The sequence below is a fragment of the Nyctereutes procyonoides genome, unplaced genomic scaffold, assembly GCF_905146905.1.
Source record: "Nyctereutes procyonoides isolate TBG_1078 unplaced genomic scaffold, NYPRO_anot_genome, whole genome shotgun sequence".
NCBI lineage: Eukaryota > Metazoa > Chordata > Mammalia > Carnivora > Canidae > Nyctereutes > Nyctereutes procyonoides.
The window spans coordinates 19,898,142-20,042,320 of record NW_026575126.1 but is presented as its reverse complement, the minus strand read 5'-3'; the positions used below and the strand labels follow the sequence as shown (position 1 = coordinate 20,042,320).

General features: G+C 35.8%; 1 protein-coding gene and 1 pseudogene across 5 annotated transcripts; one reads left to right on the top strand and one right to left on the bottom strand.

Moving 5' to 3' along the window:
• Positions 1-29,017: 29,017 nt before the first annotated feature.
• Positions 29,018-135,592, top strand: ZNF644 (zinc finger protein 644). Of its 5 annotated transcripts, none has more exons than XM_055340299.1 (7): positions 29,018-29,292; positions 30,087-30,726; positions 63,027-63,087; positions 114,508-117,545; positions 117,724-118,329; positions 132,834-132,936; positions 133,748-135,592. In XM_055340299.1, exons 3-7 carry the CDS (start codon positions 63,044-63,046, stop codon positions 133,938-133,940), a joined length of 3,984 nt encoding a protein of 1,327 aa, XP_055196274.1. In that variant the 5' UTR covers positions 29,018-29,292; positions 30,087-30,726; positions 63,027-63,043; the 3' UTR covers positions 133,941-135,592. The 5 variants fall into 5 exon arrangements, with proteins under 5 accessions (XP_055196274.1, XP_055196275.1, XP_055196276.1 ...); XM_055340301.1 differs by lacking the exon at positions 29,018-29,292 and adding an exon at positions 29,302-29,593; XM_055340300.1 differs by lacking the exon at positions 30,087-30,726.
• LOC129519263 (60S ribosomal protein L37a-like) lies at positions 73,359-73,669 on the bottom strand (annotated as a pseudogene).
• Positions 135,593-144,179: the final 8,587 nt, after the last annotated feature.

The following is a 144,179-nucleotide window of genomic DNA, read 5'->3' as shown; positions in this document are numbered from 1 at the left end:
TCCTTCAACAAGAAAAGAAGGCTTTAATTTTGTTTTTTATTTCCTTTTATTTTTTTCCACTGGTTTAAGAATTATGAATATTATATGAAAAGGATGAATTGCTCCCTGAAAAAAATCTAAACAATAGAAAGTACAAAGTGAAAGCACCTCTCTCATCTGCCCCATTCCTCCTTCTAGGGGTAACTGCTGATAATAGTTGGTGTGTATCCTTCTAGACCTTTTCCTATGCACATACATATATGTGCATGTGCAAACATATATATGTATACGCTGTGTCATAGAAATGTGATCATACTAAACAGATGATTATGCAAGTTGATTTTTAACCCACTAATAAATCATAAATACAATTCCAGGTTACTACACACAGATCCATTTTCATTGACTACTACTGTATGAATGTGGCATAATTCATTCAATCACCCACACCATTGATGGAGATTTAAATAATTTCCAATATTTTGTTAGAACATCGAATGTTGCAATGAACATTGACATACATGACTCTATTCTTTCCGTAGCATGGATTCCAAGAGATGGACTTAACCAAGTTAATAGTCTATATATTTAAATCTCTCAAAGGTGCTGCCAAGTTGCTCTCCAAAAAGGACATTATACCAATTTTCACTGATTCCAACACTGTATGCGACCTCTTTTCCTCTGCTCTTGTTTTTAGTAGAAATTATGAGTCTTTAACATTTTTATTAATTTCATAGGTATAACCAGATATCTCTTTGTAATTTTTCTGTATTGCTTTCCTAATCACTAGGGAAATTAGCATTTTTAAAGTTTATCATTTGTATTCTTTCCTTTATAAATTGCCTGTTCGTGTTCTATATGAGTCATCATTGCTGTATCACAAATTAGCACAAATGTAATGGCTTAAAACCCACACATTTATCATCTCCCAGTTTCTGTGAATCTGACCATGGCTTAACTGAATCCTTTACCTCAGTGTTTCTTACAAGGCTATGATTTCATTTGAAGGTTTATCTGAGGAAGGATCCACTTTCTAAGCTCATGTGGTTATTGGTGGAATTCAATTTCTTGGAGGTGGCTGAACTGAGAGCCTAGTTCCTGTTGGCTATTGGCTAGAAGCCATTCTCAACTCCTTGTCATGTGGGTCTCTCCAACATGGCAGCTTGACTCATCAAAAGGTGCAACATAAAACAAAACAAAACAAAAAAAAACAAAAAAACAAAAAAAAACAAAAAACAAAAAGTGCAACATAAGAGGCAATAGAGGGAGTCAGCTAGCAAGATGAAAGTCAGTCTTATGTAACCTAATCACAGAAGTGACATCTCATCACCATTGCTATATTTTACTGGTTAAGAGCAAGTCATAAATCTGCCTACACTGAAGTTCACGCAAGGGGTATAAACATCAGAACATTACTGGGGGCCATTTTAGAGTCTTCCTGCCACATGCCACATGTTTGTCTTTTGTCTTTTATTTATTGATTTTCCAGAGCTCTTTACTATACTATAGACATAATTGTGTGTTGGTAATGTATGTGTCTGTGCATGAGTGTGTGGAGATGATAGATAGATGAGAGAAAGAGAGAGAGAGAATATCTTCTCCAAATGTTTAGGTATTTAATTTGTATGTACCAATAAATCTTGTAAATCTTTTCTGTTATAGCATCTTTTATTTCTTTTTTAAGGTCATATTGTCTCTAATAGCTTTTAAAATTTTCTTTTCTACTTTTTTTTCTATTATTAAGTAATCTCTACACCCAGTGTGGGGCTCAAACTCAAAACCCTGAGATCAAGAATTGCATGCTCTACCAATTGAGCCACTCAGGTGCCTTCATATCTTTTCTACTTTTTACTTTTCAAAAGATATATTTAGATCTTTAAGTCAAATAGAATTGATTCTTTTCATGCTATGCAAAGCAAACATTTGCTTGTGCCAAAAGAATGATCAATTTACCTAGCACCATTTACCAAATAGTCCATTATTGATTTTTTAAGAATTAACCACTTTTTAAAGGCTTGTGTATATATGCCTAATTTGTGTATTTATAGGAAGATATACTAATATTTTCTGAATTAAAACTTGTGTTTTGCTGAGATATTCTTTAAGGTTAGTACTAAGTGCTTTTAACCAATTGACTAGAGATTTTTTTTTTTTTTGAAAGATAATAGGTCTGGGTTATCCTGTCTGATATTTACAACTGTGAACTTGGGATGAGTTACTTCTCGTTTTTTGCCTGTGTTTAGCACTGTGCTTGATCCACTTATTGCTCAATAAACAGCAAACCTGCTTAGTAGTGCTACCTGTTCCACTGCTTCTACTTGATTTCTCCCTTTCCTGCTCTTATGGACTTGAGGAATATCATACATATTTTACAGCAGTTGCCTATTTTTTTACATGATGACAAAATGCCAAGTTTAAATATAAAACTTCAACCAAGCCAAGAAGTTAGAATAAGGTAAATAACAAGAATCTTGACCCTAAATGAAGTTCTTTTGCATGATTACCCAAACCCAAATCTCTGTAGGGATAGTTAATTTAATTACTAGATGAGAGGGTCTACCACTTTGCACAATTTGGAGAAACATACCACATACATTCTCTTCTCTGCAGAGAGGTATATTTGGAGTTGTACATCACAGCAGCCCTTGGAGTATAGGTGTGAGATAGAGTTCCATTTGTGAGAATTGTAAAACTGCAATAATGTGTTTTCATAATTTTTTTCTAACAGATTACATTGTGCTTTGAACATTATTGAACAAAGCCACATTCCTGGAGCAGCAATTATACCTGGCTGGTTAGTAATAGGGGCCCTGGGAGTGAGCGTGCTAAGTTTGGAACCCTCCTCTATCACGTATTATCTATGCAATCTTGGGCAAGTTACTTGCCTTCCTATACCCCAGTATACTTTTCTGTAAAATCAAGAAAATCTATTTATCTATCATCTATTTATCTGTCAATTTAAGAAGCTATCATATAACAAAGGAGAATACAGACACAGCACAATTCCTTGCCTTAAATGCCTACAATCCTTTGAGAAAATGCTCATGCAAAGATAATTATAAGACGGTATGATAATTGTTGAAAGAGAGGTTTCTACAAAGTTCAGTTAAAGCATAGAAAAGAGTGCCTAAGTCTAAATACCATCCACATGCCAATAACTTCAAGTTTCACATTTCTAACCTGGACCTCTCTCTTGCTCCAGGCATATATAAAAAAACTACTTGATATCTCCTTTCTGATTTCTCACAGGCATAAATCTAACACAGTAAACAGAACTATTGATTTTTTACTCCCAACCTGTTCCTTCCCCTGACTTCCTTGTCTTAGTAAATGGCACCACATACATCCAAGCCAAAAACTTGGAGCAAGCTCTGAGATAGGAGTCAAGGAATCAAGAAATCAAGAAGGGCTGGATCTAAGAAATATTTAATAGATTTTCATCTCCAGGTTAATCAGTCAACAAATATTCTTGATCTCACTTTTAGGATATCTTCCATCTGTCTTCTCTGCTCCTTCTCCATGGCTACCACTCTCAGCCAAGCCTCCTCCTTCTCCCACAGAACTGCTGGCACGGCTCTTCTTGCTCCTGTGCTTATGCTTCTACGGTCTACTCTCCACACAGGAGCCTCAGCTTGGTCCACAATTGCCCTCAGCTCTGCCATCCCACTACTTTGGCATCTTTTTATTTCCTGGAATGGGCCAAGTCCCAGAATCTTTTCTCCTGAGGTTCCTCTAACTGGACTGCTCTTCCATAGCTCATCCATATGACCGGCTCATTCTCATCCTACAGATCTGCCTTTGAAGCTTTTTCAGGCCACCCTACCTAAAGTTGCTGTTTCTGCATCAAAACACTGTATATCATGTCAACCTATTCATTTCCTTCAGAGAATTTATCACAATGTGAACTTGGTTATATGTTTGCTTGCTTATTCATGTTCTTCCCCCTTTCCTCTCAATTAGAAGAAAACACCATGAAAACTTGGGCTTTTTTTTTTTTAGGTTTTATTATTTTTTAAAGGTTTTGCTCTTTAAAAGTAATTTCTACACCCAATGTGGGGCTTGAACTCACAAATCTGAGATCAAGAGTTACATGCTCCACAGACTGACCCAGCCAGGCACCCCTGCATTTTTAATGTCTTGTTCACACCACCTAGAATAGTGCCTAACACATAGTAGGTGTTTTTTTAAATGTATTTATTTATTTATGATAGTCACACACAGAGAGAGAGAGAGGCAGAGACACAGGCAGAGGGAGAAGCAGGCTCCATGCAGGGAGCCTGATGTGGGACTTGATCCCGGGACTCCAGGATCACGCCCTGGGCCTAAGGCGGCGTTAAACTGCTGAGCCACCAGGGCTGCCCCATAGTAGGTGTTAAATAAATATTTATTGAGTGAATAAAAGAGAAACTGCCCAGGAGTGTCATTGAGGTCTTCACAGAGAAGGTAGCTTCTGGTCAGGACATGAAGGTCAGGGCATGCTAGATGGCTAGGTTGGGAACAGAGAATGCTGTTGAATGAACTCTTGGGTATTAATTCTCTACTGATACCACAACAAATTACTGCAATTTAAAATGACACCTCAAAGTTAGAAGTCCAACCTAGGTCTCATCGGGCTAAAATAAAGGTTGTATTTCTTCTTGGAGGTTCCAGGGAAGAATCTGTTCTTAAGATCACTCATGTTATTGGCTGGAAATAGCCCTTTATGGTTATGAGACGAAATCTCCATTTCCTTGCTGCTGTTATCTGAGGGACACCCTTAGCTCCCTGAGGCTTGGATGCCTAAACTCAGAGCCAGTAACAGCATGTAAAAAACTTCTCTTACTTGGTATTTCTCTGATTTCCCCTTTGGCCATATCTCTCTTCTTTCTCCTTCAATCTATATCTCTCTGACTGTACCTGGAGATTATAAGATTGGACCCACATGGACACTCCAGGACAAAGTCCCTATCATGAGGTTTATAGCCTTAATTGCTCTCCCATGTAGTGTGACACTCAGAGGTTCCACTTTCCAGAATTGGCAGGGGGAGCACTCTACCTCCATATTTTGTGATCAATTTTTTTAAAAGATTTTATTTATTTATTCATGAGAGACACAGGGAGAGAGAGAGAGAGAGAGAGAGAGAGAGAGAGAGAGAGAGAGGCAGAGACACAGGCAGAGGGAGAAGCAGGCTCCATGCAGGGAGCCCGACGTGGGACTCGATCCTGGATCTCCAGGATCATACCCTGGGCTGAAGGCAGCGCTAAACCGCTGAGCCACCCGGGCTGCCCTGTGATCAGATTTTTTTGCTAGCTTACTCAGCAGGCTGTGTGAGATAATCTTACTAGAACAGAATGGGGTAAGACTAGTAATCAAGTGGCTATTCCAGCTCAATGATGATGAAGAACTAAAAAAAAAAAAAATAAGAACTGAACCTAAGGAATATTTAATAGATTTTTATCTCTGGGCTTTGGTAACTGATTAGAGGCAGGGATTGTGGCCTCACAACCCTTTTGAGAAGGACTCAAAACTGGCTCTCCAGTTGTGCCATTTTTCCGGCTGGGTTAGAAGAGCAGGCTTAAGGGGACAATAATAGATTTCCTGAGGCATTGAAGATACTCCTGCATTTTTCTGATGAGTCATTTAGGTTAGCAAATTACTCAAATGACTATATTGATAATTTTCGACACAGTATAATTTATTGAGATTCTTGACATATTAAGAAGAAATTATTTTATTTTAAAATTTTATTTATTTATTCATGAGAGACCCAGAGAGAGAGAGGCAGAGACATAGGCAGAGGAAGAAGGAGACTCCCTACTGGAAGCCCGATGTGGGACTTGAACCCAGGACCCTGGGATCACGCCCTGGGCTGAAGGCAGATGCTCAACTGCTGAACCACCCAGGTGCCCCAAGAAGAAATTATTTTAAAACACAATTAACAGTATTTACTCACTCCTTTCCAAACTTAAACATTTCATGCGCTAACAGCCTCAAGTTTTTTTCTTTGCAAAGTCTGCAAAACAATTTTTTTTCTAGATATCTGTAAATGGTGTTGTAGAATTCTTTATTTCTGTCCTCTGTTTAAGAGGACAAATGATTGCAATAGCATAGAAATAACTGAAGGGCACCATAGGTGATACCAGGGGAAAAGGCACAGTACTTCCTAGGCTTCATCTTTGTCCTTGTCTTTGAGGGTCATGACAGATTTGCATTACACAATAGCTGATTTATCAGAACATACTTAAAGCTGGTCACTGTATTTCAAGGAAAAGCAAGACAAATCTAGAAAAGGATTGGAAGTTAGATATGGAAGTGACACTTACCCAGAAAGTTAGGATGTAGATTCTAACACAGGTTTATGTGTTTGTTTTTAAGAATAGCTACATTTTACTGAATATTTACTCTTAACAAACATCTCCCTTAATCTTTATAATAAACCAGAGAAGTAGGGACTTTATTAATCCTATGTTCCAGAAGAGGAAATAAATCTAAGGTAAGTTATATAAGTTGTTCTAAATCCCATAGCTAATAAGTAGTGGAGAGACTTCAAAGCCTGGACTGCCTGATGTTAAACTTCATGCTTTTTACATGGAGCCCCAAAGCCTCAGTCTGAAACTCATGGAAAAAAGACACCTTCCAAACTAGTATTTCAATTGACCTCCCCTTGGGAACTCTTCCTTGATCTACCTGATGACACATTTTTCTTCTACTTCTGCATAGCTCCACATATATATCTTTGGGGGGGGGGCACTTATCTGCAGCTGTAATTTATTTGTGTCACTAATGTGTCTCCCACTGGACAATAAGTTCCATAGATTAGGTACCTCATGGGTTCTGGTTTACCCTTGAATGCCTAGTTCTTAGCTTAGGGCTTAATACATAGTAGGTGCTTAACAATCATTTGTTCAGTAAATGTATGCATGCTGAATGATGAGTGCAAGTCATTTAACTTTTTTTGAACCATCAGTCTGTCATCTGCAAAATGAAGAAATCAGGGCAGATTAATTCTTTCATCCATTCAGAAACATTATTAAGGGCCTACAAAATGACCTGTAGTTCCCTTCAGAAAGGCAAAATACAGCAAAAAAAAATGTATCTAGTAGAAGTGTTAGATCTATATCATCTATCTCCTTTCTACCTATAACATTTCTTTTTGACCTGTAATTGTTAGTTACTACTGGGTCATTAACGAAGCCCTTTAATGTTGAATAAGTTATTAAATATTCAGGAATATTTGAATCCTAATATATTCTCCTCTAAATAGCATTATCATAGTTGATTATTTAGAAATGGGTCTTTTTTAAAAAGATTTTATTTATTTATTTATTTATTTATTTATTTATTTATTTATTTATTTAAGAGAAAGAGAAAAAGCAAGCAGGGGGAGGGGTAGAGAGAGAATCTCAAGCAGACTCCTCCTGGTCAGTATGGAGACCCACATGGAGCTCGATCCTACAACCCCAGTGACCCCTATTAGACCGGAAACCAAGAGTCAGACACTCAAATGGCTAAGTCACTAGGAATCCTCAAATGTACATTTTTATATTTGAGGAAATTTTATAGATTTAAGAATGCAGTTGGGTTGGCTTTATATCTTTTTTTTTATCACAGAGTCTTTTTATGTTTTCTTTGTAATTGAGGCTGATAACATGAAGTGTTGAGTATAAGAGATACAGTGTTTATATTTGTTGCATCTCATTTATTTCTTTCTTATTCTACAGTTCTGTAATTGGAGCTACCAAGCATTGTTACATTTTATTTTCTACAGGCTACTGCTTGCTTTTTTTTTTTTTAGCTTATTCTATCTTAGTGCAAATGTGTTTTGCTTCCTCAGCTAGAAAAATTGTAAAGAAAAGATTTTTTTCTTGCTCTATATAAAGGAAGTTTTGCTGTTGTTGCCTTTTCATTTATTAAGGGTACTTTATACATCTAATATTTTAACATATTAACATATATAATATATCATTATAATTATATAATTATAATATAATATAAATATATATAATATATTAACAGATAATAGTATTTCAAAAAAATCTTCCAGTGTGTTTACTATATTTACAATTTACTTATATTAGGATTGATATTTGAGTGATATTCTATAATGTAGATAAATTGTCTGGATATATCTTATCCAAGATAAAAATATGCATTTCAAGGTAATTTACTTTTTCAATAAAATTCAAGAAGAAAAGTCTTTTAAGACTTTAAATGATCTCTAAAAAACAGCAATGTTTTCACCTGTTATTCTTCATGTATTGAAAATGCTATCATGAAAAATTCTTCCAGAATTTTTAAATGATTATTCAGTAACTAAAAACTATTAAGTACTTGAGTACTTATTTTCTATAAGATTACATGCTTAGTATTGATGAAGATGGACAAATTAGGTGACCTTTTCTTATAAGTATTTTAAGATAAATTATAAAGTCTTACAAGTATTTTAAACAAGTGGAAAAGAAGCAGAGCAGAACATGATTTTGACAGATTGACCTCTGCAGCCCACTCACCATACTTTCATAGCATCTCTTTCTTTTATTATAAATGACTACTGTCAGTGATGTTCTGAATAGCTTAGAGTACATCCCTGAGAGCAGCACCCTCTCCCACCTGTCTGTGATACTAACCTTTACCTGTAACTAGTTACTATAGAGGAAATCCATTCTCTACCATTTGCTAGTACCATTTAAGAATATATAAAACTAGCAAAAAAAAAAAAAAAGAAGTCATTTGAGGAAAGGGTGAGAAGTGTTGTTGATTTTTTTTCTGATAATAAAAATAATGCACGTAAATACCCAAATAGATGGAGATCTATACTGTGCTCAAGAATTAGGGCAGCCTGGGTGGGCAGGATCCTGGAGACCTGGGATCGAGTTCCACTTCAGGCTCCCTGCATGGGGCCTGCTTCTCCCTCTGTCTGTATCTCTGCCTCTCTCTCTCTCTCTCTCTCTCTCTCCCTCATGAATAAATAAATAAAACCTTAAAAAAAGGAATTAGAACACTAAATATTGTTAAGATGGCAATTCTTCCTACACTGATCTGATAGATTCAATGCAATTTTTAACAAAAACTGAGCAGGTGTTTGCTTGTTTTTGTTTTGTTTTGTTTTGTGTGTGAGTTTTTGTAGAAATTGAAACTGATTCTAAAACTTATGTTGAAAATGCAAAGAACTTAGAAGACCAACAAAATTTTGAAGAAAGAAGAAACATGTTGGAGGACTTTTGCACCTTATTTCAGAACATGCCTTAAAGCTATAGTAACTAAAACAATATGGTCTGGGCATAAGAAGAGACATGGAAGATCAAGGAAATAAGTAGAAAACCCAGACATAGATATAAGGGTCATTTCTTTTCTTTCTTTTTTTTTTTTTTGACAGGGTGCCAAGATAAATCAGTGGGAAAGGAATTTGTTTTGTTTTGTTTTGTTTTCAAATACAGGTGCTAGTGTAATTGGACATCTTTAAACTCTTTTTTTTTAAGATTTTATTTGTTTATTCATGAGAGAGAGAGAGACAGAGAGAGGCAGAGACACAGGCAGAGGGAGAAGCAGGCTCCATGCAGGGAGCCCGGAGTGGGACTCGATCCCGGGTCTCCAGGATCACGCCCTGGGCTGAAGGCGGCGGTAAACTGCTGAGACACCCAGGTTGCCCTAATTGGACATCTTTATACAAACAAAACAAAACCTTTGCTCTTGCTTCACATATACACAAAACTTAATTCAAAATAGAATTATTTGTAATATATAATATACCTAAGTGTAAGAGCCAAGACTTTGGAACTTTTAGAAAACATGAGAAAAATCTTTATGATCTTGGGTAAGCCAAGGTTTCTTAGATATGACACAAAAAGTACAAATAATAATAATATTTAATTGATAAATTTAACTTTATCAAAATTAAATATGCTTGTTCTTCTAACAACTCCATTTAAAAATTGAAAAATAAGCCTTAGACTGAAAGAAAATGTTTGCAAGACATGTATTTCATAAAGGAGTTGTATGGGATCCCTGGGTGGCGCAGCGGTTTGGCGCCTGCCTTTGGCCCAGGGCGCGATCCAGGACACCCAGGATCGAATCCCATGTCGGGCTCCCTGCATGGAGCCTGCTTCTCCCTCCTCTGCCTGTGTCTCTGCCTCTCTGTGTGTGTGTGTGCGACTATCATGAATAAATAAATAAAATCTTTAAAAAAAATAAAAATAAAGGAGTTGTATCCAAAAAAATTTTAAAAAGTCTTACAACTCAACAATAAAGAAAAGCAACCCAATAAAAGACATGGGTAGGTTTGTTTAGTCACTTCATTCAAAAAGATATACAGATGACAATAAGCACATGAAAAGATGCCCCACATCACTAGTCATTAGGTAAGTGTAAATGAAAATCACAATGAGATTTCATTACACACTCAGTAGAGTGGCTAAAATCTCAGATCGATAATGCTAAGTGATGGCAAGGATTTGAAGAAACTGAAACCCTCACACATTATTAGAGCCACTTAGGAGCAATTTAGCAGTTTCTTTCAGAGTTACCACATAGGGGAGCCTGGGTGGCTCAGTCACTTGTCCAACTCTTGATTTCAGCTCAGGTTGTGATCTCGGGGTGGTGAGATTGAGCCCTAGTCCAGCTCCATGTTAACCACGGAGTCTGCCTGGGATTATCTTCCCTCTGCCTCTTCTGCTTGGGTGTTCTCTCTCTCTCCTTTTCTCTCTCTATCTACCTATTTTCTCAAATAAATAAATAAATAAATAAATAAATAAATAAATAAATAAATATTTAAAAAAGAAAAAGTTATCATATAAACCAGAAAGTCCACTTCTCTGTAACTACCCCAAAGAAATTAAAACATATGTCCTGACCAAGCTCTTTTCATTATTCATAAAAGCTGCAAACTGAGGATAACCCAAATGTCCATCAATCTGTAAATGCATAAACAAACGATGGTATATCCACACGATGAATAAATTTAAAACTCAGCAATAAAAAGGAATCAACTAATTATACGTCTAATAACAGAGGTGAATCTCACAAATACCATGCTAAATGAAAGAAGTCATACACTTTTAAAAGACTACATATTGTATGATACTATTTTTATGAAAATTTGGAGAGGGAAAAGCTTCAAAATGTAGATCAGTGGTTTCCTGGGGCTGAGAGTGAGAGAAGTTGAGTAAATGGACACAGTGTAACTTTCCAGAGTAAGAAAATTGTTACAAAACTTGAATGAAATAATGTTTGCAAAATTGTATACATTTATTAAAACCCATTCAATTATATACTTAACACAGGTAAATTTTATGGCATGTAAATTATACCTCCATAAAGCTGTTAAAATCTAAAGGACAAACACAGTTAAAGCAGTAACTGTGAGAAAACATTTATAACATATAATCGACAAAGGATTAATGACCACAAAATATTAGAACTCCTTCAAAACAATAACAAATAGAATAACGAGGATGTTTAGAACTCAGATCTACAGGGGAAAAATCACTCTCATGCTACTGTGCACATGTTACTGCATCGCCTTCCAGGCTTGTTTTAGTGCATATTTTGACATAGCTGAAATTGTGATTTTGTGATTCAGATCTATTTGGGGAAGACTGAAGATTTTTTTCAAATTATTTGATGAGGGGTTCCATGCAATCAAATAATTATAACACCAAAGGAGAATAGTTCTGGCTAATAATAATGGTTAAGAGTGTACATTTAGTCAGTATGAAATGCAGTGAGCAACAAACATGTATTTCTTCTCACCAGCCCCTCTCTCTTTGTGCCTATAATTCTTACCCTAAGAAGTGCTATTAGGCTTCTATTTTTCAGGTCTTTTCATCAATAAATACAGGGGTAGGAAGTCAAAAGATATTGAGTCTCTACTTTGTTCTAGGAATTATCCTGTTGGCTATGGCTGTGGGTTCAGCAGTGACCAAGAAATGAGAGCTTTTCAAAGTCTTTATCTGGAGGGGAAGCCAGGCATTATACAAATCATGATAAGTAATTAAATTATTACAAACTCTGAGACTAAATCTGAGCCCTGTGTTCAATGCCCAAAGTACAAGCCTATCTTTGGTCTTCTACCTCTGTGTATTATCATCTTTATAAGGCTCTGTGTTTCCTTGTTCTTTGTTCACCCCTCCCCCATTGCCCCTCTCTGGCCTCTGGAGCAGCTCTAATATCAACAAACTGGCCAACATTCCCAGACTCATACCTCAAGCTGGATATTTACTGTTGTAGTTCATTGAAGTACTTTCTTTCTTCCCTTTTCTATAGTCTCTCTCCAGGTGAGCTCATCCATGCCCATGATCATGGTCTGGGTGCTGACAGCTCTCAGATTGCAATCTTCAGCCCAGCCTGTGTCCTTAAGCTCCAGACCTGTATCTGTAATTGCAGACTTGACATTCCCACATCATGTTTTTTTAAATTTATTTTTAAAAATATTTTATTTATTTATTCACGAAAGACACACAGAGAGGGGAGAGGGAGAGGGAGAAGCAGGCTCCATGCAGGGAGCCCGATGTGGGACTCCATCCCGGGACTCCAGGATCAGGCCCTGGGCCAAAGGCAGACATTCAACCACTAAGCCAACCAGGCATCCCTCCCACATCACATTTTAAAGGTATTTCAAATTCAACATGTCCCAAAATTTGAATTTGTGAATTCTGACTGTCCCATCTGAAAAAATAAAAGTAAAGGAGAAGGGAGGGAGGGAAGGAAAAAAGGAAGGAAGGAAGGAAGGAAGGAAGGAAGGAAGGAAGGAAGGAAGGAAAGAAAGAAAGAAAGAAAGAAAGAAAGAAAGAAAGAAAAAAGAAAGAAAGAAAGAAAAGAAGAAAGAAAGAAAGAAAGAAAGAAAGAAAGAAAGAAAGAAAGAAAGAAAAAGAGTGGCACCATAAATTATGCAGCTATGTAAGCTAGAAATTGAAGTCATTAATGTTCATTGTCTTCTCCCTCCCCCTAACCCTGTCTGAGATCTGAATAAATTAAAGAGTAGGTTAAGAGTCATGAAGATATTGATCAGTTTTACTACTGATGAAGTCCAGGTTGAAGAAAGTTACTTAGGTACATGGCAAAAATGAGTTTCCTAACTCTGAATCCCAGCATTAGGAAGATTTACCTACCCTGTCCCAGGTGGTACCAGACCACTGCATCCCTCTCCTCAGAAGGACAATCTCTTTATCAAAAAACTTGACCCTATGCAAACCAGGAACACATGCTCCCTGCAGACAAGCCAGTCCTAAAGAAGGGCTGAACCTTGCAAACACACCCTCCCAAACTCAACAGTCATGTGGTAGGAGTATGAGTTGAGGCAAGAAGCCAGGAAATTTTAAGGAAAATTCCTCTTCATGAAAACCAGAAGAGTATGGAAGCATTCCCTTCCTAATACAATGCAATACCAAAGCTTATTGGTTTCATGTCCAAAATATCTGACACTCCTTTCTCTCCATTTCTATTACCAGCTCTCTGCCCCAAGCTAACATTATCTCTTACCTAGACCTCTGCAATAGTCTTCTCACCGTTTTAAGTATTGATTGGAAACATCCATTCTCACCTATTTTCTATCTGTTCTCCACACATTATTCATGCTGATATTTTCACAATGCAAATTGGATCATAATTTTTCTTCCCATTTCTCCTACTTTCCCCCTTACCCTTAGCTCTGAGCACTAAAAACCCAAATCCTTTGGGATTTTTTGTGCACAGCCCTGAGCACCTTGCAAAGTCTGGCCCCATCTTCTGTTTCAGGTCATTTTTATAGCTGTCCATTGCTTTTTGCTCTCCAGTTGTGCTGGACTTCTTTCTGTTTTTAAATGCATCTAAATCCCTCCAGCCTGAGGGCCTATGGTATGCCGTCCTCCAAAAGACAACTCACTTTCTTCTTCTAGCTCACCGTTAACTCCTCCTCAACCATCACATCTGGATCAATCATCACTTCCTTGGGTTTGCTTTCCTGTCCCGTCAAGTCCTTTCAAAGCATCATGTACTTCTATCTCATAGCCCTTTTCATAGTTCCAGTTTTATATTTACATGTATGATTATTTGGTAATTTCTGTCTCTCTCATAAGGCTCTAAGCTCTGAGGAAGGTACTATGTCTTTTTTGTCATTAATGTATATCCTGGGTTCCAGACCTAGTGTCTGGTCCATCGTATGTTCTTGCTGAGTGTCTGTAATATTGAAACACCAGAGTCAGAGGGGAGTTAGACTTATAATGAGGGGTTGTGAGGTTTCAGGGAGGAGGTGACCTTCAGATGAGACATGGAGGATGATTAAAAGCAGTTGGGTGAAGAGAAGGACAGCAAAGCATTCCAGGCAGAGGGAAAAAGTGGGAAAGAAAACCTATGAGGAAAGCAATAGCTTGGATAGTATGTCCTGAGAAATGGAAACTGTAGAATGACAGGGGCTTGGTAAAGAGTTTGGAATTAATCCTCAGGTTAATGAGAAGAATTTGAAGTATTTAAGCAAGGTAATGACAGATATATTTGCATTTTCTGGCTGCTGTGTAGAGACTGGATTGGGTAGGGATGAAGGAGGCTAAATGTGAGGAGATAATCTGAAGGTCTAGGTAGACTATGGTGGTTGTAATGAACATAATAAAATAGACTTGAGGGGATCCTTGGGTGGCTCAGCGGTTTAACACCTGCCTTTGGCCCGGGGCGTGATCCTGGAGTCCCGGGATCGAGTCCCACCTCGGGCTCCCTGCATGGAACCTGCTTCTCCTTCTGCCTGTGTCTCTGCATCTCTCTCTTACTGTATCTCTCATGAATAAATAAATAAAATCTTTAAAAAAATAGACTTGAGACACCCACATTGAGGATGGTAGAAGGAATAGACCTGATTACTAATTAAATGTGATGACTGAAGGAGAGGATAGAATCAGGTTTTTAACTTTGACAGTACTTGAGTAGATAGTGGTGTACTTACAGAGATAGGGAATGCTGGAAGGGACTTTGGAAAAGACATAAGTTAGTTCTGAGCATTTTATTTTGAGGTGTTCTTAAGACAACCAAGTGAAGATATTCACTAAATAACTGGAAATATGAGTCAGTTAAAAATAGGAGGAGTTTGTAAGTGAGATTTGACATGGATATAAAATTTGGGAGTTATCATTTGGATGGTAATTGAAATCCCTAGGGTATTATTGGTAATGGATGAGATGCCTAAGGGGAGTATACAGAGTGAGAAAAGCATCTCAATCTTAAGGAATTCCAAAATGTAATGATAAGGAGAAAGATGCCACAAAAGAGACTGAGACCCACCAGAGAGATTGCGGAAAAACCAGGAGAATGAGGTGCTGCAGAAGACAAGGAAACACATGGTTTTTAGGAGTATCCTCTTATATTGATGGTCCAATTTCTGCCATCTACATATGTTTCTATGAAGAGATGATCTAAAACATTGTTTATTTATTGAGGCTTTTATATTCCATCTCCCTGAAATGTCCTCCCTCCCCTCACTGCTTTGGAAAGATAAAAAAAAGTTTCAATGTATTACTGTTTCTTTTCTTTTTCTTTTTTTTTTTTGTATTACTGTTTCTTAGGACACTTTTCACATTTTACTATAGTCTGTTGCTTCCATGACTATCTTTCCAATTGATCACGACCAGCACAATATCTGCTACATAGTGGGAGTTTGACAAGTGTTGAATGAATGAGTGAATTAATTGATATAAATAATAAGAAGAATATCTATCATTTATTCAATATTTCCTGTTCCTGGGCATCTATGCTAGTGCTTGATTTATAATTACTCTTTTAAGTCTTATAAAAATTCTATGATGGGGCATGATTATTCCCATCTTATAGATGAAGAAACTGAGGCTGAGAGAGAAAAGTAAGTTCTCCAGAGTTATATAGTAAGTTGCACAGCTGCAATTCACAAATAAATCTGATTCCAAAGTCCATGCTTTTAACCACCACCTCTCCCAAGAGAAGTAAACATTCAAATTTTCCAGACATCTGTGGAAGAGACATTTTTGAACTGGCAGCTTTCCCAATTCATCTCAAATCATTGCATATAAGAAACAGCCTGCTCTCACTTTAAGAATGCTTTATTCTGGGTCTGAATGAGCCTCCACTGAGTTGCCCACCATACCTGCCAAACAATAGGTTCTTCCTTCATTCTCTTCCCTGAGCCTGCCTGCCTGAACAAATCTTGGCTTCCCAGGCTGGGAGGTCTGTCTTGGGATCAATACCCTAATTTCATTTTTTCCCCCTTTCCTAGCAGTTCTTAACCTGCTTTATTCATAGGATTACCTATGAATTCTTTGCTTGAAATGCCCAGAGTGATATCTTACAGATCAATTCCTAGTGTTGAGCTATAGTTAACACACTAGAATGAAAGCCTCATGAGGGCAGGGACCTTGCTGATCTTGTTTATAGAATTATGCCCAGAATCAGGAACAGGGTGATTCCCAACATCCAGTAGCACCTGATGGGTAATAGTTGACTGAATCAGTCTGATAGTGATGCAGTCTGATGGCTATCACAGCAACATAGACATACTGTGCTCTGGCACATCACAGAGAACAAAATAATAAATACATGGGTGCCAAGAAGCTATCACATGAGTAAAACCATTTTCATGAAGGTTGCCTAAAAGCTCTGTATGCCAATCCTTCTAGACACAGATCAATAAATAAGTGAGGACAGACAGAGCAAGTTGTCTTTGGGAAAAGAGGAAATTCTTCACAAGTCACCGTAAATACTTCACAAAGTAATCTGTCTTAAGAATGATTTAGAGTTGTTTATGTAAGTATTCTCTAATTATTTATCTAAATAAAAATACTGAGAACATACTTATAACAATAAACTTCTAAGAATTCCCTATCTCAATAGTTAAGTTTCTAAAAAGCTGAAGGAAATTATGAATCCAGCACCAGTCTTGTCTTCTTCGTTTGGTGTGGCGATGTGTGTGGAGGGATGATCAAATTACAGTAAACTCATCTCCTATTTTCTGTTACCATTCCAGTAATTTCTTCTGCCAAGTATATTTGCAGGCAAAATATCAATAATTTACAAGATGTGACTTTTACACTTAATTATGAACAGTGATCATCCTGGAATCTACTCAACATTCCTTATCATGGATGGTTACACGGAGAAATCTGTGGGTTGACCTGATTTAGAGAAATAAATATCTGGCACATGATGACTTTTCCTATAAAAAAGTTCATTGATACCCATTGGGATAGAGAGATTAACTTGATCTCTTTAGGGATATTGTAGGCAAAGTCCTCTTTTTCCATTTTGCTCCTTTGGAAAATTTCATTGTCACAAGAAATCTTCCCTGAGGGGTAATTACAAGACCATTTTGTTTTCCTGTACAATTTTTTTAAATGTTGCTTTTTGGTCTTAGTGCTTCTTTGCAACATTTTTTTCTTATTAGTCAGGTTGGCCACCACTGTTCTTTTCCAAAGCCTACTGCCAAATTCATCAATTTCTATTCCCAATCCTTAGGGATTCATTTTTCCCCTTTTCACTAAAAGAAGCATCCCTTATGCATCTGTGCATATTTTTAATTTTAAGCTTTTTTTATCACAGCAGAAGAGGAAGTAACATGCATATATCTTTTTATACCTTTTTTTCTTTTATTACTGTTTAGCTTTCTCTTCTTGATGCCTCCCAAACAAAGCACTGACAGCCAGCTAGGTGGCCACTGTACACTGGATTCTGTCCCTGAATCATAATCTCATATAAGATTTCTTGCTTTACTCAAAACAGATTTATAAACACAGAAAGAAACGTTTACTTTCCTATTTCCCCTCAAAACAATGTAAAAGGATTCCTAACTCAATGTTCAATATGTATAAATACACATTGAATAAAAACACACTTGCATGTATTTGACTACTATGCATCTAATGTTTCTTTTTTAAGAAGATAAAGAACTAATTTAATGTGTCGCTTTCCTGTTAGGCAGTAGAGCCACATTATATTATATGTAAAGATTTCATAATAACTTGTTATCCATAGTGAATGAAATCTTGGGTTAGCATTCATCTTTTTTTTTAAGATTTTATTTATTCATGACAGACACAGAGAGAAAGAAGCAGAGACATAGGCAGAGGGGGAAGCAGGCTCCCTGTGGGGAGCCTGGTATGGGACTCGATCCCAGGACCCCAGGATCATGCCCTGAGCTGAAGGCAGATGCTCAACCACTGAGCCACCCAGGCATCCCTAGCATTCATCTTTAATGGAAGGTCATTGTGAAGGTTTATTGCATTTCAAGTGAAGAAAATACCTAAAGCCTTCACTAGATAGCTGTGTACATTTCCTTCAACCCTTAGATCTCTAGTTTTAGATCCTAGGAATTCAATATTGGCCACATACTTCTCCCAGCTCACAATACTCACCCTAGAAAGAAGGAACATGATTGGGTCCAGTTTGAACATGGGGACATGCAATGGAGCCACTCTGATTATAGATGGTCAAATGATCTGTAGCTGGTATGAGTCCCATGGTGACCTACACTTGGGTAGTGTCTGGTCCCCTGCAGTCTACAAGGGACTGGAGTAGAGACTGGGGAGCAACTTGCTCATTTAGGCATGGAAGCCTGAATGCAGGGACCATATGTATTTAACTATGGTATCTTTAGTGCTATTAGACACCTCATACCTGAGTCAAAAGGCTCAGTATATGTTTACTGCATGAGTTAATTAATTAATAAAAGAATGCATGAATGAAAAATGTCTTGATATCCCTGGCAAAATGGTGGATCAGCTGCCATAGAAATCTGAGTGCTCAAAAGATCAAAGAAGTTTTTAAAAGACGCGCTCAGAGAAGTGAGAGAACTGTTCCTTCACTTGTACTGCTGACTTGTGCTAGAGAAAATTACATAATGATACAGAAGTGGTGTCACTACAGATTCTTGTTCTCTAATATCAATGGAAAACTCAGGGCTGTCCAAATGGTAAGGTCTGGGCTCGCCCGCTCTCCACAGCAGCTGTTTCAGCCTTGCTCCACTATCCTTAAGCTTTCTGCCTCCCTTCATCAGGTCACTTAGTACAGAAAGACCTGCTGCCAATTTTACAGAGAAATTGGACAACATCTAGCAAAAGAAATAATCTCATCTGCCTGACACTTCATGTAGAAATGTGTCAAATGGGAGTGTTATCTCTCCCTGTCCAAGTCTAATCTTAATACCCTTCTATTCCATTCCTTCAAGGAACTCACTCCTTCCATTATCCCTGTCTTAGAAAATTTTTAGAGTTTTATTGGAGCTCTTTTATTGAAGCAATAAACTGTACATATTTAAAATGTATGATTTGGTAAACCTTGACATAGAGCTACACCCCTGAAGCCATGGTTACAATCAATATAATGAACATATCCATCACCTCCAAATATATCCTTGTGTCCCTCTATAATCCCTTATTCCCATTCTTGTCTCTTTTTCCTCTGCTGTGACAGGCAACCACAGATCTACTTTCTGTCATCACTGTAGATTAGTTCACATTTTCTAGAGTTTTATAAAAAGGATCATACATTAAGTATTCTTTTTGGGGACTGGCTTTATGCATTACATACTGATGGATATTTGGGTTGTTTCTGGTTTTGAGCTATTACAAATAAAGCTAATATGAACATTCTTGTACAAGTCTTTGTGTGGATGTATATTCCTTCTATCTTGGGTAAATACCTATAGTCAAAAGGATGAATCATATTCACTAGATGGTATGTATGTTTCATTTCCTTTTTCTTTTTAAATATTTATTTATTTGTTTGAGAGAAAGAGAGAGAGCACAAGTAGGGGGAGGGAGAGAAAGGGAGAGAATCCTCAAGCTGACTCCCCACTCAACGCGGAGCCCTACGATGCAGGGCTCTATCTCATGATGCATGAGATCATGACCTGAGTTGAAACCAAGAGTCAGATGCTTAACTGACTGAGCCACCTAGACACCCCATATGTTTCATTTCTTAAAGAAACCACCAAGTTTTTTCCAAGGTTGCTGTACTATTTTACATTTCCACAAGCAGTACAGTGGAATTCTAGTTGCTACACATTCTGAACAACCCTTGACATGGTCAGTGTTACTAATTTTAGCCATCTCATAGGAGTATAGTGATATCTCATTTTTGGTTTTAATTTGCATTTCCTTAATGATTAATGAACATTTTTCCTTTGCTGCTTTGGCATCAGTATATCTTTTTTGGTGAAGTAATTGTTAACTCTTTTGTCATTTTTTTTTAAAATATTTTTATTTATTTATGATAGTCACAGAGAGAGAGAGAGAGGCAGAGACACAGGCAGAGGGAGAAGCAGGCTCCATGCACCGGGAGCCCGACGTGGGACTCGATCCCGGGTCTCCAGGATCGCGCCCCGGGCCAAAGGCAGGCACCAAACCGCTGCGCCACCCAGGGATCCCTCTCTTTTGTCATTTTTTATCAGGTTATTTACTTACTGAGTTTTGAGAATTCTTTATATATTATGAATATAAGTCCCTTATCAATTATGCAATTTATAAAAAAATTTCTCCCCGTTGGTGGGCTGTTTCTTCATTTTCTTAAGAGTCTTGTAAAGAGCAAAAATTCTTAATTTTTGATGAAGTTCATTTTATCATTTTTTCTCTTATGAATAGTGCTTTTGGTGTCATATATCAAAAATCTTTGCCTAATTAGAGCTCAGAAATAATTTTTCCTAGAAGTTTTTTGGTTTAGGTTTTATATGAGGTCTATGATTTGTTTTGAGTTAATTTTTATGTATGGATCAAATTTCAATTTTTTGCATATGGATATTTATGTTTTCCAGTATCATTTATTGAAAAGATTATCCTTTCTCCACTGAATTGACTTTTCTCCTTTGCTGAAAATTAATTGACCATGTATTTGCAAATCCATATTGGACCTTCTATTCTCTTCCATTGATCTGTCTATCATAATGCCACACTATCTTGATTACTATTTTTCATGCCAGTTATGTCATAGACCACTTGCCAGCCTATGACTTGGTTTTCTTTGGGTTCGCTTCCCATCCATGGTCCAGTCACTGCAGCCAAGTGTCAGAGGCTTACAAAGTATAAAGGCAAATTACTGAGGACTATCCACGTGGGTTGAGGGCAGGGCAGTTTTCTTTCACACGTGCTAAGGTAATATGTAGGCACCCAGTTCTATCCTGAAAATATCCCACTCTTTCCCTATTTCAAGTTTTATGCTCTCTTCAATAATTTTTTTACATTGTGGACATTTCTAAAATGCAAATATGATCATATAATTTCCTTTCAAACCTTCATCAGTGGTTTTCTAATTGCCTTTAGGGTAAAGTCCAAGTTTCTTGACCATTCAGACCCAGCTTCTGCTTTCCCTTCCACTTTCCATTCTCCACTTATGTGGCTATATTCTAGCCATGTGAATTACTTGCCATTGCCCAACATACCACACTCTTGCTCTTCTTAGGCTTTTTTCATGTGTTTCTTCTGCATAGAATCTTTTGCCTCTAACCCTTTTCCCCAAGCTAGCTTTTACAAGTCTTATAGGTCTCAGATTAGATATAACATCAGTTCAGTTCAGCAAATATTTTTTAAGAAACTACTGTGAGTTAAAAATATGTTCCCTGAGAATGAAAAACCAAGTATAACACATCTGGCCATTAATCCTGTTCTCTGCCCAGTTCCCATTTGCAAATGAGATGGGCTAATGTTCTTAAATTAAGATGGAGAGAGGTAAGGTGAAATGGAGGAAATGGGATTCTGTATTCCCAATAGTCTCTCAACCTGACCTTCCTGGATTAGGCAAATGAAATGGGTAACTGAGAAGTTCATGGAATCAGCATTGTGATTCTGGAATTCCCAGCTAGTCATAGGATCTAGAATCATTTCTAGTATATTTAAGTTGGAGAAGTCAAGTACCAGCAGATCCCTCCAAACTCTAGCTGAGACTAGGATGGATTTCAATCACACAGCCAGGCCTCTGGAACTCTAGCCAGCAAACTCTGTAGGCTCACTCCAGTAATTTCACTGATCTCAAAATAATATGACCTTGTAATTAATGAAATTGAATTTGGGGGCCCTATTCAGTCATGGTGGAGTTTACTGTATGTGGAAGACAAATGTAACAAAGGGCAGACAAAGAGTGGTATGTGGGTGCAAGGAAAGGCAATGGAGCAAAGCCTCTCTGGGACAGGAATATTCAATTAAAACCTGAAGGATGAGTGGGAGTTAGAGCAGGTAAGGGAGTGGAAAGATGGGTCTGGGCATCAGAGCCCTCTCTGATACCTCAGATCAGCATAGGTCCTCCTCCTGTTTCAAGCCCCTGCTGGGGTCTTACTTCTATCTGACATTTATTGCACATACCACAACAGTCTTTTTCTTATTTATCTCCCTCCTTAGACTGGAAGCTCCTTGAGGACTGAGACTAAATATTTAGGACTGAATAGCCTATTGATTCCCTTTGTGTGAAGTAGGAACGAGGACTCTCTGGGCACAGGAATGAAAAAGGTGATGGAATGTGATTTACAATTAAGAATAAGTAATGCAGGCCCATAGGTGCAAGGCACTTTTATGGGAAGAAAAATGGCATCCTTTCCTGAAGAAAGATTCAGCCCTGCACTGGGGACATGATTTGGTGAGTGGAGAATGGGCTGGATTTTAGCTTCCATTCACTGCTTGTCTGAGTTCTCTGTGCAGCACACCAACTCCACAGCTATCCATAGTGGGCCTGTGGATTTTTCACTACAGTCCCTGCAGTGGCTAGTAAAGGGCCGAACACATAATAAGTAAATATTTAAAAAACAGTCCATAGAAGTGAAATTTACATTAAGGGTAACAGCGTTGCCTGAGTACCATGTATATTCCGGATTGTCAGCTATGACCATGGAGGTGCCTGGTGAAAAGTGGTGGTGCCATATGGGAGGCAGTCATTTCCAGCAGAAGGCTCACTGTAGCCCCTGGAGATACCTTGTCATATCAGGGGAGTAAGGGGTAGTGGTGGGACCTGTTCTTGACTACACATGAGAATGCTATAAGGAAGTTTGCAGTGGTTTTAAGGTCTTACAGTAGAAAGTAGAAACAAAACCCTTGAAGGTTATTTCTGGTTTGCCTTAGCAGCAAAGAAAGCACTTGTATATGAACTAGCCTCCAATATTCTAAATCTCTTGGGAGCAGAGCTCATTTATAACTGCCTGATCAAATTTGAATTGAGAAGACGAAAGCATGACATAGTTTTTGAACTTAGGCAATAAGTAATGACATATTAGGGTAATTAAGTTTATGAAAGTCAACTTACTAAAACAAAATTGGAAGTTTCCAAAAATGTCAGTTATTCTAAGGCATCATTGATTGAAAGATTATGCCATTATTTTATGAATCTCCAAGGAAGAAAAGAAATGGCAATTACAAACTAGGATTTGTAAAACACACTTTGATTTCAAAGATCTTACAATGTTTAAAAGAAAGCCTTACAGAACTGATGAAATTTGGGTTACAGAATACCTCATCTTTTTCTTTTTTGAAGATTTTACTTTTAAGTAATCTCTACACCCAGCATGGGACTTGACCTTACAACCCCGAGATCAAGAGTTGCATGTTCCACTGACTGAGCCAGCAAGGCACTCCTCCATCTTTCTGTTTAGTTTAGTTTTAATATATTGCTATATATCTTTAAGGAAAATAAGACTTATTTTCCTGGTGAGAACAGACTAACAGTTTAAGTTCCCTTGACAGGTACATCTTCATGGCAGAGTGCGGTTTGCTATCAAAGTTTCATGACACCATCTGTTAAGATCATTTTCATATCATTCCATGCTCATTGAGCAAGTAATTTGGTTTTCCTGGCATCCTTCTCTACAGGGGAGGGAATGTGTTGATCAATCTGTCTGAGTATTCTATTATGGTTGGCAGTCAGAACTTTTCCTGTAAATTAATATATTAACATGTGATTTATACACTTGTCTCTTATACATTTCATGCTTCTGAGCTTGATCAATTCTGGTCTAATTGATTCTCAACCTGCAAAGCTAAGAGCCAAACCCTAGAGGAAAATGACTCCTTGGCATTATCTTTCCCACATGAGGCACTAGTTGAACAGAAAGCGGACCTCTTTCTTTGTCAACTTTAAAATGCAAACAGCGCTTTGAGCATGTGGCTTTTGATCTATTTGACCATAAGACATTTGAGGGTTGAGAGTGTTCTCTTTACCTTCACATTTTCCAAGGGGCCCAGTACAATGCCTGGAACATTTTAGGCACCACATGAATATTAAAGAAGAGAGTGGCTCTATATTTTCAGTGCACCATTCAGGTCCAGGTAGAAAAGGATTAAATTCATCAGCTATGTGGAAGCCAAAACCATTCTATGTTGAGGGTGAAGTATGGCAATCAGGAATGAATCTGACAGAGTTTGTAAAAAAAAAAAAAAAAAAAAAAAAAATTAATGTTCTGGAACAAGAAGAGAAATGGCTAAGAAAAATAAAGATGATATTATTGTGTCATATATTTAGAACTGTATTTTTATTTCAGACTAAATGTTTCCTAAATCTATTTTTTAAAAGTTTTAACTACTCTTCCTTTCCTTCTTCAACATCTTTAGAAAATTTAAGTAATCTATGATAGAGATTTTCAGTTTCATTTATTTTTTATTTATTTATTTATTTATTTATTTATTTATTTATTTATTTTTTAAAGATTTTATTTATGAGACAGAGAGAGGGGCAGAGACACAGGCAGAGGGAGAAGCAGGCTCCATGCAGGGAGCCCGACGTGGGACTCGATCCCAGGACTCCAGGATCAGGCCCTGGGCTGAACACGGCGCTAAACCACTGAGCCACCTGGGCTGCCCGATTTTCAGTTTCATTTAGAAGATATTTAATGTCATTTACAATTAAACTAGAGATATCAAAATATAATTTCTAATTATTAGACTATAGTCAAAGGAACACATTTGTACAGTAATAGCTCCTAATTATTGATTACAAAGGAAATCAATACATTTAATGTAACCTATTGGCTTATTTTATGTTTATTTTGTATAGTAAAGCACATGGCTGGCTGAAATTGCAGATGCCCTTTTTCCTTGGATGGATCTCAACCAAATATCCCAGAACATCTGGAATCTTTCACTGCGGAAAAAATAAACAATAAAGGCATTTCTCAAATTTAATGTGTGTGGAAATTTGATGAAGGCCTAGTGAGGGCTTTCTTCTAACCAAGAGAAGGCTGGCTGGTTAGTTGCCAAGAATCCTTGAGTAGTGGCATTTACCTAGAGCCTGAGATTAGTCTCTCAGCCTTGTGAGTAGAGTGGCTCAGTTGCTATTTCCCCTTCTTCCCTTTTCATTTACTCCTGAACCCAGTACCGTGGGTTGAGTCACTCCACTGACCTTGCTCTTACCAAGGTCACCAATGATCTTGTATACCCAGTGGACATGACTTATCTTTCATAACCTCTTTGCTACATTTACTCAGGATGTGCAGAGCCCCTGCTTTGTGTTCACCAGTCCCATTTCCTTTTCCTCCAGGGCACACTGCCTAACTACATTTCCTAGGCTCCGCCTGCAGTTAAGTGGGACCATGTGACTAAATTGCTGACTAGCGGAAAGTGAGAAGTGATTTGTGCCACTTCTGGGCTTGGCCACTTCAATTTACAGCATCCATTTCTCCATGTGTACTCTGTCTCTTTGCAGGATCCAGTAGAAGACTCTAAGACCTTCAGGGATGGTAAAGTCAAATAAATGGTGGAAGGACCTTTTGTACTTTAGGGTCTCCCTCTCCTTCCCATTGACTACAGTGGAGTGTGACCTGAATAAGAATGAAACTTTACTGTGTGAAGCCATTGAGATTATTTGTTATGGTAGTCAGCTGTTACCAATACTTCTTTGGTTTCTGTGGTGTTACTCTCATGCCTGAATCTCTTTTTTCTCTCTGTCCCTCCATTTCTTGTTTTCTTGGACTTCTCTACTTATTTCACAAATATTTTTTATTTAAGTTTCCATGGCCCACTATTTTATTTTTCTACATGTGTTCTGTGAACAAACATATATTTTCATGGTCTACTTCTGATAGGCTGGTAAGTTAGAGTAGTGAATATGTTCCTAAATATTAGATATAATTCTTCCTAAATATTAAAAAATATATCTTTACTAAACCTATTTTTCTACCATGTTTTACAAGGTTTTGTATTAAAAAGCTTAATTTTTTTTTTTTTTTTTTAAAGTAGGCTCCATACTCAGCATGGAGCTCAAAGCAGAGGGCTTGAGCTCAGGACACTTGAGATCAAAAGCCAGACACTTAACTGATTGAGCCACCCTCACCCCTTATGAAGTTTTAACTATAATTTTGAAATCTTTATTATCTATTTCCTCATCTTCCCCATTCCCTGGTAAATTGAGGGTTGATTATATTTTTTGTCTAGTTCTTTTATTGGGCTGTAAAAGCTCCTCGTGCATTCAACTGGTATTTATTAAATACATCCAACAAACTTATTCTTCTTTCTGTCGTGGTGCCTAGTACAGGACTTCGTATAGAGTGAGCAATCGGTGAACATTGGTTGAATTGAACAAAATTGTTTATTGGACACCTGCTATGTATAGGTCTCTGTGTTTGAGTTAATATGAGACAAGAATAAATATAAGATGGGATTTCTGTTTACTTTATCTTTATGTATGCTGAATATCCTCCTACCCCCACTACAAATGACAAATATTACAATAGTTGCAGTTCCACAAATGAGCCTGCCTCGCAGTCTTGGTACTCAGAGGTGAGTCTAGAACTAGGGAGGCCCTAAGATAAATCCAAAACTTGTCTTTATTAGTAGAATAGTAGATTAATCAAGTTTCATTTTTTTCTTTTTGCTTGGATTTCAGAAGTATTAGAATGTGCAGAATTACCTGCTTTTATCCAACATCAAACTGCTTTTTCTTTTTGATTGGGTCATTTGAGACCACAGCTTACTTTGTATCTTTTATTGGGTAATTCTATTCACTAGAATAACTTTTCTTCCCTCTCTCTCTTTCTTTTAAAAGATTCTTAATCAGGGATTCCTGGGTGGTTCATTGGTTTAGCGCCTGCCTTCGGCCCAGGGCGTGATCCTGGAGTCCTGGGATCAAGTCCCCCATCAGGCTCCCTGCATGGAGCCTGCTTCTCCCTCTGCCTGTGTCTCTGCCTCTCTCTCTCTCTCTCTCTCTCTCTCTCTCTCTCTCTGTGTGTGTGTGTGTTTCTCATGAAAAAATAAATAAAATCTTTTTTTAAAAAAGATTCTTAATCAGATGCATTTATCAGAGCATTATTTTATTACGGTAAGGAGATGTGCTTTGTGAATTTTCTCCCAGAGTCAAACTGTTTTCCACATCTTGATGTTTATTTTCAACTACAATTTCCTTTTAATGTCTTTAAATACTTTTGCACTGTGCCACATAACTGGTCCTTGGATTTTTCCACTTACCTACATTTTTTTTTCTTTTTGCATTACTTTATTCAAGCTTTCTACTCTTATCAGTTTTTTTGACACCTATTTTGTTTGTAGTTTCATCAACTACTACTGCTTTTACTAATCACAACTATTGCTCATACTACTGTATCTATAGTATTATATCTTAGTTGCTGGATTCTAGTATAAACAAACAGCTTCATTAGTGAGACAAGTTCTGGATCATAGGTGAGTTCTAAGTGGTTCTATTTGCTTGTGGTAGGATACGTCTGTACATTAGTCAGTCAGTAATATAGATTCACAACAGAGGTTGGGTGATTTTTGTTTATTTTTTTATTTTTTATTTTTGGTAACCTCTTTTTGTAGTGATAAAATATCTGGAGAATTTTCATGGTACAAAGTATTTTTATTAATTGTAAATCCAGTAGTAAATGGAGAACGTCCGATTTTAATGATTCTGCAGATGAAATGACCCAAAGGGATCCCCCGTCAATTGGCTGAAAAAATATACACATTTACATTTTATTATTTACTCTTTTGTGTAAATAAGGAAGGAAAAGTCACATTTTAAGGAGTTTAAGAGCTGTGTGACTTTGAGAAAATCTCCTAACTCCCCGTTGCCGCATTAGGTTGTAATGAAATTCGAGTTAGGACAATATTTGGTACTTTGTAAGCACTCAGAAGTGTTAGTTGTGTGGTGTTTTTTTTTTTTAAGTGCTAGCTGTTATATTAATACAGCAAGTGTAAATATCTGTTGTTGGAGATCTATGTTTGCTGATGTTGAGAGTCACTATAGCACAGGAAAGAGAATGTTCCTCATTTTCGTCCAATAAGCACAATTACAGTGTATTTCTCTGCATATCAACAACATCTTGAGGGCTTGGAGGATCACAGTTTATGATAGTTGCTAAACTAATGAAACTCTTTTTCCCCTTTAAACTGAAAACAGAGATTCAGAAGAGCTGAAGAATTTAAGACAGGACTTGTAGGTAGATCCCTTGGGAACTTTTGGTTCATGTCAAACATATTAGCAACCTCTTGTTTGCTCAGTTCCAAGGCAAAACAGAATACCCCAAAGTCAGTGTATCTCAAAGGATATATAGTATGTGAAACTCTGACCTCAGACTCTTGGGGGGGGGGGGTGGACGCTTGTTAAAAAGGGAGCTCTCCAGAACTCTGTTGGGACCTACTGATTCATCGAAGGGTTAACCGGTATCTCAAGTGCTTCTTACATCACCTTAATTTGGAGACTCCTGGCATATTGAGTGATGCAGGGAGCGAGCATCCTCCGTGCCCTTGAAATCTGCAAGACTCAAATGGGGCCAAACCCTGGGCACCTCTTAGGGTAGGCTGCTGTGCTAATGGAGTTGCCACATTTGATGCTCTGCCTGGCCATGGAGCATCTCCCAACAACTGGCTCCCGTAAGATCCAAACCTTCCCCCGCCGTTAAGGTTGCGCGCCTGGCAATCTTGAGTCCCTTAGCTGTTTTCATCAACAGTAGGAAAAGAAAAGGGGATTTTGGCACGCTAGTGGTTCTGGAATTCAAATATGGGCCTGTTCCACCTTAAAGGGCCTAGGCTCGCCGAAGTGCTCGGGTCTTTGAGAGTTTGGGCACCACCATATTTGGAGCGTGCCTACTTTGGGGCGGGAACCTCCTTGAGAGTGATTAGGTCAGCGCTGGGGGAGGTGACCTTGTTTGGTTTCTGGCACCCGGGAACAGTGCTGCACTGTTCCGGCGGCCCCCGCCGGCCTAATTGGCCCCCGCGCTCCCTCCGGGCCGAGCCGCCGCGCCGCTCCTCGCCGGCCGCCCCCGCGGCCCGCAGCGCGGCAGAGGCGGGAAAGCAGCGCGCCTGCGCCGTGGGAACCGGGGCCGGAGGCGAAAAGCGGGGAGCGGAGGGGGCCGTTGGAGCCGAGTAGCGTACAGAGCGGCGTGTGACGCGGGGACGCCGCGCGCTCCCAACGTCGCCCCGGTTTGACGCACACGGCACCAAACTGTGAGTTTCAGGGGTTATTTGGTCGGAATCTCCGGGGCTCGAGTGGGTTTCGGGCCTCTGGGCTGTGGCGGCGGCGGGGTTGAGGGTGGCGGCCGAACCCGGGGGACGCGACCTCCGGCGCTCGGGCCCGGGGAGCTACGCCCTAGGCTGGGTCCCAACCATCCAAAAGGACGCGTTTTGCCGCACAGGCTAAGATGGCGGCGGCGGCCGAGGAGGCGGAGTTGGTGCTACACAAGGAGCCCGGGCCCCGGGTTCGGGGAGGCGGCGGCCGCGGCGGCCGCGGGGGGCGGCGGAGCCTGAGGTGAGCGGCGGCCGCCGCCGCGGGGCGGGACTCGGCGGAGAGTGGGGGGCGGGGGGGGGCGCTTTCCTCGGCGGCGTCGGAGGATCCGGGAGCGGACACAAAGGGGCTGAGCCGGGCACTAGACTTGGGGGTTTTGTTTAGTCACATGAAGCCGAGCAGCCAGTGAGCAGCAGGGGGAAGGGGCCGAGATGAGGCGGCTTGGGGAGCCCGGCGGTCGCCATTGCAACGCTCCGAGTAACGGGGCGGTCCGAGAGCGGCCCCCAAGCCCTCCTCGGGGCTGCTCGGCTGTGGCCAGAAGCTCCAGCTCTGGCGTGAGGGGTACACACCCCTCCCCTAACTGGGCCCGGGGCCGCATAGCCCTCCCCTCCCCCCTTTTCCGCCAGATCCTATGCCGCTAGGTGCCTGGGAAGTAACAGCCAGAGGTAAATCGCCCCGAGTGTTTGGGTTGCCCGGGGCTTGGTGGGTGTCCAGCTAAAGCTTTTTGCTTCTCCAGGTCTGTCTGATTCCCTGGCCTTTGTGTCCCCGGGAGCTTTATCTCTGCCAGAGGAAAAGCAGGTGTGCTCCACTTCTCCCGGGAACCTGAAGATGAGTTGTCCCAGACCCTTCTCAGTGATTGGAGACTTAGGTGGTGGAGCTAAAGGTTTCTCGTTACGAGACTTCCACAGACGACTTTCGTGTTGGGATCCATCCATGGTTTAGCGACATTAGTGGAAAACTTTCCTTGAACTGCCTGAGTAATTGATACTGACGTAAACTTAGTCGTCATAAAACTTTTATGTTTAGACTTTCAGATGTTTTTGTTTTTTGTTTTTTGTTGTCGGGTCATTGAGAAGTATTCCACAAGGGGGTAAACGCAATGGGGGCCTAAATGATGGTCCTGTTTTGTATACAAGTCAATAATTACAACAGAAAAATACCAAAACACCATCATCATCTCTTCTGGCCGGTTCTGACTAATGCCAGGCTTGTTGCATCTGGATGATAGATTAGATTTGCCTTAATAGTATATTGCTTCCCTGCAGTAGTTTAGTCACATTTCTTTGGTCCAAGAAGAAGGAAAGCGTTTTCAAAAAAGTAAGACAACTCCAGTTACTCAAAGCAAGGAAACCTGCTGTTTGTCTTCAGTGTCATGTGTAAGTATCCAGGAAATGTGATGGCAGTAGTCACGCCTTGGTAGCTTTGGTGAGGGAAAAAATTAGTTTTTATGAGGTAGTTATAATTTACTTTAGACACCATAATAGACGAAACATGAAGGCTCGATCACTGATGTTGGTGCAGCGGTAGGCATATTCCTGTTAAAATCAAGGCAGCGGAAACTTTAGAATTCTAACATGACTTGAAGGGACCCTGCACTTAGGGCTGCACCATACTTTGTATATGGTATGAACTAATATTTGAAGTACAGCAATTGGAAACAACTACTGTTTTGACCAGGTCACGTTAACAGAGTAAATACTGTGATTGAAGGGATAAACACATTTAGATCGTTGACTTTAGATGTCTGTCCAAATTAAAATTTGGGTTTTTTAATATGACTTAAAGCTTTCATTTTCCTCGCTTCTTTCAGACGTATGTTTTCCCCTGCTTAGCTTTCCTTCTTCTAATAGAAGAATAGAACAATCTTAACTGTATTAAAAGAATAGGAGATGCATTGACATGGGCAAAATGTATTACTGAGTCATGCAGTTTTAGAGTGGAAGGAATCTCAGGGAGCAGCTAGTTATATCCACTGTTTAAGATCTATTTAGGGCCAGATATGATTGGGTTCATGGATAATGGAAAATTGTCTTTTCAATTTCTACCCCCTTGCTCTTTTCATTGGTCACATTGCTGGGATGAGAAGATGACTCTCTGTAACTAATAATGGTAAAAAAATAAAATGTGAGAGTGTTTGAAAGTATCTGTAAGAAACTATTAATGAGAAATTCTGTGACAATAAGCTAAGAACTTTCATTTAACATAATATGGTAATACAGTTTTTAAAATGACTTCCAGTGGAATAATTCCAGATCCAAAATACAGCCATTTCAGGAGCAATGTTGCTTTTGAATTTTGAGGTTTTCAAAAAGCATTCTTGACCCAGAAATTATAAAAAACAGGTTTGAAATAACTGTCATTACTACCAGTTATTACAAAAGAAACAAGATGCTGAAAACGATGATGGTAGTTTCGGCTTCAGTTTGTAACAACTTTTTGTTGGATAGATGGACCTGTCACTTAGATTGACCCTTGTTAAAAACAACTTGTTAATATTACTACTACCACAGTTCTTTAACTTCTTTGGATATCAAATACAGTAAAAAACTGTTAAATTGTATCGAGGTCTTAAAGCTTTTATGGGTCGCTTAAAGTGTGATTAAATTACTGATTTTTTAAGAAAGTTGATAAGCTATTTCTTAATTTTCAACACCGTGTGAGTGGATTTAATAATTACATTTTAGTCTTGTGATAATTAGGATTACTCTCAGGTTATTTGTAATTACAAAGTGAGTCTGTTATCTGCAAACCTTAAACATTTTGCAGTTCTAATTTGTTATTCAAGTTACAAGAGAGAGTTTTGGTGTGGTTGAATTGAGACGGTATTGGGTAGCATGAGGAGAAAAGAGACTTAAGGACCGGCATTAGAAGTGGCGGGGATACTTGCAATTTAGAGAAATTGGTTGTCAGAGGAGATCAGGTTTGTCCTAGATAACACTGTTAGTGTTAGGGTTACTTATTTAGACTCTTCTCAGGGTGTGATTCCAAAGGAAAAGAGTAGATCTTATTCTTGTAGGCATACTTTTCTCATGATTGCTTTTTAGGCAATCTTAGGGCAGCAGTTTGCCCTGAATTCAGAAATAGGTGTGTTGAATTACCCAGTCCTAATTTTTAAAACACTAATTTTAGCAGTCCTTTTAAAAAAGTGTTTTTAATTTTTCAATCAATAATCCTGTACAATAAAACATGAGAATAAAGGATGACTACCATGATATTTTGGATAGGTATTCAAATGAGCTCTAGTTTTTTACATTTATCATCATTAATCCTTATAGAGACTATTTCGTAGATAGAATCTGTAAATATTTACAGTTATGAGATGTAGCAATGACTAAAGGAGATCTAGAAGTATTGTCTTTTAATTCAGGTTTATTAGTAGGAAATTTTGCTTTTAATATTACAAACCATTTACATCTTTGAATTTTCAGAAAGTTGACAATAATCAATCTGATTCTAGCACTAGCTCACCCTGCTGGTTGGCTGAAGTATTTCTGTTCTTCTCTTAAAAACAAATACAAAGATCACCGGAGATCTAGAAGGTAGAACAACAAATTTGATTCATAGTCTTTCTTCGGGAAGGTGGAGGTCTCCATGAAAAAGGTATTTTCTCATCTCAGGGTCTTCGTTGCTCTACTGTTAAGTTTTTTCTAAAAATTTTTGACTTTGCTAGGAACTCTTATGTTAATTATGAGGAGTTACAATATTAAGTTCAAGGTAGGACATTCCTTAACAGTTTAGAGATGTTAGCAAGGAAAACAAAAAAGTTCTGTGAGATAACTTTCCAGGAGGAGAAAAGCAGAGGATTTTTGGGGGAAGAAAAGATGCCAGTACAGAAGCAACAGTGCACACTTCTCCTGGATGGAGGAAACTGAAGCTGGATTAAGATTGGTGTTTCTAAGATATTTCCTTTATATATACTCTCCCTCTACTAATCTTTGCTTTACCTCTTCTGTTTGCAAGCTGTAGCCTTCCCATTTCATTTGGGATTCTTGGAACTGTGATCTTGTAAGTAACTTTGTGAAAAGTATAGATGAGTAATTTGTTCCTTGCAATTCTATTAGTCTAGACTGGTATAGTTCAAGTTGGTTAGAGTGATAAATATGATTTTTAGGTATTAAGCCTTTTAGTATGTATATCATTCATTGAAGTCAAATATATAGATTTTAAAAGCTTTTAAAAGAGTTTTTGTACAAAGTTCAGAAATTCGAGTATGTTAGGAGCCAAATGGATAATTTCAAATAAACTCCTAATAGAGTTAGGATTAAAGTATTTTACAGTTTACAAAGCATACATATCTGTATTATATCAGTTATTTATCTAACTTTTATAAAAGATTAACATTTTTAACCTTTCTTCCATGTCATTTATCCTTTTTACTTGAAAGCTTATGCATATCTTTTTTCATCAGTTTCTTGAGGAAGATTGTAAATATAACTATTATTTTCAGAACACCATTTATTGGGGAGGGAGTGATTGCCAATTGTTGAATGGCTTGGGAAGGTGGATAAAACCTTGCCAAAGTGGGAATTAATTGCCTGTTGCTTACTATTGATTTATTGACTATTCCACACACACACGCACACGCACACACACACAGGAAATCATAGTTACATTTGTAATTATATATGAATAAAGAGGCAGGATGAGATATGATTTAAGAATGTAAGCCTTGAAGTAAAACTGATGGGGTTAAAATCTAGCTCTGTGGGGCTGCCAGGCTGGCTCATCTGTGGAACATGTGACTCTTGATCTCAGAGGTGTGAGTTGAGACCCCACTCTTTGTTGGGCATAGAGAATACTTAAAACTAGCTGTGTGAGCACTAAGCAAGACGATTTAACAATAATACCATCTTCATAGAGGCTTAAGGTTTACATTGCATAATTCACATCCTTAGCATTCTGGTACACAATGGGTATGCAAACGTTACCTTTTATAGTAATACTATTACCATTTGATTTTTTTTTTTTTTAATATATAGTAACTTGAAATTTTCACCTGCAAGTGATTTGGAATTGTATACTTTTGCTCATGTTCCTTTGTTAGACCCATGTCTACAAAGGCAAGGTTGTTACAAAGGAAGTCAGAGGCAGGCATCAAAGTGTGCCTTCTCCAGTTCTATCAGCAAAAGCTATTAACTAGGTTCAGTATTTAGTAACACATTCTCTCTTACTGCTGTCAGCTGATGAATAAACACACTTGGGAATGAGTATGTTTTAATGAAGTTATTTCCCAACCGATGTGTTGGTTTATCTTTGTTATAACATCCTGAGTTTCTTCACTATTCTCTAAATTTTTGACCGTGAGGATGGTGGTGATCATTAGTAGAGAGAAGAATGTGAGTGGCTGTGTGTATTTGTATATAATATACGTATAAACCTCAGGAGAGAAGATTAGTTTCAACAGCAGCTAGATTGAGAAGAGGCACATTATCTTTTCATTGCTTACTTAGTCTAAGGGGAATTTCCTCAAACAGCATTTCCTTTGCTGTTTTCCTCTTCATACTTTGTTTTGTATTTGTCTGTGCTGATACAGTCTTAAACTTGTTTATTTTTTCTTCTACCACCTACTTCTCCCACCACCAACACAAATCTTTAGGCTTTAAAAAAAAATTGTAAAAGAAAGCTAGTAAAGGTAATTTTAAGTTCACATGCAAAGGGGTGTATGAAAAATTAGAAGTTTCATATACCCTTAAAAATGTTTTCAGTGATTTAGAAAATGAAAGGAGAAAAAGTCACCCATAATCTTGTCACCATTGTGCAGTCATTAGTATTAAAGGAAACGGAGATGAGACTGACATTAATTAAGCATCTCCTATGTATTTCTTATAATAATGCTTGATATATATATTCCCATTTTATATTCACGGAAACAAACTCAGACTCGGGTTACATAGATAGTAAATAGTACAGCAGCCAAGTTTGAATATAGGCATGTCTTGATTCTACAGATGAGTTCTTTATTTTCTGCCTTCCTCTCCTTTCTATCTGTCTCTACTTTAACCTAATTATACAATTTGTAAGTTTTATTTCCTACTTATAAAACAACATTGTAAAAGCATTTTTCTGGCTACCCAGAAAAGCAATGTTCAAGCAATGTCTTATTGCCCACATTGTTTATTCATACCACCATATAAAAGCTCTTTGTCTTGGCTGCTGGATGTTGGTACAATGATATTGGTCAAAGTGGAAGCTGCCTTTTTCCTTACGGAGTGACCAAGAAGAAAAATAACGTAGGTTAATCAGAACTAATACTCTCTGGTATTAGAAAAGCTACAGGTTTAATAATACTATTTGATGAGATACTTAACTCAAAATTGGATATATGTAAAATGTGGTTGAAATTTTCAATAGCCATCAGAAAACAACTTTTCTTATATTTTTATGCTTTGAAATGCTATAAGCTTCCTTGTTAGAAGTATTTTAAAAGGGATATTAAAATTAAATGGGCATTTAATTCTGTTTAGTTACTCTCTGTAATTCCTAATGTAATAATCTTTATTAAAGGGAAAATATACCAAATTCCTATAGTCTCATTGGGTGGATGACCTGTAGTAAAAGATAATTTATGGGGCTTTCATAAATAGGTTATACAGAGCAGCACTTGCGCAATAGAAATTTGTTGAGCCATAAATGTGATCTAAAATTTTCTATAGCCATGTTACAAAATAAAAAGGTAATAATGATTTTATTAATGTTTATTTAACTCAGTATATTGAAAACATTCTTTCAATATGTAAATACAATTGAGATACTTTACATTCTTTTTTTTAATGCCAAGTCTTCAAAATCAAAAGTGTGTGTTCCACACTTAAAGCACATCTCAATTCAGGTTAGCCGTATTTTAAGTGCTTATAGCGCCATAGCTTTCATATTGGACAGTGCAGTTATAGATAGTAAGACCTCTACAAGTATGTGGAAAGTTTAGATAGTAAGTTCTGTACAAGTATGAATAAAGGATAAAGTAGAAATCGAATTGAGCCTTAAAGAAAAGCTAAGAAAATAGTATGCTAGAGAAAAAAATCTGTAAAGTGATGGGAATTAAAATAGGAGATAGAACTTGAAATCAGATAATAGCGTGACTTGAATCTAGGGAATTTGTTTTGCATGGGGGATGTGTATGTGTGAAATATGTTGGAGGGTGCCTGAGCCACCCACGTATTGTACATGAGCATTTAATATTAATATTGAAGTGAATTAATCTGAGGCAGAACAAGAAAAATGCTGGGAGAATACTAATCTAACAAAGCCTCATAAGGTCTTCTTCTAAGGGGAAAGAGTTGTGCTTAGGGTGTATTGGTGTTCTGTAATTTAGCAGTATGGCGGAGAATGATCAAAATGGATGAGATTTGAGAAAAGGTTTTTAGGTTTGACTATTGGTGAGTTATTTTTAGATGTTTTATTTTTTTTTTTTTTAAGATGTATTTATTTATTTGAGAGAGAGCATGAGTGGAGGGGAGGGGCGGGGCAAACAGAGGCTGAGAGTGTCCCTGCTGAGCGCGGAGCCAGACATAGTGCTCAGTCTCGCCACCTGGAGATCATGACCTGAGCTGAAATCAAAGGTCCGATGCTTAACTGACTGAGCCACCTAGGTGCCCTTAAATGTTTTATTTAGGTATAACTTAAATTCAGTGAAGTACACAAATCTTACAAATACAGCTCAGTGAAATTTTACAATAAGAACTGATGGCTTGAATCTCTTTGTTTTCTATCCTTGTTTGGCATTAAGTGAATCTGGAGGTAATCAGACGATAAATAGTTGGTACCATGGCTCCTCTTTTGTTTTGTTTTGTTTTCAGTGTGGTTTATGCCAAGATCAGAGAGGTGTTTTTTAGTTTTCATTAATATTGACCCTTTAGAAGTTTTATGACTAGAAAATTTGTTTAGAATGCAGAGATTTTGAATTGTTTCTACAGATAACATAGTTATCTGGCTTGCTTTCATTACAGTATTCTCTAGGCACATAGCCAAGAAGTAGGTAGAGGAGGTCTTGGATTGCCTCCTTATATAGTGGCCTTTTGGAATCTCTTTAATAGTAGCTTCTAAGCATTATGTGAGTTAGCTGTCAGGCATTGCAGGTTACTTAATAAGGTATTTAGTATTTCTGATTGTGATTGTAGGGATAAGAATAAAGTGGTATACTTCTGTTTACAGCTCAGTATGGATTCTCAACTTGAAAGATTTTGACATTTATGTATAAAGAACTAGAATGTCATCTTAAGGATAATTACACAAAAATTTGAATGGTTAAAATCCATTGAGGTACACTTTACAAAATGAGAACTGGAATGGAATTATTTATTTATTTATTTTTTAAAGATTTATTTATTCATGAGAGACATACAGAGAGAGAGAGAGGCAGAGACACAGGCAGAGGGAGAAGCAGGCTTCATGCAGGGAGCCTGATGTGGGACTTGATCTGGGGTCTCCAGGATCATGCCCTGGGCCGAAGGCAGGCGCGAAACCGCTGAGCCACCCAGGGATCCCTGGAATGGAATTATTGATCATGATTTTTACTTCTAGTGCTTGAATCAGTTTTTTTTTTTTTTCAAAATGGAATTAATGGTTATGATACTGTGTTTCATAAATATTGAGCTATGAAAGGTTTGTTTACTAGTGTAACAATTGGTGCTTTGGGGAGAAGGATTTTTGTTTCTGAAATCTGTATTTTAATAAAGTTGTGAAAAGTACATAACAGTGAAAATGTATCTTTACATTCTAGTATGCCTAGTTTTGAGAAATAGATATGTTTTGTAAATTGCAGAAGTGGACAGGAAAATACTTTCTCATTAACGTTTGGTTTACAAATGCTTTTAAACTTATAAGTGAAAATATTTATATAAAGTTTTGGTTTTTAAAGATATATAATAACTTAATATATCCTTGCTCTAAGAATTTTAATAGTTGTCTTAAAGAAATAAAACCTCAACAACTTATGTAGGTTTTGTATTTGTGAAGTATAGAAGGCTAAAGCAAAATTGCTTGATTAGACCTTGAAAACCTACGGTTATTATCTAAAAAAAAATATATATATATATACTTCATATAATACCTTTTGGGTGAGATTTAGAAAACAGCAGACAAAATAATTAGATTGTTATTAAATAACAGCCTAAAGAGCTGACTTCTGTGGGTAGGGAAAAAAACATATTTAACCGTATGCTCTATGTTTTTGTGTTGTTTTGACAAAAGTGAATGTTACATTTGAATTTAGTTTTGGGAGTTTGGATTTTTTTGTATGCAGAAAAACTTTATTTGCAGGGTTGTATTTTCTCCAACCTTTGCTTGTTTTCATTGGCTTAGTTATTATATAGAATTCACTTAGTATCTCAGGAGGGATAAGAATGCTGATATTTGGGCAAAGAATATGGTTCCTCTAAAGAGCTCATGAACTCAGACACAACTTGAGGAGCACTTAATAATGAAACATTTGAATTACTGAGTTGACACAAAATAAAATGAGTCATATCTTAATAAAGCTTCTTGGCAAAAATAATTTTCCAATGTAGGACTGACTTGAAGAAGTGATATGAATTAGATTGGTGGGGAGGGAAGGGAATGTCAACTAGGGAAAAAAGCATGTTAAGCACAGAGATGAGAATTGTGGAATTCAAGTATTTTCTTTACTCTGAGTAGAGTCAATTTTAAGTGAATGTAACAAAAAATGAATTTGATATGATTGTGGCCTCTGCTGGATTAATCTAAAGGAATTTGAGTTAGAAATAAGGGATTCTACGGAAGGCTACTGAACAGAAATAAATGAAGAAAAATAAAAAAAAGATTAGTAGCTAGATGTAACATGATTGGAGGAGTAATTGAAAGTGGGAAAGGCCAGTAAGAGGTGGTTATCTTGGTGGGTGGGAAGGAGGATACATTAAGAGTATGAATGAGTACTTTTAAAATCAAGCAGGTGAAATATGTAGCTCCTAAGTTTGTTGTGCAAAGTTAAACTAAGAATGGAACAGTTTTATTATCTCCTATTGAAAATAAATTTACTTGGACACACATGTGCAAATAAATAACACTAATTGGGATACATCTGCCTTGTTCTATTAAAAAAAATGATGAGCTTTTAAGTTTGGTTTGAAAACTAAAACCCAAGAAAGTTATACTGTAGTGGCATTTTCTGAATTGCTAGTGCTTTGAACTAAAAAAAAAAAAAATACTTGAAATGAATATTAAGACGAGCTTGTAATTGTAATGTTATATTTTGAGTCATAATAGTACATTTTAGCCTTGGTTTAAGAGACATTTTAATTGGTATAGAAGTTGGTGGAAAAACAGATAAAAATAGTCTGGATACCAGTGTTTAAATTTGTTTTAAAATAAATACTTTAAAATTTAGGAATAGTTGAAAACATACTGCTTGTATAGGGGGGAAAATCCCTATAGTTCCCCCTGAGCAATAGTAATTTTTGATACTTAAGATGTAAGTTATTTATCTTTACTTGAGTTTGAAAGAGTTCTTAAATTGAATGTATACCATATCTTACAGTAAGATTAAAAGATTTATTTATTTATTTATTTGAGAGAGAAAGAGCATGGGTGGTGGGGAGGGGCAGAGGAAGAAAGTGTTTCAAGCAGACATGGAGCCTAATGCAGGACTCAATCCCATGACCCTGAGATCACAACCTGTCCAAAACCAAGAGTTGGATACTTAACTGACTGTACTACCAAGGCACCCCTTAAATCAGAAGAATTAGAAAAATATGAAAAAATTATAGAAGTAATTAAAAATTGAATTTTGCTCTTTCTAGAGTTTATAAATAGAACAGAATTTGGGAGTTTACAGAGTCTAGGAGTTTAAGATAATATGTTAGTCTTACTTTAACAAGTTTACATTTTAACCATTCTCACAGTTAATATAGGGTTTTATTTATTTATTTTTTTTAATATAGGGTTAACTTCAGTAAAGAAGTTAGTGAGGTTTCTGGCAACATCGTTAAAATGGGGAGGTACATTTGACTGTGTCCAAGTTACCTGTTGAGATATCAGTTAAAGCAAAAGAGAATAGGCTGTTCCCTGTTGCCACTGGAAATAGAGATTTCATCCATTATCTCTGAAGTTTGGCATTTGGGTTATTATAAATAGTATGGGTGAGAAGGGATAACAGCAGAACTATCTACTCTGATTATTCTGATGAACTATAGGTACGGGAATAGGAAGCTTCCCTGAAAGCCCTCCCCTGGATTTCTTTCAGCTCTTTCCTGTTTGCCTGTAAACTTCTTGGAAATCGACCCATCCTCACCTTTGTGCGCTGCTTGGGTGCAAGGTGAAAAGCAACGAAAAATCACCATGTGTGTGAGCAGAGGCCACAGTTTAAGAGGGATGGGGACTAGGGAACAAAATCGACTATTCCATATACATTGATCCTACTGAAAATGAAAAGTTCATTCGGAAAAGAAATGGAGGAGATAGAGATAATTTCCAGTGGCTGTGATGGAAGCAAAATCTTGTGCTGTGTCAGTGAATGCCTTAGTTGTGGCATTGCCATTAAGAGAGACGCGAATGGCATCCTAAGTAGATGGCCTTTTAGTGTGATACTGCTTGTCTAACTTCCTCCTGGTGGTTGTTATTTTCCAAGACTTATTCACCAACTTAATGTCAAGTTCAATTACCTGATACCCTTCCAACAGCTTTTTCTTAATGTAACAGGAATTGGTTCTCCTCACTCTTTACCTTTACAGTTTGTATTAAAAATTTATGATGTGTGGTTTTATGAGTTTTATCTGAGACATAATAATAGAAACCTTAAACATAAAGGAATGACAAAAATACGAAAACTTTCAAGTTAGTGTCAAGCAAAGGCTAAAATTTTTCTAGGGTAAGGTGGATGAAAAAAGAAATTTTTTAATTAATAAAAAGAACTAAACACTATCAGGCTTGAACTTTTGTGTGATAAACATCATTGAAATGTGAATCGTAGAGTTAAATAGCCTTTCTTTAGATAAATTAATAACACCAACCTTTTAAATTAAGAGACTTAGATTTATCTCAGAATTTAATAGATCAAATAAAAATTAAGACTATAAAGATTTGAGTGGCAGTATGTTTTTATTTATTGTATGTCAAACTATTTCAAATAGAGCATAAACATTCTTTTCAAATTCCTGTGAATTTTTTAAAAATTGTGTCTCGGGCTTCAAAGAGAATTTGAAGTTTATTTAAAATTCAAGAATTGAATTGTATCGGCCAATATTTTTTGACTAAAGTATATTAAACTAAATGTTAAAGCCAAATGGTTATAACTACTTGATGATGAAAACTGTGTCCTATTGGGATTTAAGCCTAAATTTCATACAAGTTGGAGATGAACAACAATGAGTACCTGACATGAAAAAGCAGATGAGATTAGTATTCATTTAAACATGATGGGTTTAAAAACTTTCATTTACTTTGCTATCAAATCCCTAATCGAATTAAGATAGTGGTTTCCTAAAAAAGGCATGGAGTGTCAAGGACAAGAAATGGAAAGTTGATCACAGAAGCAAAACTTTGGAAGCTGGAAAGCAGCAAGTAGTAATGAATTTTGTGGATCTGAGAAAACGGAATTTTCTACTACTAGGGAGGCCTAGAATTGGACTGTGGACCCTGGGATGCTTCAGAAATTGGTGGCTTCAGGTGCTTTGAAAGAATTGTCCAAAAGTGTAAAAATAACAAGCAACACTCCTGGTACTAGGAAGGGGTTTCTTCAACTTTCTTCTCTGAAATTCAAATGTAGGATTTCTGTACTTGAGAACTCTACACACAGCTTGGGTTAAGGGTGTCATACTAAAACAAACAAAACAATTGAATAGAAATCTACATGTTGAACCAACAATTATCCCCAGCCTCTTTTTCTCTACTAGTTCTGAGAACATTTGGTGTCAGGCTCACATACCCCAGATGTGAGACTGGAAGATTAATTCTGTTATATAGCAAACTAATGATCAGGAAAAAAAGACCCAACAGATAGTAATAGATGTGAATCCACCCATGGTAATGGCTTAGATTGATCATCCTGCAATGACACTAACCCATTAACACAGGATATCCAGACAGCTTTTATATGTTTCATTTTAAGATATGACATTAAGGATCATTAAATATTTGAAGATAACCCCAGTATAAAAGAGGAAGAGAAACAGTTCAAAAAGAAAAAAAAAAAAACTTCAAAGGTTACTGAAATATGTTTGGAAGTAAGATAATTGTACCTTTTTTCTTTGATAATTGTATCTTTTAAACACGAAAAGATGGGATCCCTGGGTGGCGCAGCGGTTTGGTGCCTGCCTTTGGCCCAGGGCGCGATCCTGGAGACCCGGGATCGAATCCCGTATCGGGCTCCCGGTGCATGGAGCCTGCTTCTCTCTCTCTCTCTCTCTCTCTCTCTCTCTCTTTCTCTTCTCTCTCTGTGCTTATCATAAATAAATAAATTTTAAAAAAATTAAAAAAAAACATGAAAAGATGCTTGCCACATAAAGGCAAATCCTCAGAAAACAAAGCAAAGTTCTTAGACATTTAGAATATGAAATAATAGAGGCTAGGAAATATGAAATATGGGATACTAATAGAAAAGTTATTAATTAATATTCTTGTAGAAGGTTAGAAGATGAAGTTAAGGGACTCTTCCAGAAGGCAGGACAAAAAGAGATGTAAAGTAGAAAATAGAGAATGGGGCAGCTGGGTGGCTAAGTGGGTTAAGCATCTGCCTTCAGCTCAGGTCATGATCCTGAGGTCCTGGAATTGAGCCCCATATTGGGCTCCCCACTTAGTGGGGAGCCTGCTTCTCCCTCTCCATACTCTCCTTGTGCGCGCGCGCTCTCTCTCAAATCTTTAAAAAAAAAAAATTAGAGGATCATACTTGGCAAGTTCAACACGTGAAAGAATTATAGGATGGGAGAAATTGTGTGGAGGAAACTAATACTTGAACAAAAAACTTGTGTTTTCACATTAAAGGGCTTACAGAATAGAATGCTCAGCATAGTAATTGAAGGAAAAAATACATACCGGAGTACCTCATGGTGAGATTTCAGACACGAGAAATCTAAGGAAGACCCAACAGCTTTCCCATATTGGAGCATATAAAAGAGATTAGAAATCAGTAACAATGGAAAGTGATGGTTATTGGAATAGTGCCTTCAAAACTCTTGAAGGGAAGATACTTCCAAATTACTAATTCTGTTGCCTTGCCAAGCTGTCAAGTGTGGGAGTAGGCTAAAATTATGAAACATATGAGGTTGTTAAAATATTACCTACAACTATCCTGTATCTCAGGAAGTGACGAGAGGACATAGACTTTATCAAAATGATGAGTTAAATCAAAAAGAGGGATTGTCCAGGAAATAGGATTTAGTGCCTGATGTAGCAGGTCTGAAGAATGATCAGATCGGGACAAGAGGAAAGAGGATCTAAATGGTATGTCTTTAGAAACATGTGGTGCCTGCACACATGAAATAGGATTTTTGTGATTTTGCTCAAAAGATACTTAGGGTTTTCTTTTCCTATGTTGTCATAGCTTTGGTCATGAAGTGATGACTTCATAAAGTCATGAAAGTAATGACTTCATAAAGTGAATTAGGAAATGTTCCTTCCTGTTCTATTTTGTGGAAGATTTGAGAAGGATTGGTGTCAATTCTTTAAACATTCGGTTTAAAGGTAGGTTGCTTTAGAGAATCCATCTAATCCTGGTTTATTTTTGGTAAGTTTTTTAATTAATCTTTTTATTATAGGTCTATCTAGATTTTCTATCTCTTCTTGAATCAGTTTCAGTAGTTTTTTTTTTTCTAGAAATTTGTTCATTTTACCTAGGTTATTTGTTGCTATACAACTGTTCCTAGTATTCCCATATAATCCTTTTTATTTCTTACTATAATGCCAGTAGTAGTGACCCTTTTGTCATTCTTGACTGTAATGATTTGTCTTTTTTTTCTTGGTCAGCCTCGCTGAAAGTTTTTAAATTTCATTGATATTTTCAAGGAACTAACTTTTGATTTCACGTATTATTCTGTATTTTCTATTCTTAGTCTTATTCATTTAAGCTGTAATCTTTATTACTTTCTTCATTTGGTTGTTTTTGTTTTAGTTTTCTCTTTTTCTGTTTTTCTTAAGGCCAAAGGTTAGGTTATTGAATTGAGATTTTTTTTTTTTTTTTTTTTTTTTATTCACGAGTGACACAGAAAGGCAGAGACATAGGCAGAGGGAGACGCAGGCTCCCTGTGGGGAGCCTGATGTGGGACTCAATCCCAGGACCCTGGGATCACACCCTGAGCCAAAGGCAGATGCTCAATGACTGAGCCACCCAGGTGTCCTGAGATTTTTTTTTTAAATATAGATGTATTGAGCTATAAATTTCCCTTTAAACATTCCTTTGACTTCATTTAAATTTTGGCATGTTGTGCTTTTGTTTTAATCTTAACATTTTATGATCTCCCTGTGTGATTTTTTTGATCTATTATTTAGAGGTTTGTTGCTTAATTTCCACATTTTTCCCATATTTCTTTCTGTAATTTCTGTTTTCATGTCCTTGTATTTGGAGAATATACTTTGTATGATTTTATTCCTTTAAAGGTTTTGAGACTTGTATTATAGTCTAACCTATGGTCTGTATTGGAGAATTTTCCATGTACACTTGAGAAGAAAATGTTCTGTTTTGAATAGTGTATTCCGTAGATGTCTGTCAAGTCTAATTTATAGTGTTCTAGTCTTCCATTTCCTTGTGGGTTTTTTTTTTTTTTTTTTTTTTGGTCTGGTTCTATCCAGCATTGAACGTGAGGTATATAAGTCTTCAGCTATTTTTATTTGTTTTTGTCTGTTGTCTATTTGGCCTTTCTATTTTGTATGTTTCTATTTCATATATTTTAAGTCTTTATTGTTGGGTTATATATGTTTATAGGTGATCTATAATTTTTGATGAATTGACCCTTTTATTATTATAAAATGGCCTTCTTTGTCTCTAATTTTTTCTTTCTTAATATCTGTTGTGTCTGCTAATAGTATAGCCTCTCCAGCCTTTTTTTCGTTATAGATTGCTTGGTATATATTTTCCATACTTTTACTTTCAGCTTATTTGAATCTAAAGTGTCTTTGAACCTGTGGTGTATCTCTTTTAGACAACATATAATTGGATTGTGGGTTTTTAACCTTTCTGTCAGTCACAGGTTTTTGATTGGAATGCCTGATTAATTTGCGTTTGATGTAGTTACTGATAAGAGAGTTTATGTCTGCTATTTTGTTGTTTTCTGTGTCTTAAGATTTTTTTTCTGTTCCTTTATTCCTCTACTGTTGCCTTCCTTTGTACCAAATGGATTGTTTTCTAGTAACATTTAAGAAGTCCCTTATTGTTTTTTTTTTCTTTTCTTTTTTTTTTTTCATTGCGGTAGTTCTGGGAATTGCAGTTAACTTATTTCAGTCTAGTTCAGGTTAATATCAACTTAATTTCAATAATATACAAAAATCTTGCTCCTGTGTAGCTCCATTCCTCCTCCTCCTTTTGTGCTATTACTGTCCTACAAATTATGCTTCTGTATGTCTTTTAAATCAGATAGAAGAAAAAAGTTATAAAATTAAAAATTATATTTACCTATCTGGCTACCTTTACTGTGCTCTTCTTCAAGTGGATTCAGATTACTGTCTATTGTCCTTTCGTTTCAGCCATTAGTATTTCTTGTATGGCAGATCTGGCAACTAGCTATGTCAGTTTTTGTTTATTTTTTGTTTAATATCTTAACTTCACCTTCATTTTTGAAAAGTAAAGAATTCTTGGTTGACAGTATTACTTTTTCATTACTTTGAATGTCTTCCTATGCCTTTTGGCTTTTATGGTTTCTGATAAGAAATTAACTATTACTTTTATAGAGGATCTCTGTGACAAATCACTTATCTAATGGCCTTTCAGGCTTCTCTATTTTCTTTTCTTTCTTTTTTTTTTTTTTAGGCTTTTCTGTTTTCTGAGTTTATTGTAGTTTTTGAGCTTCTCGAGTAATGAAAAAGTAGTATTTTTCATTTGAGGAATTTTTAGTCATTGTTTATTCAGATACTGTTTTTGCCCTTTTCCCTCCTCTCTCTCTTTGGGGCTCCCATTATGTGTATATTGGCATGCTTAATGGTGTCCCTCAGGCATCCTAGACTCCTGTTTTTTTTCCCTTCTTCATTTGTTTTTCTGTTTTCGGAGTAGATAATCTCAATCTTCAGATCCACTGATTTCTTTCTTCTGCCTACTCAAATCTGCTGCTGAAGACTTCTGGTGAATTTTTTATTTTAGGTAAATTTTTTTACTTTTCAGTTCATTTCTGTTTCACTCTTTTTTATGATTTGTCTATCTATATTTTGTATTTGTGAGACATCCATTTCATACTTTCCTTTAGTTCATTAGACATAGATTTCCTTTAGTTCTTTGAACACGTTTAAGGTGATTTGTAAACATTGCCTAGCAAGTCTGATGTCTGTTTCGTTGGATAGTTTCTACTAACTGCTTTTTGTTTGTTTTCCCATGTGTATGAGCCATTCTTTCTTATATATGTGTTTTTAAGGCTTTTTTGTTGTTGAAAACTACATTTTAAATAATGTGGCAGTTCTGATAATCAGATATTCTCCCCATCCCAGTGCTTGTGGTTGTTAACCATTTGTTGTTCATTGAACTAATAAACAGTTTTTTTTAAACAAATTCTGTATAATCTGTATTCTTTTTTTTTTTTAAAGTTCTTTTTTTTAATTTTTATTTATTTATGATAGTCACACACAGAGAGAGAGAGAGAGAGAGAGAGAGAGAGGCAGAGACACAGGCAGAGGGAGAAGCAGGCCCCATGCACCGGGAGCCCGATGTGGGATTCGATCCCGGGTCTCCAGGATCGCGCCCTGGGCCAAAGGCAGGCGCCAAACCGCTGCGCCACCCAGGGATCCCCTGTATAATCTGTATTCTTTATCATGGGTGGCCACTGAAGTCTACTCAGTTAGCTTAGTGGTCTGGTAGTTCGACAGAGATGTCCTTAAATGCCTGGAATCAGTTGAGTCTCCCAGTCTCAACATTCAGAATGGAATTTTGTAATTTTGCCTCACTCTTCACTTCCTGCTTATGCAGAGCTTCTGGTTAGCCAGAGGTGAGTGGTTAGGGCCTTCTCAGGCCTTTCTTGAGCATATGCACATCCCTGTGCTTACAACTGACCATCTATATTCTCAGGAATATATTACAGCTTTTCTTAGCATCCAGCTTTTATTTTTAAGCTCTTTGGTTAGCTTATTATTTGTCTCAGCTGTTAGCCACTCCCTTGGTCAGCTGCAATATGAAACAATTGCCTCTAATAGTTTTTTGACAAATAACCTTGGGGAAAAGTTTTGTTTTGTTTTTGCATTGGGTGAGCTCTTAGGATAGCTTTGCAGGAAGGTGCCTGAGTGGCTTAGTCAAGTGTCTCACTTTGGCTCAGGTCATGATCCTCCGGTCCTGGGAGCAAGCCCCACATCAGGTTTCCTGCTCATCGGGGAGCCTACTTCTCCCTCTGCCTGACATTCCTCCTGCTTGCATGCTTTCTTGCCCTCTGTGTCAAATAAATAAATAAATAAAATATTTAAATTAGTTTTAGGAGTAGAGTCTTCCAAGAAACCACCAACATGTCAAATAATGACAGTCCTCTGGGAATGGTAATGTAGTAGAGGTGATCCCACCCTCTTGGGCACCCCACCCCCTCCAACCTGGCCTCCACCCCTATATAGCTGCTGGCTATGGTTTTCACTAGGCTTGTGGACTGTTGACTTTTTTTTTTCTTTTTAATTTTATTTAGTTATTCATGAGAGACACATAGGCAGAGAGAGAAACAGACTCCCTGTGGGGACCTTGATGTGGTGGGATTCACGACCTGAGCCAAAGGCAAATGGTCAACTGACTGAACCACCCAGGCGCCCAGGCTATTGACTGGAGTCAATAAAACTGGAGTGGGAGAATGGGAATAGGACAAAATGAAATGTCACAAAGTTTGCTAGTCTTAATCAGGATTTAGCCATCTTCCTTGAATAAATTTTCCATAGATTGAGGCGAGACTTTGGTTAATTTCTCGTTTGGAAAATGTTGACTTTATTTTTGCCATTGTTCTTGTTGGTTTAATGGAGATGATGTTTTTCAAACGTCCTTATTTTGATATTTCTTGCTATGTCTTACTGTTTAGTTTTGAGAGTTCTATTTTAGATTAGAGACTTTGTTAGGTAGTTTGCAGATATTTTCTCCAACTCACTTGTTTTTTAATCCTCTTAACAGGATCTTTCACAGTAAATAAAAGATTTTTGTTTTGATGAAGTCCACTTTATCACATTTTTTCTTTTATGGATCATGCTTTTGGTGTTATTTCTAAGAATTCTTTCTCTAGGTCTAGATCCTGATGATTTCGTTTCTAGCTTGTATAGGATTAATATTTTTACATTTTACATTTAAATCTATAGCATTTTAGATTAACATTGCCATAGAGTGTGAGATTTGTTGATATTCTTTTTTCTTTCTTTATTTTCAGTTACTCCAGCACCAGTTGTTGAGAAGACCTTTTTTTTCCCCATTGAATTACATTTTTTACCTTTGTGAAAAGTCAGCTAGCCATTCCCATGTAGGGCCTTGTGAGGAGGTTATAGAAAATATAGAAGGAATACAAGAGAGTTAATTTTCCTATGTAGGAGGCAATTAGATCCAAAATGTAAAGCCGGTATAACCAAGTTATTTAAAAATCAGATGGGGGACGGCTGGCTAGAGAAGAAGTAGTGGGTAGTGCTGGTTTTCCTAACAAGCTTTATTTGATTCTTGAAATACACATTTGTATAATTTTAATTAAAAACAATACTATAGCATAATGTCAGTGCTTTGCTTGGGGGAAAATTCAAAGCCTTAAATGTCTATATTATTAATTTTGAGATGTTTTTAGTGTGGAAAATTAAAATTAGAATAATGCATGGTACAAAAAAATGTACAACTTCAGAATTCAAAAGCACATACCTCCTTAATGAACTCCTAGTCAATGAAAACATTGCTATAGTTCCTCTGCTCTGTTCCTTTCCAGTCAAACCTCCCCCTTTGTCCTTGGGAGACTACAATGTTACCTTTTATGGTAGTCACCTTTTTGTTTTATATTTTTACTACTATTTGAACTATATATTGTTTTCTTATTAATGAAATGTATATAAATGAGTCTTGGCATTCCCAGCATTGTTTGTGAGATTCATTTCTATTTTTTCATGACTATAGTTCATTCAATTTCATTGCTGTGCAGGCATACCTCATTTAATTGCACTTTGTTGAGCTTTGCAAATAGTGTGGATTTTTTGTTTTTTGTTTTGCTTTTGTGTGTGTGTATGTGTGGTTTTTTGCTGTTTTTTTTTTTTTTTTTTTTTTTTTACAAATTTAAGGTTTGTGGCAACCCTGTATCTAGTAAGTCTGTTGGCACCATTTTTCCAACAGCTCTTGCAGCATTGCTCACTTCATGTCTTTTTGGTAATTCTTGCAACATTTCAAACTTACTAATTATATTTCTTATGGTGATCTGTAATCAGTAATTTTATAATTTTTGATGTTACTATTAAAATTATTTTGGGGTGCCACAAACCACAGCCATATAAGATGGCAAACTTAAATATTGTGCGTGTTCTGACTGCTCCACTGACTGGCTGTTCCCCCATCTCTCTCCTTTGACTTGGGCCTCCCTCTTCCGTGAGACACAACAATATTGAAAGTAGGCCTATTAATAACCCTACAATGGCTTCTGAGTTTTTAAGTGAGAGGAGAAGTTGTACGTGTCTCTATTTTTTTTTTTTTAAATTATGATAGTCACACACACACAGAGAGAGGCAGAGACACAGGCAGAGGGAGAAGCAGGCTCCATGCACCGGGAGCCCGACGTGGGATTCGATCCCAGGTCTCCAGGATCGCGCCCTGGGCCAAAGGCAGGCGGCAAACCGCTGTGCCACCCAGGGATCCCTTTAAGATTTTTTTTATTCATGAGAGACACACAGAGAGAGGCAGAGACATAGAGGGAGAAGCAGGCTCCCTGTGGGGAGCCCAATGCAGGTCTCAATCCCAGGACCCCAGGATCTCGACTTGGGCCAAAGGCAGATGCTCAACCACTGAGCCACCCAAGTGCCCCACACATCTCTTACTTTAAATCAGAAGCTTAAAAATTATTATTATTATTTTTTTAAATTTTATTTTATGATAGTCACAGAGAGAGAGAGAGAGAGAGGCAGAGACACAGGCAGAGGGAGAAGCAGGCTCCATGCACCGGGAGCCCGATGTGGGATTCGATCCCGGGTCTCCAGGATCATGCCCTGGGCCAAAGGCAGGTGCCAAACCGCTGCGCCACCCAGGGATCCCCAGAAGCTTAAAAATTATTAAGCTTAGTAAGGAAAGCACATCAAAGGCTGAGATAAGGCCAAAGGCTAGGCCTCTTAAAACAGTCAAGGTGGTGAATGCAAAGGAAAAGTTCTTGAAGGAAATTAAAAGTGCTACACATGAACCTATGAATTATGAGAAAGTGAAACAGCCTTATTGCTGATTTAGGGAAAGTTTCAGTGGTCTGGATAGAAGATCAAACCAGCCACAATATTCCCATAAGCCATAGCTTAATCCAGAGCAAGGCCCTAACTCTTCAATTCCGTAAAGACTAACAGAGGTGAGAAGACTGCCGAAGAACTGTTTGAAGCTGGCAGAGTTTGGTTTATGAGGTTTAATGAAAGAACCTTCTTTAGAACATAAATGGGCAAGGTGAAGCAGCAAGTTATTCAGAAGGCATACAGCTAAGATAATTAACAAAGGTGGCTACACTAAACATTTTTAATGTAGACAAAGCAGCTTTCTATTGGAAGAAGATGCCATGTAGGACTTTCATAGTTAGGAAAAGCCAGTGCTTGGCTTCAAACCTTCAAAGGGCTGGCTGATGCAGCTGGTGACTTTAGGTTGAAGCCAGTGCTCATTTACCATTCCAAAAGTCTTAGGGCCCTTAAGAATTGCACTGAATCTACTCTGCCTGTGCTGTATAAATGGAATAACAAAGCCTGATTGACAGCATATTTTTTAATAATATGTCTCACTGATTATTTTAAGCCTACTGTTCAGACCTACTGCTTAGAAAAAGATTCCCTTGTAAATATTACTGCTCACTGACAGTGTTCACTGACAAAGATGTACAGTGAGGTAAAAGTTGTTTTCATGCCTGCTAACCCAATATCCATTCTGCAGCCCGTGGTTCAAGGAGTAAATTCAAGTTTCACGACTTCTTATTAAGATGTACATTTTGTAAGACTGTAGCTGCCATACATAGGGATTCCTCTGATAGATGTGGACCAAAGTAAGTTGAAAACCTGGATTCACCATTCTAGATGCCATTAACATAATTTATGAAAAGTGGTCAAGATAAAAACATGTACAGGAATTTGGAAAAAGTTGAATTCAGTCCTCATAGATGACTTGGAGGGGCTCAGGACTTCAATGGAGGCAGTAACTGCAGATGTGGTGGAAATAGCAAGAAAACCAACGGAAGATGTGACTGGATGGCTGCAGTCTCTTCATAAAGTTTGAATAGTTTGAATGGATGAAGAATTCAAGGATGAGCAAAGAAAAAAAGTGCTTTTTTCAGATGGAATCTACTCCTGCTGATGCTGTGAAGACAGCTGAAATGACAACAAAGGATATACATAATACAAACACTTAGTTGATAAAGCAACAACAGGGTTTGAGAGGATTTGGCTCCAATTTTGAAAAAAGTTCTATGGGTAAAATGTTATCAAACAGCACCAGATACTACAGAGAAATAGTTCATGAAAGGAAGAGTCCATAGATGTGACAAAGTTCATTGTTGTCTTATTTTAAGAAATTGCCACAACCCCCTAATCTTTATGATTCACCACCCTGATTAGTTAGCAGTCATAAGCATTGAGGCAAGGGTGCCTGGGTGGCTCAGTTGGTTTAAGTGTCTGCTTTTAGCTCAGGTCACGATCCCAGGATCTTGGGATCAAGCCCCACATCGGGCTCCCTGCTTGGCAGGGAGCCTGCTTCTCTCTCGTTCTCTCTCTCTCCTACCCCCCTGCTTGTTCTCTCTGACAAAATCTTTTTATTTTTTTTTATTTTTTTTATTTATGATAGTCACAGAGAGAGAGAGAGGCAGAGACATAGGCAGAGGGAGAAGCAGGCTCCATGCACCGGGAGCCCGATGTGGGATTCGATCCCGGGTCTCCAGGATCACGCCCTGGGCCAAAGGCAGACGCCAAACCGCTGTGCCACCCAGGGATCCCTGACAAAATCTTTAAAACAAAAACATTGAGGCAAGAGCAGCAAAAAGATTATGACTTGCTGATAACCCAGAAAATGGTTAGCCTTTTTTTAGCAATAAAATCTTTTAAAATTAAGGTTTGTAATTTTTAAAAGACATGATGGTATTGCATACTTAATAAACTGCAATATAGTGTAAACACAACTTTTATACGCACTGGGAAACCAGAAATTCATCTGATTGCTTTATTACAATTTTCCTTTATTGTAGCAGTCTGGAACCATACCCATATCTCTCAGGTATGCCTGTACAGTATAGTACATTATATGAATAGCCCACAATTTACTCATTCTGTTACTGATAGGAATTTGGATTGTCTCTACTTGGTAGGCTTTTCTGAAAAATGCTGCTTTGTATTTCCTTGTACGAGTCTCCTAGTACACACAGGCACAGATTTATATTTGGTAAATATCTGGGAGTTTAATAGCTTGGTTTTAGAGTGTATTTGTGTTTAATTTCAGAAGATTAAAAAAATTTTTTTCCCGAAAGTGTTTTGTGACAATTTACAGTCTCATCAGCACTTTTGTACTGCATCTTTAACATCTTCACCAACATTTTGTACTGTTAATCTTTAATTTTAGTCATTTTAGTGGATGTGTAGTGGTTTTATTTCCCGTTTCCCTAATTCCAAATGTAATTGAACCTTTTCATACATTTGCTAAGTTTTATAAATATTTGAAAAGAATGTGTGTTCTGTAGGTTTTTGGGTACAGTATTTATATGGGTCGTCAGTTTTATTAAGCATGTTGTTTAAAACTTCTGTATCCTCACCAATTTAGATGCAGCATGTTGATTCAATTAGAGATGTATTAAAATCTGTTACGATGTTGTCTTTCTTGTGTTGCTGCCCATTTTTGCAAATTTAGAATTGTTTAATGTTTCTGATGAGTTGAACGTTTTATCATCATTATTTCTCCTTGTGTTTGGTAATGCTCTTTGCAATCTACCTTAACTGATAGTAATATTGGCTACATGGGCTTTGTAGTTAGCATTTGGGTGGTCTCCCCTCAACTTTTTTTTTTAGATTTTTTTTTTAAGATTTTATTTATTTATTCATGAGAGACAGAGAGAGAGGCAGAGACATAGGCAGAGGGAGGAGCAAGCTCCATGCAGGAAGCCTGATGACGTGGGACTCAATCCTGGGTTTCCAGGACCACACCCCTGGCCAAAGGCAGCGCTATTGCTGAGCCACCCGGGCTGCCCTTTTTTTAAGATTTTATTTATTTATTTGACATAGAGAAAGAGCATAAGCAGGAGGAACAGCAGGCAGAGGGAGAGGGAGAAGCAGGCTTCCGCTGAAGGGGGAGCCTGATGTGGGGCTCTATCCCAAGATCCTGGGATCATGACCTGAGCTGAAAGGTAGACACTTAACCCACTGAGCCAGCCATGTGCCCCACCCCCCAACCTTTATTTTGAAATTTTCTAAAAAAATAAAATAAAATTTTCTGTGCCTTTTTGTACCATAACTATTTCATGTATCCACCATATCATTGTTTTTCTTTCAATCTGATCTTTCAGTATGATCTTCATATTTTAATTATAAAGTTTATTTAGATTTTATATAATTGTTGATGTATCGCGGCCTAAATATACAATCTAATATGCTTTCTATATATTCTTTTGTGTTCTTTTTCTCACCTTTCTTGTTGTCTTTTTGGATTAAGTAGTTTTATTCTCTCCTTCCCCTGTCGTTTTTTTTAAACTCTGTTTTGTCTGCTACCCCCAAGTCTCATTTTTATCTGAAAATATCTTTTTTTATTCACCTTCATTTTGAATGTTAGTATCGCTGTATAAAGAAGATGTTGCTCTAGTATGTCCCATTTTTTTCTGATGATGTCAGCCATTACTTGTATTGTCATTTCCTAAATGTAGCCATTTTTCTCTGACTGATCTCAAGGTTTTGTCTTCGGCCTTTCAAGGCTTGACAGTGATATGTAGAAATGGTTTATCCTACTTGGGTTTGTTGAGATTCTTGGATCTGTAAATTAATGTTTCCTATCGTCTGAGTTTTTTGGCTGTTATTTCTTCAACAAACATTATTTTGAACCTTTTTTATTCTTTCCTGTTGCTTCTTGTATGTCCATGTTCATTTGGGCTATATTTATGTTGAATTGCCTGGTGCTGGTGTGAGACTGTTAATTTTTTTCATCTATTTTACTTTGTGTTCTCTGGACAGCTTTATTGCCGTATTTCAAGCTTACTGATTGTTGTGCTACCTCTCATCACCCCCTTCTGTTGATTTTTTTTTTTAATGATTGATTGATTGATTCATTCATTCATTCATGAGAGACACAGGCAGAGGGAGAAGCAGGCTCCACACAAGGCGCTGCGCCCAATGTGGGACTCAATCCAGGACCCTGGGATCACATCTTGAGCTGAAGGCAGATGCTCAACCGCTGAGCCACCCAGGTGTCCCTGAATTTATTTCAGTTATTTTACCTTTCAGCTTTCTTTTTCATAGTCTCTATCAATTCTTTGACTTTATTTTCTTTTAATATTATAGTATAGTTAAAATAGCCGCTTTGAATCTATATGCTAACCCTTTAAAATTCAGGGTACTCAGGGTCAATATCAATTGGCTCCCCCTTTTTCCTCAGTATGGTATAATTTTTGCTTGAAAACTGGACATTATGAATATGTTTTAGTGATGTTAGTTTCTATTAATGTTCTTCTGGGAATTGTTGGGTGAAATTTATAGTCTGATTTTTATGCTTGCCCTGTGATTTTCTAGCTTTTAGGGATTCCACTAATTTCCTGGACTTGGGTTCTGTCCTCTGGCACTTCAGCATTCTAAGGCTTCAGCTTCCTGTTGCCCAAAATATGCACACTTGAGTAATTCACCCTTTTGAAAAAGCATCAGTAGTACAGCTCTGTTTTTCAAGTGTAAAATTACTAGCTCCTGCTAACTTTTTCCCCTTCATCCCTTCAGTTCTCTGTGCATACATAGTTTATCAGCCATCCACTGATAGGGGCAAAGTTTATTTTTATTTTCATTTTTTTAAAGATTTTACTTATTCATTCACAACAGACACAGAAAGAGAGAGGCAGAGACACAGGCAGAGGGAGAAGCAGGCTCCATGCAGGGAGCCTGACGTGGGACTTGATCCGGGGTCTCCAGGATCGCACCCCGGGCTGAAGACAGTGCCAAACCGCTGGGCCACCGGGGCTGCCCTGGGACAAAGTTTATACTGAGAATTTTCATTTGACTGCTTCTCTGGTTCTCTCACTGCCATGTTCTCTCATTTAAATTTTCAGCTGCCTTTCCAGGCCTAAATTCTGAGTCCTATGGTGATACCTTTTTCCAGAGATGATTTTTGTTTGCTTGTACCACACCTGGGGTCTCCAGCAGCCTGGGATTACTTTAATTAAATTTTAGGGATTAAAGTTTTTTTGTTTGTTCACCTAAATAATCTTTAGGTACATGCAATGACTTGTTTCCTTCTGGCTCACTAGAGTTTAGTCCTTTGGGGTCTCACCTCAAATAATGGGCAACATTCAGTATGGTTCCCACCATTTCTGAACCTTGCATTCCCCTTTTGGTTCCATTAACTCTGTAACAATGTCAGAAATCCATTTCTCACCTGCCCCATCTAGATTGGCAAAAATCCCCAAGGAAAAAGCATCCTTGGATGCTGGTTAGTTTTTGTTTTTGTTTTTTTTTAAGATTTTATTTGAGAAAGAGAAGAGTGAGCACAAGTTGGGGGTGGGAGAGGAATGGTGGAGAAAGAGGAAGAAGCAGACTCTCCACTGAGCAGGAAGCCTGATGAGGGGCTCAGGCTCAATCCCAGGACTCTGGGATCATGACCTGAGCCAAAGGCAGCCACTTAACCAACCAAGGTGCCCCATGGTGCTGGGTTTGTATCTGGTAGGTTTCCATCCTTTTTTAGACCTTGACCTGGTCCTTCTTTACTGCTGTGTCAGCTTTTTGGTGCCTTCAGAGTGATTGTTTTTAATATTTTGTTCAGTTTCTCTAGTAGGTATCAAAGGGGATTGATAAGCATTTACTGTTCTGCTACTACTACAGTTATTTCAAGAATGTTTGGATTCATAAGTGCATATGATTCATTGTGATAATGTTTATATCTCTTGGCTTGGGTTTTTTCTGTGGTGACTTCATTCCTAAATAAGTTAGGAAGTGGCAGAGATGGCCACTGGCTGCTCCAACATACATAATTCTCATAGCTGTTACTTCTAATGATGAGTGTACCTTTCCTAATACTTGGAATATCCTGAGAAGGATTTTTAATTTGCCTCTCTGGCCTACATTCTCATCCGTGAACAAATTACTGTGGCTACCTGAGGAATTCTCATCAGCCTGGGTATCACTTGTTCATCCCTCAGTCCAGGGCCCTGTGATTGCCACCACTGTAACAGTTGAGTTAGAGTGTTTTATTAATGGGCAATCAGAATATCATATTCTGTATATTGGCAAGTTGAACACCAATAAAAAATAAATTTATTATTAAAAACATAAATAGGAAAAAGAATATTAGATAAGATAGCAGATTTTTATGTAATAGTGTTCATAGATTTTTGGAATATCCTGAAAAATTTCATTAAATCGTTGAATCTAGTAAAGCTGTCTAGCAACAGAATTTCACAAAAAATAATAGTTGGCTCGTGACATGATTTGAAAAAATGATTTTGCTCAGTTTATATGTGTCTTGAGATTGACAAACTGACAGGATGTTTTGTAGAGTCACTGCTAATAAAACAGTAAAAGAGACTTTTTTTATGTCTCTTTTTCCCTTGCCTTCATAATTGAGATCTAGACCAATTATTAATCTAAAATAACTTGTTAGCTATTGCTGTGTAACAGATTACAGCTTGGTGGTTTAAAACACATTATTAAAACAAGTCTGTGAGTCAGCTCAGCATTATTTCTGGTCTTGGTTAGGCTCATTTATGAGTCTCTATTTAGCAGTGTAGGAGGATGGCTTTGCTGCTCTAGGCTGGGTTCTCTAGGATGGCCTGTGGAATATTTGGGCTCTCATTATCCTCCAGCAGATTAGACTGGACTTGTTCTTATGGTGGTGGCAGGATTCTAAGGGCAGAAGTATGCAGGGTCTCTTGAGGTGTAGCTCAGAATTTGCAAACTGACATGCGTTGCATTCTATTGGTCTTTCTTAAAAGGAAACCTGGAGTTAAAGAGTAGAGGAAAACATTACCTCTTGATGGGAGAAACTGCAGAGCCTCATTGCCAAATGCATGGATAATGGGGTAGTTTGAAATTGGAGTTATTTTTGCAGACATATTTTTTATTCATGCTGTAAAATTAATTTTCTATGTTCTAGATTGAGCACTATTATATATTTCAGTAGGAACTGTGTTTGAGTATAGAAGTTTAGGCAAGTATAAATTAAATACATCAATCTGTTTGGAGGCCCAGATGACTCTAGTTACACATGTTTTGTAAGATACATCTGATGATATATTGGAAGCATTGTTCATGCATTGAATTACCAATTGTAATTGTAGTACCATTGGTAGGTGTTGAAAGATGATACATACAAAGATCAAGATAGATTAACAGGGATTGAGTCTGCCCTCCATCTGTTAAGCCTAAGACACCAGAACTATATAAGAAACAACAGTTTTCAGATATCAGATAGGCAAACACCGAGGATGAACCCTAAGGGAAGGGAAACAGATGAGGTAAAACCTCCAATACTCCGAGTATTGGAGAGAGTCTTTTTTCTGGGTGTTTATTTTTTAAATGGTGCTAAAAAAAAAAACCGTTAAATTTACTATCTTAACCATTTTTAGTGTACAGTTCAGTAGTGTTAAGGATATTCACATTGTTATGCAGCAGATCTCTGGAACTTTTTATTTTGCAAAACTGAAACTCTGTACCCATTAAATTCTAATTTTATCACCCCTCACTTCCAAGCTTTGGTAACAACCTTTTCACTTTTTTTCCCCCCTCTGATTTTGACTATAAATACTTCATATGAATGGACTCATACAGTGTTTATCCTTTTGTGATTGGCTTATTTTACTTAACATAATGTTCTCAAGATTCACCCTTAATGTAGCTTGTGGTTGGATTTCCTTATTTTTAAAGGCTGCATAGTATTCCATTCCAATGTTCCATGTATATACCACATTTTCTTTATTCCTCTGTTGATGAACTTCAGCTTGTTTCTGCCATTTGGCTATTGTGAATAATGCTGCAATGAGCATGGGTATGTAAATCTGTCTTTGAGATACCACTTAGAATTAATTCTTTTGGATATATGCCAGGACTGGTATTGATAGATCATAGGGCAATTCTATTTATAATTTGTTTATATATTTATTTATTCATTTGAGAGAGTGCACATGAGCAAGCAGGGGGAAGGGCAGAAGAAGGGGGGAAGCAGAGTCCCCACTGAGCTTGGAGCCTCACATGGGGCTTAATCTCAGCACTCTGAAATCATGACCTAAGAGTCAGGATGTTTAATCAACTGAGTCACCCAGACATTCCTGAAAATTAGATTTTCATAATCTTGTTTTCCGTATTGGTCATTATTAGTATACAGAAATGCAACTAATCTTCACATGATGATATTCTGAAATTTTGCTGAAATCATTTAGTTAATTTTTTTAACAGTCTTTAAGATTTTCTACATAAAAAATCATGTTATTTGCAAACAGATAATTTTATTTCTTCCTTTCCAATTTGGAGATCATTCATTTCCTTTTTCCTATGTTTGCTCTATTACTTCAGTACCATATTGAGTAGAAATAGCAAGAGCAGGTATACTTGAGGTGCCAGGCTGGCAAAGTTGGTGGAGTGTACAACTCTTGATCTTGTCGTTGTGAGTTAGAGCCCCACATTAGGTGTAGGAATTACTTAAAAATATTTTTTTTTTTAAAAAAAAGCCATCCTTACTTTCTTAATCTTTGAGGAAAAGCTTTCCATCTTTCACTATTGAGTATGTTAGCTGTAAGCATTTCCCAGACAGTTTTTCTTACATTGAAGTAGTTTTCTTCTATTCTTAGTTTGTTGAGTGTTTCTGTCATTAAAAGATATTGGATGTTGATAAATGCATTTTTTGCACCAATTGAGATGATCATGTGGTTTCTATCCCTCATTCTGTTAATATGGTATATTACATTGATTTTCATTATAAATCCACCTTGATCAGTGTGTAGAATTCTTTTAATGTGCTATTAAGTTTGATTTTTAGTATTTTGAGGATTTTTGCTAAGTATTCATCAGGTATATTGATCTGTAGTTTTCTGATTGTGTCCCAGTACTCACCTAAACAGTACCCCAGTTTTTTATACTTTTCAGGTATGGATTTAAAAAGTACTTCCTATCAAACTTCATTATAAATTCTCCTTTAAAAAATATGTTTACAGTGATCTAGTTTGATTCTCTGGGGGAACAAATGCAATTAAAAGGCCTTTTTTTCTTGGACTTTGAAATCTAACTGAACAGAGCAAGATAAAAAAAGAATGAAAGTCAGAGTTAGTTACTGTCTTTGTGTGGTGTTAGTGTATTGTGGTAAAGTATACATATAATATTTAACATTTTAAGCATTTTAAAGTATAGGTAAGTGGCATTAAGTGCATTCACATTGTTGTGCAAACATGTATATCCTTTGTATTAGTCTGCTAGGGCTGCAATAACTTGGTGGTTTAAACAACAGAAATTTATTTTCTCACAGTTCTGGAAGCTAGAAGTTGAAGATTATGGTATGGTGTTAGGTTTGTTTGAGGCTTTTCTCCTCAAGATTTTCTTTTATTTCCTCATGCATTTCCTCTGTGCCTGCATCCTTGGTGCCTTTTTCTTAATAAGGACACTACTCATATTAAATTAGGGCCCCGTCCTTATGTCCTCATTTGACCTCAGGTAACCTTTATGAAGGCCCTTTCTCCAAATAAACACCTTTTATGTAGTACTTCGAATTTATTTCTTGGAGAACCTGACGTCATCAGTATATTCATTTATTATTCCTCTGAAAATTACCACAAACTAGGTGGCTTAAAAAGAACAAACTTACTCCAACAGTTATAAAAGCCAGAAGTCTGAAATCAGTATCACTGGACAGAAATCAAGGTGTCAGCAGGGTTATTCTCTCCAGAAATTCAAGGGAGAATCCATCCCTTGCTTCTTGCAATTCTGGTGGCTACTGACATTCCTGACTATAGCTGCAATCTTCAAGGCCAGTGTTTTCAAATCTCTCTCTACTCTGTCTTCGCCTTTTCTGTGTATAGTCAAATTTCTCCATCCCCTCTGTATAAGAATACATGTGGTTGTACTTAGGGCCCACCACCCAGATAATCCAGGATAATCTCTCCATCTCAAAATTTTTAATGTAAACATATCTGTAAAGACTTTTCTTTTGGGGGGAGGGGTCATATAAGGTAATATTCACAGGTTCTAGGAATTAGGATGTAGATTCTCTTGCAGGGCCGCTTTTTTCATCCTTTCACACTCAGCAATTCATGGTAGATATTTGGTGCTCTCATTTGATTTGTAGTTTAGCTTGCAGTAGGTCACAATATCCAGTTCTGGGTCTGTAAATACTGGTGGCAGTGGGTGGCCGAAGAGAATATTCTCATCTCTTCTAGACGTTATACAGAGAATTCCAGGTCTTTGGTTCTTCGTGTGTGGTCCTGGAAATAGCATCACCTTAGGAACTTAATAGAAGTGGAAATCATTGGACTCCAACTTAGAACTACCCAGGAACTCTGAGGGTGGGGACTAACAGTCTGTATATAACAAGGTGTCCAGGCGATGCTAATGTGTGCTCAAGTTTGAGAAACACTTTTCTAGGTTATTGACATTATTAGTATTAATACCATATTCACCTTTTTCTCCAACTCTTTTCTGCTTAAGTCTAATACTTCAATGAGTCTAGGATTTATAGGCCACAAACTTTATTTTCTGTAGGGATGCAAACGTGTAGTACCAAAATCTTGGTATTGATGATCAGTGAAATTAATTCAGCTCGATAAAAGTTTGCACTGGGCTGATTTTTGTCAGTTGTATTTTTACTCAGATGTAGTAATTTCATAAAGTAATGTTACTAGATTCAGAAGTGATAGGAATTTTTTTTTTTTTTAGTCCTGGAAATGTGAATTAAACTCATTAGCCTGAATTTTACTTATTTATTTTCTAAATCTCTGTAAATTTTGGGATACAGCACAAAATTTCTAATGTTTCATTCAGCCTATATTGCTGTACTTTTACTCTGTGCCACCTACTGACAATGCTGAAATGAATTGAATGAATTCTTTTCCTCGGTGTGTCCACACTGTATGTAGTTTAGAAAACACATAAGTAAACAGTTGATAATAGAGCCATCACCAGTTGCTATAGCAATTGAGAAACACCATAGCTGAACAAATTGAAGAAGGATCTTTCAGGGTGACTAAGCTAAATATTGCAAAACTAGTAAAAAAAAAAAAGGTGTTAGCAAAGTTAGAGAGAAGGTAGGTGTAGTTCACCATGTGAAGCAGTGTGAAAACTGAGAGGACATAGGGGCTGTTCTGGGAGTTGAAGGGGTTTAGTATTAGAAACTTAGAGTGAATGGAAGAGTAAAGATTGGGGATAATAAGAATGAGATCATTGATTAGTACTGTTGAAGGACTTGAGGCATAGATGTAACATCCTCAGGATAGCTATTGCAAAGTGATTACTTACACGATTCTGGGAAAAATAAATATGAGATGATAGTCTGGAAATAGAATAGTTATAGCAATCTAGGTGACAATGGCAAGTAGGTATGATGGTACCATTTTTTGGAAATAATTCAAAAGAGTAACAAGCCCGATTAAGGTTGGGGAAGGGGAGATGTGTAGAGTACAGGATAAGACATACTGAGAATTTGTGGAATGTAATAAAATTAAGGGTAGGTAATTTTTCAAGTAAATTTTCAGTGAAATGTTGGGGTAGCTGTTATGTTATACTAGGTTGTGGATTAAATTGAGGAAGCAGGAGAGTACCAGTATGTACTATCCTCTAGATAAGGTCTCTGGCATTTAGTAAATATTTAATCATTGTTAACCATTATTATACTTAGTATATACTTTTATGCCATCTTATACTGTGTTTTTTTCCTTGTACTTTTGGTATATATGTAGTAGTGTTAGATAAATATCTAGATAGAAGTGTGTGTTTTATTAACATACTGGCTTTAATTATTGCTATGCTATTAAAATTAATAAAAATAAGTTATAATTTTTTAAAGAGCTAGAAAATTTGTTTCTCATTTGATTAGGTTATTGTTCATAAAAAAAATTAAATTTCCTAAAAATTTTAAATGGTCATGTTTTAGTTGAAACACTTTTTCCAGTAGCTCTTATGTTACAATAATTTGATTTGCAGTTTTTAATTTAAAAGAGTAAGTGTATCATAGATGTATTCGTTCCAGACACACAAAACTAAATGATGGTCTTTACATGTATTCTTTCAGGTTTGAGTTAATTTCGAATGAGATTGTTTTTGCAACGAGATGTTAATAAGACAAAATCTAGGTAAGTAGAAGACTACTTTGTTAAATGTTACCTATTGAAGTAGGGAATAATACAAAAGACTTAAGTTTTAAAAATGTGCCTTCAAGCTCAGAATTAATGAGTTTTTCAATAAAATTTTGAAATATGAAGAATTGACTTTTTTATATACTTGCTCCAGTTGATTTGGTGGGAGTAACAATAGAACTATCAAACTGTGGAACTAGATTCCTAGTTTTCCTTCTTTTACGTTGAGTTTAACTTAAGTATATGGTTTCCAGTGACTATTAAACTTTTTAGAAAATTAGGTTGGTGCTTGGTTTAGCTATTCAGAAACCAGTTCAGTAAGAAATTTGCTCTATCCTTCAATGTTCTCTTAGTGGATTATAGTGCTTGAGTAGTTTTTGCCTTTGTGAATTTTACTTTCTTATTTCTGTTAATGAAGCTCTTTTATAAATTGATTAATTTGGCCAAATTATGACTTCTTTATGTTAATACAAGGTTCAGAATTGTAAATAATTGTTTTGCCATTTTTCTTATGAGTATCTCTGCTGAATGACTTTTCTAATTTAGCATTCTGATTTACTTTAAATTTTTTAAGACTTTATTGTCTTTCAGGAAATTGAATTGTGATTATGCACTTTTTTGGTCTGATATGTGAAGGACGAGTTTTTAATAATATAAACTGTTGAGTTGTTAGAAAGTTAGATTTGCTATCTTTTGGTAAGTGAACATGGTTTCAGGATATAAACAGATTAAAAAGAATACTTAGATAAATTGTAGTTAACTTGGTCCTTCTCTAATCTAACCAGACGTTTCAGCTGTCAGAAACTTGCTGCTCTCAAAGGTTTAAAAAAAAAAAAAAAGGCTAGAATGAAAAGTAGTTGAGTAATATGCAGTTAGTGTATTCTCAAGAAGTGGTTTAGGCATAATTTGATGAAGGAGAGTTGTGCTTTTATTGCTATTATATAATAATATTTGTAGTGGTAGTGTGAAGAATATTTATTGTGCTCTACTCTATGTTTTGTTAACTGCTTCTCATGCCTTGATAATCTTTATAGTACTTTCTGTAAGGTAGGTTCTTCTGTGTAGAAAATTGTTATTTTTTGGCTTTATAGTTAGTGAGCTATTTTCTTTAGGAAGAGTACATTATCTTCACAGAATTTTTTTTTTATCTTCACAGAATTTAGTGTAAGGAACAGTTGTCTATATATCTTCTTGTAAGGAAGAAAGAGCTAGACTTCTGTACTTAACATCTTATGGAGATTTTGTTTGCTAGTTGAATATACAGTGTTAGAACCTTTATTCTGATTTCTTGTAAGTCAGATGTTGCTTAAGGGATGACATTGGTTTAACTTATTCTGACCTTATACCACAATTATGCAATTTTTTCTTTTTTAATAAGATAATTTACATTTTTACATAAATTAAGTTGTAATTTATGTATGGTAAAATTTAAAGTATAGAACTGAATGAGGTTTTTACATATATGTTCACACATGTAACAACCGTAGAGATCAAAATGTAGGACATTTTCATTGCTCAGAAAGTTTCTTATATTCTTTCCTTTCCAGTCGAATAGTCTTTTCCCCAAGGTAAGCATCTTTCTGAATTTTATCAGCAGAGCTTAGTTTTGCCTGTTCTTGAATTTTATCTTTATAGGATGATATCATATGGACTTTTTATATGTGGCATTTTTTTAGTCAACATAGTATTTTTGAGTTTCCTCCATGTTATTGTATCAGTAGTTTTTATTGCTGAGTACTATTTCATTGTACAACTGTGCTACAAATTTTTTTAATGTATTTTCTTTAATTTCCTTTATTGGATCCTCCAACTCTCTGACCTCACTTGCCAGCATTCTGCCCTGCTTTCCTTCCTCTAGTTGTCCCCTTTTTTGTTCTACCAATACCTGCACAATTACATGTAAGCCCCATAACACGGCATACAATGGTCTCACTGCAGATATTCCAGAATGCCTAGAATTATCTGAATAAACTATATTTGATGTTTCATATATTTAGTTTTTGTCCGAATTATATGTTGTCACTCTTCCCCAGCCCCTTACCTCCCCAACTGTCATTGTTCTTCCTCCTGGTCATTGGCTTATCTCCTGAAATAGTCCATCTCCAGCATTATCTTTTCCTTTGAGCCAGACTGGCCATACGGCAATAGAATGTTTTCTTTACTGGACAGTGAGCTCTTTGAAAAAGGTAGATATCATCAATGTCTTACTTATCTTAGTAGCACAGTGCCAGAGTACTGTGTGTACTTAGTGAATGTTTGTAAAACAGAACAATAAACAGAATTCTCTCTCATCAACTAGGGATTCAGAATACAGGCTGGAATGGGATGAGGACATTGGTGCTTCAGTTGCTTTTGGGCTGTGGGAAAAGCCAATGAGGACAATACAGAAGCAGTGTTATAGAATTTTGAAAAGAGCAACAAAATATCCCCTAAGTCGTCTTTGAATCCATTTGAAAGAAATGGCTAGTAATGTTCTTAGTTAAGACCTTAAGGAAAACTGTGTTGATTTTGATTACTCTTTCCAAATGAAGGCATTAATCCATGTTATGGAAATTAGAATGTTTGCTACTAATGATACTCTTTTTGTGAGTTTGTACTAGTTATTTCTTTAAAGATTTTAAAAGATGTATTAGATTAATACAAGTAGAAGATTAAGAAGATTGGTCACATCTATAAAGAAATTTTTTCTCATTTTCCTGAGGGTAAAAAAATATTGGAGAAGAGAAGGAAATTGAATCATAGTCTGGAATTGTGATAACATTTTTGAGTTTTATAGCTTAGGAAGCTTGCTGTTTGATGAAAAATATTTTAAAAATCTTGTTTTATCACTGTACATCTGTGGTATATGAATAATGTACTTAAGAAATTTTTAAAATATTTTAAAGTATTTTATACTAGTTTTTTTTCTTCCATATTTGAAATTCGGCTGGTTGGATTGGCCATTGTAGTCACCTAGGGGATTTTTATGCCTTCTAGCAAGTCCAAAGCAAGAAGAAATTCTTCCCCACTGGGATCAATTTGTTGCTTTTCCTCTCTGCAGCTTCTGCCATAAAGGTTGAATACAGAGTTGGACATTGACCCCATCTCATGCTGTTTCTTCTGATCCCTACAAGAATTTTCTTAGACATAGATACTTATCAAATGTAGAACTTCAGTTATTTGTTTTATTTCATCACGGATGTGAAGTATGTTTAGTTTTATTGTTGATAAAATTTGAGTATTCAGAGAAATATAACCTTGAGGTTGCTTGATTTAACGTGTATTTGAAATATTTTAGGCTAGTTTCTCTTCTCAGAGGCTGGTAGGTATACCTCAGTTTCAGACTCTTCGTCTTCATTCTTCAATATTTTATAAAGTCAGAAGCTGCTTTTTTCATTTTGCAGAGTCCTTGAATCCAAGGATTTGAAGTTCCTTATGAATATTTATATTAGCTAATTTCCTTAATTTTCAAATTAAGCTCTCAGTGCTTCACTCTCTTTATGAGGAATGTAGATGTGCTGCCCTTTGTTGCAATGTGAAAAATACTTTTAAATTAATAAAAATATTTGTTCTTCATCCTAGATGAGATTGCACAATGTACATTTGACCTTTTTCAAATATATTGTCAAGTAGTATTTAGTATTTTTGAAATTATATTTTTATAAAGTCACATATGCTTATTTATGTATAAGCAAATAGTACAAAGATATTAAGAATAAGTAAAACTCTCCTCTCTCAGCACTATACTACCCATAAATTATCAGAAATAACTGATATATTTTGCATCTTTTTCCGTTTGCTGGCATATCTTGGATGTTTTTCATATATGGATTACATTTAATTGTTTCCTTGTTGATAAAGATATTTGGGTAAATCTCAGGGTTTTTTGCTTGTATATGCAGTGCTGCAATAAATATTCTTTACTACGTTATTGGAATTGTGTGAGAATGTCGGTAAGATAATTTGTAGCATTAGATTGCTGGGTCAGTTTATATGTGGACTTTAATTTCTGATAATGCAAAATTGCAATGAGATTATATCACTTAGTATTTTATTAGCAATGTTTTTTAGAGTATTAAATATTATATATATTTGCTATGTATATGTAATACTAAATATTAACTTGTGTTTTAATAACCATGGCAGTCTAATCAATGAAAAGTGGTATTTATTGGTGAATTTTTTTTAATTATAAGGATTTTAAATTTCCAAGTCTTTTGAGAAAGCAAAATCAATGCAGTGCAAATTGGAACATCCAATTAATGAATTTAACAACAAACCAAAGTAGTTTTGTTACAGAATTAACCCATTTATTATAGGCTAGCAATGTTTCAAATGGTGGAGCTTCTACTGGTCTTTGGTCTCCTCCAGTCATCTGATGGCAGACTTCAATGTGAGGGCAGAAATGGTGTTGTAGTTGTAGGCCCAGGCAGCACTGGCTGCCGTTTTCATATAGGAACCACAATGCCAGATCTTCACAGCTTGTCTTTTTTAAAATTATTTATTTATTTATTTATTTATTTATTTACTTACTTACTTACTTACTTACTTACTTACGATAGTCATACAGAGAGAGAGAGAGAGGGGCAGAGACACAGGCAGAGGGAGAAGCAGGCTCCATTCACCGGGAGCCTGACGTGGGATCGCGCCCTGGGCCAAAGGCAGGCGCCAAACCGCTGCGCCACCCAGGGATCCCCACAGCTTGTCTTTTCATCTTGGTTTTGCCACAGAAGGAGCAAGTGTACTTGTCATCTGGCTTATTTCACTCTTTCTCACCATTTCCTGAGGGAAGCACCATAACAGGTCCTGTATTTACCCGGGATTCTGACTTTCTTGGTGTGTTTAACTGTATTGCTGCAACTTAGGTCTGAGCCTAGAGAGCTGGTGTGTTTCTTTAATTGTGAGAGTCCTCTTAGATTTGCAGTGTCACCTTCATCATAACCTAATTCTTTTGAAGACTATATAATTGGGACAAATTTTCCTCCTTTATGGTTAAATCCACCAATTAACATACCTTTGTGTGTTATGTACTGCATTTAGTTATTTAATATTGGATAATCAGATTGTTTGTCTTTGTTCTCTTTATTCCTTCGTGCTGCTTATTTAGAAAGCATATTTCTTTGTGGTGGATTTCTTTGTAATTTACTACAAACTCTAATGTTAGTGTAGTCTGTAAATAAAAATAAAAGCTATTACTAAGTATTAGGGTAATTAAGTCTAGATTAATAACATGCTGCTCACAGGTTGTCTCTTACAACTCAAGCTTTAGAAAACTTTCCTTCTTTGTATGTTTTTTTCTTCTTTACCTCCCTTAGCATGTGTGATAAGCTGTAATTACTAGTCTCAGTTCTAGCTTTTCTATAATTCTAGAAATTACTAAATTTAAGACCTGAAAAAAGAGCTGGGAAAATCCTTAACATATTATGGTGGCTTTCTTTGAGTTATTTTTAAGGATTTAGATACTGCCTTCCTTTGGGCTTATTTTTTGGGTAGTATTTTCCAGTGTGATGTCTTTTCATTTCTATCTCCCTTTGTCTACATCTCTTAAAACTCATCGTTAGTTTCACTTTGTTGTTTCATTTGTCTAAAAGGCTAAATAGGCTACATTGATTTGTTTTGAAGCTGTGCTATTTTTCCAAAGAAAGCTTCATCTAGACGTGTATTTGTTATAACAATTTCTACTCAAATCTGATGTGGTTTTCAACTTAACAGTTAAAGGCTAAGTGGCAAATGTCATTCTAATAAATAAACAGGGAACCATAAACTGCTCTGTCAAGTGAAAGAATTTTATTTTTGCTATACAGTTAACCCTCTGTAGTAGGTCTAAACTATAAAAAAAGGTCCTAAATAAAACAAGGTATTCAGTAAGCCTTTATTGAAACATCATGTTCTGGGCAGCCCGGGTGGCTCAGTGGTTTAGGCTGCCTTCAGCCCGGGGTGTGATCCTGGAGACCCGGGATCGAGTCCCATGTCAGGCTCCTTGCATGGAGCCTGCTTCTCCCTCTGCCTGTGTCTCTGCCTCTCTCTCTCTGTGTCTCTCATGAATAAACAAATAAATAAAATATTAAAAAAAAAAGAAAAAAGAAACATGTTCTAGGCACTATGCTATATGTTAAATATACACTCATTGGTAATTAGAATTCTCAGTGTCATATAGCTAATTATGTTATAACTCGTGGACAGAATACTGTCAGGTATATACAGGGAAGGGAATTTTGAAGCGAGAGATCAGGAAAGGCTTTGTTGAAGGAAGGTGATGTTTGAGTTGGGCTCTGAAGAAAAGAATTAGAATTTTGATTATAGGATGACCTCGGGAAAATGTGGACAAAGGGAGTGTGAACTAAGTCTTACTTTAATTTCTAGAAATTATTTTGTAAAATAGTTTCATTTAATTGGATGTCTGTGTTGTCAAAATTACTGGCTTTTTTTTTTTTTTTTTTTTTTTTTTTAAGTAGGCTCCAGCCCTAGCATCGAGCCCAGCATGGGGCTTGAACTCACAACCCTGAGATCAAAGACCTGAGCTGAGATCAAGTGTCGGGTGCCTAACCGACTGATCCACCCAGGTGCCCCATTACTGGCATTTTCTTAAGTGTACTAAAGTTTCTAATTTACTGTAGTTTAGGAAGTCATTGAATGGTTTCCTTGTTCTGTTTTTGAAACTTTTTAACAACTAATTTTGAACCCATCAAGAAATAAATTATACTGTGAAAGACTCCATAATGATCATTGATTTACATATTATACTATTGTACTTAAGAGTGTGAGGCTTATAAATAATTAAAGACAACTTGAAGTCAGGTAGATAATTGCAGACAAAATTAGAACCTGAGTCTTTGAACCTCTGATCTTTTGTTCTTTTGAGATGACTGACCATAAAAGCAGATATTTGCAATGGTTTAGGGTCTTCCAGCCAGACTGGGGACTCTGGGTGTATATGTCATATGATCAGTGGTCAGTAAATACTTGTTTAAGATTTTGATTTATTCAGTGTTTTCTGAACTGGTTATTGTAGCTACATTGGTTTTAGCTCATATCTGATACTAGTTATTAGTATGAAGAGGAAGGATGACTAAATATGTAAGTATAATAAGATGGGATTAATGTTGTGATAGTTTGTGTTCTTGGATGGCAATGACCATGTCTGTTTTATTTATTAAGATGTAAGAACTGAATGTATGGGCACCTGGGTAGCTAAGTCAGTTAAGTGGCTGCCTTCAGCTCGGGTCATGATTTCAGGATCCTGGGATCGATCCCTGAGTGTCTGGCTCCCTGCTTGGCAGAGTCTGCTTCTCCCTCTGCCCCTCCCTTCACTTGCTCTCTCAGTCTCTCTTTCTTTTTCTCTCTCAAATAAAAAAAGCAAACAAACACTGAGTATGGACTTGACTGTCAATGAGCATTTAATAAAGATTTATTGAATGAAAATATCCCAAGGACTCCCAGAAGTGACATTTAAACTAAAACTTAGAAGAACTGTTAATGATTTATCTAGATAAAATTTAGGGAAGGACTATTGTTAGCAGAAGAAATAGCATGTGGAAGGATGAGAGGAAAGAGGAGGAGAAGATTGGTGGAACTGAAAGAAATGTGATATGTCTTGAGTGTGGAGTTCTACAAGGAGTGAGGAGAGGGGAGTGGCTAGTGTCAAGAGAGAAGAGGGAGGGACTCTTGGGTGGCTTAGTGGTTGAGCACCTGCCTTCTGTTCAGGGAGTGAACCTGGGGTCCTGGGATCAAGGCCCACATCAGGCTCCCCACAGGGAGCCTGCTTCTCCCTCTGCCTGCTTCTCTGCCTCTCTCTCTCTGTGTCTCTCATGAATAAATAAATAAAATATTAAAAAAGAGAAGAGGGAGAGTAAGTCTTGAGGTATTTTATTGGGGTTTTAGAAACCATTTTATTTGTTTATTTAAGAGTTTATTTCTTCATGAGAGACACAGAGAGAGATGCAGAGACACAGGCAGAGGGAAAAGCAGGCTCCATGCAGGGAGCCCGACGTGGGACTCGATCCCGAGGCTCCAGGATCACACCCTGGGCTGAAGGCAGGTGCTAAACCGCTGAGCCACCCAGAGATCCCCTAGAAACCTTTTTAAAGTGTTTGGATTAACAATAATAAGAGATCATTAAAGGAGTTAAAATGTGAGGGAATGATGTGATCATATCTGTGTTTTAGAAAAACATTTAATTAAAATGTGGAGAACAGATTGCAGGAGAAGCTAGATTGGATTCAGGATGACCTGACTTTAGAGTGGTAGTGGTGGGGATAAAAAAGACAAAGATTATTGAAAAATGCTTGTTCCATATGGATTTATGAGTTGCTGTTTTTATTACAGTTTTGGCCTCTCTTTACTCTTAATTAAACAAGATTTAATACTATTGATGGATAAATAATTGTACTACTAATAACAAAAGTCTTAACAAAGATATTTGAGTACCTGAGAGAATTTTAAATGTGTTAAGTCTTGGATTTCCATGAATATTGTCTAATACATACTAGTTGAATATGAATTCTGATAGTATTTGATGAGGAGACATTTTCTAGTTTGAGTAACAAAGTTTGGGTTAAGACTTTAGGGGAATCATGATTCAGAAAATCATTTGGGAGGGTTTGCGTGGGGAAAAAAAATCATTTGTAGGAAAAGAATATATGAGTAGGACCTTGCCCACCTTGTTCCCCCATTGTATACTCACCATCTAGAACAGTTCTTGTTACAGACATAATGTATTTGTTGAATAATCAGTCAGGGTTTACATAAAATATTTAATATCTAACCAATTTTATTTTTAGTCAAATGACAGAGTGGCAGACAAGTTGGTTTTTCCAATTTAAATGATTATACTTTTAAGTAATATTCCCCCTTTTAAATTACCCTGTAACCATTCATACTTATGCTGATTTCCTTCTACATTCTTCCCTCTCAACACTGCTTAATAATGCCTTTTTATAACTTGTTTCCCTCTCCAATCCCTAATCCCTTGTAACCAATAATGTTTGCCATTTCTATAATTTTTTCATTTCATGTGATGGAATTATACAGTAGACAACGTTTTGGTATTGACTTTTTTCAGTCACCACAATTCCCTCAAGATTCATCCAAGTTGTATACATTGATTAGTTTATTCCTTTTTATTGCTGAGTACTATTTTATGTTGTCAGCGTATCATAATTTAACTGTTCATCTACGGGAGAACAAATGTCTGGGTCATTTCCATTTTGGGTCTATTATGAATATAGCTAATATGAACATTTGAGTACAAGTTGATGTGTAAACATCAGTTTTCGTTTCCCTAGAATAAATGCCCCAGAGTGTAATCGCTGAGTGCATATGCTAGTTACATGTTTAGGTTTAATAGAAAGGCCAAATTGTTTTTCAGCATTTTTTTTTTAAATTTTTATTTATTTATGATAGTCACACACAGAGAGGGAGAGAGAGGCAGAGACACAGGCAGAGGGAGAAGCAGGCTCCATGCACCGGGAGCCCGACGTGGGATTCGATCCCGGGTCTCCAGGATCGCGCCCTGGGCCAAAGGCAGGCGCTAAACCGCTGCGCCACCCAGGGATCCCTTCAGCATTTTTTAAGTGATCTAGTTTCTCCACATTCTTGCAAGCATTAGGTGCTGAAAGTAATTTTTAAATTTTTTTTATTGTAGCATTTTGAAAGGTGTGTGGTGTTGTCTCATTGTGTGTTTCCTCTGTGGAGCTTCATTTTTATTAGTGTGACTGACTATATCAATTTGAGTAATTTAATCCTGTCATTCCTTCTGTGCAAACTAAAAAATGGAGAATGTTATAGACATCTGCAAAATTTGTTCTAAAATTCTAATTGTTTCATTCTGTTTTCTGAAGATGCTGATGAAATGTGTGGTCAGTCAAAACACCCAAAAGTTAGGAGGCAGTATATGTCATTTTACCTTTAGAAAGATTAAAAAAAAGTTAATGATCTAAAAACAAAAGGCCGCACAGCTTAAACTAATGTATGTCAAAGAAGTGGAACTGGGAAAGATAACACCTATCTATGGAAAGCAAAGACACATACCTAACCTCTAAGGCTTATATTATTATGTCATATATCATTTGACTATAGAAAAAAAGTACTGCATTAGGATAGCCCACCTCAGTATGCTTTTCCATTAAAAATTAGAAGGGTTTTAAATTTCCAAGTCTTTTGAGAAAGCAAAATCCATGCAGTGCAAATTGGAACATCCAGTTAATGAATTTAATAACAAACCAAAATAGTTTTGTTACAGAATTGACCCATTTTTTTATAGGCTAGCAATGTTTCAAATGGTGAAGCTTCTACTGGTCTTTGGTCTCCTCCAGTCATCTGATGGCAGACTTCAATGTGAGGGCAGAAATGGTGTAGTTGTAGGCCCAGGCAGCACTGGCTGCCGTTTTCATATAGGAACCACAATGCCAGATCTTCACAGCTTGTCTTTTCATCTTGGTTTTGCCACAGAAGGAGCAAGTGTACTTGTCATCTGGCTTATTTCACTCTTTCTCACCATTTTCCCAAGGGAAGCACCATAACAGGTCCTGTATTTACCCAGGAGTCTGATCTTTTTGGTGTGTTTAACTGTATTGCCACAACCTTGGTCTGAACCCAACATGGGGCTCAAACTCTTGACCCTGAGATCAAGAGCTGTACACTCTACCAAATGAGCTAGCCAGTTGCAGCATAACGTGTTTGAGGTTTATCCATGTTGTAGCATATGGGTATTTCATTCCCCCCCCCTTTTTTTTTTAAAGATTTAGTTGTTTTAGACAGTGCATGCCAGGGGGAGGGACAGAGGGCGAGAACCTTCAGTCAGACTCCTTGCTGAGCTGGGAGCCCTACCTGGGGCTCCATCTCAGAACCCATGAGATCATGACCTTAGCTGAAACCAAGAGTTGGATACTTAACTGACTAAGCCACCCAAGCGCCCCAGCACTTCATTTCTTTTTATGCCTGAGTAATATTCTATTGTATGGCTATGCTGTATAGTCTTTACCTGTTCATCTGTGGATGGACATTTGGGTTGCTTACACCTTTAGGCTATTTTGAATAGTGTTACTATACACATCTTAATTATTTTTTTAAGTGTATGGTTTAATAGTATTAAGTATATTAACATTTTTATGAAACAGATATCCACAACTTTTTTATCTTGCAAATCTGAGACTCTCTACCTATTATTAAACAATCATTTCCCCTTTTGCTCCTCCTCCCAGCCCTTGGTGACCACATTCTACTTTCTGTTTTCATAAATTTGACTATTTTATATAACTCATGTAGGTGGAATCATACACTCTTTGTCTTTTTGTGACTGGCTTATCTCACTTAGTGTAATGTTCTTATGGTTCATCCATTTGGTGCATGTGACAGGATTTTTCTTGTTTAAGGTTATATAATATTTCATTGTATTCATATACCACGTTTCCTTTATTGATTCATCCATCAGTAGATGTTTGGATTGCTCCCACCTCTTGGCTATTGTGAATAGTGCCGATATGAACATGGGTATGCAAACATTCTTCAAGACTCTTTAATAAAATTTTAGGCAGCCCGGGTGGCTCAGCAGTTTAGCGCCTCCTTCAGCCCAGGGTGTGGTCCTGGAGACCCGGGAACGAGTCCCACGTCAGGCTCCCTGCATGGAATGGAGCCTGTTCTCCCTCTGCCTGTGTCTGTGCCTCTCCCCCCCGCCCCCCACCATGTGTGTCTTTTGCAAGTAAATAAATAAGATCTTTAAAAAAAAAAAAAAAGACTCTAAATTTTTTTGAATATATACCTCAGAGTATTATTGCTGGATCATGATAGTTCTAAGTTTTCCAGGAACCTCCATACTGTTTCTGTACCACTTTACAATCCCACCAACAGCACACACATCTTCACCAACATTTGTGATTTTGTTATTTTGAAAACACAACCATCCTAATGAATGTGCAGTGATACTTCATTGTTTTATTTGCACTTCTCTGATGATTAATGATATTGAGCATTTTTTTCATGTTTGTTAGCCATTTGTAGATCATATTTAGACAAACATCCATTCAAGTACTTTGTTCATTTTTTAATTGGATTTTTTTTGTAGGAACTTTAAAATATATTCTAGACATTAGTTCCTTCCGCAGCTTGGTAGTATTTTCTCCCATTCTATAGATCACCTGCATATTGACCCTGTTGATCGTGTCCTTTGATATACAAGTTTTTAGGTTTGATATACTTCAGTCTGTTTTTGTTTTTGTTGTCTCTGCTTCTGGTATCCAAGAAATTATTGTCAAGTTTGATGTTGCAAAGCTTTTTCTCTGTTTTCTCCTAGGAGTTTTATAGTTTCAGGTCTTAATGTTTAGATCTTTGATTCACTTTGAGTAAATTTTTTATTTATGGTGTAAAAGAAGGATCCATCTTCATCCTTTCGTATGTGTTTATCCAGTTTTCCCAGCACCATTTGTTGAAGAGATTGTCGCTTTTTCATTGCATGGTCTTGCATCCTTGGCAGAGATTTGTGAGTGTATTTCCAGGGTCTGTCTTCCCATTCCTTTGGTCTATGTATCTTTATGCCATTACTAGAATGTTTTAATTACTGTAGCATTGTAAGTTTATTTTTAAATTAAGAGATATGAGACGTATGACTTCTTTCTTTTTTTCAAAATTGCTTTGACTTTTGGGATCCCTTGATTTTTCGTATGAATTTTAGAGGGAGTTTATCTACTTCTGCAAAAAAAAAAAATGCTACTGGGAATTTGATAGTGATTATGTTGTATCTAGATAATATGGACATCTTAAAATTAAGTCTCCCAATACTTGAATACTGGATATTTTTCTGTTTCTGTTTTCTTTGACTTTTTTCAGCATTGTGGTTTTCTGTGCACAAGTCTTTCATCTCCTTGAATAAACTCCTTAAGTTTATTTTTAAGTTTTTATTCTTTTTGATGCTTTTTTAAATGAAATTGATAAATTTTTTGAGGTAGTTTACTGTTAAGTATAGACACATCTGACTTTTGTGTGTTAATTTTCTGTCCTACAACACTGGTGAATTTGTTTATTAGTTTAACAGTTTTTTTGTGGTATTTTCAGGTTTTCTATAAAGGTTGTATTGTCTATGAAGAGAATTTCCTTTCCAATTTTTTTTTAAGATTTTTAAATTATTTATTCATGAGAGACACACACAGAGAGAGGGGCAGAGACACAGGCAGAGAGAGATGCAGGCTCCACGCAGGGAACCCGATGCAGGACCCGATCCCAGGACTCCAGGATCACACCCTGGGCCAAAGGCAGGCTCTAAACTGCTGAGCCACCCAGGCGTCCCCCCTTTCCAATTTGAATGCTTTTATTTTATTTTTTTTTTCTTGCCTAACTGCTCTTGCTAGGACTTCCAGTACTGTGTTTGATGAGGAGTAGCAGGAGCAGACGACCTTATCTTATTCCTGATATTAGAGGGAAAACTTTCAGTATTTCACCACTGAGTATGATTTTTAGCTGTGTGCTTTTTTTTTTTTTCTTTCTGTGTGCTTTTTTGTAAATGGACTTCATTATGTCTAGGTAGATTTCTTCTATTCCTAGTTTATTGAGAGTTTTTTAAATCATAAAGTGGTGTTGCATGTTGTTAAATGTTTTTTTCTGCATCAGTTGAGATGATTTATGTTGTTTGTTCGTTCTGTTAAGTGTAGTATATTACACTGATTGATTTTCATATGTTCAGTCATCTTTGCGTTCCAATAATAAATTCCAGTTACTCATGGTGTAGCAATCCTTTCAGTGTGCCTTTGAAATCACTTTTACTTTTAGTTCAGAATTTTTTGCTATCAATATTAATCAAAGATAATGGTCTGTAGTTCTCTTGTGTCTTTGTCTAACTTCGGTACCGGTGTAATGCTGGCCTCATTGAATGAGCTTGGAAACGTTTCCTCCTCTTTTGGGAAGAGTTTCGAGAGTATTGGTGTTAATTCGTTCAATATATTGGATAGAACTCTCCAGCGAAACCATTTAGTCTTGGACTTTCCTTTTTTCAGGAAGTAGGGTTTGATTACTGCTTTAATCTCCTTACAAGTTATAGGTCTGCTCATATTTTTTTATTGCTTCGTGATTAAGTCTTCCTATGTTGCATGTTCCTAGGAATTTATCCATTTCTTTTTGGTTATCCCACTTTTTTTGTTCAAAGTACTTTTTTATAATCCTCTTCGTTTCTGTAACATTGTTTATAACAACGTCTTTCATTTTTTAAAATTTAATTGACTCTTCTTTCTTTTTTTCTTAATTAATTCCTAGCAGAGGATTTATCAGTTTTGTTGATCTCTTCATTAAGCCAACCCTTTATTTCATTGTTTTTTTCTGTTGTTTTTGTGTTCTCTGTTCCATTTATCTCTTCTCTGATCTTTATTATTTGCTTCCTTCTTCTAACTTTGGGCTAATGTTTCCCTTTTCTAATATCTAGAGTTGTAAAATTAGGTTGTTGAGTTAAGGTCTTTTTTTAAAATTAATTTTTAAAAAAGATTTTACTTATTCATGAGAGACAGAGAGAGGCAGAGACACAGGTAGAGGGGAGAAGCAGGCTCTATGCAGACAGCCTGATGTGGGACTTGATCTCAGGACTCCAGGATCAGTCCCTGGGCTGAAAGGCAGACACTCAGCCTCTGAGCTACCTAGGCGTCCCTCTTTTTTCTTTTTTAATCCAAATATTTACAACTGTACACTTCCCTGTTAGTATTGCTTTTACTGTGACCCTCAAGTTTTGGTATGTTGTGTTTTCATTTTCATTTGTCTCAGTATTTTATAATTTCTTGTTTTTCTTTGTTTTGACCCATTGGTTGTTTAAGAGTGTTAAATTTTCACAGATTTGTGGATTTCCATTTTCTTTTGTGCCGTTGATTTCTAGTTTCATTTCAGAAAAGGTACTTTATCATTTCAGTCTTGAATCCTTATGACTTGTTTTGTGGCATAACATGTGCTCTGTCTTAAAAAATGTTCCGTATATACTTTGAAAATAAATTATATTCTGCTGTTGTTGGGTAGATTATTCTTTGTATGTCAGGTGCACTTGTTCTGTAGTGTTATTCAAGTTCTCTGTTCTTTATTGATAATCTCTGTGGTTATTTTATCCATGACTGCTTTTTTGGGTATGTTGATTGGTCTTTGTCTTGTGCATCATTTTGACTTCCTTCTCATTTCCTTTTATGTGTATTTTTTAGTTATTTTCTTGTGTTTACCTTGGCAATTACAATTAACATTTTAAGATTATAATAATCTAGCTTAAATTAATACTAGCTTTGTACCTGTAATGTAATGTAATACTAGCTTTGTACCTGTAATGTAAATGTTTCTATGTAACTCCATCTGTCTTCTGTTTTGGTGCTACTGTTTCAAGTTACTTTATCAGTAGTACTGGCTTCTTTGTTTACCTAGGTAGTTGTCTTTATTGTTCTTTATTTTTATAGTTTTGAGTTCTCATTTAGTGTGTACTTTCATTGTAGCTTGAAGGACTGTCTCAAACATTTCTTGAGAGGCAGGTCTACTAGTGGTTAACTCTGTAGCTTTTGTTTTTCTAAGGCTGTCTTAATCCTTTTTTTAAAGGATAATTTTGCTGGGTATAGAGTTTTTGGTTAAAAAGTTTTTTCTTTCCACACCTTATTATGTTGATGCTTTGTAGCTTCCATGGTATCTGATGAGAAATTAGCTTTTTATCTTATTTAGGGTCCAATATATGTGACTAATTGCTTCTCTCCTGCTGCTTTTACTCATTCTTTGTGTTTGTGTTTTGACCATTTTATATTAACGTGACTTAGTCTGGATCTATTTGGAGTTTTCCTTTTTTTTTTTTTTTTTAAGATTTTATTTATTTATTCATGAGAGCGGCAGAGACACAGGCAGAGGGAGTGGCAGTCTCCATGCAGGGAGCCTCATGTGGGACTCAATCCCAGGACTCCAGGATCACTCCCTGAGCCAAAGGCAGATGTTCAACTGCTGAGCCACCCAGGCATCTCTGGAGTTTTCCTACTTGGAGTTTGTTGAGTTTGTTAGCTGTTTAGCTTCATGCCTTTTATCAAAATTTGGATATTTATTGCCATTATTTTTTTGAAATACTCTTTCTACCTCTTTTTCTCCTCCTTTGTCTCATTATAAATAGGCTGGTATACTTGATGGTGTCCACAGGTCTCTTAGGTTCTGCATTTTTCTTCATTTTTTTTTTTCTACTTCTCAAATTGTTAATTTCAGTTTACCTACTTTCATATCCACTGACGGTCTCTTCTGCTTGCTCAAATCTTTTGAAGGTCACTAGTGAATTTTTCATTTTAATTATTGTTCATCTCCAGAATTTGTTTTATAAATTACTGTTTCTTTTTTATTTCTTTATTGATGTTCTCTATATTGAGTCATTATTCTTCTGGTTTTGAAGTGGCTCTTCTAACATAGTCATACCTGCCACAGGTAAGTAGGCACATTTAATCTGAAGATTGGAAATTACTTTAAATGTACATGGTAGGGCAGCCCGGGTGGCTCCATGGTTTAGCGCCAACTTCAGCCCAGGGCGTGACCCTGGAGACCCGGGATTGAGTTCCACATCAGACTCCCTGCATGGAGCCTGCTTCTCCCTCTGCCTCTGTGTCTCTCTGTCTCTCATGAATAAATAAATAAAGCCTTTAAAAAAATGTAAATGGTATAAATAAATCAGTCAAAAGAAAGAAAATGACACAGTGGATAAAAGACATACAACTCTACTAATGTAGGCTTATAAGAAATTTGCTTCAAATTCAGTGACATAAGTTGGCTAAAAATGAAAAGATAAAGATTATACCATACAAACAAGCTAACTAAGAAGCAAGAATAGTTACATTAAATTCTGGTAAAGTAGACTTCAGAACAAAGAAAAGTACTAGGGTCCAAGAGGAACCCTAGTTCCACAACCCTTGTTGTGTGTGTACCAAACAATAGAGCTGTAATCTACACTAAAAAACAAGCAAACAAAACAAAACAAAAAACTGATAAAGCTGAAAAAGGAAGAGATGATTCCACAGTTATAATTGAAGACTTTAATACTCTCTTCCACAACTGATACAACTACTAGGCATAAGATCAGCAAGAATATAAAAAAATCTGAACACAGTAAACCATAGGAATTAAATGTATATAAAACATGCCATCTAGCAATATAATAGGAATATACATTTTATTCAAGTATTCCTTAAACACCCCTAAAGATAGACAACATCTTCAACAATACAAATTTGAAGAATGGGGAAAAAAAGAACAAATTTGAAGAATGGTAATCATACAAAATATATTCTCTTACCATATTGGAATTAAATTATAGATCAGTAACAGGAGAATCTGTCGATTGAAAATTAACACACTTCTGAATAATCCATGGCTTAAAAATTCTCAAAATTAAAAAAAAAAACCTTACTGAAAATGAAAATAGAGCATATGAAAATATGCTAAAGCATTGCTGAGAAATTTACAGCATTAAATGTTATATTTGAAAAGAAAATTTTCATATAATAGAAAATGAGAAGTAAAATAAACCCAAAGCAAACAGAAAAAGAAAATAATAAATTTAAGAGTAGAAATAAATGAGATTAAAAAGCGAAAAATCACTGAAACAAAAAACTACTTATATGAAAAATCAACAAAATTGATAAGCTTCTGGCAGGACTGACAAAGATAAAAAGAGAGTGGATAAAAATTATCAATTTAGTCATGTAATGGGATATCACTGTAGATCCTTTTAGACATTGTAAGGATAATTAGAGCTTGCTATGAACAATTTACAGAAATTTAACAATTTGGATGAAATAGCCCAGTATCTTGAAAAACAAACCAACCACAACTCATTCAATATGAAATTTATGTTAAATGGCCCAGTAATTGTTAAGGGCATTGAATTTAGAATTGTGACACAGCTCCCAAGAAAGAAATCTCTAGGCCAAGATGGAGAGTTCCACAATTTTAAGAAGAACTAACACCAGTTTTATATAATCCTTTCCAGAAAATGGAAGAGGAAATGCTTTCCATTTCATTTTATGAAGCTAACATTACATTGATAAAAAAAAAAAACTAGATGGATGCGATACAAAAACAAAACTCAAGGGGATCCCTAGGTGGCGCAGCGGTTTAGCGCCTGCCTTTGGCCCAGGGCGCGATCCTGGAGACCTGGGATCAAGTCCCGCGTCGGGCTCCCGGTGCATGGAGCCTGCTTCTCCCTCTGCCTCTGTCTCTGCCTCTCTCTCTGTGTGTGTGTGAGACTATCATAAATTAAAAAAATAAAAAAAAAAAACTCTACAGATAAACATCTGTGATAAACTTAGATGCAAAAGGTTCTCAATATTAGCAAGTTGAGCCAAACAATGTATAAAAACAATTACACACTACAAACAGGTGGGAGATTTATTTCCAGGTATGTGAAATGGATTCAGCATTTGAAAGAGTCCAATTTCATTCTTGTGCATGTTTATTTGAATTTCTCAGCATCATTTGTTGAGAAGACTGTCTATCCCTTTTGAATGTTCTTGGCATCCTTGTCAAAAATCATTTGACCTTTTTTTTGAGAATGTATTTCTGAGCTATCTATTATAGTCCATTAGTCTGTATGTTTGTCTTTCTGCCACTACCACATTGTTTTGATTACTGTAGTTTTGTGGTAAGTTTTAAAATCAGGAAGTGTGAGATCTGTAACTTTGTTCTTCAATTTCAAGATTGACTATTCAGGGTCCCTTGAAATTCCATGTAAATGTTAGAATGAAATTTTCTGTCTGTAGAAATGCCCCTGGGATATTCATAAGGATTGCATTAAATCTACTTTGAGTAGTATTAATATTTTAATGTTACTAAGTCTCCTAATCCATGAACACTAGATGTCTTTTCACTTATTTTTGTCATCTTTACTTTCTTTTGACAGTGTTTTCAGTATATGAGACTTTAGCGTCTTTGGTTAAGTTTATTCCTAAATACTCTTTTCTAAAGAAAATTATTAATTAATTAACTAATTTTTTAAGTAGGCTCCCCACCCAGTGTGGAGCCCAACATGGGGCTTGAACTCATGACCCCAAGATGTATACTTGAGCTGAAATCAAGAGTTGGACACTTAACTGCACCACTGAAGAGCCCCAGTATTGTATTCTTTTTGATGCTTTTGTAAATGGTATTGCTTTCTTAATGTTTTTTTCAGAATGGTCATTGTCTATTTATGGAAATGCAGTTGACCTTTGCATGTTGATTTTTTTTTTCTGTATTATTTAAAATTTTTTTTCTTAGTTTTCTTGAGATATAATTCACATACATCACTATATAAGTTTAAGTTCTACATCATAATGGTTTGAATGATGTGGGGGCTAAGGGTGCTGACTCCCTACAATAGAAAATCCATGTATGACTTTTGACTTCGTGGCAACTTAACTGCTAATAGCCAACAAGAGTGGATTACCACATACTTCATGTGATATATGTTAGATACTGTTCTTAAAATAAGCTAGAGAAAAGAAAATGTTATTAGGAAATTCATAAGGAAAAGAAAATACATTTACAATAGTGTACTATGAAATATCTGCTTGTACCTAGACCCATACAGTTCAAACCTGTGTTGTTCAAGGGTCAGCAGCATTGTGAAATGAGTATTGTCATTAGTTTAGTATCATTTAGTGTCATTAGTTTTCATGTGATGAGAACTCTTAGGATTTACACTTTCAACTTTCCAATATATCTTATAGCAATGTCAACTGTAGTCATCGTGCTATACAGTACATCTCCAGTACTTAATTATTTTATATCTGGAAATTGTACTTTTTGGCCATCTTTCTCCCATTTCCCTCTCCCACTACCACCCTGCCTCTTGTAACCATAAATCTGATCTCTTTGTGAATTTTTTGTTTCTTTTTTTTCCTTTTAGATTCCACGTGTAGATGAATGAGGTCATGCATTGTTTGCCTTTCTCTGACTTATTTTACTTAGCATGGTGCCTTCACGGTCCATCTAGGTTGTTGTAAGTGGCAAGATTTTCTCCTTTCTTATAGCTGAATAATATTCTATTGTATATATTTACTTCAACTTCTTTGTCCACTGATGGACACTTAGGTTGTTTCCATATCTTAGCTGTTGTAAATAATCTGCTATGAACATAGAGTGGTGGCAGATATCTTTTCAAGTCAGTGTTTTTGTTTTCTTTGGATATATACCCAGAAGTGGAATTGCTGGATCATAGGGTAGTTTATTTTTTGAGGAACCTCCATACTGTTTTTCATAGTGTCTAAACCAATTTACATTCCTGCCAGTACTACACAAGACTTCCTTTTCTCTTTGTTTTTATCAGCGTTTGTTATTTCTTGTCTTTTTGATCATGGCCATTCTAACAGACATGAGGTGATACCTCGTTGTAGTTTTGATTTGCATTTCCTTAATCACTAGTGGTATTGATCATCTTTTCATGTACCTGTTGGCCATTTATATATCTTCTTTGGAAAAATGTCTATTCAGATCCTATGACCATTTTTAATTGGGTTATTTGGTTTTTAGCTACAGAGTTGTATGGGGTCTTTTATATATATTTGGGATATTAACATCTTATTAAATATATGACCTGGAAATATTTTCCCCCATTCTGTAGGTTGTCTTTTCACTTTGTTGATTGTTTTTTTGGCCTTGCAGCTTTTTTAGTTTAGTTGAATGTAGTCCTCCATGTTTGTTTTTTATTTTGTTGCTTGTTTTTTAGATGTCATATCTGAAAAGTCATTGCCAATACCCGTGTCATACTGTGTTTTACTTCTAGAGGTTTCATGGTTTCAAGTCTTACATTTAAGTTTTAATCCATTTTGTGTTAATTTTTGTAAGTGATGTAAGATAAAGTGTGTGTTGGTTTTTATATGCTGCAACTTTGCTGAATTCATGTATTAGTAGTGTTTTGTAAAAATTCTAAAGAATTTTCTACATATAAGATCATGTCATCTACAAACAGATAACTTTATTTCTTTTCCAGATTGAATGCCTTTTGTTTCTGTTTCTTTGCCTAGTTATGGGTAGGAATTCCAGCACTATGTTAAGTAGAAACAGTAAAAATGGACATCCTTGTCTTGTTCTGATCTTCGAGGAAAGGTTTCTGGTAGGAATTCCAGCACTATGTTAAGTAGAAACAGTAAAAATGGACATCCTTGTCTTGTTCTGATTCGAGGAAAGGTTTCTGTCTTATGCCCTTGAGTGCAGTGTAAATAGTGGGGTTTCCACATACTGCCTTTATTATGTTGTGGTAGTTTACTTCTATTCCTAGTTTGTTGAGTGTTTTTTTCATGAAATAAGGTTGAGTTTTGTCAGTTGTTTTTTCCTGCACCAGCAGAGATAATCATGTTGTTTTCATCCTTTATTTTGTTAATGTATATTACATTGATTGTCTTAGGTTGGACTATCCTTGCATTCCAGTAATAAACCCTCCTGTAGTCATAGTGTATACACTTAATGTACTGTTGAATTTTTTGCTGTATTTTGTTGATGTTCTCATTCCCTTTTCTACTTAGGTAATTGAAGGCTCACCGATACCTTTCATAATGAAGCCATACTGCAGTGTATAGTATTCTTTATTCTGTATTCAGTACTGTTCAGTGACTTTAATAATATATTTTTCAGTAATCATTCATATATTACCAATATTTGGTTGCGCATACCTCATATTAATCACAACGTGTTATAGTCATATGATACCTGGATTCTGCACTATGATTTTCAGTCATGGTTGCACATTTAGCTCCCTAGGAATTTTTCTTTTTTTTTTTAATTTCTATATTTTTTTATTGATGTTCGATTTGTCAACATATAGTATAACACCCAGTGCTCATCCTATCAAGTGCCCCTCTCAGTGAGGAGTTTCTTTTTAATATATAAGTATATTGGTTGGAAAGCCTGTTTTAGATGATTCTGACTGCATATTAGAGTTGTCTTGAGGTACTTAAAAAAACTATGGAAACTAAGAAACTATAACAAATTTGAATCAGAAACTAGGGAAGAAGTTCTGGCAATCTGTGTTTTTGAAAAGACTTGATTTAGCATGGTTAGTTTTGACCTCTAGTTCACAGTTTCCTCAGCCACAGAAAAGGACAGTTAGCAAACTATTTTAATTAAGGTCATTTGCAGGGACCTTGAATGTAAAGCATTTTATATTATGGTCTCAAAGGAGATCCACATGTTTATTACTTCAGGTATATGATAGCTAAGTTGTTCTCTTCTGCCCATTACAGAAATGGATGGGCATACCTATCCAGATAGAGATCCACCTCATTGCCGCACAGGATGCAGTAATACAAGTAGGTAGGACCAGATTTTTTTCTTAGGTAAATCTGTCTACATATTCTTTTTTGAGCCCCAACATTTAGCATAAAGAAAGCATGGTGGAGGTAACCTTAGTTTGTTGTATTCATAGGCCAAAAATTATTAGTCATTCACATAGATTACAGTAGACTAGAACCTTCATATGCAATATGAGATGAGTGTGTTGGTCTCATAGGGGAGCCATGGACTGGGTGGCTAGAACAACATAAATTTATTTTCTTATAGTTCTGAAGGCTAGAAGTCCAAGGCAGGTTTGGTTTCTCATGAGACCTCTCTCCTTGGCTTTAGATGTCAATTTTCTTGTTATGTCCTTAATTGGCTTTTTCTTTGTGTATATGTATCCTTGGTGTTTCGTTGTATGTCATAATCTCTCCTTTTAAGGACACCAGTCAAATTGGATTTGAGCTTACCCTAATAGACTCATTTTAGTTACCTATTTAAAGGTCTTGTCCCTAGATATAGCCATAATCTCAGTTAGGACTAGGGGTTAGGACTTCAATATATGATTGGAGGGGTCCAGCAAATTCAGCCTGTAACATTGCATTCAAAATGTTCTATATAACTGAATGAGTTGAGTTAAAGGAAATTATATAGAATTTTTTTTTGTAATAAACATTTAACATACTTTTAGAGTACAAAGATGTAAAACGTCAAGTCCAGTCTGTAACTTTTTGGTTTATTGTGGCAAGTAATTATGCACCTTTGCCATCTGAAAGTATTTTAAAGAATTTATAAAAAATATCATAGATCTGGGAGGGTATTACAGCCTTACTTTTATATCATTTATGATATGAATTTGTTCTAAAAGTTCATTATGACCCGTTTTAATTTTTATGATATTGTCAAAAAAAAGGTATAAAAGTTTGTTCTGTTGTTATTAAGGCAACCTGAAAGTTAATGATACAATAATAAGTGTTAAAAAAATTTATATTATTCGTATTTTCCAATTTGTAGAAATATTAAGTAAGTTTTTCTCTCTTGTGCATACACTGATGGCTAGGAGGGAGAGGCAGATAGCCAGAAATGGGCAGTGTGTCTAGATAAAACAAAGTCAATAAAAAAGTTTGCTTTGTTGATTCTCATAATTGATTGATTTCAGGCTTTAATTATTCACTTACTAATACTTAGCCTGCTGCTTTGTCTCTGTCCCTTCATTTAGGTATTCAAACACCTTCCAGTTGCTCAAAACACAGTATGTACAACAAAAATGTAGTTCCTGTTCTGTTGGAACTTGGGTTCATTGGGAGAAATACATTAATCAAAAATGATATCAATTTGAAAGGCATTAAAGCTCTGAAAGAAATAGTCCTTCAAAAGCATATGACAAAAGAACTTGACATGGAGTGCTTGAGGAAGACTTCCAGAGTAAGTGACATTTTGAGCTATGATCTAAAAGAAGCTCAGGAGTTAAGGTTAACTAAATTTATGTGATGAAGGGCTGGGGAAAGTAGAGCAGAGAATTTCAGATCAGGGGAACTACATGTACAGGGGCCCTGTGATGAGGAGGAACACACTGAGGAATTTGAGAGAGGGCCAGAGTGATTAAATCCCTGAGAACTGTGAGGGGTAAAGTGTAAGAGCAGATGGAAAGGTGGGCAGAGCCCAGTAAAACCTTTTCAGCTATGATAAAGATTTGAGACTATGTCCTGTGAGAGAGGAAAATGGGTTCCATAGAGGAATGGTGAGCTTGAAAAGGTCACATTGCCTCTAGATGTGAAGAACTGATTAGAAAGGAACTGATAGATCCAATTAGAAAACAGATGCATTCATTTTTAAACATTCTTTCTGCTTGTGATAGTATACAAATACTATACAGTAGTCACTAGGTTTTGTTTTTAGATGTCAGGGGTACATCAGTGAATAAAACTTTAGTCTTTGCCCTCAAGTTTACTTTGCAGTGGGGGAAAGAAAACAGATAATCAAATAACAATATAATCTGTCGAGTATAGTAAGTGCTAGGAAGAAAAATAAAATGAGAAAGGGAGATGAAGGGTGACTAAGGGTGCTGTTTTATTTAAGATGATCTGAGAATTGAGATCATGGGAACGGAAGGAACCAACCTACACATATACTTGAAGGAAGAACTCCAGGCCGAGAGCATTTGATACAAAGTACATGGGGCCTGGTCAAGAAACAGCAAGGAGGCCAGCATGGCTGGGGTACAGTGATAAGAAGTGTCAGGGGATGAGGTCTAGGACCGAGTGTATTATAATTGGGTTGGACATGAACTATATGGCACTTATTACTTTGATACTCTATGTATATAGCTTTATACTAAAATTTAGTCATTTATTTTGCTGGTGATATTGTTCATGAAAGTAAACTAGTATTATTAGGTACTAGACAAATTCCAATGTATGGAGGCATGGTTTCCCCCACACCACCAAGCAGTTCTCCAGAAAGCGGCCTTGTTTCCTACAATCCGGCTCAATTCTGATACTATTTCACAGGTTAATTAATGTTACAGTCCTCCAAGAGACTTCTCACCCTCAACTTCAGATGCCATTTGCAAGCTCAGGTTGTCATTTGTGTTTCTGACTAACTGGCTACCAATTAGAGGTTCCCATAACCCTGTCCTTAGACTTACGATGCCAGTTGCAAGTCCACACTGTTACCTTTTACCTGTACTTCAGACCCATTGGCTGTAGATCAGAGGGTCCCATCAATTCTGTTGGGTTTGATTAATTTGCTAGAGCAGCTTACAGAACTCAGAAAGCCAGTTTATAATAAAGGTATATAACTAAGAAACAGCCAGACAGAAGGGTCATAGGGCAAGATATGTGGGAAGAAGTGTGGAGCTTCCATTGTCTTCTCTAGGTGCACCACTCTCTCAGCACATCCCTGTGTTCACCAACCCAGAAACTCTCCGAACCTCATCCTTTCGGGGTTTTATGGCAACTTCATTATATCTGCAGGATTGATTAAATCATTAGCTGATGACAGTTGATCCAGCCTCTAGCTCCTATCCCTTCCAGAGCTCAGGTGGGTCGGACACATGGTTAGCACGGCAACCTCTGGCTATAAGTCCCCAACCTTAGGTGATTTCCAAAACACACCTCAATATAACAAAAGACATCTTTATAACTCTCTAGCCCAAGGAATTCCTAAGGGTTTTATGATCACTATGCCAGAAACAGGGGGGAAGACCAAATATGTTTCCTATAAATCACAATATCGCAACTATTCATCCTTTTATAATTTCTCTTTTTTAAAAAAGATTTAGAGAGAGAAAGAGCATGGGGCATGGGGGTAAAGGCAGAGGGAGAGGAAGAGAGAGTCTCAAGCAGACTCTGCACTGATCTTGGAGCCCAATGTGGGGCTTGAGCTCATGATCCTGCGATTATGACCTGAGCTGAAACCAAGAGTTGGATGTTCAACCAACTGTGCCACCCATGTGCCCCTCATTTAATAATTTCTAAGATCTATTTTGTCTTTTTAAAGAAAAAAAAATAGTCATCAAAAATACAAATGATTAGTGTTACTGCTTGAATTTTTGTACCACTTTCCCCAACCCTGAATTCACTTGTTGAAGTCATAATCCGCTTTGCCTCAGAGTAAAACCTTATTTGCAAATAAAGTATTTACAGAGGTAATCAAGTTAAAGGTAGGTCATTAGGGAGGATGGGGCAAATCCACTTATAACTAACTGATGTCCTTATGAAAAAAGGGGTATTGGACACAGAGACATGCAAATGGAGGGAAGACAGTTTGAAGAGGCATAGGAAGATGATTAATAAGCCAAGGAGCAGCCTGGAACAGATCCTTGACTGCTCTCCATACACTTAATGAGAATAATACTGTTACAGAACTTTCAGGTTGAGGGGTGTCTGGGTGGCTCAGCTGATTAAGCCTTTGAGTCTTGATTTCGGCTTAGGTCATGGACCTGGGAGCCCCAGGTCAGGCTCTGCCCTCTGCTTGAAATTCTCTTCTCCCTCTGCTCTCTCCCTCCTCAAAGTTTTTTAAGAAAACCTTAAGGTTTCTTACTGTGTGTGTGTGTGTGTGTGTGTGTGTTTCACTAATTTCTAAAGCATTTAAGAAAATTCAGAATTAAAAGACAAGTAACAAAAAGTAAACACTGCAGCATCATATTCATAGTTGTTTACTTTCCAAGAAAAATTTAACTTTGAAACTTAAAGGTTCTTCAGGGTAATACATACAAATGTTTTCCAAAAAGATTGACCTTTTTTTTGTTTTGTTTTTAAACTTTTGTACCAAGATATTTCACAAACCTATTTACTTAAAATTTATTGTCAGATTGATATTTTTTTCATTCCAATATTACATTTCAGCGTAACTTTTTCTGTTGCTTCAGAGTGGTTATGTTCAGAAAAAAATTTACCACCACTTGGTGGCACCACTTGGCTTAAAAATGAATCAGTCTGCTGTTAATGGCTGTTCTACATAAATGATTAAATTCAGAGGGGATCAATTTGATATTAAGCAACTTAATATTATAAATATTTGATTCTTATTTATAAACAAAATAATAATTGGTGTTGCAAAATTGAGTTGTATTAAATGCCAAGGGTTAGTTTGATAGGGAGGGAAGCCTACAAATTTTTTATAGAAATATCTTTTTAGTTCAGGCATCATTTATATTCTGCCTTAATATTCTTTGTCTCTAAGTATCAGAAGAAAATACTTTTAATATTTGAAACAAGCATCTTCAGCTTTTTTTAATGTTAACATTTTCCAAGGTATGTAGTTTATTTTGTGTTATATAAAGCTAAGAGATTGGATATTTTTCCAGGTAATCAAGGTAAATTAAACAAATAGGAAAATAGGATACATAAATGTGTTTCATTTTTCTTTCTGCAGCATACTGAAAACTTAGGCAGTCCTTTTTAAGATATTTTATTTGTTTTATTTAAACAGAGAAAAGATCCAGAAATGTAAGATGTAGAAAGTTATTATGCCTCAGGCATGACTTTTACTCCTAAATAGTTGGTGTCTAATCTCATAATAGCTAAAGCATTTGTGTAATTATTGTATTGTAGGTTGCATATACAGCTTATAAAAGATAGTGATCCATGTCTTTAAAATTCAAATGTAATACATACAGGAAAGTGCACAATGTATAAGTATACAGCTCAGTGAATCACCACAAAGTAAACACCCCATGGCCACCACAGATCAAGATAGAGAATACTGCCAGCAACCCAGAAACTCCCTATGTTTCCTCTCCTAGTCACTCATTCTTTCTTATTTCCTTGGAGCAACCACTGGCCTGGCTTCAAAGAATATCTTTTTTTTTTTTAAGACCTGCTTTTATACTTTTATATAAATAGAATTATATAGTAAGATTATTTTGTCTCTGCTTATTTTGCTTAACATTATGTTTGGGAGATTCATGGATGTTTTCAGATGTAGTTGTAGCTCACTTGTATTTTCTATCTTTTTACTTTTGAACATTGGGATTGAATAATACTGGTAATATTTTTGTGTGTTTCTCAGGGCACATGTACAATATTTATTTGAAGATATACCAGGAGTCAAATAGCTGGGTCATTGTTGTATATGTGTTCAAATTTAGAAGATAATACAAAAATTGTTTCCAATACAACAATATAGTTGTATCTGTCCTGTTAATGGGATGTGAGGATTCATGTTACTCTGTATTTTCACCAGCACTTGGTGGTATAAATAGCCTCTTCAATTGTAGCCCTTCTGGAGGGGCTGATTCCAAATAAGATCGAGTACTTTTTCATAAATATTTGACTGTATATTCTCTTTTGTGAAGTTTCTTCTATCTCTCTACCTTTTATTTATTTATTTGTTATTATTTCTATTATTGAGTTTTCTATATTCTTAATTTTTAGGAGTTACATACTTTGTGGATATGAGCCCCTTTTTTCCTATTGGAGTTTCTGTCTTTTGTTTTTAGGAGTTTTTATAGGTGCTAGATAGAAGGCCTTTGTTGAGTTATATTTGTTAGAAAAATATATCCCACTTTGACTTGATTTTTGCCCTGCTCTTATTATTTTTGATGAAAGGAAGGTCATAATTTTAATATAGTTCAGTTTATCATTGTTTTCCATTACAGTCAGTGCTTCTTGTATCCTGTTTAAGAAGTCTTTCCCTGCTCCAAGGAGATGAATCTATTTCTTATGTTATCTTCTAGAACAGTGGTTCTTAACTAGAGGCAGTTCTTCCTTCTCTCACCCCACACCTTCTACTCCTGTGCAGAAAACTTGGTAACTTTCAGAGACCTTTTTAGTTTTCACAACTAGGTGAATGGAGTACCCCTGGCATCTAGTGGTTGGCTAGGGATACTTGCTAAACATCCTACAGTATACACAGTATGCTAAACGTGCACAAAACAGTTACCTAGCCTAGAGTGTCACTAGTGCTGAGGTTGTAAGACAGTGTCCTAGAGACTTTATTATTCTGCTTTTTGCTTTCTATTTTGTACCTAGAACTTCTTATTGTATATTATTTTGTTTATTGTTCATTTGTTTAGATTTACTTTCTACCTAGAACTGGTTGTGTATATTCTTGACCCTTTGAACAATGTGGGGATTAGGGACACTGACCCCTGCATAGTCGAAAATCAGTATATAACTTGAGTCCCAAGAAACTTAGCTACTAATAGCCTGCTATTGATTGGAAGACTTCCTGATAACAATTAACACATATTTCGTATATGTGTTCTGTACTGTATTCTTACAGTAAAGTAAACTGGAGTAAAAATGTTATTAAGAAAATTATAAGAAAAATACATTCATAGGACCGTACTGTTTTACTGGAAAAAAAAAATCCATGTCTAAGTGGACCTACGTAGTTCAAACCCATGTTGTTCAAAAGTCAACTGTATTAATGTAGAGTATAGAGATCACTTTTTCTTTGCTTTTTTCTTTTCCTTAAGGATAGATATTTTATGAAGCACCATTTATTGAAAAGATTGTCTCCCCACTGCTCAACAGGATCACCTTTGCATAAATCAAATGACCATATATATACATGGGTCTGCTTTTGGGCTCAGTTTTTTTTTTTCCATTGGTTTACTGTATCTACCCTTAAACCAAAAGCATGCTATTTGTAACTTATATGGCATTATAGCAAGTCTTTAGATTCAATAAGGCAAATCTTTCCATCTTGTTCTTGATTCTTTGCACTTCCATATAAATTTTTATAATCACATTATCAGTTTTTTTGTCAAAAATTGAATTTATTCATTAATTTGAGATAGAGTTGCCATCTTTATGGTATTGTCTTTCAGTCCATGAATGTCATATTGTCCTTTTATTTATTTAGGTCAGGAATTTCAAATTCTGTGATCTCAAGACTCATTTAAATTCTTAAAAAGAACTTATTTGGTTAATCAATGTTTCTCATCCTTGGCACAGTTGACATTTTGAGTCAGATAATTTATTGTTTGTGGGAAGAGTTTTCCATTAAATGTTAACATAAATAATATAATTTTGTGAAAAACATACTTCCCAAAACAAAACTTAGTGGGAAGAGTAGCATTGTTTTACATTTTTGTAAATCTCTTTATTATCTAGCTTAGTAGAAAACAGCTGGATTCTTATACCTGCTTCTGCTTTAATCTTTTGGAATATCATGAGTCATATAGACTGTGAACAACCCCATTGTACAGTTTTGAGAGACTGGGAGTGAAAAAGGCAGATAAGGTCTTCATGTTATTATTAAAATAGTTCTGATTATAAAGATCCCCTAATAGTCTCAGGGACCCCTAGAGGTCTGCAGATCACACTTTTGGGAACTGCTGCCCCAGAGATTGCGACATTCATCTTTGACATGTAAGAGTCTAATTAAACTATTTTATATTTTACAGAGAACTAAAACACTTTATATTCCTTCCTTTTACCCAATTTGTTTTCTATAATACCCATATTTTTTTAACTGTATGTGTATTTTAAGTCCCATAAGACAGCATCATTGTTTTATGTCATTATTTTAGATTTTCCCACATAGTTACCGTTTTAAAAAAAAATGTTTATTTTAGAGAGAGAGTGTGAGTGTGGGGAGGAGCCGAGAGAGAGGGAGACAATCAGACTCCCCACTGAGCAGGGAGCCCAGCATAGGGCTCCATCCCAGGACCCTTAGATCATGACCTGAGCCAAAACCAAGAGTTGGATGCTTAACTGACTGAACAACCCACATAGTTACCATTTTTATCACTTCTTATTCTTTCCTGCATTTTTACTTCTCCATCTGTAATCACTTCCTTTTTTTGTGAAGAATACCTGTGCTGAGAAATTATCAGTATTTTTTGTCTCATCATGTTCTGTATTTCACCTTCACTTTTGAATGATAGTTTTTTACTGGTTAGAATTCTGAGTAGGCATTTGTTTTGTTCTTTTTTAAAAGATTTTATTTATTCATGAAAGACACAGAGAAAGAGGCAGAGACATACGCAGAGGGAGAAGCAGGCTCCATGCGGGGAGCCTGATGCAGGACTCGATCCCAGGACCCCAGGATCACAACCTGAGCCAAAGGTAGAGACGCTCAACCACTGAGCCACCCAGGTGCCCTGGCATTTGTTTTCTTCTAACTACAATATTATCCCTTTGTGTTTTGGCTTCTGTTATTTCTGTTGAAAAATTAGTTGTTAATCTTGTAAATGCCTTCTAGCCAAAAAGACCAGCAAGAACACTAATAGTTTTTATACTTGTTGCAGTGAGCAATTCTGCATGTATTTATAGGGAACCTTTGGGTACTTTTTAAGAGAGCATTAGAAAACACCTATTATAGGATTTGAACTTTGTGTAACTTTAGAGACAGTCTAAGGAAGTAGAAGATTGCTATAAATTGGAGGTTGTCAGAAAATGGGAACATTTTAATATTGCCATCTCTTGTTTAATTGAGGTGAAATTCATGTATCATACAATTAATCATTTTAAATATACAACTCGTTGTTTAGCATATTCATAATATTATGCAACCACCAGCTCTCTTGTTTCAAAATTGTCTCAACACCTTTAGAGCTATTATGTAATCATTTCCTACTTCCTCCTTCCGCTATCACCTGATACCCTTTATCTATTCTGGATATTTCGTATGAAAGGAATTATGCAATATGTGACCTTTATGTCTCACTTCTTGGATTTAGCATAGTGTTTTCAATGTTCATCCAAGTTGTAGCATGTACTTCATTTCTTTTTTTTTTTTTTGTTATTATGAATAATGATCCTGTAAACTTTCATGTACCAGTTTTGTTGTGTACGTAAATTTTCATTTCTCCTGTATATGAATCTAGGAGTTGAGTAGCTGGGTTGAATGATAATTTTCTGTTACCTATTTTTAGAAAACACTAAACTAGTTTTCCACAGTGGAAGCACCATTTTACATTCTCACCAGCAATGGACAAGAGTCTCTATTTCTTTATATTCTCATCAACACTCATTATTTTTCATGCTTTTCTTTTTTTTAATTAAAACTATCCTAATGAGGGCAGCCTGAGTGGCTTAGTGGTTTAGCGCCACCTTCGACCCAGGTTGTGATCCTGGAGAACCAGAATCGAGTCCCACGTCAGGCTCCCTGCATGGAGCCTGCTTCTCCCTCTGCCCTCTGCTTGTATCTCTACCTCTCTCTGTCTCTTTCTCTCTGTCTCTCTCATGAATAAATAAAATTTTTAAAAAGAACAAAACAAAAAACTATCCTAATGAGTGTGAAGTGGTATCTCATTGTGGTTTTCATTTGCATTTTTTAAATGGCCAAGGTGTTGAACATCTTTTCATGGATTTGTTGGCCATTTGTATATTTTCTTTTGAGAACTGTCCATTTATATCCTTTATCCATTTTTTTTAATGCTTCCTCCTAGTCCTACTCCTATTTATATTCTTTCCACTCAAAGAGTTTCCTTTAACATTTAACATTTCTTGTAAGAGTGGTGTAGTAGGAATGAATTCCTTTAGCTTTTGCTTGTCTGGGAAAGTATCTTCTGTTCTGAATGATAGCCTTGCTGGATAGAGTATTCTTGGTTGTATGTTTTTGTCTTTTTAGCACTTTGAATATAACATACCACTCCTTTATGGCCTATAATGTTTCTCCTGAAAAATCCACCGATAGCCTTATGGGGTTTCCCTCATGTGTAACTGTTTTCCTTTTTCTTATTTTTAAAAAAATCCTCTCTATCACTTTTTGCCATTTTAACACTATATGCTTTAGTGTGGTCCTCCTTGGGTTGATTTTTTGGGGGGGCTCTCTCTGCCTCCTGGATTTGGATTTTTGTTTTCCTTCCCCAGATTTGGGGAAGTTTTGTTATTTCTTCAAATACATTTTCTGTCCCCCTTTCTGTCTCCTTCTGTGGTCCCTATAATGTGACTGGTATTACACTTGGATTTGCCAAGTTCCTTTAATCCGTGTTTGTTATTTGTTTTAATTTTTAAATTATTTCTTCTCTCTCCTTTTCAGTTTGATTACTTTCCATTACTCTGTCCTTTGGATTGCTCATCCATTCTTCTGCTTCTTTTAATCTATTTATTCCCTCTAGTGTGTTTTTAATTTTAGTTATTGAGTTCTTCATCTCTGATTGGTTTTATGTTTTCTACCTCTTTGTTGAGGGCTTCACTGAGGCCCTCCACTCTTTTCTCAAGTCCAATGAGTATCTTTATGACCATTACTTTAAATTCTCTATTAGGCATATTGCCTATCTCCATTTCATTTAGCCCTCTTGCTGTGATTTTTGTCTTGTTCTTTCATTTGGGTCATAGTCCTGTTTTTCCTCATTTTGGCTAACTCTGTGTCTGTTTCTATGTGTTAGGAAAATCATCTGCATCTCCGGCTCTTAAAAGTAGTGGCCTTTATAAAGAAGAGATCTTGTAGTGCCCTGCAGTGCAGTGTCCCCAGTTCACCAGAACCTAGCATTTCAGGGGTATCTCATATGTGTGTTGCTTTTGTCCTACTGTTGTGGCTGAGCCACATTTGCCTTCATTCCAGTCATCTGCAGTGGCTCTCTTTGCCTGTTATGGGCAGGGTTTGGTCCCTGTGGTGTTAGTGGGCTAGTCTGGGCCACCTTGGGCTTGAGTTGAGTCAGACCAGGTGTTTGCCAGAGTTCTGGTAGCACTGATCTGCAGGACACTTTGCCTGTGTTGCCTCTGAGAAGCTTTTATTGGTAGGCAAGGCCAGCAGTCAGACCAGATGTCTACCACCCATCCCACTGCTGGGGCCACAGCTGAATTAGTGTGTGTGTGTGGTTATTTTTTCCTCTCTCTGGAGAATGAGTCATTTTGGAGTTGTACTTGTCCCTGGCAGGGCTGATTGCACACTGCCACCCTTGTGGCATTACCTTGGATAGACTCCTGTGGGTCTGCAGGGGACCATGGGGGCAGGGTACAGGGTGCCAGCAAGGTCTATGCCAGCCTATTGCAGGAGGGGACCTGCAGATCCCTGGGAGAACTTTTGTCCAGGCTGAGATGAAGGGACTGAGTCTGCAGAAGAGTGTGGGGGCAGGGTACCCTGTTAGCATACTAGGTAGGTAGAGAGTGTTGGAGCTGCACTGGTTCCCACAAGTATCCTTACATCTAGGTTGGAGAGCACAGGTGGGAAGTGGCACTTGCTAGCTCTTTTGTTGCTGGAGAAATCTTCCAAAGATCCTGACCCCTCCAACACATGCTCTGAGATTAGTAAACAAATCTCCCTCCTGTATATACCCCAGGTGTTTTTCAAACTGCTGCTTCTGTGTTGTATCAACAGGGCTGTTTGTAGGGCTGTCTCTTGAAGAACAGGGACTCAGTTTCCTCTTGCCCTGTCTTAGCACCAAGTCTTCTGATTTTTAAAGTTCCAGTCCCTCTGGTTTTCAAAGCCAAATGTTATGGGGATTCATATTCCCAGGGTAGGTTCCCTGTGCCTAGGGTGCCTGGCATGGGGTCTCTTGTTCTCCCTTCTTCGTGCCTGTGCATCCCTCCCTCCTACAGACAGTCTTATTGGTCAGTTTGGCCCCCAACGATGTCTCCATCCTTCTTACCGTCTTCTCTACATTTAGCTGTGGACAGTCTGCTCTAACAGTCTTCAAATCATTTCTGAGTTTTTTACACTGATATGGGTGTTACCTGATTGTATCCATGGGAGGAGGTGAGCTTAGGGTCCTCCTTTGCTATCTTCCACATTAGTTCTCTGCTGAGCTTTTGTCCATTTTTAAATTGGGTTATCTTTTTGTTGTTTAGTTGTTAATATATTCTGGATACTAAATCCTTATCAAATACATCTCAGTAATGCTCTTTGATGGAGAAACTTTTATTTTGATAAATCCAAATTACCTGTTTTTTTTCTTTTGTTCATCAAGCTTTTGGTGTCACGTTTAAGAATTTATTGCCAAATCCTGTATCGTAAAGATTAATCCCTATGCCTTCTTCAAAGAGCTTTACTGTTTCAGTTTTAGTGTTGATCCATTTTGATTTAGTTTCTATATGTGATATGAGATAAGACTTCATTATTTTGCGTGTGATTGTCCATTTGTCCCATGACTTTTTTTGAAAGGACTATTCTTTCCCCACTGAATGATTTTGGCACCTTTGTTAAAATCATGTGGCCATGGGTGTTTGGGTTTATTTCTGGATTCTCGGACCTATGCCAGTAGGTTCTGTGTCTGCCCTTATGCCAGTACCACACTTGATTACTACAGCTTTCTAGTAAGTTTTTAATGAGAGTGAGTACTCTTACTTTATTTCTTTTCAATATTGCTTATGCTCTTCAGAGCCCTTTGCAGTTCCACATGAATTTGAGGATCAGCTTATTCATTTCTGCAAACAAAGGCTCTTAGAATTTTCATAGGAGGGATCCCTGGGTGCCGCAGCGGTTTGGCGCCTGGCTTTGGCCCAGGGCGCGATCCTGGAGACCTGGGATCGAATCCCATGTGGGGCTCTCGGTGCATGGAGCCTGCTTCTCCCTCTGCCTATGTCTCTGCCTCTCTCTCTCTCTGTGATGACTATCATAAATAAATAAAATTAAAAAAAAAAGAATTTTCATAGGAATTACACTGAATCTGTAGATCACTTTGGGAAGTTCAGTCATCTTAATATTTCATTTTCAAATCCATGAACATAAGATGTTTTTCCATTTATTTACACTTTCTTTAATTTCTTTCATCAATGTTTTGTTGTTTGTGTATAAACCTTTTACCTCCTTGGCTATATTTATTCTTAGGTATTTTATTTTGAATGATTTTGTAGATGGAATTGTTTTCTTAATTTCCTTTTGGCTCATTCATTGCTGGCATAGAGAAACAACTGATTTGTGTTTTGATCTTATACCTGCCAGTTTGCTGAATTTGTTTATTGGGTTTGTGTGTGCTTGGAGTCTGTGGTATTCTCAAAATAAATAAAATCATGTCATCTGCAAATAGAGATAGTTTTATTTCTTCCTTTATATTTGGATGCTTTTTATTTATTTTTCTTGTATAATTGCTGTGGCTAGGACTTCCAGTACAATGTTGAATAGCAGTGGTGAAAGCAGATAGTCTTGTTACTGACTGTGGAGTGAAAGCTTGGTTTTTCACTATTGATGAGTATGTTAGCTCTGGGTTTTTCATGGATGCCTTTTATTATTTAGGGAAATTCCCTTCTTTTCCTAGTTTGCTGAGTGTTTTCATCATTAAGTAATTTTGGATTTTATCAAGTATTCCCTCTGTGTTTATTGAAATGACCATGTGTTTTTTTTTCCTTTGTTCTGTTAATATGGTATATTAATTTATTGTTTTTCTTGTTTTGAAACATCTTTGTATTGCTGGAATGAATCCCACTTGGCTATAACATATAATCCCTTTAATATGCTGTTGGATTCAGTTTGCTAGTATTTTGTTGAGATTTTTACATTTGTATTCATAAGGGGCTATAATTTTCTTTCAGTATCTTTGTCAGCTTTGGTTTTAGGGTAATGCAGGTTTTAGGGTAATAATGCTAGCTGTATAAAATATGTTAAGAAATGTTTCCTCTTCCATTTTTGGAAGTTTCTTAAGGATTGGTGTTAATTCTCTAAATGGTAGAATTTATTGGTGAAACAATCTGCTTGTGAACTATTCCTTTTGGGGAGGTTTTTGATGACTGATTCAGTCTCTACCTGTTGTAGATCTATTTAGATTTTCTGTTTATTCTTGAGTCAGGTTTGTGTTTCCTAGAAATTGTCCTTTTCATCCTGATTATCTGATTTACTGGTTTCTAATTGTTCATGATATTCTATTACAATTCTTTTAATTTCTTTAAGGTCTATAGTAGTAGTGTCCCTACCTTTATTTCTGATTTTAGTTATTTGCATCTTCTTCCCCCCCACCCAGTTGATTTCTTTGTTAGTTTTGTTGATTTTTTTTAAAAGAACTAACGTTTGGACACCTGGGTGGCTCAGTGGTTGAGCCTCTGCCTTCGGCTCAGGGCATGATCCCGCGGTCCCAGAATCAAGTCCCACATCAGACTCCCTGCATGAAACCTGCTTCTTCTCCGTCTGCCTCTCTGTCTGTGTCTCTCATGAATAAATAAATAAAATCCTAAAACAAAACAAAAAAAAACCTAACTTTTGTTTTATCTACTTTTATATTTTCTTATCTTATCTTTCTTATTCCTTCCTTCAGTTGATTTTGGGTTTGGTTTGTTCTTTTTCTTGTTCCTTAAGGTATGAAATTAGGCAATTGATTTGATACCATTTTTTTTTTTTTTAAGGAGCTTGCAAGCATGGGGGGAAGGGGCAGAGGGAGAAAGAGAATCTTAAGCAGACTCCATGCCCAGGGGGTAGCCTAACTTGGGGCTTCAACTCACAACCCTGAGATCATGACCTGAGCTGAAATCAAGAGTCGGATGCTTAAGTGACTGAGCCATCCAGGTACTACTCCTTGATACCTTTTTTAATGTAGGTGTTTATAGCTATAAATTTCCTTCTGAGTACTGCTTTTGCTGCATTCCACATCTTGCTGTGTTGTGTTTTCATATCATGTTTACCATTTTAATAAATTAATATTAACTAATAGGGAAGGTAGACTAAAGCTAGTATCCCAGCTTATAATTAGTAAAGAAGGTAGCAGTCAGCTCAGTTAGAGAAGGGCATATATGGTAATGTGTGTTACACATTGACCTTGTCTGAAGTGATTATTCTGTGAGGTATTTTTTTGTTCAACAGGAGAACAATATGATTTAGCTGAAAGCATCAGATTAGTGTTTGGACTTCAGAAGCTAGCTGCTTTTTTCCCCTCAGGCTCATTACTGTCTCGTTATGTGTATTTTTTTCCTGCTACTTTTAAGATTTTCTCATTGTTTTGCATTGTCATCACTTTTATATGTATCTAGATATATTTTTCTTTTTGTGTATCCATTTTAAAGTACCTGATGCTCCAGAAACCATGGCTTGATGTCTTTGGTCAGTTTTAGAAAATTCTCAGTCATTAACTTTCCAAGGATTGCTTCTGTCCTATTTTCTTCCTTCTATACTTCTGGGATTCCCATCTACAGTATATGCTACATCTTTTTTACTATATCCTCTTTTGGCTCTATTCATTTTTCTGTTTTCTGTTTTTTTGTGTCTCCTGTCTTCATTCTTAGATACTTTAACCTTTTTCTAGTTCACTCTTGTTTGTTTTGTTTTGTTTTGTTTTGGTAGATACTCTTTTCCTCCCAGTTTTATTGAGATGCAAATAACATTAATTAACTCTTTAATTGGATCTAATTTTTAGTTTTATTGCATGGTGACCAGAGAATATGGTCTACATAGTTTTTATCTCTATTGGAAATTTCTCTGTGGTTATTATAATATATAGTCAGATTTTATAAATGTTCCACTTATATTTTAAAATAATAATATCTGTTTATGTTTAAAATAAGAATGTCAATTTCTTGTTGTATAGTGTTCCCTATACTTAATCATGGACTTTTTTCTTTATGTATTTCCCAAGAGAATTTTGAAAACCTGGCATCTTTAAGTGGGCATTTGGGTTTTTGTCATGAGTGAAAATAGTTATCAATGTTTATATATTGTATACATGCTGTAAATCTAATTTCTTCAAAACCTTTGCACTGTAGATTTAATTCATTCAGCTTATAGAAAATGTCGGCCATGTAACATGTTTAAACAAAGCCAGTCTTCCCACTAAATCAAAGTAACCCTTTTCAGTAAAAATATGGCTTTATTCTTTAAATTCAGGTGTCATACTGTCATTGTTGACAACCTTTTCCTTTCTGAATTTTAATTCTAAAACTGGGAAGTGGGATGAGGAAGGTATGAGAGAAGGAAAAGTAAATACAGAGGGATAAAAGGCAAAGTGAGAGAGACAAGACACTGGAATCTTGTCTTGGGTTGTTTTTTCAGAGAATTAAGACTATATAGCTTTTCTATATTGTTTGTTTTGCAGCCATGGGAAAGAAATATGTATTTCCCAAACCTCTCTTTATTTGGTATCCAGAAGTTTTTATATATGGCATTATCAAAGCAATGCAGTACCAAGATTCTGAATGGTGGCACTCTTCTAGACCCTTGAGAGATTCCATTAACAAATACAAACATCTATGCCCTTGAAACTTAGTTCTGTAGGAGGGATACACAAACAATAACCAAAATAAATAAGTACAGTATGTTAGAAAGTGTTTTGGGGTAAAAAAGGATAAACTAATATGAGTTTATTTGAGAATGCCTGCAGAGTAGAGAAGGTAAGAGGGAGCTTGGGATATAATTTTAATCAACATGGTCTAGGTAGGCATTATTCAAAAGAAAATGATTGATCAAAAGCTAGAATTAGATGAGGGAATTTGCCATGAGTATCTGGAAGCCAGAGTGTTCTAAGTGGGGAATAATCAATGATACTAAGACCTTAACATGGGAGAGAATGTGTTCAAGGAATAATAGGTAGCTAGTGTGACTTGAACTGAATAAGTGAGCTGGGGAGAGGAGTAAAGAGTGGGGTCAAAATGTTGCTGGAAAGGACTTTTGTAGGGGGTTACAGGCTATTAATAAAGATGTTGGGTTTTTTTTCCTCTAAGAGGATAAGACCAAGAGCCATTGGAGGATTTTGAAGAACACAATCTGTCTTAGGTTTTAAAACAATTCCTGTGGTTGTGGTGCTAGGAATAGACAGTAGGTTGGTAAGACTAGATGCACTAAGACCAAATTGGGAAGCTATTGAAATAGTATAGGGAGAGGTAATAGGAGACCTGAAAGTAGCAATAGTGAGAAGTGATTGGATTATGGATGTAATTTAAAGATGGTGGCAATAGGATTTCTTGATAATTTTGATATGAAGTCTGAATAAATGAATAAGGAAGATTGCTCCAAGGTTAGTGAGCTGAAAAACTGATGGAGACAGCAGATCTGTGTTGGGGAACCTTTCTTTTTAAAGTGAGAGAAGGGTGATCTTAAAAGAGGAGATAGTTAAAGAAAACTGGAATATTGTCTTTGATCTCTTGACTTTTGGGGAGAAAAGTTTATTTATTTTTTTTTGGGGGGGGGAGTTTAAAGCCTCCCTCTGTGACTTGTCAGTTTCTCTTAACACTTGGAGATATTTACAAGTTAGGTATTTTGTAGCCATTTTGTTGTGTGCAAAGAAGTTCGTGAATATTATATCTTCTTGGTGAATTGTATATTTTATTATATGTAACATTCATCCTAAGTAGGTGTAGTGCTTTTTGCCTTAAATTCCTTTTGATTTTTCTGATAGTATGTAGTTACTGACATTTGTCTAGTTTATCTTTTTATCATCTTATTTTTAACCTCAGCATTTCCTTATAAACAGTGTATAGCGTATTTCAAAACAAAAAAATGTGAATGCCATTTTCTTAATTAATAAACTTCTAATATTTATTGAGAAGACTGATGCATTTGGACTGCTTTCTGCTTTTTATTTTCTCTTTGCTATCTTCTGTTGTTACTTTTTATTTTAATTTAATCTAAGTTTCGGGAACCCTGGGTGGCGCAGCGGTTTAGCGCCTGCCATTGGCCCAGGGCGCGATCCTGGAGACCCGGGATCGAACCGCACGTCGGGCTACCGGTGCATGGAGCCTGCTTCTCCCTCTGCCTATGTCTCTGCCTCTCTCTCTCTGTGTGTGCCTATCATAAATAAATAAAAATTAAAAAAAAATTTTAATCCAAGTTTCTTTGCTTTTTAATTCTCTACATTTGAAATTTATGTATCCTATTTCACTATTTTATTTGGTTACCCTTAACATTTTAATATGTTTTTAAAAAGGTTTTCTTTGAGTCAGTGTCCACTAGTCTAACCTTCCATGTTGAAGTCTTTTGGGCTTGTTAGTTCCCATATTATTAAGTAACATATAACTTTTCGTAATAATCCCTTTTGAACAATTATCAACAGTTACTACATTTAGTTGCCTTTTTCAGTGTTTTAATTGCTGACTAATGTTTATCAATTCTTTTTTTATATGTATTCTGTTTATTCATTTGACAGAGAGAGAGTGAGAGAGCACAAGCAAGGGGGAGCATGAGCAGGGAGAATGGCAGAAGTAGAGAGAGAAGCAGGCTCTCTGCTCAGTAGGAGCTAAAGGTTGGATCTCAGGACCCTGGTTGGGATCATGATCTGGGCCCATGGCAGACACTTAACTGGCTGAGCCACCCAGGCACACCTTTTTATTGATTCTTATGTCTGTCTTTTTGTATATTGTTGTCCCTATATGGTCAAAGAGTAATTCTCTAATCTGTGGATAGTGAACTTTTAGAATCCTTGCTTGTCCAGATGTCTGTATTTTGTTATGTTTAAGTGGTACTTTAGCTAGTTATAGAATTCTGGCTTGAAAAGTATTTTCACATCTTTCACCATTGATGCTGACAAAAAAACCATAAGACTGGGAAAATAGGCATACTTACACATTGGAGGTAGATGTGCATATTGATAGAAATTTGGGGAAATGATTTGCAAATGTGTATTAAAAATACACATGCAACTTTGAAAAATCTGTATCACTGAAATTAAAACAGTACTATAAGGCAATCTATACAAGGTTATTTATTGTAGCATATATGTTGTATAATCCCATTTCTATAAAGATAATCACGAAACAAATACAATATATATTTGTCATATGTTTGTATGAATAAGAAAAAGTTGTTGAAGGATACACCAGACTATTACTATTACGTTTGTAACTGAAGTGGGAGAGAGTGGATAATGTGAACGAGATAATTTATTCAGACAGATTTAATTTTAAAATATCATTTTCCCTCAAAAATCTAATGACATTGCTGGTGAAGAATTATATGTTCTTGTTTTTGTAGGCAGTCTAGTTTTTGTTTTTATCTTATTTTCTAGAAATGAGTAGAATTCTACCTTTAAGTCTGAAATTACCCCAGGACTTGTCAAGAGGCAGGTCTTTTTTTTTTTTTTTTTAAGATTTTATTTATTTATTCATGAGAGACACAGAAAGAGGCAGAGACATAGGCAGAGGGAGAGGCAGGCTCCCCAGAGGGAGCCTGCTGTGGGACTAGATCCCCTGACCCCAGGATCACTCCCTGACCCAGACCCTGGGATCAAATCTTGAACTGAAGGCAGATGTTCAACCACTGAGCCACCTAGGCGTTCCTCAAGAGGTGTGTCTTTATTCATCCATTGAGCACTGATTGGGCCCTATTAGTCTGAAGATTGTTGCATTTCTTAAGCTCTGAAATTTTTTCTATTGTGTCCTCCTCTATTCCCCTGAGTTCTGAGCTTTTTTCCTGTAATTTCTACTTGGTATAATTTGTGTATCTAAATTTCATGGGGTTGTTTTACTCCCTTTTTAAAAGTCTTTCTTCTATAAGAATACCTCATTTCATTAGCCTTATCCACTTTGCTTTTCACCTCACCTACTGAGAGTAGTTTTGTTATTGTTGTGTAGTAATTTTTATTTCAAAGGTCTTTGTCATCCCCTTTCTTGCTCAGAGCATATTATACTTCTTTACGTAAAACACAATAGTTTATAGATTTTGAAGATCTTAAAGTATATTTACTTTTTTTATTTTAGTGATTAACCTTATAATTTGGTAAACATCTAAATTTATATGTTTCAGTCACCTGTAAAATAATAAAAATACACTTAACACACTAATTTTAGCCATTTTCATGATATACCTCTCCCCACATTTAGCCTTTCAGAAAAACTTTTCTGATACGGTAAGTGAGTAGTAAACTTAGAGACCCTGTGCCTTACACTTGAATATTATGTAATGTGTTTCTGTATATATAGGATTCTATAGTCAAAATAACTTTAAATTTTGATGTTATTACACTTTTGACTTAACACTTCTTTTTGACAGAGAAAAGTCTGTTGATTGCGTTAGGGCACTTGGGTGGCTCATTTGATTAAGTATCTGCATTGGGCTCAGGTCCTGATCCTGGATTAAGGAGCGAGCCTGCTTCTCCCACCTCCTCTGCCCCTCCCCCTCCTTGTGTACTCTAATGCACATGCTCTCTCTCTCCCCCAAATAAATGAATGAATGAATGAAGTCTTTTTAAGTCTGTGGCTTTTCTGAGTGATGTTTTTGGTATAAAAACCTGTTTTTAGTTTTTTTGTTTTGAGATTGCCATCTCTGTTCTTTCCAGCAGCCCTTGTCTATGACTGTTCTAGTTTTTGGTTTTATCCACCTTGGTATGTCTCTGTTCTAGTTCACCTATTTTCATTTCATTGGCATTTTATGAGAGCTGAGAATTAAATTCATGTCCTGATAGACCCTAAGGAATCAGAAACTCTTAAATCCCAAGTGGCTACTTCATGTCCTTTTTCTTTGGAGCACTTGATCAAACACTGTAATTTCCTTCTTTATTGCTTATTGAATAGTGTTTTACTGAAGCCCTGCTTTATCCCTGCAAGAGTGTTATTCTTACAGCCCCACCAACTCTTAAGACATGTTTCTTCTTCTAATTCTTTAGCTCTGCCTATTTACTGCCCATTTATTCTATCAATTATACCTTAGGAATGGTATTAAGGTACCAGATATCTCCTCCCAGAATAAATTTCTCTTTATAAGGGCCACTTTTACCATTAGGGGCAGTGTACAAATTCATTGTCATCACTCCATAAATGAAACAAGCTAATGGGAAGGGTCATAGGGTATTAACATTTAATGAGTAATTACTAAATGCCAGGCCCTATATAGATGCATGTTTTATGGGATCTTATTTAATCCTCACAATACTTTTAGCAGATTTCATACTTTATTGATGAAGCAACTAAAATTTAAGAATAGTTGAAGTAACTCCAAGGTGGAAGTTGTAGAACTATTTTTCAAACTCAGGCGTGTCTGCCACCAGAGTGATTCTCTTGCATTAATGCACTACAAAAGTCAGCTAAAACTCTAATTTTGCTGAGGCTTTTCTTATCCGTGGTATGTTATAGGACCTTCTACTTCCACTGAACTACAGAATGCATAATCCATATTACTCACTGGGGACATAATTTATTGCTGTTTACTGAGAGTAGTTTTTTATACATATGTGTCCTATTTATAGTCTTTTTTAGTTAGATAGCAGTACAGTAAGAAAAAAAAAACTGCCAGCAATACTATTTGATTAATCTTAAGAGTAATTAAAATGTTCCCTGAAATCTCAATTTTAAATATGCTTTAGTCACATTTTATAAAAATAATATACTATTCATAACATTTTGTTGTTATAGATATTGGGTAAATTGGAAATCATGGGTTCTGTAAGTTTCTTATTGTTCAATATTGCTACTCTTGACCTTGCCATCTTTTTCTCTTCATATGAGTAAACATAGAAGGAAATTCTTTTAAGTCACACTTGTTTGAATAGAACTATGTACATTTGATTATTAATAAGCACTTGCATTTTCTAAACATTAAGTGCTGTTTTAACATTTTAGAAAAATTTTGTAATTGTTTATATTCACAATAAATGTATTTGGTTTTATAAATGAAACTCCAGAATTGAACATGTAATAAGGAAAACTTGTTAAATCAGAAAAACGTCGTGGATGGTTTGTGATTTGCCATCACAAAAATACGTTCTTTTTAAATTTTTTTAAAGACACTGGCATAGGAGAGGTTCATCTCCCTGCATATTTTGTATTAAGGAAAGCAGATTTCTTGTATTTGAATTTTTACCATCCTAAATGAAGATAATTGTAATGATTACTTCGGAATTTTTTTTTAGAAGATAATTGTATTTGGGGGGCTGATTTTAGAGAAAGAAAAAAGGTAAGTGGAGTAAATGGTATCACCAAGAGTTCACATTTATTTATTTATTTAGATTTTTTTTAAAAAAAATTATTTATTCATGAGAGACCCACAGAGAGAGAGAGGGGCAGAGACACAGGCAGAGGGAGGAGCAGGCTCCATGCAGGGAGCCTGACGTGGGAGTCTATCCCCGGTCTCTAGGATCACACCCTGGGCTGAAGGCAGTACGAAACTGCTGAGCCACCGGGACTGCCCAAGAGTTCATATTTAATGAAAATATTTTATTGAAAGTAAAACTTCTCCTTCTGTTTCGTTTTTCTGGTTCTCAATGAGCATGTCAAACTTTCCCATCTATATATAAGCTTGAATTTACATAACAGAGTTTAAATGTACATAATACACAAAAGGCTAAGTACTCATTATAGGTTACTACAGAATTGCAAGGTTTTTTTTTTTTTTACAGTCTGAGCTGCTTTGAGTAAAATTAAATTCAGTGAAATTATTCTCAATGTCATAATGTTCAAGTTGACTTCTCAGACATGAACAATTTTGTTTTTTGTAAAATAATATGTGATTACTAAATGAATTAATGGAACTTTTATAGTAAGAGTTTAACTTTATAAAATCTACAAAAGTTTTTTTTTAATGTACATACTGTCAAGTTTTGAATTTGAAATAACAAAATTATTAAGTATTAGAAGAAAACATTTGTTATGTTTCAGGCAGACTTTTGAAGCCAAATTATCTCTTTATTGTAAGGAATTTCTTCAAAGCCCAATTGTTTGCATTTGTAGAAATGTCACTAACTTTGATGTGCATACTCTAATGGACCTTGGTCCTGTGGAATCATACGTGGTTGGGGCAGAAGTTTCACTCGCAGCGCTTTGAACATTATTCGCTTTTAAATTCTTGAACAAATTCCTAGCTTTTCCTGAAAACCATTAGGCAAATAGACATCGGACATTGATGCTGATTTTGTGCTTAAAAACTTCCTTTGTCATATTTCCTTATCTCTTGCTGGTTGTCAAATGTGTAGGCACAGTAATTTCTTAATGGTGAAATCTCTTTGTTCTTCACAGTTACTTCAACTCTCAAGCAGTTTATTGCATATGTGTATATAATATTTACGTTACCACTTTAGGTGTCTTATTATTTCTGTTTTTACTTCTAATATAATTATATTTGGTCTTCCTAGGACTTTTAACACTTGCACTTCTTTTGCATTTATTGGACACAATGGCTTAATGTTTATAAGATATCTCAAAACTAAGCCTAAAGAGCAAACTCATCATATACTGAAGAACAGTAGGAGACTCAAAATAAAATGACAATTAATGGCGGTTCATACTCTGTTGGTGAAAAGCAGAGTTGACACAGTACCTCTGGAGTGTGAAACCAACAGTTCTAGGATTCATGTTAATTATACAATTATGGCCAAAAGTTTGGTCTGTTTGAAAAATCTGTAGAGGTTATCACTCATTTTAATGTTAAAAAACAAACCCACATGAATTGTTCTTGTTGAACTCGTGTGCATGTGTGTATCATTTATCCTACCTATGCTGTGATGATCACTTACCTTTTTTTTTGTTTAAGATTTTTTTATTTATTTGAGAGAGAGAGCATGAGAATGGGGCAGGGGGTGCACAGAGGGCCAAGCCGACTCACTGCTGAGTTGGGGAGCCTGATGCAAGCCTCAATCCCAGAACCCAGAGATTGTGACCTGAGCTGAAGTCAGTTGCTTAATCGGTTGAGCCATCTAGGTGCCCCGATGATCATTTATCTTGTTCTATTTGAAAGTATAAACAACAAAACAAGCAGTTATTCCATGCTGAATATGACTTAGCATTCTCCTTTGGTTGCAGCTATAATTTATTGCCTTGCCTCTTTCAATTACAAAGCTCTTCATTAGGAAATTAGCCTTTGATTACTGAACATCCATTTGTTTTTCTACGACTGTTGCTTCTTACTATCGCATGATTTTTGTCAGATTGCTAGGGTTGGGCTTTTGTAGCTTCCTCACCACCTTTTGTCCATGTAGTTACTTGCTTCTTGAGCTGTGTCAGATTATGTTAAGTATTTAGTATACTTGGCAGTAAGAATCACTTTGTATTATTACGTGTTTACCTTACTATTTGTAACATCTTCCTTTTAAGTAGTGAGGATGATTCATGGCATCAGGAACAAAAGTATTGGACAAGTTCAGTGTAATTTGATGGTAGGTGGTAAAATTACATAAAGATCATTAATTTGTAATGGCAGTGCTGCATGCTGCTGGCAAGAAAGCATATGTGCCCAATGTATTCTTTATTTTTCTGTTCATTATTTATCTATTTTCTACTTATTTGAACTCATTGAACTTTTTTTTTTTGTATTACCAATAGGAAAAAAACCTCTTTGTATGTGGTTTTCATAATGCAGATAGATAGTTCTGTGGCCTGAGTGTGTTAGTCATTTAGTACCATACTTTCATTGTTCAAGAATCAGGTTATCAACATACCTAACTGAAAACTAACTGAAAGATTATTTCAAGCAATTATGAATTTAGAGAATCTTTTTAAAGTCCAATAGTGTAATTTTCACTTCCATTTTTAGTCATTATTTCAAATAATGTTAAATGTTAATAATAGAATAACCAAACATTTCACATACATAGTAACATGTAAGAGAGGATGTTAGAAATCATCTTTCCAGTCTCCAGTGCCATATTACCTTCTGCAGTGTTCCTGACAATATTCCAACCTCCTGAGCCATTCAGTTCACTGTTGTATAAGACAATCCTTTGCAATATTCGGTAATTATTGTTTTTAATCTTGAGATAAAAATCCATCTTTATGATTTATACACATTGATCCTGTCTTTTTTTGTATGCCACACCTTAAAACATTTGAAGATTATTCATTGTATTGGCTAATTATTAGGCTAAGCATACCCAGTTTTCTCTTCATTTTATCATGTGGCATGCTGGATAGTTAACCTTATGAATTTATGTATTTTTTAGTACTTCCACTTGATGACATCCAGAGTAGAATACTACCTGGATGGCATAGTTATATGCTCTTCACATGCATTACATACTAACTGAGGTTGGGGTATATATATTTGTACATTGTGTATAGTATGTATAGACTTAAATATCATAGTAATTGTAGATGTAGCATTTCAGTAAATTAAGATTTGTTTTGCAATTAGAATGACAGTTGTGAGTGTTTTTCTTTTCTTGACCCAATCTCATATACAACTAACTGAAGTTGTCATGTGTTCTGAAGGATAATTTAAATGAACATGGTGTTTGTGAAAATCTGGCAGATCTTAACTGTAACTCAGCTAGTGGGCAACTTTATAATTTATTTATAGCTGTGTAATATAGCTAGTAATGAACTAATGTAGAATGAGGGCAAATTGTATTACATTTTTGTATGAAATTATACTACATGACAAAGGTTGGTATTATGTAATAAGTGCCCACAAAATATTAACCTACTTGCAATAAATACAATTAATAATGTACATAAAAGAATGAAATTAAGCTAATTTTCTATAAAAAAATTATTCATGAACAGAAAGTGGACAGCATAGATTTGATGACAGGAAGGTTGTATCTAATCTGAATTACTGAGTGACCTAGGAAGCTTGCTCAGAGGGATTACAGAATAATTATGTTAATATGCAATTATCACCTCATTTCTTCTGTAGTAACCTCAAGATGTAGTGTAGTGAGGGTGTTATAGCAAGTGCTGATAGTTTGCAAAAATACTGATGTTTGAAATTTCTAAGACAATAAGTCTAGCTTGAGGCATAAAAGTGATGATCTGTCATCTTGAAGACAGATCTGACCTTTGTACTATTTTTTTTAATGCTCACAGTATATAACTACAGGCAGTTATAGCTGTAGAACTCATTATGATTTTCAAGAAACTGAAGTATGTTTTATGTAGATTTAAAGTTCCATTTGCAGCTTTTTATAAAGTGTGTGAATATTTTTAAAGAATATTTTAAAGTGCATTTAAAACAAAAATTCTGTGGTTATATGATTACATGGAGGAGGACATAGTAATAGTATCTAAGCATTTTATTAAAATATCCTAATTGGTATAGCAAATTCACTGAAATTTAAGAAGTCAAAGCATATTATATAAGTTTGATTATTTTATTTTTTTAATTTCCCTTTTTGAATTCCCTTAATAAATAATGTCTACCTTCAAATATGTCCCCTACTTATTTAAATTAACATAAACTAGCATTGATGGCTCTGTTACATATATTTGACAACATAAAGATAGTTGGAAAAATTATTTGAAACAGTGTGAAATTAGCTAATAGGTCAAATGCTTTCTTGCCTAGATGCTACATAACCATTCATGAGTGTAGGGAAATAATTCTTGATGTCAAAAATTCTAGATCCATTATTCACTGCAACAGATTTTGATGGTTCGGTGTTTGCATTATATCTTAATGCAGCAGCCATGAGTTTTGAATACTGTTAAGAAAAAATATATTTTGAACAGTTATTAGTTAAGATATACTCTGAAAATTAAACTGGAAAATTTTTTATATTGTTGCTAAAATACTAGCTTACTGAGTCATTTCTCATACCATACTTTTAAACTGATGAGGTAGATTTTTAATATTAATGTACTACTTACTAATAATAAATATTCTGAAAAATAACTTCTATTTTTGAGTAGAGATAATCATAAATTTGGGGGGCAAGAAAGGTGTATTTCATTAGGTGTGAAGGAAAACTTTATTAAAGACTTCATTTTATATTTTAACAATATTTAATTTCATCTTTTGTTTTTCCTTCTGCTAGATGTGTTTTATAGATAAGATACGTCATGTATGTATATTTTTCATATGTTTTTGAGCAGAACATTTTGGTATCTTTAGAATGTGAACTTTTGGAAGGCTCATAGAAAGCAATTCTGGTAATGAGAATGCAATCCAAGCAGACATGATATTCTCATAGTTTGTCACCCTGCTGTTCAGGGGGTACCAATGAAGTTGCTTTAAATGGGAAGCGTCTGTTCCATCTCTGAACCTCTCACACCAGAACAGATGGGTGGAACATGGAACATAGAAGGTTTTACCTCTGAGGTGGTAACAGTGAAGCCACTCATTAACACTGAATTTACCACTTCGTTAGCAACATTGCTTCCTGTTGAGAAAAGCTAATACAGGCTTTCAAATTGAGCATATATTTGTCTGCCTCTGTGATTATAATAAGTAGGAACACGAAGTAAGTGTCTTTCAGGCAAGCTTTTTACAAATTCTGTTGTCCATTTCAGATTTATGAGATTCTTCCTATTTGGACACTTTACTTTTTTTGTATATGAGAAATGTCAGGAATGGATAATGGTATAGCATCAAGGTTTGCTTTTCTTTTCATTGACATTTGCACACTCTTCCCTAACACATGTTTATGTGCTGCCCATTTTTAACTTCTGTGTATGTGATGTAGAGACTCCCGCTGGGTGCTGCATTAGCACCATTTTGGGGTGATATCATTGAATATGATCTTATTGGATGTCTATTTTTATTACTGTGGAGGTTTGCCAATCTCAAAACAGAATTCTGAGGCCTATGAGGGGCAGAATAATTGTTAGTATAAATAATAATGCCAAAGACAGATATTTGTAGTATATATTTATAATATTTGTTGTATGAAAGGGCACATCCTGTGGGAAGAGTAAGCTCATTCATACAAGCGCTTGTTCTAAGCTGTGAAATAACAAAGTAATTAGAAACAATTCCTTTATTCTTTAACTAGAATAAAGAGCTAACTTTTACTCTTTAACTACCATAAAATATTAGAAATAATTACCTATATTGAAAATATTTTCATTTCTAAATACCAGATTATGTTCCTGCTATCTTAAAATACTACTTGTTATACAGATTAAAAATACTATGAAGGAACAATGGAAGACTTAATTCTCCTTTTTTTAAGATTTTTTTATTTATTTATTCATAGAGAAAGAGAGAGAGGGAGAGAGGCAGAGACACAGGCAGAGGGAGAAGCAGGCTCCATGCAGGGAGCCTAACGTGGGACTCGATCCCAGGTCCCCAGGATCACACCCAAGGCTGCAGGCGGCACTAAACCACTGCTCCACCGGGGCGGCCCGGAAGACTTCATTCTTTATCAGAGAGCAGGAACCTAGTCTGTCTTGCTTACTGCCGGTATTCCTAATAATAAAGCAGTGCCTGGCACATGGTAAGGGCTCAGTAAATATTTGGAGAATAAATAACTGTACTTGCTACCATGTACAAAAAAAGAAGAGAAATAAGGAATTTTATGCCAGCACTTTGGATAGTCTATACCTAGGGTTGCCAAATAACAGATTCTTTAAATTGTACTTGAGGGGGCAGCCCCAGTGGCCCAGCAGTTTAGTGCCACCTTCAGCCCAGGGTGTGATCCTGGAGACCCCGGGATCAAGTCCCACATTGGGCTCCCTGCATGGGGAGCCTGCTTCTCCCTCTGCCTCTCTCTCTCTCTCTCTCTGTGCCTCATAAATAAATAAATAAAATCATTTTTAAAAATAAAATAAATAAACTGTACTTGAGGATTATTGGATATTTTTAAGGTCTTGCTGTAATTGCTGAGTCAAAAAGTCAGAACCATGATGGAATTTACATTATTTGAATGGGGTGTCTACATTTCATAGTAAGAAAACTTTTTCCTCTTACACATTTTGCTTTGATTTTGCAGTTGTGTTTTTACTCATTCAACATTTAGTCCTTTATTCACCAAGTACTGCTGAAGCACCTATGCCAAACACTGTGCTAGGTTCTAGAGACAAGAGCTTACATTCTTCCATAGAGACCGGCAATTCAGTATAATGTGGCCATTTCTAATGTTGCTGTTCCCTAGATTATTTGTATATATGTAATATGGAGTTGTTGCCTAGCACAAAGAAGAAAATTAACCTTTGAGATACTTTTAATGTCTTTTACATTTTTTAAAGTGTTTCCTCAATCTTGGAAAATTATTAGATCTTGATATAAAGAGTCGAATCACACTGATAAAAGTGTGTACTTTGAACTCTCCATACATTCTAATAGAATTTTTTCTTTCATGCAAATCTAAATTTTTTTTCTTCCATTTTCTAGACTAAATGTGTTAAATGGGCTTGCCAACAATATGGATGATTTGAAGATAAACACCGATATTACTGGTGCTAAAGAAGAACTCCTAGATAACAACAGTTTTATCTCAGACAAAGAGAGTGGAGTTCATAAACCAAAAGATTGTCAAACATCATTTCAGAAAAATAATACTCTCACTCTGCCTGAAGAACTGTCAAAGGACAAATCTGAAAAAGCCTTAAGTGGAGGCCAGTCTACTTTATTTATACATGCTGGTGCTCCTGCTGTTTCTAGTGAAAACTTTATCTTGCCTAAAGGAGCTGCTGTTAATGGACCAGTTTCACACTCCTCCTTAGCTAAGACTTCCAGTATGAATAAAGGCAGTGTTTCATTAACCACTGGACAACCTGTGGATCAGCCAACAACAGAGTCTTGTTCAGCGTTGAAGGTGGCACCTGATCTTCAACTATCTACACCACAGAAAGCAAGTCAACATCAAGTTTTATTTTTGTTATCAGATGTAGCGCATGCTAAAAATCCAACCCATTCCATTAAAAAACTACCTACCTCTGCTTCCGTTGGTTGTGACATTCAGAATTCAGTAGGGAGTAGTATAAAGTCAGATAGCACTTTAATAAATCAAGTAGAGGTGGGTGAGGATAGTGATGATTTATTGGTAAAAGATGATTGTGTTGATACATTGACAGGAATTTCCTCAGGTACAGATGAATTTAGGTCAGAAAATGATACGAACTGGGATCCCCAAAAAGAGTTCATTCAGTTTCTTATGACTAATGAAGACACAGTGGATAAAGCTCCAGTTCACTCTAAAGTAGGTCTAGAAAAAAAGAGAAAGCGAAAAATGGATGTAAGCAAGATAACTCGTTATACTGAGGATTGCTTTAGTGATTCTAATTGTATACCCAATAAGTCAAAAATGCTAGAAGTAGACTTTCTGGAGCAGAATGAAGAACTACAAGCAATAGACTCACAGAAATATGCATTATCAAAAGTGAAGCCTGAATCAACTGATGAAGACTTGGAATCTGTGGATGCTTTTCAGCATCTAATTTATAACCCAGATAAGTGTGGAGAAGACAGTTCACCCGTTCATACTAGCACTTTTCTTTCAAATACCTTAAAAAAGAAATGTGAAGAAAGTGATTCCGAGTCACCTGCTACTTTCAGCACCGAAGAGCCATCATTCTACCCCTGTACAAAGTGCAATGTGAATTTTAGGGAGAAAAAACACCTCCACAGGCATATGATGTATCATTTAGATGGGAATAGCCACTTTCGTCATCTTAATGTCCCAAGGCCATATGCTTGTAGAGAATGTGGACGGACATTTCGAGATCGTAACTCACTTCTAAAGCATATGATTATTCACCAAGAAAGAAGACAGAAGTTGATGGAGGAAATTCGTGAGTTGAAAGAACTTCAGGATGAAGGAAGAAGTGCACGATTACAGTGCCCTCAGTGTGTGTTTGGTACCAATTGCCCTAAAACATTTGTGCAACATGCTAAAACCCATGAAAAAGATAAAAGGTACTACTGCTGTGAAGAGTGTAACTTCATGGCTGTGACAGAAAATGAATTAGAATGCCATCGAGGCATTGCCCACGGAGCAGTGGTAAAATGCCCTATCGTCAATTCTGATGTAGCCCAGAGAAAAACGCAAAAAAAGACTTTCATGAAAGACTCTGTTGTAGGATCATCCAAAAAATCAGCCACCTACATATGTAAGATGTGTCCTTTTACTACTTCAGCCAGAAGTATTTTAAAAAAACACGTGGAATACTTGCATTCATCATCATGTGTTGATTCATTTGGTAGTCCTCTTGGACTTGATAAACGAAAAAGTGACATTCTCGAAGAACCTATAGATATTGATGGCACTAAACCGTTAATTAAACAACAGTCAGCCACATTTCCAAAGAATTCCGCTTTAAAACAAGATGTAAAGCGAACATTTGGATCATCTTCACAATCAAGTAATTTTTCCAAATTCCACAAGCGGCCACACAGAATACAAAAAGCTCGGAAAAGCATTGCCCAGTCAGGTGTAAGTGTGTGCAATCAAAACAATTCTCACAAGACTGTTATGATTAAAAGCAGCACTGACCAAAAACCTAAGTATTTCCATCAAGCAGCAAAAGAAAAATCTAATACCAAGGCAAATAGCAACTATTTATATAGACACAAATATGAAAACTATAGGATGATCAAAAAATCAGGTGAATCGTATCCTCTACATTTCAAAAAAGAAGAAGCCAGCTCATTGAATTCTTTACATTTGTTCTCGTCATCAAGTAATTCTCACAACAATAGTTTCATTTCAGACTCTCAAAACTCTGACACCAAAAGGCCAGAAAGCTTCAAAGAACATAGGCGTGTAGCTGTAAAGAGAGTAGTTAAGGAATCTAAGAAGGAAAGCTCTGTTGGAGGAGAAGACTTGGATAGCTATCCAGATTTCCTGCATAAAATGACAGTTGTTGTTTTGCAAAAACTTAATTCTGCTGAAAAGAAAGACAGCTATGAAACAGAAGATGAAAGTTCTTGGGATAATGTTGAACTAGGTGACTACACTACACAGGCTATGGAAGATGAAACCTATAATGATATTAATCAAGAACATGTAAACTTATTCCCACTGTTTAAAAGCAAGGTGGAAAGTCAAGAGCCTGGAGAAAATGCTACTCTTAGTTATGATCAAAACGATGGCTTTTATTTTGAATATTATGAAGATGCTGGAACTAATAACTTTTTGCATGACATACATGATTCTCAGCATTTAGAAAATGCAGAAACTTCATTATCAAAGCATAGTTCTGTTTTTCACTGGACTGATTTGTCTCTTGAGAAGAAATCATGTCCTTACTGCCCAGCAACATTTGAAACAGGTGTTGGGTTGTCAAATCATGTCCGAGGACATCTTCACAGAGCTGGATTAAGCTATGAAGCCCGCCATGTTGTATCACCAGAACAAATAGCCACAAGTGACAAAATGCAACATTTCAAAAGAACTGGTACAGGGACACCTGTTAAGCGAGTTAGAAAAGGTAAGTTTTCATGTAGATAATTTGGGTTAATATGTCTGTATTCAAATTCAAAGGATTTGAAGGTTTTGCTCAGATTTGGTCTTTATTAGAATCACATACTTTATATTTCAGAGTTATTGGCTTTAAGATGATCACTTTATGAAAAATTCTGATGTTACTCTTAAAAAATTTTTTTTAGCTATAGAGAAGTCTGAAACCACTTCTGAACACACTTGTCAGCTCTGTGGTGGTTGGTTTGATACTAAAATTGGATTATCGAATCATGTTAGAGGCCATCTGAAAAGACTTGGAAAGACCAAATGGGATGCTCACAAATCTCCAATCTGTGTTTTGAATGAGATGATGCAAAATGAAGAAAAATATGAAAAAATATTGAAAGCATTGAACAGTCGTCGTATTATTCCCAGACCATTTGTAGCTCAAAAACTTGCATCAAGTGATGACTTTCTATCTCAAAATGTTATACCTCTTGAAGCATACCGTAATGGCCTAAAGACTGAAGCTTTATCAGTGTCTGCATCAGAAGAAGAAGGGCTGAGTTTCTTAAATGAATATGATGAAACAAAACCAGAACTACCCAGTGGAAAAAAGAATCAGTCTCTTACACTGATAGAACTACTTAAAAATAAAAGGATGGGAGAAGAAAGGAATTCTACTATTTCTCCTCAAAAAATTCATAATCAAACTGCAAGAAAGAGATTTGTTCAGAAGTGTGTTCTTCCGTTAAGTGAAGACAGTCCCTTGATGTATCAACCACAAAGAATGGATTTGACTATGCACTCAGGTAAGAGGATGTCTATGACTGTTGTCTAGAATTTAAATACAGTTATGCTTATTTTTACAGAATATTTGTAGAAAATACTTTCTTAGAATCTTTTTACTTAAGCTGCTTTTTTTGCAGAGCAGAGATTGGTTATACTGTCATTTCTATATAAATCATCAGTTGATGCTCATCAGCACTGAATTCTCTGTGCCTCATTTCTTGGTCAGAATGTAAGGTGAGAACAAAAAAAGTGGATCTGTAAAATAAAATTTGCTATGGCTGGGGGATGGTCCTATGGATGGGAGGTTGACGTTGTTCAAAAGCATAGCATTACTGAAATGGCAAACCTGTCCTATATTTGCCAGTGCTCCAAGGTGATAATGTTTTCAAGATATAGCTGTTGGTTTTCCTTCTGCTTAAGTCAAATGAATAAACAAACAAATAGACTCTTTAAGCTGAATGGATTGGTGTCTGTTGTGTGTTGTGATTAACCCAAAGAAACTTCTCCTTCTCCAATTCCTCACTGTATTGTGGGATAGTTTGGTTTTGGAGAACTGTTGTGAATATAAAACATTTGTTTGGGGTTTTAGATTTTACAGTGGTGGTCTAAAGGAACAGAACGGATGGTTTAGGTTAGTGCTTGTGCACCAATAGTTTTTCCTTTTCAAAAGAATTGTTTGTGTATGTTGGCAAATGAGGTAGCAAATAAAATAGCCAAACTGTATTTGTTATTGCTAAGTCTGATTTATATTTTTAGACTCGGAGAATTTTAAGTGGCTTTGTAGGTTTCTTTTGGAGGTTAAGAATGTTGAGGATGAACTTAGATGGTCTCATAATTTTAGCCCCAAGTCGAATGTGTCTAGGGTAAAACTAACTGGTCAGGGAATTCATAATGAATAAAATTACTGCAGTGTTGACTTGTTTATTTTGGCAGACATTGGGATAGCCCAGATATTTATATGCAGTTTTGATTTAAGGAAAGATTACATTGTGTTGTGAGTGATCTGAAAAACTTTCTTGTATGGGTTTCTGGTAAATAGGTTCTTTTGTATGAAGAGAGTCTTTGAAGTCAAATCTTCAACATTTTTTCAAAAGGATAAAATGTAAGAAAGGTGTGTTAGCTATGTTGACTAAAGTTTAGTACACTTGAGAGATGGAAAGTGTGTTTGTGGCTGATTGTCATTGTTGGAGAAACCAACTGAAAGGAGTTTGAGGAGTGAAGATTGTCTTAGAAGTTAGGAGTTTCTTATTGTTTCAACATGTTTTCTTTCCTGTGATGACTAAGATGTTAGCTTGTTGATCATTTATTTAGCACAAAGATTTTAGCAAAAAACTTCAAATCATTAACTTTCATTATTGATTGCGCATTCAGAGTAATGAACATAAAATGCCCTGAATAAAATGTTGTGTCTAACAGCTGCTCAATGGTGTGTTTTACCACCTTTTCTCCCAGCCTTCATCAGAAAACCTAATTTAGTATTGAGCCTTTTACGGTTTTGTGGGTAAAACACTTTAATTACCACTTTGTCAACTAGACTTTTTAATTCTTTTTATTGGTAATGTTGTAAGCTTTGAAACTTCTCAACTGAACTGTGCTCTTCAAATCACAGGATTGTATTTTAGGTTTAGGAAATGATCTGCGTAACACAGAAATCTGCAAGAAAGTGATAATAGGTGTTAAATCCAGAGGAGCTCAGAGGTTCAAGGCACTCCTCTTCCACATTTCCAAAGAGCATGGGTTGGCTCTAAATACTAACAGCAAACTAATATTAGTTAACTTAATTCCCCCTCCTTATTTTAAGTTAAGCTAATTCAATGAACGTTTTTTTTTTTTTAAACCATCCTTATTGTGGTACTTTTCTTCACGCTTTTAGCTAAGAAAATTTCACTTTTTGAAGTGAGAACTGGATTATAGTTTTCTTTTGAATGATAGGTATGCCTGTGAAGCTTAGAACATGTGTGCATTGCAATACGACGTTTACAAGTGCTGTTAGCCTGTCCAACCACTTACGCGCTTATGCACGAAAGAAGAGTGCTGGACTTTTGACTGGTACAGGTATGTTTGAACAGATAACACAGCAAGTCTGCTTGATACAGTACACTTTTTTTCTCACCAGACTGGTGCTAATTCAGATGATATTTATAGCTTCCTTTGGTAAGCACAGTTGAGTCTGAATATACATTAAATTTCAGCAACTTGTAAACTGTTAGATACAATTTTAAGCAAGTTATTCTTTTTCATTTGGCTCTTACTGACTTGATTTGGGAAAAAAAAAAGCCAATAGAGGTGTAGAACTTTTGAATCTACATAATTCCCATTGATTTTTAAATTATACTATTTTTAATTTTTAAATTTATTTTTGTTAGTAGATTCCAGTAAGGCACCTCTCTTTGGTTTAAAAAAAAAAAAAAAGATTGTAGTTCTAGCTTGAGGAAATGCTTTATTAGGAAAGGAAATTATTGTGAAATTTCAAATATGTAGCTTGATTAGAAAACTAAGCAAAACTAAGGAATTTTCATTGGTTTATAGATCAGATCTTTAAAGGGATAAGCCTTAATAATGGCCCATGTTGATAACTGAATAGATTTTTCTTTTAATTCTCCTAAACTATGTTTAGAATTAATAAATATAGCCAAGCACATAAATGTTAGCATGCACATTTCTGTGTTATTTTTGGTTGGTTAGCCCAACCTTGCAGATACCTCTTCATATTGCTAGCCTGTGAAAAATTGTATTAGTTTACTCACATGTAATACTGCTCCTTACCCTACAAATGCCTTGCTCTTTTCATTTGTAGCCTTTCAAGCTGCCCTGCTTTAGCAAATCCCATTTCTCTCACATCTTGAAATATACTCTTTTCTAAATATATCTACATAAATTCTTTTGCCTAAAATTCTCCTTCCAGTCTTTTTATTTCCCTTACTCTTTTAGATCACTGTCTTCTGCTTTCTTCTGGTTGTTGTTTTCCCAACTTTTTTGTTCTTCCTCATGTCTTCCTATGGCTTACATCCAATATGTTCTTGCTACCAAAGAAACACTTGTATTCATACTAATGTCTTTCTTTCTTCTGCTTCTTTGCTTTATCCCTTGACTTGGTATACAAATGACCAGGGATGACTGTTGACTATATTAAAGGGAGAAAAATAGAGCAAGTTTTATTTTACTGAATTAGTAACCTCTTACCTGTGGGGTTTTAGTTTTTATGATATTACTCCTACCTTCATCAGACTTGGAAGGTGATTGCAGACATTAGAAGCAGGGAGGCACCAAGAAGAAAAAACTATAGGAACAGAAATTTATCATTGTTATCATAATCACTAACTTATATTGAATAATGACTATGTCAAGCACTGTGCTGTGCAATTTGCATGCATAACATCTAACCTTCACAACACCGTATGAGTTGTAGGTACAATAATTCTCTCAATTTTACAGGACACTGGGGCCTAGAGAATTTAAGCAAGTTACCCAAATTTATGTAGTTATTAACGTTGAGAAATCACTATCTTATGCTAGATATTTGTAATCACTGTTGTCTGCCACGTACAGAAAAAAAACAGTTGGAAATCCTAAAATGAAGTTAAGTTTAAGGTGGGGAGCATTCTGGTAAAGACTGAATAAATAAATATTGAGTCTTACAAAGAACAGGAACCCAAGAAGCAGACCTGGATTAGATTTTGGAGCATTTTAAAAAAATGTTTCAATCTGACAATTCAGACAAATAATTACAAATACTCAAAAAGGCACATCTCCCAGTACAGATTTTGTAGGCCATTAAAAAATGATTTTACTTCATCTGAAAATCTTTCAAAATGTAGAATTAATTATAACTGATCGTAACCCTCCACTGACCAAGGGTGCATCCTAATGAACACTTTATTATCTTAAAAATTTCACTATTAAGGAGAAAAAGTAATACAGGATCAGTGGGGATACATTTCTTTGGGCATCAAGAATAAAAGAGGCTATTACTTTTTAAATACCTTAAATACCAACCAAAATGCCAGAAGTGTTAGAAAACATAAAGTGTGTGTTTGGCAAAGAGAAGGGAAATGAAAAGCTGAAGAAAGTCTAGGATGGTATTTTCCACAGCCCATACCCACTTTTTTTTTCCCTATACCCACTTCTAAAAAAAATTGAAAACTCATGTACCTTTTCTTAGAAATTCTGAAACTTTTTCCCTGATTTTTGAAAGCTTCTTGACCAGTAGAGCTACATGGAAGATGTCTTTGGTGCTTACTTATGCTAACTAAGAAGTTTTTTAAATCAGCTTTATTAATATTTTTTGTTTTCCAAATGGAACATTCTATATTATCTTTATAAGCTCCACATGCCTATTTTCTTCCCCCATTTGAGTTTCAGTGGTGTAAGTCAATGGTCCCAACCTATAGTTTCTGGAAGGGGATTCATCAGTTCATATGAATAACAAGCATTATATTTCAAGAATATGTAGATGTTGTTTTGATAAAAAAAATAATAGAAAAATCCTTTTTAAAAAACTTTACCTTAATCCAAATAGATCACAAAACTGGAACAATGTAAAGGGAAAGTAGGTAGGACTAAAGCCTTCGTAAGAATGTCTGATACCTGTTTCCTAATTCAGGTAGTCTTCATTCATGTAGATTTTATTTATTTTGAAGAAAAAGCTTAGATATCCCTAGAGTAAATGCTAAACGTGGGCTTGGTTACCTGTGATAGAATAAACCCCCATGCCTTTTTAGAAGTTACTAGTTCCTGGCCTCTTTTTTGAGAACTAGCAGTCTTCTGAGGGAGAGAAATATTCTAGCTGCCCTGAATCAACCAAAAAGGATGCTCCTCTGCCTCCACAAATAGCTATTTACTGGTGACTCATATAATTCTAATGTGATAGTTCTCAATCTTTTTTGGGTCATTGACCCAGGTGCCTCCCAAAATATTTTTACATGCAAATACATGTGGGAGAAGGCTTCATTTCATTCCAGAACAAAGCAGGATTATTGTTATTCTACACTAATAGACGCACCACCATCATAATTAATGAATAGCTTCCAATGAGAAAAAGAGAAGTTAAAAATTGTTACTAGAGTCTTTCAGTCAATACCGCCAATGCAATATCTACATTCTTTTTTTAGTAAAGTCAGTGTTTTATTTTTTTACCATCCACTTTTAAATGGAATAGTAGATTATGTGTTACTTTTAATAGGGTCCTTTGCCTGTTTTCAGCTTTAATGATATAATTGGCCAGAGAGGCTTGCAACAACAAGTGCTAATGAATGTGTAACACAGTGCCAGGTGCTGAGTGGGTATATAAGCCACCAGGAAAGTAATTCTTATATTGTGGAAAGTGCTATAGGAACACTTTTCTCCTGTGGTGGAAAGAAAAAAATAGTATTGTGAAAGCTTCTCAAGATGCATTAAATTATCTGTCTTTTCATGAGTGTCTCTGCAGTGTCTTTTAAAAACATTATTATAATATTGCATCTTGAGGAAATTGCCTGCTTTTATAGCGATTCATTCAACTTGAAAGAGTACAAACAAAATATTTTTATCTTCTTATTGTGATTAAAGGAGTTAACTAGCATCTAGTTAAAGCAAATACCTGGATAATTACTCTAGACTAGGCTATATGGAGGATACATGAAAAGTATGAAACATTTCCCTGTCATCAAAGAACTTGGGAAAGCATTTTTGGCAACACATACAAAACTGTCCAAATTAGAGAACTATGCAAGATAGTACACAAGTAAATGGAAGTAAAGCATAAGTGCTGTAGGAGATAAAGGTATTTATTTTAGTCTAGGCCTTTTGAGGGGAGCTGGGAAATAAGTTGTGTTCTTTTTTCCTGCTTCTCTTACAGCTTGTCTCATTATTAAATAGAGCCTCAAAAAGAATGAAAAAGGAAAAGTAAGAGTAGTTCATGCTCCTGTGTTTCTTGTCATTATGTTTAAAATGAGAAAGAAAAAACTGGTAGTCAAAGAAAATTTTCATTCATTAAACAAAATTTTTAGTTATTATATCCATATAGCAGGACAGTGCTAACTAGCTGAGGCTGTAAAGAGCCTGCACATCAGCTGCACACACACATTCACAGTCTTGTGGGATGAGTACAAGTGTACCACTATGGAAAACTTCATAAGGTTCCAGCTAGACCCTGAACTTGCAGAATGAGTAGTTTTAGGAAGAAGAGACAATGTAGAACATTCTAGGCAGAAAGAAGGACATAGTTTAGGCACAAAGGGATGAAACTTCTAGTTCAAGAGGTACTGGGAGATTGAATGGCAGGTCTTTGGGAAAATAGTAATGCCAGAAAGGTGGGGTTGATGCTTTGAATGCTTGCAAAAAAATTTTAGGAAATCATTGAAGAAATTTTTTTAGATAAGGGAATAATGTGGCCAAACCTGTATTTTAAAAAGATGGGCTTACCCATCTTTTTATTTTCAAATAAATTGAAAGATGGGTTTCTCTGCTTTTTTTGCCATTACTTATCTCTGTGGTACTATTCTTCATTAAAAGTATATATCTGTATATATTCATCTGCACAGATGTATCATTATTCTGCATTAGCACAGCAATAAATTGTTCAAGCTGAATAAATTTTCCAGGTAATTGAAGACTAGTGTCACACGTGATTTTATCCTAACCATTTTGATAGTAATGTTTCTAAGATATTGTTCTAATTTCTACCTTGTGAAACTAAACTGAATATAATTTAATCATTTGATAAGTAAGAGTCACCCTTAGGGATGCTAAGTGTTTTATTATGCCAGCAAAAATGGACTATTTGCCCATAATACTAAAAATTGATTGGCTGATTTATTCACTAATTCAACCAGCAATTTTTTTCAGCTCCTGCTTTGGTTTATGCATTGTGCAGAGATAAATTGGGTCTTACGGTAGAAGTACATAATACATAACTGTAATACAAGACAAATTGTTAAGTGCTGTTGGAGAGGTACACCTCTCCTCATGAAATTCTGTGAAAGTCTAGAGGAGGGGGAATGTACTTGCAGCTGGACCAGGACCCAGCAAGGCTTTTAGAAGTAATATTTGATTTGGACCCTGAGAATAGCTAATTGAAATGGAAATAGGAATCAGGGATAGGAAGAAGCATTGCTATAGGAAGGAGCAACTTGGGACAGTGGGCAGTTTATGAAAACATGGAGGAGTTGAGAGGATATGGAATGCTAATGTGTGGTGATGGGATTAACTTTGTAGTGAGGAACAAGTGAAGATTTTCTTTTAAAGAATTTGAGAAAAGTTAAAGAATTTACTGTAGAGGTGGAGAAATTAGTAGGTAAGGTCATTTTAGGAGTCCTGAACCAGGGCAATGACAATGTGAATGTAAAGAAAAGATAGTAAGTGTACAGATAATACTATGGGAGTAAAATAAGCAGAATTTGGCAGATTAAAGGTAGAAGAGTAAGAGGACAGAGACAGAGACAGCTCAGGTTTTAAATCTTGTTATTAGGAGGATGGTTGTACAGTCAGTATAGTTTATGAATCTGCTACCATGATGTTTCCTAAGAAAACGGTAGGCTTTATTACTTATCCAGCAGCACATCATCATCTAGCTATTCACTGTAACAAAGCAAAAAACCACACTTATTCAATCAGTAAGTCTGTATTTAGAAGAATGGAACCCTGAAGAGTTTTGTACCATTGTAGCACAAAATATTTATATTTTATGATGCCTGCTTTTGATGTCACTAGTTTTAAAATTTAGGAATTCTATTTTGTTGGTAATCTTTTCTGATCAACCACCTGTTTTTCATAAAAATCTTAACTAGTCCCCTACCATTGCTGTTGGTTCTGTTACTAATTGTCTGAGTTTTTCTTTTTATATCTTTTTTTTTTAACAATTGAATTAACCCAGATATTTATATGCTTGGAGTTTCTAACATGTCTAACATCTTTATATCCTTTGTTCTGATGTTTTCTTTTTGCTCTGGTTCCTATTCTAACATGAATTTTTTAATGCTGTTTATGATCTGGATTAAGATATAGTTAGGCCTTACAGTAACAAGGCATGTTCTGGCTGGGGCTAACTTGTAGGTAATCTGCACTAAATGACTTTATGGAAATAATAAAACAATACACAGACTTTGTTTTTTTGGAAGTTAGGGCGAGAGGATTGGTTTTTGGAGACTGCTGGTTCCTCATGTATGTAAGAAGTAGAAAAATAGTAGTCACTGTTTTTTGTTGTGTCTGGAATTTGAGGAATAAGGTTAATTTTTGCTGTGCAGCGGTTAGAACATATTTAATTGTGGCCTTAGCTGGAAGTTAGTTCAAAGCAGAATATGCCTGTCAGCGCCATGTTTGATTATAGTTTGGATTTTGGCTGGAATGTGTAAACACTTCAAAATTATAAAAAACCAAATCAGATTTATTGGGATTTGTGCATTTGTGACCTTTAAATGTACCGTTACAATTCTTGTGCGCCCTATGTAAGGTGAACATGACTATATTAAAGGTAATTTAATGGCAATATTAAAGTAAGGTGGTTTCCTTACCTAATTTTATAATCAGAAACATTTATTTAATTACTCCTACTAAATATGAAATGATATTTTGGAAATATTGAGACTTTTAGGTGTCAGGGAGTGTGATTATATGCAAGTAATTCTAAACAAAAGTGATTCATAGCAGATTAGTTACGTATTTTAATGTTTATTACAATTTTAGATGTGTATTAGTTTTGGAAAAGTGATATTGGTAAGTGCATATTTTGCTTTAGTAAAACAGCATGCAAGTTCAACCCACCATAAGGAGAAATTTTAAGTATTTTTTCTTAACCTGTTACCACAGAGAAATAATATATTTGCTATCCTTATTAACTCTTAACTGACCAGTCAACAGCTTGTAGCCAGGGTATTGTTAGCTTTTGACAAGCTGGAAAAACTAATCTGCCTCCAATTTTTTGGTTGATAAAAATCTTTGATAAAGTGTCATAGTTATGTTTAACTTTTCCTTTGACACCTTAGTGGAATATTACTCAGAATATTCTTTTACTGATATCCCCTCTACTTTAAAATAGCAGAGACTTAGACTTCTACAAATTGAATATACCTTTTTTCCTCCTAGGTAGAACTAAGTTTAAATAAAGGGTAAGTTCATTTGCTTGAACTCATTCTCTGTACAAAGGATAGAAGGCTCTTCCTACCCTTAATATAACCCTTTATTTGTAGGACAGACTCAAGCTACCTGTCTCTTCTAGACTGATACTTTAAGCAATAAGCCTCATACTTACTGCAAAGGAAATCTGCTTTTCAAATATTTTGCATTCCATCCTCCTCTAGGTAAAATGTTAAATCATACAGGATCTAATTAACTTTGCCACGATTGTTCTGTGATTCTGGGTTAGTTATTACTTTTAGTCATTGAGAATGGAAACTAAAAATTGATGAAAGTACCTTAGGCTACTGAAAAAATATCCAATTTTGGAGTGAAAATATCAAGAGAAAATAATGGTGAAAGTATACTTCTGAGGTTGCTAATTGTATATCTATCTGCTTAATTCTGTTTGGAAGGGGAACATTGCTTTTCATGACAATAAACCACTTAAACTGCTTTATGTAGATCTTTGGAATAATGACTGGTTTAATTATGGCAGTATACCTACAAACAAAAAAATTGGTATTGGGAAAGTCCTTTTCCATTTTAATGGGCTATAGAAAGTGGGCTTTAACAATTTTTCTCTTAATAGCTTTTTTTTTTTTTTTTTTTTTATGAGCCAGGAGATTAAGAGGCCGAGGCCTGCCTTTCTCATTTAGAGTGGTAGGTACTCAGGACCTAGAACCAGCTACATAATTTGCAGGATCCAGTGCAAAATGAAGATGTAACACCTTGTGTTAAAAAACTATTAAGAATTTCAAGACTATGTACAATAACTGTTTAACCAAGTATGGGATTCTATGTAATTGCACAAGTCATATACCCATGAAGTCTGTCTTGTAGGCACTTTATGCAAAGAGAAGAGTATACTCTGAAGAAATAAGAATTTGGCTTCCTCTATCCCCCATCCCTATTTTATACAAGGTAACATGTTTCTCCTCCCTTTCTTCCCCCCCAAAAAAGCCATGTTCCTTTTTCAGTTGGGGTAAGGGAAAGAAAATGGTCTTTGCATAGTCTTTTATATGCTTGGAACTTATAAACTTTGAAGGATTAATGACAGCAAGTAGAATTGAGTTTATGATCTCATATTTGTGTACCCCTTGGGACATATGCATTCTTCTCCAACCTCTCCGCTGTCACTACTTAACCTCCACCACCAGTGTGTTAATGGTGGTGTAATGATGAACTTGCCTGTTTCCATCTTTTTTATCCCTACTGTCTTCTAAATGAGTTAATAGCTGCTGTTGCTGCCTACCCATCTTACACAGGCCAACTAGATGGAGAAGAAATTTTCTTCCCTTCTAGTAGAGCTATACCATACCTCTTATCTTGAATGTGTATAACCTGGCCATTAAGTTTCACTTTACTCCAGAGATGCCAAAAGCCAGTTAGGAACAAAACAGATGAGATGGGACTTTGAGTTAAATGGGTAGGGGAGGATGATGGCACATAAAAATATTTTAGAGGTGAATGTTAATTAGTTATGTGCTTCTTTACCACAGTGAAGGTTCATATGTTTCTAAGAAATAAATACTCATTTTTGGAGACCATTTGTGTAGTGTAGCAAGTGAAATTCATTCAAACAGTTGTATGTAATGGGCAGAAAGGTGGAAAGGGCATAAGGACTTACTTAATAATGTTGGAGCCCAAAGTAAATTCTTTTTCTTCTAGGTGTAAAACTAAATAATGCTCAGAAGAAAACAAACTCGAATTTGTATCTCTTATGTTTCTTATTGATTTGCTTTTTCACTGATCTGGTTTAGCGCTTTAGACACATTTGTTGTTGTTGTCTTCGTCGTTGTCACTATTGTTTGTATTTTGTAGCATAGCAGTATGGTGTTCTTTTCAAGGGTTCATAAGTCTACTGTATTTTTCTTTCATTCCTATTTGACCAAATAGCTGTTTTACTGAAGAAAAGATATATTCTAAAACTTTGTATATAACCTTAGAGCATAATTTATTCACCTTACAAGTAAAATACAGTAACAAATTAGATCCTTTATAAATCAGATAACTGCAAAGATGTTTTTAACAGTCTTTTCGTTAATATTGATTAAACATTTTCTGCCACCCTGAATAGGCACCTTAGGAAGGTTTGAATGATTGAGTTTGTTCCTTTCTAAAGATACACAGTCATGCTCAAGGAGAAGAAAATTAAGAATTTCTGAAACCAATCTAGTATTTTGTGCAAATTTTAAGTATAGAAAGTGTTAGATTTAAAATACTTTGGAAGCAATAAAAAGTGTGCATTTTTATTTTTTAACACTAAGTGCAAATAAAATCTCATTTCAAAGAAAAGCTTTGTTTGAAGTTATGTGTTTGACAGATTATTAATGTAAACAACTTTGTTTAACTTAACTTTGGCTGTTTATCACAAATATTGATAAAGGCCCCATTATACTAAAATTGAATGTGTTAGTGTTCTGCTTTTAATGTTCTAATGACTCCTGGTACAATCCAGAATAAAACTGCTTTTCCCTTTATATATAATAAACTGTTGAATGAGAACATTTACGTAATAGATGTTTGTATATCATCTTTTTCATTTGGTGGAACATTTTGTATAAATCATCTTTTTCATGAAGACAATACCATATGGATGTTCCCTTTGTGCATATTAACAATATATTAAATACTCATTTTTTTGCAGATTTTTCTAAAATGTTTGTGTTAATAATTCAGGAGTAAAGTTTGGATGTTGGTATTAGAAAAAACTATTCCTGTAAAATGTATTCATGTTTTACCATCTAAAATAAGTGACATTTCAGGGGATAAGAAATTTAAAAGTGATCATGGAGATATTAGGACACCAAGGTATTTAGGTATAATTACCAGAAGTCCCAAGTTTTTAATATCCTTACTTTATGGACAAACTTCCAAGGATGGACAAATTGCCCAATGCAGTGGTTCTCTAAACTTATTTGGATTCCTGGGTAATGGCAATTCTCAATTATATGCTGGCAGAGTTGTCCTACTTTGCAGTCAGGATACCTTCAAATATTAATCACTACAAATACTATGGCACTTTCATTTAAAATTTAGATCTGATCATTCATAAAACAGCCTAAACCTCAGTTTCTAGAGTCCATACAACATTAGAAGTCATAAAAAATATTTTTCCTGTATTAAAATAAAAAATTTCTGTATCTCAAAGTAAACATGTCCAGTTCCATTTTTAAAGAATTATAGCATTTAAATAATACCGATACTACATTCTATAACATACTTGCCCATTACCCCCTGCCCCTCTCCTTCAATTTGCTTTACACACTTAACATTAGCATTCTGTGAACAAATTTTTAAAGGATTGTTATAATGCATTCTGTTTGTATCCTACAGTAATTTATTTACATTTTAAAAGGAATTTGAATACAGTGTGGCAATTTTGACAACCAGCGAGCTCATCAAGCTCATCAAAGTAAGATTCTCCCTGTAATCTCTCCATAAACCAAATGCTTACTCTGTTCCACATAACAAAGACAGGGATTGTGTGTGGTTTACCTTTTAGATAGGAGAATAGCTGACATCTAGTAGCACTTAGCCCTTTTGAGTTCCCTAAACTCTTCTAGTGTGTTAATTGCTTTATGTTTTAAAATCCACTTAAATTCAGATTGCTCACCAGTGCAACTAGCAAAAAGAAGGTGCTAATTACAAAGCACTTGATACCTTACTCTTCCTACTGGTTGTGAAGAACTTTGTTTCTACATCTAAGCTTAGATTGATGAATGAAGAATTTCAGTGTGACTGTTAGCAACATATTCATTTTAAACTAATAAATATATATGTTCTATAGAAATGCTACCTGTATTGCATAGTGGTAGAACAAATTTCCACTCATATGCTGCCTAAATGTTGAAGGTTATTGAGATTTCCATTGTTTTTACACCAGAAGTATTTGTTGAGTTTCTACCACGTGCCAGGCTCTTGACTGAGAAACTAATAACTTACAAGATTTTTCTATTCCAGATTTTGGTTGTTTAGCTTTGAATTAGCCATTCTTTAATACTTAACTTGATTTCCTACAGTTCTTTATTTATTAGATTCTTCTTCTGAGCATAAGCAAAGGAAGACTCTGGGCCCAAGCAAGATTTTACTTTTAAAGAGGCAGGTGACAAGAAGCAGAAACCAGTGGCTTGAATGAGATTTATCTAGGCTTTTCATGGTTTTTAATTTTCTATATGACATTTCTGTTAGCATTGCCACTTGACTACTGTGAGAAACTGTTTACTGGTTTTGTAATAGTAGCATCTGTTCTTTTGGAATCTGGACTTTGAACAACTCATTTCACAGAATCCTTGAATAGCCAGTTCCTATTCTCTCTTACCTAGAATTTTTCCAGGGGATTTCACATGACAGGTTAACAGAAGAAAACCAATTTGTGTAACTCTTCAGTTACATTTGTTCCCCTTCCCCTTGGATCCCTAGATCCTTCTCTTCCTGCTAATTGACCAGCAGCACCCTGGAATATTGTCATCCCTTTGTCCAAAGGAATGGTGTAGTTGTATTCAAAGACCAACAAAATGTTTTATGTCCTGTCATTCCTACCTGTAAAAAAAAAAAAAAAAAAAAAAAAAAACCTTTTTTTCCCTTAATTAAATTTTTTAGAATAAGTGACTGAAGGAGAAGTCAAGTATCTGAAAAATTTCAAGAACAGCACTAAAATCTTGATCCACTTTAGTATAAAAAATTTTCCCCTTTTTAATCAGATTTAAAAAATAAGTTCTAAGAGATCATGTAAAATTTAAAAATGTGAAGAATAATTAGAATTATGTTTCTGGTCCATTTGTAAACTTATGTGAGATGATCTGGATTTCTATTAATTTCTTAGTAAAATAAAATGTATTGTTGTATATGCGATACAGGTTGAGTTAAAAAATGAGAGTTGAGCTTTTTTTGCCCTTCCAAATGTAGGGCCTACATATAATTTTAAGAGCTATTTATTAGTATTTGCTATAAAATTGATTTCCCATTGAGCTTTTTATTATTATGATTCTTTACTAAGTTTTCAAAGCATGTGAGACCTACTTAATGGAATAGTAATCAAATGGAAACTTAATGATCTTAAATAAAAGGTTTTAGTTTTCCTGGAAATAAGGAAGATTGATTAGATATGAAAATAATGTACTTATGATCATAAAAGGAAAGATTGCCATTGTAATAATTGGCCAATTTAGTAATTTTGAGTTTAGTTAATTTTCTCAGTTCTAGTTTGCTATATATGATAAAGCATTATTTGAAAAGTAGTACAGGAAGAATGTATACAGATGATATTACTGTTGTTAAAGACCCAGCTGCAAGTTAGTGCATGCTTCAGGGAATTCAAATGAATATAGACTTTTTAAAATTTAATTTATATGGTCTGACCTCTCTAGAAGTATATATTTATATTTTGGAATATATATGAAATGTTAAGTCTTTCTCTTCCCTTTTTTAGCCTTAGATTGTAAGCAAAAGAAATCAAGGTCAAGATCTGGAAGCAAGAAGAAAATGCTAACATTACCTCATGGTGCTGACGAGGTTTACATTCTCCGATGCAGGTATATGCTTTTATTGCCAAATCTCCAGTTTCTTCAGATTTTGCTTTGAGATATATTAACTAATTTGGGATTTTTAATTTGTGGCAGAAGGTGCATTCTTAACAATCAAGTTATAAATGAGCTTTTGGAGACCATCTTAAAATCTTACCTCATAATACACTGTATTTCAACAACTGATGAATAAATTTTTTATATTACCTCAAAATTTCAATGATACTGTGATTTATGAAAGTAATTTTTTGTTATGGTGCTGGTGTTTTATTTATTTGCTTTGTTTGATTTAATTTGATTGGGTTTTTTTTCTTTTTTAATTTGTCTTGAGTTTCTGTTGCTTGGGAACTTCTCTCCACTCATACTTCTAAGTATAGCTATACAAACTCATTCCCACCCCCTTCTATACTTATCCTCATGCAGTTTAAGGAATTCTGAATTGGGGAAGGGTCTGTAGAAAAGAATGCTACATTTTGGAATTATACTTGTTTTAAACGTATTGACATATATAGGTATTAAGATCTTTTAATTTAATTTTAATTTAATAATAATGTTCCCACCTCTACAAATATTACTATAGATAATATAGCTGTTAAACATATGAATTGGCAGTTTTATATTACATGAAATCATTTTGTATGTGTTTTAAAACTGTTGTCAAGTACTCCTGTATATGATAGTATCTCCAAGATACGATAAAGTTCTACTTCTTAGTTTATGGATTTTATGTGAATTTGTTTTATTTATTTATTTTTTTGAATTGGTTTTAAATAAAGGGAATTGGTCATGTTAAGAGAACTGTTATCAACTTCTTCTGTAGGTTTTGTGGCCTAGTCTTTCGTGGACCGTTGTCTGTTCAGGAAGACTGGATTAAGCACTTACAACGACACATTGTAAACGCTAATCTTCCACGGACTGGAGCTGGCATGGTGGAAGTCACGTCACTACTTAAAAAGCCTGCCTCCATTACAGAAACTTCATTTTCTCTACTAATGGCAGAAGCAGCTTCATAGAACAAGGAAACCTTTTAAATAACAAATTTAAATTGGATGTAAATTTGAAATTCTTTGTCTTTTTTTTTTTAAAGCCACGTTAAATTATCCGTTTATAAATACTAAAGCAGGAAAATGGGGAAAAATGAATTACAGTGACATCAGAGCAAACTGAGTACTTCAAACAGTAAGTAGTCTATATATTTTATATAGGATGGAAGATGTGTTTTTAAGGTTTACTAAGCTTTGTCAGTTAACTGTGTTCACTCAATGAAAGATCAGTACATGTAAGCAGTCATTGATAAACTGTTGCACATGGATAACTTAAAGACAGACTTACTGGAAAATTACATTTTCTGCAGTGTTACCGGAATCAAGGTTCTGTTTATTCCCCACAAGACTTGCATTGAAAAATAAGATATTATATTTTGTTTGTATGTATTTAGTGTTTTGTATAATACCAGGAACCGCTAAACTAAATTTACTCAACTTAGGGCATTAAATATCATGTACTTCATAGTTTGAGACTGTTCACTCAAATAGGGCAGAGTACTATTCTATCTAGCTGTGTAAGTGTTTTTTTAAAATCACATGGAACGGTTTTTTTTATACTAAAAAGTGGAGGGAGATTTGTTTAAACAAGTATTTCTAAAAGAAATATGTACATAGTCCTGGAAATTATTTGTGGTAAGGAAATATTCTTTACTCCAGTTGCATTTCTCAGACAATAAAGTGGTGCATCCATGCTACCTCCTACTTTGTCAACAAAGATGCTATTTACCCTTTACATTTTTGTATCATAATAGATTTAAAAAATCTAATGTTCTTTATTGCAAGACATCCTTTTGTTAACAGATTTGTTTCTTTTTAATGTTTTACCTAAATTTTGACATGCTTACAGGACAGGTTTGCCTCTTACTTTATTTAACATTGTAGAAATGTAATTAATAAACAATGCTCACTACACAACTTAGAATAGGCTTTCTCATTTATATTCCAAATTTGATCAGTTAGCAAAACTTAATACACCAATTGAAATATTTCTACATATGATGAGAATGTTTACAATTTAAATTTTAGAACTTGTTTTGGATGTGATTATATGTACGAAAATCGTGTAACACTATGCTCATGCTAAGAACCGACATAACGGAATTACTGAAATAAATGTGCTGTGAGGAATGGAAAATATGGTGCAGATGTCTTGGTCATGATAAATTGTGATTCTTTTAAACTCTTTCCAAAAACAAATTATTTCTTTTAACTGCAATCAGATTCCTTTACAAATAACAGTTTTTGTATGCAAGCACCATTTCATTTTATTTCATGTAGTATGGCTAATACTATAGTTGAAACAAGGATATGCATTGATAATTTTCTTCGTATGTAAATAAAGTTAAAAACAGTTAAAATAAGGAGTATTTTGGTAGAGTATATACATACCTCACTGCCAGTGAAATTGCTTTCCTATGGTATATCTCCTTACCAGAAAAATCTCTAAATAAAAAAAGACTTAAAGAAAATTATCATGTCTATATTGTGAAGCATTTCTTATTTTCAGTGGTGGAAATAGTCCACTTGAGGTTGTGTTTTATTTTATTCAGAAAGTTTGTACTTAGCAAGTTCCTTTATTCACATACCTTATATGTGAAATTAGGATGTTGGATTAGATGGATCATTCTCAACCAAGGGCCTCCTGATCTCTGGGGTACTAAATAGGGGGAAAGTACTTCTAAATTATTTTTATTTTTTGAAATGCTTAATAGAAACTGTGTATTTCTCTATAAAGATGACACTAAACTTTCAAATTCTGTACTTCTGACTCAAATTATATACCAAGTCTCTATATACTGGTTGTCTCTTACTGAACGTTTCATCAATAGTTATAAATGAATATATTTTTTAAATTGGAAGATATATAGCAAGTAGTATTCAGAAATTTAAAAAAAATAGGGTTTTGGGGGGAAAGACTAGCAATCACTAGAGCCCGTTTCAGCTCTAATTTTTATAATTCTGTGATTTTTATTAAGCAAACTATCAAATTGTAAGAATACAAGTAGACTAGGTAGTTTGATTTTATAAGCAAATCTAGATTAAATTTTTTATGTTAAGCTATTTAAAACCATTTCTTTTTCTACATATGAAAAGAATTAAATAGGGTAATTTGAATTAAAAACATTAAGCTAGAGGGATTCCTGGGAAGTTAAAACAAAAAACATTTTTCATGGAAAAGATATTTGGGTTTCCAAATTAAAAATTCTTTTGGAAGCAGAGTTTGTCTTTTGACAACTAGCAAGTTAAAACATTTTCATTTGGCTTCCACAAGAAAAGAAATTATATTGTCTCAAGTTACGTGGTAGCAAAATATGGTCTAATTCAATATTGAATATGGCCTAATTTTCTTTTAATTCCTTTTTTTTATAATTACTAAAATATTTGAGCTTTTTTAATATTAGAGTTTTCTTTCTTTTTTTAAAAATCTGGTTAAAAGTGTTATGTATTTAACAGCATGAAGACAAAGTGAAACTTCTCTAAAAGTAATATTTTCTACTATGCTTCTTTAGAATATATTCGAACCGGGGTGGCTCAGGTCACAATGCCAGGCTTCTAGGATTGAGCTCTACATTGAACTCTTTTCTCAGCAGGGAACCTGCTTCTCTGCCACTCTGTCTACTTGTGTGTGCACACATGCTCTTTCTTTGTCAAATAAATAAATTAATAAAATCTTTTTTAAAAAAAGGAGAGAATGTATTAGAACAGGATATCCTTTAATGTTCTAACTGTACAGTTCCTGAGAGGTCATATATGTATGTCCCTAAATCAAAGCTATCCTTTAAAACGACTACTGAAAAACTATCATCTCCTTAACCCATAATTAAATGTGAAATCCGAAACAGAGATGTGAATTAGACCATATTTTGCTACCACGTGGATTCAATTTTGACGTTAACTGCCTAGACTTAGCAGCAGGCTCCTTGGGCTAAAGAACTCAGTCTCATAAGACTGCCTACACCTCAGGATGCCAGTCTCAAGTATCAGGTCATTTGTACTTCTGACCAGCTGGCTGTAAATTGGGGGTTCCCACAACACCCTCTCCAAACTCAATACTTTGCTAGAAGAGCCTACAGAACTCAGGAAGATACTTGACTTTGCAAGTTTGTTATAAAGGACATAACTAAGGGGGTGCTGGGGTGGCTCAGTTGGTTGAGCATCCAATTCTTGAGTTTGGCTCAGATCATAATCTCAGGGTCATGTGATCGAGCCCCACATCAGGCGCTGCACTTAGCATGCTTGGCCCTGTCTCCCTCTGCTTCTCTCTCCCACCCCTTGCTTTCTCTCTCAATTGAATAAATAAAATCTTTAAAAATGAATGAATGAATGACATAATTCAGGAACAGACCAATGGAAAGAGATGCAAGGTATGCAGGAGAGAGGGTGGCATGGAGCTTCCCTGTCCTCTCAAGTGTATCATCTTCCCAGCATCTTCATATGTTTACCAACCTGGAAGTTCTTTGAACCCCACTGCTTATAAGTTATTATGGAAATTTTGTTACATAGCATGATTGATTAAATCATTGGACACTGGTGATTAAACTCAATCTCAAGTCCCTGAAGGTCTTGGCAGGGCCAAGGTAGGGGGTGGTGGAGAGAGGTTCTAAAAGTTGCAGTCTTCTAATCATGCCTTGGTTGTTTCGGTGACCAGCTCCCATCCTGAAGCTATTTTGGGGCCCCCAGCCATAAGTCCTCTCATTATTCCTGCAAGTGCAGCTGATGCCCATTTTAAAACAAGCTGTTCTGTATTTTCTGATACTTTTAATATATTTATTTGATTTTATGTAGTTTTCTAAAGTTTTGCTATATGGATGGGAATTCCTTTTTTATTATTGTCAATTGGGATCTCTGCTGGGTATTAGAAATTTCCTAGCTGTTGTCTCGCAGCTATTTATGTCTTCTGCCTCATTCTCTCTTTTGGAACTAAATGTATATTAAATCCTTCTCATTGTGTTCTCTAGGTTTTTTACTATTTATTCTCAGTTTTCTATCTTGGTGCTACATTTCAGGTAATTTCTTCTGACCCATCTTCCAATTTAGTCATTTTCTCAGCTACTACTAAACCCTATTTACTGAAGTCTTAATTTTGATTGTAATATTTTTCAGATCTAGAATTTCTGTTGGTTCTTTTTCAGATCTGCTTTTTATTGTTTCTAGTAGCCTATGTGGCTGTTATTTCCTTGAATGTGGCCTAAATAGTTATTTACATATTCTCCTTCTGATAATTCCAAATAACTCTGGGTTTGAGTTTATTGATAGTTGCTTTTCCTGTTTCTTGTTCATAGTATCTGGTTTTCTTATGTGCCTAGGTGTTTAACAGTATGCTAGACATTATATTTGGAAACAATTCTAGAACTATTCTGAAGCCTAGGATAGTATCTTTCCCATAGAATTTTCATTTACTTCTGCCAGTTGAGTAGGAGTTCTACCAGTTTAGAACACCTTAAACCCAAATTCAAGATTTGTATTTTCCTGGTCTACCAGATGACCCAAAGTCAGGTTCTCTGTAAGAGCTAGATCATGGGAAAGTTCATATACCTCTGGTTCACCTTTTATGTTGTGAGTATAATTTTGTTGTAGAGCTCCATGCTGCCATCAAAATTGCAACTTACTTTCATAGCTATTTCTTCCAGATAGGACATGTCCTCTGGGCAAAAATAAAAGGCTTTGTTACTGGGTGGCCCCACAGGGTTTTTTATCTTCACTTAATTTGACTAGATAATTCTTTACTATCTTGCTATTTCTTTGTTGCTTATATGATGCTTTTGTTTTTTTAATCCAACGTTTTTAGTTGACCTCAGGGAGGGAAATTGAGATTTTGTAGCCTACCATTATCAGAATCAGAAGTCCTTATATAGGGCAGCCCAGGTGGCTCAGCAGTTTAGCACTGGCTTCAGCCCAGGTCCTGGTCCTGGAGACTCAGGATCGAGTCCCACATTGGGCTCCCTGCATGGAGCCTGCTTCTCCCTCTACCTGTCTGCCCCCCCGCCCCCCCCCCCCCCCGTGTCTCTCATTAATAAATAAAATCTTTAAAAAAAAAAAAGCCCTTATATAAATTTCTGGGAAAGAGGATTTTTGTGGTTTTTTTTTTGTTTTTTTTTTTTTCAATTCTATTTTCCTAAGAGTTCTAGGGGCACCTAAGTGGCTCAGGTGGGTTAATGTGTCCAACTCTGGGTTTTGGCTCAGGTCAAGATCTCAGGATTGTGGAATCAAGCCCTGTGAGCTCAGCATGGAGTCAGCTTGTCCCTCTCCCTCTGCTGCTCCTCCCTCTCATGCACATTCTCTCTCTCTCTCAAAATCTTTTAAAAAAATAATTCTGATACACAGTGTGTATCCAGTCAATATTCACTGAATGATTAAATGAATAAGCCATTATTTTAAAGCAAATGTAAATACTTTATAGGTATTTTCTTAAAAATAAATTTTGATTTTTTTTTTTTAGTTTTTATTTAAATTCCAGTTAGTTAACATACAGTGTTATATTAGTTTCAGGTGTACAATATTGTGGTTAAACACTTACATCCAGCATTTGGTGCTTTTCACAAGTGTATTTCTTAATCCCCACCACCTATTTAATCCATCCTCTCACTCCCCTCCCCTCAGGTAACTATCATTTTGTTCTCTATAGTTTTGAGTATGTTTCTTGGTTTGCTTCTCTTTCCTTTTTTTTTTTTCCTTTCCCTCAGTTGTTTTATTTCTTAAATTCCACATATGAGTGAAATAATATATTAAATGTTTTGCTCTTCCAAATGTATTTTATAATTAGTTTGTAAAAAAAAAATTAGTTTGTCAAATTTCATTTGAACTCAGATCTTGCTTAGAATTTATAAAGTAATTTGTGGAAAATGGGAAAATATGAGTCTTTTTAGGAAATTGATATTTTTACAAATATGGCATATTTTTCCATTTATCTTCATGTCTTACAGGAAAGTCCTATTGTTTTCTTTATAAAGAATTGCACACTTTAGATTTGTTTCTAGGAGCACCTGGTGGCTCAGGCAGTTAAGCGTCTGCCTGCTCAGATCATGATCCCAGGGTCCTGGGATGGAGCCCCACATCAGTCCCCATGCTCTATGGGAAGCTTGCTTCTCCCTCTCCCTCTGCTTGCCGCTCCTTCTGTGCTCACTCTCGCTCTCTCTCTTTCTCTCCCAAATAAATGAATAAAATCTTTAAAAAAGAAAATTTGTTTCTGTATGTTTTTGTTGCTATTGTGATTTTCCCCCAAAATTTTTAGTGAATATTGCTGATATAAAGGGAAACTACTGATTTTCTGTGTGGCAGTCATTTATATCCTCCCATAGCTGAACCCTTATTCTAGTATTTTTTCAGTTAATTTTTTTTGAAATTTCTGTAGCCATTTCGTACCATCTGCAAATTGTGATATTTATCTCTTGCTTTCCAATGTTTATACTTAGTCTTTTTCTTGTGTTCTTATATTATCAAGGTTCTCCAGTACAATATTGATTATTAGTGGTGATAGCTTGTATTCCTGTCTTACTCCTGATTGTCATGGAGATACTTTTGTTTCATCATTAAATATAGTTTGTTGGGAGTTGCTTGTAGACAGTTTATTTAGTTAAAGAGATTTTATGTGTTATTGGATAAGAGTTTTTTATTTTCTTTTAAATAAAAAATGGACTCTCAATGCTAACATTTCTTTAGCTTCTGTTGAGATTTGCATGTGATTTTTCTTGTTTAATCTGTTGACGTTAGTAAAAAACATTAATAGGCTTTTAAATATCGAACCATCCTTACATGTCTCCTTGGTCTTGATGCTTTGATTCATATGGTGAACTTAATTTGCTTCTCTTTCATTAAAGAAATTTTTAATGTCTGTTAGTGATACTGGACTTTACTTTTCTTCAGCTGTATTTGTCTGAATTTGGTACCCAAGTTATGCTAACCTTATAAAATGAGTTGGGAAGTTTAAATTTACCTAGTCTCTGAAAGAATTTTCTTAACATGGATAATTTTGCTTTCTTAAAGATTTGATAGGGATCCCTGGGTGGCGCAGCAGTTTGGCGCCTGCCTTTGGCCCAGGGCGCGATCCTGGAGACCCGGGATCGAATCCCACGTCGGGCTCCCGGTGCATGGAGCCTGCTTCTCCCTCTGCCTGTGTCTCTGCCCCTCTCTCTCTCTCTCTCTCTGTGACTATCATAAATAAATAAAAACTTAAAGATTTGATAGTACTCGTCCATAAACCCTTGAGTCTGTTACCTTTAAGAGAGATATTTTTTGATTACTTTTACTATTTCTTTTATACATAGATTGTTGGATTTTTTTTCCTCTCTGAGCCAGGTTTGGTTACATTTTCCTAGAAGAGTACCTATTTATTCTAGATTTTCTAAAATTTTGGAATAATTTACACGTAGTATTCTCTTATACGTTGTTTAATCTCTGTATCTGTCATTGTTTCATCACATTACTAATGTTTATTTCAAGCTTAGCTTTTTTCCTTAATTAAACTTACTAAAGGTTTTATTTGTTTTTGTTAGTCTTTTCAAGAACTTGCACTTGGTATTATTTTCATCAGTTCTATTTTTCTACATTCCACAATTAAAGGATTATTTAAGTGATGCCATTTAAATTATATCTTACTCATATGTTGTGTACTCCACCTGCCAGATTCTGTAATTCTGTGAAAGGTTTGTTAGGATCCCAGTATGACTGCTTCTGTGTCTGTTTCTCTTCATCCTCAGTTTTTGTTTCTATACTTCCAGTCAGTGTTCTTGAGTATATAAAGGTTCATGATGACTATTAAATCTACTTGGATTCAATAAAAAGCAACCCAAAAAAAGCCCTATTTTTAATTCTTATTATTTACCTGATACGCTTTTTCCTTCTCCTTTCTGGTGTCATCTTAGGTTTTCCTTTTGTCAATGACTTCTAGCTTGATTTTCTTATTTCACCTAGTTTGAGATGAATAAGTGAATATAACCATTCATATTTCTGTGCTTCTGTATATGTTTATACTTACTCTGTCCATATTATCTTGTGCTTTATATGTATGATATTTTCTTAATATTTCTTTTCCTTTCCTATCTTAATTGAATTGAGTATTCTTTGTTAATTTTATATATATATAAAGTTTTTGTATATACACTAATATTAATAAAGTATATAGTTTATATATATATAAAGTTAACAGAATATATATTTTTTCAGAATATATATATATTTATAGGACTAAGAAAAATCTTTAAGTATTACAGTTTCTAGATTTTCTTGGAATATATATTTTTTCTTTTTTAAAAAATATTTTATTTATTTATTCTTGGGGGGGGGGGCAGCGACACAGGCAGAGAGAGAAGCAGGCTCCATGCAGGGAGCCGGATGTGGGACTCAATCCCAGGTCTCCAGGATCACGCCCTGGACCAAAGGAGGCGCTAAACCACTGAGCCACCCAGGCTGCCCCAAATATATATATTTTTTTCAAATTAAGTCATTGCTGTGGTCTCTATTTTGTGTTGTTTCCCTCATCCCACCCACCCACCCGTACTGCCAAATTCTTATATTGAAATCCTAACCACCAAAGGTGATGGTATGAATAGGCGGACTTTGAGGCTGGTTAGGTCATGAGGGTAGAGCCCTCATGAATAAGATTAGCACTTTTACAAAAAGATTTCTAACTGCTTTCACCACTTGAAAGAAAATCTGTGACCTGTAAGAGGGTCTTCACTAAAATCTGGCCATGCTAACATCCTGATCTTGGACTTCTAGCCTCCAGACTTGTGAGCAATAAATGTTTCTTGTTTGTTTATAAACTACCCAGTATATGGTGTGTGTTTTTTCACAGCAACTGAAATGGAGTAAGACTTTAATCTAACTTAAACTGTCTTTGATCCTCTTAAAGTTTGTTTTTGCTTATGGTACAGTGTAGGAGTCTTTTTCTCTCTTCTTCCAAAATGGATAGATAGCTATCCCAACACCAATTTATTATACTGTTCTTTGTCCAAAGAATTGAACCTATTACTTTTGTCACATATCAAATCTCAACTTGGGATCTGCATCTGGAATCTCTGTTCTGTTCACCTGTTTTGTTTTTAGTCTTTTTTCTAAGTCTGTACTAAATAAATACCATACTTACTTGATTACAGGGGCTTTTTAGGCTATGTTCTGATAACTGACAGAGCAAAATTCCCTGTCCCTCTTTAGAATATACTTGCCTTCTTTACTGCTCTCATAGTGAGATCTTTCGAGTGAATTTACTGCCTTTCTCTTCCTTTTCAAAAGTTTTAACAACACTAAGAAGCCTGTCCTTATCCATTTATATTTAATTTCACATGGCTAACCAGTGTATCTATTTCTCTTATTCTATCTTGAGGCCTCTTCATAGTTTTTTTTTACTTTTGCTCTGAAAGGTGAATAGTAAATTTACTGAGTAAAGGCTCCTCAGAAGCAGTCCTCTTCTCAGGATGAATAAATGCAGATGCTGTTTGTCTCAGGAAGCAGAGATGGGCTAGTTCATTGTCAATCTGTTTTTTCCTTTAAGTAATTCTTTCTGCCTGGATGTTTATACCATTGTCTGTTTATCCTTAGAGTTCTAGAATTTTGCCAAGCATGCCTAAATGTGTGGTTTTCTCATCAGTGCAACCTAGAACTTAGCAGAATCCAGGCTTTCTCTAAATCAGGTAAAATTTTCTACTATTATCTGTTGGATAGTTTGATCTTTCCCATTTTTTTCTCCTTCCAGAATTCCTGTTCCCTGCATTTTGTGTTTCTTGACCGATTTTTTTTTTATTTTATTTACTTATTCATGAGAGACACACACACACACACAGAGAGAGAGAGAGGCACAGACACAGGCAGAGGGAGAAGCAGGCTCCATTCCATGCAGGGAGCTTGACGTGGGACTCTATCCCCGGTCTCCAGGACCACACCCGGGACTGAAGGTGGCGCTAAGCCACTGAGCCACCCTGGCTGCCCTGTTTCTTGACCTATTTTTCAGATCTTCATCCTCTGATTTCCATTTATGTATGTTTGTCTAATACTTTGAACTGTTTCTTGCACTTACAGTGAATGACCTCTTAAATTCATCATTTATAATTTTGTTTCAAAATAACATTTTGGGATGCCTGGGTGGCTCAGCAGTTAAGTGTCTGCCTTTGACTTAGGGTGTGATACTGGAGTCATGAGATTGAGTCCTACATCGGGCTCCCTGCATGGAGCCTGCTTCTCCCTCTGCCTGTGTCTCTGCCTCTCTCTCTC

Bases quoted from the DNA above. Each gene is read 5' to 3' on its own strand.
- ZNF644 (XM_055340300.1), top strand. From the start codon at position 63,044: ATGAGATTGTTTTTGCAACGAGATGTTAATAAGACAAAATCTAG. The intron at 118,330-132,833 runs GTAAGAGGATGT...TCCCTTTTTTAG, and splicing joins GGATTTGACTATGCACTCAG to CCTTAGATTGTAAGCAAAAG. The intron at 132,937-133,747 runs GTATATGCTTTT...CTTCTTCTGTAG, and splicing joins GTTTACATTCTCCGATGCAG to GTTTTGTGGCCTAGTCTTTC.